This window comes from Macrotis lagotis, chromosome 1 (assembly GCF_037893015.1).
Source record: "Macrotis lagotis isolate mMagLag1 chromosome 1, bilby.v1.9.chrom.fasta, whole genome shotgun sequence".
NCBI classification, from domain to species: Eukaryota; Metazoa; Chordata; class Mammalia; order Peramelemorphia; family Peramelidae; genus Macrotis; species Macrotis lagotis.
The window spans coordinates 823,111,965-823,256,143 of record NC_133658.1 but is presented as its reverse complement, the minus strand read 5'-3'; the positions used below and the strand labels follow the sequence as shown (position 1 = coordinate 823,256,143).

At 36.1% G+C, this 144,179-nt stretch overlaps 3 protein-coding genes across 3 annotated transcripts; 2 read left to right on the top strand and 1 right to left on the bottom strand.

The window, feature by feature from the left end:
• The first annotated feature begins 18,572 nt into the window (after nucleotides 1–18,572).
• On the top strand, nucleotides 18,573–55,581 carry MED4 (mediator complex subunit 4). Its single transcript, XM_074217116.1, has 7 exons — nucleotides 18,573–18,760; nucleotides 34,460–34,526; nucleotides 40,780–40,950; nucleotides 43,850–43,907; nucleotides 44,994–45,080; nucleotides 48,064–48,195; nucleotides 53,335–55,581. Exons 1-7 carry the CDS (start codon nucleotides 18,633–18,635, stop codon nucleotides 53,505–53,507), a joined length of 816 nt encoding a protein of 271 aa, XP_074073217.1. The 5' UTR covers nucleotides 18,573–18,632; the 3' UTR covers nucleotides 53,508–55,581.
• A 3,778-nt stretch (nucleotides 55,582–59,359) lies between these two features.
• Nucleotides 59,360–66,188, bottom strand: NUDT15 (nudix hydrolase 15). The gene is made up of 3 exons (XM_074217115.1): nucleotides 66,000–66,188; nucleotides 62,768–62,964; nucleotides 59,360–60,301 (listed from the first exon to the last, which is right to left on the bottom strand). The coding sequence occupies exons 1-3, from the start codon at nucleotides 66,161–66,163 to the stop codon at nucleotides 60,162–60,164; spliced, it is 501 nt and encodes a 166-aa protein (XP_074073216.1). The 5' UTR covers nucleotides 66,164–66,188; the 3' UTR covers nucleotides 59,360–60,161.
• A 25,969-nt stretch (nucleotides 66,189–92,157) lies between these two features.
• Nucleotides 92,158–139,536, top strand: SUCLA2 (succinate-CoA ligase ADP-forming subunit beta). Its single transcript, XM_074217114.1, has 11 exons — nucleotides 92,158–92,366; nucleotides 99,942–100,122; nucleotides 114,523–114,622; nucleotides 114,822–114,984; nucleotides 123,657–123,785; nucleotides 125,456–125,594; nucleotides 132,105–132,266; nucleotides 132,355–132,497; nucleotides 136,270–136,390; nucleotides 136,839–136,927; nucleotides 138,760–139,536. Exons 1-11 carry the CDS (start codon nucleotides 92,277–92,279, stop codon nucleotides 138,832–138,834), a joined length of 1,392 nt encoding a protein of 463 aa, XP_074073215.1. The 5' UTR covers nucleotides 92,158–92,276; the 3' UTR covers nucleotides 138,835–139,536.
• Nucleotides 139,537–144,179: the final 4,643 nt, after the last annotated feature.

Below are 144,179 nucleotides of genomic sequence, written 5' to 3'. Positions count from 1 at the left end.
TGCCCAAGGTCACACAGTTAGGAAATTATTAAGTGTCTGAGGCTGGATTTGAACTCAGGTCCTCCTGACTGCAAGAAGTACTCTATCTACTGTGCCACCTAGCTGCCCCTATAGTTCGAATTCTATCTTTACTTCCAGGTGACATTCAACTGACCATAATTGTTGAAAGTCCCCAGGTAAGAAAATTGCTAGGGCAACCTATTCTCCCAACCAGGGTCAAGATGAAATCATGAGTATGTGGTCTTACTGTTGTTTCTCTCTCTCTTATATTTATTCTTTCTTGATCTTAGGGAAAGATATATTTAAACTTGTAAACTTCAGAATATTGGGAATGAGCCATGGGAAGTCTAGAAATTTAAATCCATGCCAGAGTTTTTCAACAGCAGATTCAGGTGAGCCAAGAAGGCCTTGAGAAGTGGCCTGCTTGACCCATCCCAAAAGTAGATTGACTGAGACTTATGTCCTGCAAGGGATCAGTTCCATTTATTAGCTATATCTTGTTTGGAAATGAACTTGGACTTCAAGCCCTGGGGGTGTGTGTGCTAGGATTACTGAGAAGAGAGTGTACTCTTTCCTACTCCCATCCCTCACTCCCATTTGAACTTTTGTTCTCATTATATACCTTCTCAGTATATTTTTATGAAGTCCAATTAATGTTAAATTGGAGAAATGATACCAGGGTGCTAATCAACAATTTCTATGATACTTATGAGAGCTTAACTGGCATTAGATGATACTAGAAAGATAATTGGCAATTGATATTGGGTATGGGACAGATGGTGCAATAGATAGAGCGCCAGACCTGGACTCGAGAAGACTCATGTTTCTAAGCTTAAATCTGACCTTAGACACTTACTAATTGTGTGACCCCCTATTTGCCTCAATGTCCTCATCTAAAATGAGCTGGAGAAGGAAATACATTCCAGAGATACACTCCAGTGTCTCTGTCAAAAAAAAAAAAAACCAAATGAGATCATCAAGAATGAGACACTATTGAAAAAAGACTAAACAACAACAAAAAATTAATATTAGGGCACATCAAAATTGGAGTTCTTAGTTAATAGCATTAGACAAAAGCCTCACAACCCTTCAAGGTATACCCCTAGAATTCTGAGAGGAAATTAACTTTGCTCTAAGGTACATAATTCATCATTTGGGGTGGGAGTTGAGATAAGGACCTCAGAGTTTATAAAGACAATATCAAGAAAACAATTTCCAAACAGTTATAATGATCTAACAGTAGAATAATTTGTCCTAGGAGGCAATGAGTTCTCAGCTCCTTTGGCTAACCTTCAGCTGACTATTGACTCTTCAAGGGGAGCCTGGGCCACAAATTGTCAGCCATATTATTGATCATGCTTCAGCAGGGGTGACTAGATGTCATCTAAGGTCCAACATTCTTAGGTATATTTCCTAAATGAAGTCTTCTATGTACATACTAACATAACAATCACTCCATTTTCTCAAATTTTATAATCTATGTCATTCTTTTAGTACTTACTCATAAGTTGCTGTGAATTGTTACTTAACTTTTTTCATGTACATTTATCTTACTTCTCCACATATAATGTAAGCTTCCGAAGGTGGAAATGTAGTCTTAAGTTCTGTATAGTCCAACAGAATCTAGCAAAATTCTTACAAAAAAGGAAGCATTCAATAAATATGTCGGATAAATTTGTTTAATTTGATGAATGGAGTACATTTGCATTTTAACAAGGCCTTTAATATCTCAGTAATCATAATAATAGATGATTTTTTTGTCTCTCTTCTAAGTTAGGAAGTAATGAAAATTTAAAGCACTGTACATTCAGTTGAGAGAGATACATTTAGGCAGATATCTCTAAAGATACACCATTTTAATTTGTGCCAATTTTACATACTTACAGGATCAGTCATGACTGACTCCCCAAAGAATCACAGAATTTTAGTCAGAGCTGAGCCCCTAGAAAGAAACCCCCTGCTATAACTTATCCAACAAGCTTCTGTTTAAAGATTTCCAATGGAGACTAATCCACTAAGCCCAAGGCAGTTCATTTCACTTTGGGTAGAATTAATAGGAATTAGGAAGTTTTTTCCTGACACCAAGTCTAAATCTGTTATTTTTTTCTTTTGTAAATTTCCTTTTCTTTTCATTCTTTCTTCTGGAACCAAAGAAAACAAACCTACCTCTCTTATTTTTCCCCATAGTCTTTTCTTCTAACTGAACATCCTCAATTCCTTCAAATGATCATAATGACATAATTATAGACTCTTCTCAATCTTGGTTGCCTGTCCCCCAACTTAATGCTTTCTGTTTAAACTATGACACCAAGAATGGAAACTAATACTCTAGATATGATCTTATCAACTAGATTACAGAATATTTATTACTTCTTTATTTCAGGATATTGTACCTATTTTAATATTTATTGTTGTGCAGCAACATGGGGGTGATGATTAACCTTGATGGACTTACTCATCCCTTCAGTGCAACAACCAGGGACAATTTGGGACTAACTGCAATGGAGAATACCATCTGTAACCAGAGAAAGAATTATGGACTTTGAACAAAGACCAAAGACAATTACCGTCAAATTAGAAAAAAACCCCATTATATTATTATGTAATTTTACTATCTCATACTTTATTTTTTCTTTCTTAAGGATATTATTTCTCTGTCATCACATTCAACTGAAATCAATGTAAAACATGGAACCAATGTAAAGACTAACAGACTGCCTTCTGTGGGGGTGGGTGGGAAGAGGGAAGCAAGAATAGGAGAAAAATTGTAAAACTCAAAATAAATAAAATCTTTCTTTCTTCTCTTTTTTTATTTTTTTTGCAAGGCAATGAGGTTAAGTGACTTGCCCAAGGACACACAGCTAGGTAATTATTAAGTGTCTGAAGCCGGATTTGAACTCAGGTACTCCTGACTCCAGGGCCGGTGCTCTATACACTGTACCACCTTGCTGTCCCCTAAAATCTTTCTTTAAAAAAAAATTTATTGTTGTTTCTTTGTGACCCCATTGTCTTTTGGGGTTTGTAAATAACTTTGCTAACTCATATTAAGTTTACAATCCACTAGATTCCATGCCTTTTTTTTTCAAGCTGCTCTTGAATCATTCTCCCCCTTCTCCTGTATTGGCAAAGCTGATTTTTTGAGCCCAAATAATTAACTTGTCACAGTATCCCAGAAATCTCTTTATTCCAAAAAAATCACTCCAGGCCTGAAATTTACATGTCAGAGTCTCCTCCACATAAGGATATGCTGATAAATGTGCAATAGTCCCCTCTCAGTTGTGAACTAATGCAATCATTCTGGAGAATAGTATGGAACTATGCCCAATGAGTAATAAAAATGATCATACCCTTTGACCCAGTAATACCAATACTAGGACTAAAGAAATCACAAAAAAATGAGAAAAGTCCTACATGTTCCAAAATATTTATAGCAGCTCTTTATGTGATGACAAAGAATTGGAAAATGAGGGATGCCCTCAAATGAGGAATGGCTGAACAAGTTATGGTATATAAATATTATGGAATACTATTGATCTACAAGAAACAATGAATGGTTGGATTTTAGAGAGGAATGGAAAAAATTACATGCACTGATGATGAACTAAGGGAGCAGAGTCACGAGAATATTGTACACATTAACGACAACATTGTAGGAGAATACCATATGTATCCAGAGAAAGAACTGTGGTGTTTGAACAAAGTGACTATTACCTTTAATTTAGGGAAAAAACCCCACCTGATATCTTATTGTCTGATCTTTCTATCTCTTATACTTTACATTTCTCCCTTAAGGTTATGATTTCTCTCTCATCACATTCAATTTTGATCAATGGAAACAATGTAAAGACTGGCAAATTGCCTTCTGTGGGGCGGGGGAGGAAAGTAAGATTAGGGGGAAAATTGTAAAACTCAAAATAAATAAAATCTTTAAGTATAAAAAACCCCAACAACATTGTGAATTGATCATCTATGATGGATATAGCTCCTCTCAGCAGTTCAGAGATCTAGGACAACCCTAAGAGACCATTATGGACAATGCCATTTAGGGGGAAAACAAAACAAAACAAAACAAAATCTGAATGGATATTATATTCACTTTTTAAAAACTTCTCTTATGTTTTTCTTTCCTATCCCATGGTTTTCTATCTTTTCTCTTGGTTCTAATTCCTCATCCACAAAATGACTAATATGTGGGCACATTGAACATGGCGGGGGGGGGTTATATATACAACTTTTACTAGACTATTTGCCACTGAGTGGTGAAAAAATGGGTAGCTTGTGAATATGAGGTGGGTAAATTTTGAAAGGTTATCATGACTTGTAGATGGAAAAATAAAAATAAAATATAAAAAGACCCAATCCCCTCTCAAAACAAAACAAAAGAAAATTTAAATTTAATTTTAATTATTAACCTGCTCCATCTTTTTCTTAAGCCTAGATAATTAACAGAATATAAACCAAGACCTGATTTGTAGTATTTGCCAGTTTCCAAGATGTAAATGTTCACAATGAAAATTTAATAATTGATTCTCAATTCTTAAGGTTGACTCAACATACCCTTGTCTCTATTCCAAGACCTGACATTTCCTTATTGCCTATTCTAATTTCTTCAGTTTCTCTTTTTCTTCTTATATGAAACATGATAGCTAGCATTTCTAGTACAAAATTGATAATCATCAAGATAATGGGAATCTTTGTTTTATTCCAATCTTATTAGGAAGGTGTTTCTAACTTATCCCCAATAGATAATAGCATTGAAATAGAAGTCCTGAGAAATAAGGCTCACAAATGAAGGTCAGCTTAATGAAATCAGAATTGGATACCCCTTTTTTTTCTGGAGTGGCTGAAGTGAAGGGAAGCATCTTGAAGCTGGCATAGAATTTGCAAACAAAACTAGCTTAATTGACAAGTTTATATACCTCCCAAAAGGAGTGAACAACAGGCTCATGACCACGTAATTGGCATTTGCAGGAAAACCATTGTCAGTGCCTATGCTCCCACCATAATAGGTTGTAAAACATGGGAGACACTGTCACAGGACCACACAGCATGGTCTGTCTGCATCAAAGAGGAAAATAGAATTACAGTAGCTCCAAAGAAACACAAGAAGAACATATTTAGAGATAACTCCTCTCCAAATGTTCATGTCTATTTGTACTCAACTTGTGGTAGAATCTTCCAAGCTCATATTAGTGTGATCGGCAACAGTTGTACCTGATATAATGTTATGATTTTGTTTTTTTTCAAGCATGAAGGACAGCAACCAACCATGAGATACTTTATCAAATATTTTGCTGAAGTTCAGATAAATTAGATCTTCAACATTTTTTCTGATCTGCCAGATTAGTAATCTTGCTAAAAAATAAAATAACTCTATTCTTGATGAAGTCATGATAACTTTTTAGTCACCACTCATTCTCTTTTCTTCATGGATATTAATCATCTCTTTACTGATTTGTTCTAGATTTTTCCAAGATTATGAAGTCAAACATACTTTTCCCTGCCTCCCATTCCAAATCTTTCAAATATCACTGATAGTGATAGCTACTTTTTTTTCAATTTCAACTGATCCATCTGACTTGAATTCATCTGACTTGATTTCTTACTCTCTCCCCTTTCTTTTCCTAGGTTCCAATTTCTTGTTAGCCACTTTTGTTTTGTCATGGTTGTGGTCAATCTTCTTGACATAGAAAACAAGAAAAATCAGAATTGAATACCTCTGCCTTTTTTATATATTGTCTGTTATCATCAGCCCATCTCACAGAAAAAATATTCCTATCACATCTTTGATTCCCTATATGCTATCCCCCAATTCCTCCTTGTAACAGAAAATTAGATTCAACATAAGAGTTTGCCCTGATAGATTCTTCCACACTTTGAAAGATGAAATTATCATTAAGACAAGTTGAGAAAGAGATAAAAAACAACATACCTAGAGGCAAATAGGTAGCACAATGGATAAAATGTTATACTTAAAAGTTAGGAAGTCCAAATCAAGTCTCAGATTTAACAATCTGAGAAACTCTAGAAAATTCTAGAAAAGTTGCTTCTTAGACTGCCTCAGTTTTTTCTCATTTAGAAAATAAAAATGATAGCACCTAAGTCCCAGCGTTGCTAAGGGGATGAGACAATATTTGTAAAGTGTTTTGCATACTTACATATAAATGCTAGCTATTATTATTAATTGACACCACTAATTTGTCAGGCATATATATATATATATATATATGCAAATCTTGTCTTTTTTTTGGTCTATAATATAGTCTAATGATGAAATTGCTTCTATTCCCCGCCTTCTTATTCAAATGCTCTCCACTATACCTTTCCCCTTCTGGTTCCTGAATTTCTTTGTATGTGTAGTTCTCCTTAATATGAAATACTACTGCAAATCCACCCCCACACCTCTTTACCAATTCTGTTTCTTTTGAATAAGATCTAACTACCCAAATTTTTCTTATATATCATATTCCACTAGGTGTTAGGGAGTAGTTTTCAACTTATTTTAACCCAGCTGTTGAAAAATATTTTAAGAACAATAATAAAGAGTTGAAAGCATTATTGATTTTAGATAATGTCCCAGTTCCTCCAGCTATATTTAGTTCATTGAGTGTAAGAATATGAACATGCAAATTCACCAAAATATGAGTAGAACTCTAGGTCTCTACCAGTGTCTATGTGTATAAATATATATATATATATATATATATATACATATATATACAAAGAAAATGAAAATAGCTGTAGATATCAAAATATTTCAAATGATAATAATCCTATGGATGCCATATCATCAATGTAGGTTCATCTTTAGGTAAATAAATTCAGTAATTTTTACTTTTCAAAAATTTTACTTTATTCTATAACTACTCTGTAATAAATTTGAATCATATGATGAAAAAAGATAAAAACATCACCTGTACAAAAATATTCATAGCAGCTCTGTTTGTGGTGGCAAAGAATTGGAAATTGAGTGAATGTCCATCAATTGGGGAATGGCTTAATAAACTATGGTATATGTATGTGATGGAATACTATTGTTCAATTAGAAACCAGGAGGGATGGGAATTCAGGGAAGCCTGGAAGGATTTGCATGAACTGATGCTGAGCGAGATGAACAGAACCAGAAGAACATTGTACATCCTAACAGCAACATGGGAATGATGATCAACTTTAATGGACTTGCTCATACCAAGAGGGCAACAATCAGGCACAATTTTTGGATATCTGCGATGGAGAATGACATTTGTATCCTGAGAAAGAATTGTGGAGTTTGAACAAAGACCAAAGACTATTACCTTTAATTTAAAAAAAAAAGTTATCTTGTTATGTAATTTTTCTATATATCCTAATTTCTGTTTCTTCCTTAAGGTTATAATCTCTCTCTCATCACATTCAACTTAGATCAATGTATACCATGGAAACAATGTAAAGACTAACAAACTGCCTTCTGTGGGGGGTGGGAGGAGGGAAGCAAGGTTAGGGGAAAAATTGTAAAATTCAAAATAAATAAAATCTTTTAAAATAAATAAATTTGAATCATAAATATGTTTTTCTTATCCTTTGTGTTATATTATGTTTTGTTTTGTTTTGCAAGGCACTGGGGTTAAGTGGCTTGCCCAAGGCCACACAGCTAGGTAATTATTAAGTGTCTGAGGTCTGATTTGAACTCAAGTACTCCTGACTCCAGGGCTGGTGCTCTATCCACTGCACCACCTAGCAGCCCTATATTATGTTAATAAAAAAAAATTTAAACACTTTATTACCTTTCCATTGAACTGGAACTAATTCCATATTATATGCAATTATAACTTCAAATGAGTTCAAATTATTTGACACTTCAGAACTCATTATTTCATTATTTGCACTAATTTGAACTCTGTTCTACACCAAACAAACAGGTCATCACAAAATTTCTCCTTTTCTTCATTTGACTAGATTCCCAGACTTTCTTTTTGAACTATTTGTGGGTGTTCACAACTCAAGTACACCTAAAAATCAGCTGTTAAACCTTGCTAAAACCTTTTAATACTTCTTAGTAAACTGATGCCCCATATATGACTTCCTTTCCTTTTTTATTTAATTTTTTCTTAATTACATGTAATCAAAAATTTTTTAACAATCTTTTTTTTTTTTAAATTTTAAGTTCCAAATTCTGTTCCCCCCCTCACTCCTCCTTGAGAAGGCAAGTAATTTGATATGGATTGTAAATATGTAATCATGCAAAACATTTTTATTTTTGCCCTGTTGTAAAAGAAAGCAGACCTGAAAAACAAGCATAATAAAGTTAAAAAAAAAATAAAAAGGTTTGCTTCAATCTGCATTCAAACTCCATCAGTCTTTCTCTGGAGGTGGATAGCATTATTCATCAAAAGTCTTTAGAGGGGCAGAAGGTAGTTCAAACTGTACAATTCTTTCTCTGGACACAGAAGGTATTCTCCATTGCAAGGATCCCAAAATTGTCCCTGATTGTTGCACTGATTGTTGCACTGATTGTTGCCCTGGAGTCAGGAGGACTTGAGTTCAAATCTGTTCTCAGACACTTAATAATTACCTAGCTGTGTGACCTTGGGCAAGTCACTTAACCCTATTGCCTTGTACAAAAAAAAAGTATTTGGAATTGGGGCAGCTAGGTGGTACAGTGGGTAGAGCGCCAGCCTTGGAGTGAGGAGGACATGAGTTCAGATTCAAACTCAGACACTTAATAATTAACATCTCTGTGACCTTGTACAAGTCACTTAGCTCCAATACCAATTTTGTTGTTGTTTTTTTTTTGTCTTTTAGGTTTTCTGCAAGGCAAATGGGGTTAAATGGCTTGCCCAAGGCCACACAGCTAGGTAATTATTAAGTGTCTGAGATGGGATTTGAACCCAGGTACTCCTGACTCCAGGGCCGGTGCTTTATCCACTGCGCCACCTAGCCTCCCCCAATACCAATTTAAAAAAAAAAAATGTCCTCGGAACTGTCTTAGATCTTTATTTTTCTGAGAATAGCTAAATCACTCACATTCAACATTAAGGTTACTATGTACAATGTTCTGTTTACATCAGTTCATATGTCTTTCTAGGTTTTTCTGAAACCTTTTTTGCTCAGCATTTCTTATAGCACAATAATATTACACCACAATCATATATCACAATTTGTTCACCCATTCTCCAATTGATGAACATCTTCAAAAAGAGCTGCTATAAACATTTTTGCACATATGGCTTCTTTCCCCTTTTGGGGGAACCTCTTTGGGATACAGATCTAGTCGAGCTATATCTGGATCAAAAAGTACGCACAGTTTTATTGCCCTATGGGAATAATTTCACAATGCTTTTCAGAATGGTTTGATCAGTTCATAATTCTACCAATAGTGCATTAGTGATCCAGTTTCCTCACTTGCCCCCCCATTTGTCATTTTTCTTTTCGGCAATATTAGCCAATCTGATAGTTGTCAGGTCACATCTCAGAGTTGTTTTATTTTGCTTTACTTTAATCAACAGTAATTTGAGTATTTTTAAAATATATCTAAGGATTGTTTTGATTTCTTCATCTGAAAACTACCTATTCATAGTCTTTGATCATTTATCAATTGGAAATGACTCGTACTTTTATAAATTTGACTTGGCTCTCTATGAGAGAAATGAGGCCTTTGAGAGAGATTTACTGCAAAAAATTTTCCCCAGTTTCCTGTTTTCCTTTTAATCTTGGCTGCATTGATTATGTTTGTACAAAGTCTTTTTTAAAATTAATTTAATCAAAATTATTCATTTTATAATCTATCTCTTGTTTGATCATAAATTCTTCCCTTAGTTTTCAGATGAAGAAATTAAAACTATCTATAGTCATATGAAAAATATTCTAAATCACTATTGTTTGGAGAAATGCATAGTAAAACAATTCCAGGGTACCACCTCACATCTATCAAATTGACTAATATGACAGCAAAGGAAAATGATAAATGTTTTAGGGAATGTGGGAAAATGGAGACATCGATGGTGTAGTTGTGTCTTTATCCAACCATTCTGGAAAGTAATTTGGAACTATGCCCAAAGCATAATCAAACTGTACCTACTCTTTGATTCAGCAATTCTAAAGCAAGGTCTATATCCCAAAGAGATCATGAAAAAAGGGAAAAGGACTCACATGTATGAAAATATTTATAGCAGCTCTTTTTTGCAATGGTAAAAAATTGGAAATTAAGGGGATGCCCATCAATTGGGGAATGGTTGAATAACTGTGACATATAAACAAAATGTAATGCTATTGTTCTATAAAAAATGACATGCAGGTGGATTTCAGAAAAACCTAGAAAGATTTACATGAACTGATGCTGACCAGAAGAATATTGTGCACAGTAACAGTAACATTGTGTGTTAATCAACTATGATAGACTTAGCTCTTCTCAGCAATACAGTGATGCAAGAAAATTTAAAAAAAATTGTGATGGAAAATGCCATCCATATCCAGAGAAAGACTATGGAGTCTGAATGCAGATTGAAGCATATTATTTTCACTTTTTAGAATTTGTTTTTTGTTTTTTTGCGGTTTTTCCCTTTTGTTCTGATTCTTCTCTCATAACATGATTATTATGGAAATATGTTTAACGTTGTTGTACGTGAATAACCTTAAAAATTCTTCCCTTATCCACATAATTGACAGTAAATTATTCCATGCCCAATTAATGGTATCATTCTTTATGTCTAAATCATGTACACATTTTGACTTTATCTTGTGTATAGTATGAGATGTTGGTCTAGTTTCTGCCAAAATGCTTTTCAGTTTTCATTGAAGGTTTTGACAAATATTTTGACAAATATCTTAAAAGTTGATATATTTGAATTTATCAAACCCTAAATTATTATGGTCATTACTTCATATGTATTTTGTACCTAATCTATTTCATTGATCCACTATTCTATTTCTTAGCCAGAGTCAGATCATTTTGATGATTACTGCTTTGTAATACAATTTGACATCTGGTACTGCTGAATCACCTTCCTTCACATTTTTTTCATTGATTCCCTTTATATTCTTGTCCTTTTGTTTTTCCAGATGAATTTTGTTATAATTTTTCAAGTTCTATAAAAATATGATTGGTAGGTATGAAAAAGTAAATTAATTTAGATAAAATTGTCGTGTTTATTATATTGATTTGGTCTGTCCATGAGAAAATCATGGATATGACTTTGTTCCAAAAGTGTTTTGTAATTGCTTTCATGGAGATCTTGGTATATCCTGCTTTCCTTTGATTCAAAGGCAACTTCAGAGTCAGACTCAGAGTCATTTCCCCTTTCAGATTAACTTTTTATTTCACTAATTATTTCCCTTTTACTAATTTTACCAATTTGTTTAACTTAACTTGATATCATTTACCTCTCTTACTTATCTTGCTTTCTAAATTTCCTTCTTGAGGTTTTCCTCTTTAATCTGTGATTTCAGGTCCTTACTTATTAATTGCCCTATTGATCCTCATTAATCTTGCTACTTTTCCTTCAATCTTCTCTTCCACATACCTGAAATGGGAGGTAGACCCAGAGACTGTTCCCCTTCAAATTTTTCTAAACTTCCCCCAATTTTTACTCCCAAAATTCACAGGATGAATTTCCTTCTTGTTCAACTCATTAAGACACTGAAGTCAAAATGAAAAATTGTTTATTCTTAAAATCATAGGATATTAAACTTAGAGGTAGAAGGGACCTTAGAAATAATTTAATCCAAACCCTCATTTTACACATAAGGAAAACTTAGAGAGAGTTTTAGTTATTTGCCAAAGGTCATGCTGCTAAGTAGCAAAGTACGGATTCTAATGTGTATTCCTGACACAAATCTATTGAATCATGAAAAAAGCTCAGCTACACAAGTGAGAATGGTGACTCTTAATGATCACTACCATTTATAAAGCATATTTAATAATAATTTTGGCAAATTATTTAAAATTTAAAATAGTCTATACAAACTTGGTCACCTGAAAAGTACTAAGAAAATGCACTTTCCTCCTATTTTTTTCACAGTGAAGGAAGAACTATGAATATAAAATATTCTAGTTGATATGTTGGTTGATTTTGTCAAGCTTTTTTCCCCATCCTCTTAAAAACAATCCCTAGACTATTTCAATAGCCTCCATATTAGTTTCTTTGCCTCAATTAATTTCCTTCTCCAATCTATCTGAATACATATCCCAATGTGACATCCTAAAGTACAGGTCTAAACATGCAATTCCCCTACCCAATAAATCCAGTAACTCCCCAAAATATCCAAGATAAAATAGAAACTCCTTTGCTGCTCAATTATTTCAGTTGTTTCTGATTCTCTGTGACCCTGATTTACCAACAGTTACACAGCTAGAAAATGTCTGAGACTGGATTTAAGTTTAGGAAGATTAGTCTTCCTAATTAGTGTTCTATCCAATAAACCTGTTTGACTTTTAAGACCTTCATAATCTGGTCCCCAAATATTTTTCCAACCTTATTCTATATTACTACCCTTCTTGCACTCTATGATTCAGTCAAACTAGTCATCTTAATGCCCTTCACATACAGCACCCCATCTCCTGTTTTCACCTGAGATTTTGTTCTTTTGCCCTAGCAGTCTCTCCTCTGGCCTTGAATATACCCCCTTTTTACCTCTTCCTCTTAGACCATGGTACCCCACCTCCCTACTTTCAATAAACTCCAGAGGTTGCCTTTGGTCAAATATAAAATCTTCTAGATCATGCAAAAGGGTAAAAACATTGTGGTAGCAAAGAATTGGAAATTGAGTGAATGTCCATCAATTGGGGAATGGTTGAACAAAGTGTAGTATATGTATGTTATGGAACACTATTGTTCTATGAGAAACCAAGAGGGATGGGATTTCAGAGAAGCCTGGAAGGATTTGCATGAACTGATGTTGAGCAAGATGAGCAGAACCAGAAGAACAGTGTACACCCTAACAGCAACATGGGGGTGATGGTCAACCTTGATGAACTTGCTCATTTCATCAGTGCAATAATCAGAGACAATTTTGGGGTATCTGCAATGGAGAATACCATCTGTATCCAGAGAAAGAAGTGTGGAGTTTAAGCAAAGAACAAAGTCTATTACCTTCCATTTTTTTAAAAAAAGTGTCTTATGTACTACATAATTTTGTTATCTTTAATATTTTATTTTCTCCTCAAGTATGATTTCTCTCTTGATACATTCATTTTCGATCAATGTATAATATAGAGACAATGTAAAGATTATCAGATGGCTTTCTGTGGGGGGTGGGGGGAGGGAAAGGAGGATGGGGAAAATTTGTAAAATTCAAAACCTTACAAAAATGATAATATATACTATTGTATATAATTGGAAAACAAAATATTAATTAAAAATAAAATAAAAATATAAAATCTTCTGTCATTCCAAGTCCTTTATAATTTAACATCTTCCTACTTTTCCAGTTTTCATATACCTTACTCTAGGGACATTGGCCTTTGGCTGTTCTTCAATCAAGACCTTCATCTCAGGCTTTGAATATTTTTTCTGACTGTCCTCCCTGCCTGTAATGTTCTCCCTCCTCAGTTCCTTACTGACTTCCCTGGCTTCCTTTAAGTCCCATCTTTTTTTTAATAACATTTATAAAAATCTATTGTAAACAAATAAAAATGAGAAAAAAATACATTTTATGCACACAGCAGAACATAGAGGATTCAATATAAAAATAAGTTTTTCTTTCAAACTGCTTACATTTTTTGAATATATATATATATATATATCATAAATACTACACATTGTTTTCAAAGCTACCCAGCTTTTCTGTACTTCCTTTTAAGTTTTCTTTGTTTTCTTCTGTGCACTTTTATTTTTTTGCCTTCTTTTCTCCCCATTGGTTACCCCAGAGAAGTTACAATTAAGCAAAAATATATGTCTATATATTAACATACACAACATGCATGTAATATAAATATATGAGATGATGATGATATATATATATATATATATATATATATATATATATTCTATATATCAGTTCTTTCTCTCTCTCTTTTTTTTAAGGTTTTTGCAAGGCAAACAGGGTTAAGTGGCTTGCCCAAGGCCACACAGCTAGGTAATTATTAAGTGTCTGAGATTAGATTTGAACCCAGGTACTCCTGACTCCAAGGCTGGTGCTTTATCCACTACGCCACCTAGCCACCCCTTCTTTCTCTTTCTTTATAGGTCTTTCCATATTTTTTCTAAAATCAACTAACTAATCATTTCCTTTATCATACTGGTATTCCATCACAATCACATTCCTCAATTCATTTATCCACCCCCTCCATTGAAAAGCATCTATCATTTTTGCCAATCTGATAGATAAAAGATGTCTTCAAATAGTTTTATGCTTTCTATTTCTCTATTCAATAATGATTCAGAGAATTTTTATATGACTATAGTTTTGATTTCTTCTTGGAATAACTGCCTGTTAATTTCCTTTGACCATTTATCATGAGGGGAATGATTTGTATTCTTATACATTTGAGAAATGAAACCTCTGTCTGAGATTATCTATGAAAGTCTCCCCCTTCTCCAATTTTCTGCTTTCCTTCTAATCTTGACTACATTGATTTTAACTATACAATGACATTTATGTTTAATATAATCAAAATTATCAATCTCATATCTTAAATATTCTTTCTTGTTTCTTCATATAGTATTCTCCTACCCATGAGTCTGATTGATAATATATTCTATTATTTGTGATATCTCCCTTTGTACATAGGTTATGAATCCATTTTGATCTTATCTTGGTTCATAGTTTAAGGATATCTGCCAGATTGCTTTCCAGCTTTCCCATCCAAATAATAAATTTTTATTCCCAAAACTTAAGTCTTTACATTTGTCAAACACATGGTTACTGTATCTCTTTACTATTGTAAATTATATGTCTACTCTGTTCCTCTGATCTACTTCTCTTTTTTGTTTTGTTTTATTTTTTGCAAGGCAATGGGGTTAAGTGACTTGCTCAAGATCACACAGCTAGGTAATTATTTGAGGTTGGATTTTAATTCAAATGCTCTATCCACTGTGCCACCTAGCTGCCACAAGCTGCCCCTTATTTCTCTTCTTCTTAGCCAGTACCAGATAGTCTAAATATTTACTGCTTTATAATGTAGTTTTAAAGTGTGGTACTACTCGATCTCCTTCCTTAAGATTTTTTTCCATTAGTTTCTTTAAACTTTTGACCTTTTGTTTTTTCAAATAAATTTTATTATTTTTTCTAACTCAGTAAAATAATTTTTCATAAATTCATCAGGATAGTATTGAATATATAGAAAAGTTAGGTAAAAGTGTCATTTTAATTATTTTGGCTTTGTCTACCAATGAATAATTGAAATTTCTTTAGTTATTCAAGTTTGACTTTATTTGTATAAAATATTTTATGTTTATGTAATTCTTAGCTCTTTTTTGGCAGGTATACTCTCAAAGTAGTTTGTGCTGTTTACAATGATTTTAAATGGTTTAAAACAATATTAAATAAACTGGTGACAAATAATGTGGTTTCCCTATTTATCTCTTTTAATTATATCTATTTAAGTTTTAACTTTGTCTGAGATCATAATCACTTACCCGTGCTTTTTTTTCCTACAATAACTGAAGCATAGTAAATTATACTCCAGTCCTTTATTTTAACTATATGTTCATTTCATTTTTTTGGTAGTCACATATTGTTAAATACATATTTTTAATCCATTCTAGCATCCATTTCCATTTTATGGGTAAATTCTTCCCATTCATTCAAAGTTATAATTACTCTTATGTTTCCCTACAATCTATTCACTATCCTCACCCTATTTATCCTGTCCCTTCTCATGCATCTAATTTACTTTTAACTTGTCTTCCTGTTCCTCTAAGAGTCCCTCCCCCATCTTCTCCTCTTGCCCTTTTCTTTCTTTCTAAATTTAAAATGCTTTTATCCCTTTCTAGAGGTCTAAGCTGTTCTCTCTCTAACTCATTTCTGTGAGTAAAGTTCAAGCACCACCAGCCCTCTCCTCTCTTCTTTTGTATCAGTTCTTCCTTTGACCCCTCATTTATATGAGATAATGACTTACTTTTTAAACCGCTCCCTACCCAGTTTTGTTTTTTTAGAATCATCACCATTATTATTAGTCCCATGGTGTGGGGAATGGTGGCCCAGGAGTCTCTTGGGCACTCCTCGTCATCATCCCTAAGCCAAGTCTTAGGCCCACGGACACATAAAGGGTCCTGCTCCCACAGTCCTTTTAAGTGACCTCAAAGTTCAGCTCTCCTCTTTGCCCTGGAACCCAAACCAGGGACTCTGCCCCGCCAGCACCACAGCCATGGGGGCCTCTGTCAGTGCCACAGCCATGGGGGCCTCTGCCCCTGGGCTTGCTCAAAGCTTGGCCCAGTAGTGATGTCTGAGCAGCACATCTGGGTCTTTTATTCTTGCCTGACTTGGGAGGAGGGAGGGAGGGAGGAGGGAAGGGAGGAAGGGAGGATGGAAGGAAAGTGAAGTGAAAGTTCCTGAGGCCCTTGGACCCAAGTGCCCTCAGGGTTATAGTTTTGTTGACTCCCTGGAGACTACATGGAGGTATTTGCACTTCTTTCCTTTGGAGGTTGAGTCTGTCCTGAAGTCCCCTCAAATTGTCTTAGGAGGACAATTATTTTACTCCTATTTTAATTCATTTTTGCTTCTCTATGTTCACTTTGAGGTAACATTGTCTATTTTTGTGGAGGAAATTTACAGAGCCTGGAGTTTTCTGATCTACTCAGTCATCTTCCCAGAGTTCTCTAATAAAAAAAATCTGACCTTTTACAGGAAGTCTTCCCCAATGTCTCTTAATTATAGTTTTTTTCACCTTTGTTAATAGTTTATTATTAATTCTCGATATAGCTTGATTGTATGTTTGTTTGCTGTCCCTCCCTAACAGGACTATCTTTTGCCTCCTCTTATATCACCAGCATCTCTTATTTCCTTCAAAAAGCAGTTCACCTATCTTTTTACATGAAACTTTTCCTGAACTTTCCTAGTCTCCTATCATCCTCCCCTAAAAAATTCACTTGGTATATTTTAATATTTTTATATATGCAATGAATCCCTGGTAGAATGTAAGTTCCTTGAAGACAAGACTTAGTTTTACTTTTCTCTTTGTATTTCCTTTATTTTTAAATATTATTTTATTTTTTCCCATTTGTATCTCTTCTTGCACTGAGACTTATAATCTGTGTGCTTTCTGTAGAGTATTTCTATTGAGAGGCTCATAATCTGGGTTCTTTATGCTGAGTATTTATTTTGGAAGACAGTGACTAAGAAAGCCAGGAGGAATTAGGTCCCTGTTCCTCCATCTGACACATCCCGGGTGGACGACCAGGGTGAGTCACTTTCTCCTCAGGGGCTCTCGGCAAACAAGATTATAAATTGTAAAGGAGGGGCCATTTAAAATGTTCACACTCTGCTGCCCAAGGCAAAATTGGGTCTTGTTCTATTATCTTATTATGCATTACCAATTCAAAACCAGTTACTTACTAACCAAGACTAGGTAGTCACCCATGATTATTCTCTTTTAGTAAAATATTAAAAGTGGGGGTGGCTAGGTGGTGCAGTGGATAGAGCTCCGGCCTTGGAGTCAGGAGGACCTGAGTTCAAATCCGAACTCAGACACTTAATAATTACCTAGCTGTGTGGCCTTGGGCAAGACACTTAACCCCAATGCCTTGCAAAAATCCTAAAAAAAAGTGCTTTTGATGCCTTCTGTGTGGGGAGGGAAGCAAGAATGGGGGGATCGTAAAACTCTAAATAAAATCTTTCTTTTAAAAAAAGAAAAAACCTACAAAAAATGTGATTTGAGAGGCAGAATGATAGAGTGGGGTCAAGTTCTGATTTTGTCCTTTGGTAGTGGTGTGACCTTGATCAGAACACTTCCATTCACTTTCCTCATCTGTAAAATGAGAGGCCAGTCTCTGGGGTTCCTTTCAACATTAGGCTGAAAATTCTCTGATTTGGGGACAATTGGGGCTTGTCTGCAATGGAGAATACCATCTGTATCCAAAGAACCGTGGAGTTTGAACAAAGACCAAGGAATTTAGGGGAAAAAAACCTGATATCTTATTGTCTGATCTCGATATCTCTTCTACTTCATGTTTCTTCCTTAAGGATATGATTTCTCTCTCATCCACTCAATTTGGATCAATGTAGACCATGGAAACAATGTAAAGACTGGCAAGCTGCCTTCTGTGGGGGTGGGGGAGGGAAAATGAGAGGAAAAATTATAAAACTCAAAATAAATAAAATCTTTAAAAAAAAAAAAGAAAATTCTGTTTTGCATCCACATTGAGAGTGCTCGCCATAACAATGACATCCTAGGCTCACGTTATAAAAATTGAATTGGTTAGTAGAAACCTCGCGATGCACCAGAAAGACACAGTGTTTGCGCTCTTTCTTTTTCCCCGAGGCTGAGACAGGAGAACATGCGAGGTCGCGTCCCCCCAGGAGGTGGCGGAGGCGCGGGCGCGGGCGCCTGCAGGGGCTCCTCCGGCCCGCCAGCGGCCGCTGTCGGGACGCGCGCGCCGCGCTCCGCGCTCTCCGCGGTCTGCGCACTAGATCTTGCCGCACTGCTGCGGTTGCCGCATTCGTCCGTCGGCAGGCTGCGAGGAGGAGGCGCGCCGGCCGCTGTCTGCCCCTCCACCATGGCTGCGTCTTCGGCTGCGGAGAAGGAGAAGGAGCGGCCCGGCTCGGTCAGCATCGCCAACGTGCCGGGCAACACCACGCGGGAGAAGCTGCTGTCTGTGCTGGAGGACCTGGAGGTGCTGTCGAGGTAGGCAGCCGCCCCGGGGCCGGGGCCGGGGCCGGGGCCGGGGCTGGAGGCCGCCCTCCTCCCGAGGCTGGGCTACCGCCTGCGGGGCTGCAGCTCCCACCCCCACCCCCACGGTTAGGGGCGGTGACGTCAGCCGCCCCCCCCAGCCTCAGTTTCCTTCTCTGTAAACCGGACTCGGTGACGTAACCGATAACTGGATAACAACGCTTTATTTAAGTAAAAACTTATCCCCTGGAAAACTGTTTGGAAAGCCAGGGCTCCGGACCTGGAGGCCGAAAGAAGTCCAGTCTCGCTCATTTATTTGCTGTTATTTAAATAAGTCACTTTGAACTCGGTTTCGGTTTCCTCATTCATAAAAATGGGGATACTGAAAACACCCCCTGTCCTCGGTACCATTATCGTGATGATTAAATAAGTGACGAAGGAATGCCGGCCCGGGCTGCGGAGGCCTGGCCCAGGGGGACGCGCTGCAGGACTGAGAGAAGCGGACAATGTGAAATTGGCAGGAAGGGTGGGACGGACGAGAGCTCGTTTCTGATTGGACGATGGGGGCGAGGGGGCGGTCCGGAGGCAGGGAAGGGTTAAGGCTGTCCTGGACTGCGCACTCTGAGGATGCTGCTGGGCCCCGGGGGGACAGGCTGAGTCACTCCCTGTTGGATCTGTGGAGGTCAAGGTGCCCATGTGACGTGCGGGGAAGCAGACAGTCGTGACATTGACGTAGAGCTCTGGAGGGGAAGGAGAAGCGAATATGCAGATGCCTCTGCTTTGGGGTGAGGGGTGAACTCTGGGGGATGGATGAGAGGCGGAGTTATTGATGAAAAATTCATATTGAAAGAACACCAGAGGGCCCACACCACAAGGGTTAATGGATGATGGGCTTGCAATGAAAACTGAGGAGGAGTCACAAACATTAGTGGTCACATGTCTTCAAAAAAACAAAGCAAGGTGGTGCAGTGGACAGAGCACCGGCCCTGGGTTCAAAGGCGGCCGCGGACATTTAATCATGACCTAGCTGTATGGCCTTGGGCAAGCCACTTAACCCCACTGCTTTGCAAAAAATCTAAAAAAAAAACAGGAGGGGAGAGTCTCCAGAGAAAAGGGAAGGGAATGGCAATCAGTGTCAAAGACTTCAGAGAAACCAGGAAGATATTTGAGCAAGGCCATGGATTTAGAAATTGAGATCATTTATGAACCTGGAATTTTTTTTTTTTTTTTTTTTTTTTAGGTTTTTGCAAGGCAGATGGGGTTAAGTGTCTGAGACTTCATTTGAACCCAGGTCCTCCTGATCCCAGACTGGTGCTCTGTCCACTGTGCCACCTAGCCTCCCCAAGACAATAGAATCTTAACTAAACAATAATAAATAAAACATTTTTGATTATTTAAAATTAAAAATCCTTTGCATGAACAAAACTAATTAAAATAAAGATGTTGCAGAGTAGAGAAAGTCAATGCCTCAAATATATCAGTGCTTAAACTCTTGAGTTACAAGATAATATAATATGACAGAAATGTAAGGCCAAAAATCATTTTGTATGGGATTAATAGGCAAAGGATACTAATAATTTTCTCATTTTTCTGTTTTTAGATTCTTTTATTAGTTTATATCTGATTGTGTCCTGGTTTTTGCATAGACTTCCACTCAATCTTTTGCTCTTTCAAGTTTTTAGGTGGTTTTTTTTTTTTTTGGTGTCCCTCATCAATTATCATTGGGACTTGATTCTGGAGTTCCTCTCCCTTGCCTTGATACAGGGATCTGTGGGTTCAACTATGGGGTTTCTTTTGGTGGGGGTAGGTTTTGGTTTTGGTTTTTACAAGGCAGAGGGTTAAGTGACTTGCCCAAGGTCATACAGCTAGGTGTCTGAGGTCACATTTGAACTCAGGGTCCCCCTGACTCCAGGGCTGGTGCTCTGTCCCCCTGCTCTCAGCTATTTTAACTAGCCTTCCTATTTTGGAGTATGAGTAGAGGGGAGAGGACACCCCCTCCCCACCCCTAGGGATTTGAACAGAGTCACTGCAATGGGAAATCCATAAAGCTGGTCAGTGATAAAGAATAAGAATTCTAAGTGTTAAAATCCTCTGGTATTGTTTCTAAGATTTTTGCTTTGTGGGAGAAGGGATACAATCTTAAGAGATTCTATATTAATCCTGGTAGATCCCCAGTTCCTTTCATTTGAGATTTTGGTATTAGAAAAGTTTGTAGAAAGCAGCTATTTGGTTATCTTGCTGATCCCAATATATATATATATATATATATATATTTTTTTTTAAATATTTTCACAGAAAGAAATGCAAACTATCAGTAACCATATAGAAAGATTCTCTAAGTCACTAATAATAAAATAAGGAAAATTAAGACAATTGATGTTGTTGGGTATGCCCAATAGATTTACAAAGTTGGAAGTAGTTACTGTTGAAAAGGTGGTAGGATATTAGTGCTGGTGGAACTGTGAATTGTTCCAGTGTTGGAAAAGTATTTTATTTTTAATTTTTATTTAAGGCAATAGAGTTAAGTGACTTGCCCAAGGTCACACAGGTAATTATTAAATATCTGAGGCCAAATTTGAACTCAGGTCCTCCTGACTCCAGGGCCAGTGCTCTATCCACTGCTCCACCTAGCTGCTCCTAATAATTTGGAATTCTGAGAAATTTTGGTTGTTACTGAACAGGTTGATCTCCTGGTTTTGGTTATTTTACCTTGTTTCAGCTCTTTAAGAATCCATTCAAAAACCTGATCTATCCTTGATTTCCAGAAGCCCTTTCCTGATCTCTTACTACATTTCTCAGAATTCTCCCTGTTTACCATTACAGTGGAATTTGCATTCAAATATCTCAATCAGTGAGCACCTTACTGCTTCCAATTTTTTGCTACCAAAGTCGGTTGCTATTATAATTTAGTATGTATAGGACCCCTCTTGTTTTTCTTAACTTTCTTAGGAAGTTCGCCCAGTAGTGGTATTGCTGGTGAAATGGAGACTAAATTTGAACTCAGGTCTTTCTGATTTCAGGCCCTTTGAAACCTGTCAGACAGTTTCAAAACTGGTTGCACAGCTGAACTCAAGTAGTTATTAGAAGGTTTGGCATTACAGGGAAAAGAGATCTCCATTGAAATACTCCAGATGTATATTTATCCTTGTGCTATTAACATTTTTTATCAATAACTTAAATAAACATATAGGCAGTATGCTTATCCAATTTGCAGATGATACAGAAATGGGAAGGAGAGCTAGCTAACACATTAGAAGACAGTCTCAGGAACCAAAATAGTCAGGAACCAGCAGGACTTCTAGAGCAGGACTTTTTTAACCTTTTTGTGTGTGTGTTTTGAACTCTTTGGATGAAACCCTTTCTCATAATCATATTTTTAAATGCATAAAATAAAATACATAGTATTACAAAGGAAACCAATTCTATTAAAATACTATTACCAAAAAAATTTTAAAAATAAGTTCATTGACCCCAAGCTAAGAACCACTACCTATAAACTTTTATTTTTTAGCTTTTTGCAAGGCAATGGGGTTAAGTGGCTTGCCCAAGGCCACACAGCTAGGTAATTATTAAGTGTCTGAGGCCATATCTGAACTCAGGTACTCCTGATTGCAGGGCCGGTGCTCTATCCACTGTGCCACCTAGTCACCCCATGTAAACTTAATAATATGAAATTCATTAGGGATAAGTATAAAGTTTTCTCCTTAGGTTAAAAAAAAATTAGCTATCCAAGTATAAGTTGAGGGAAGGCGTGTTTAGACAGTAGTCATGCTGAGAAACATGAAAGTTGTAGTGGATTGCAAGCTCACTTTGAGTCATTATTGTGATATAGTAGCCAAAAGTGATCATGTGATCTTGGGCTACATGAAGAATCAGTCAAAGATTTATTAAAGCACTGTATGCCAGGCTAAAAGCATTATTTTTCCCTATATGCCATTTACTATATGGGAATGCAAAGAAAGGCCAAAAAAATGGTTCCTGCCCTCAAGGAATTAATAATAAACTAATGGGGAAGACAGCATGCAGCCTGGTTATAGAACTAATCCCCTTCAACATGCTGGGAATGTGATCTTCATCCTAAAGGGCAAAATCAGGAAAGCCCTGACTACTTCTCTGAAGGTGCTGCTACCTGTAGAGAGGGAAATGACTCATTAATTATGTCTACCAATCTCCTTTATTAAAAAGATGGGAAGCTGCCCCTGTGATAATATACATGAGATAACTCCTTTATCCTGCCTGGGTAGCCCTGTCCTGTTCTGCCCCTTTAACATGGGTACCTACTCCCTGCTCAAGATACCACCTTTGACATAACCTCGTGGGAAGCTGCCCTCTACCCCTTTGTGGCAACTCTACCACTCCCAGATCCTTCTGAGCAATTGGAGATATACAGCAAGGCTGTTTCCAGATCATGGTCTCCCTCGAGGAGAATGACCAGCCATGGGTCCTGCCTTGATAGAGATAGCAAACAATATTGACCTTCCTTCCCACCATTCTCCAAACTCTCAGCTCCCCATACTTCCTCACCCTCCTTCCTGGATAATTGCTTTCATGATGAACCAACCCTACTGGTCATCCCCAACCCCTCTGGTCTGGGGAGCACTGCTTAGACTGAAATCCAACTCCTATCAGTTGGGCCTTCCTGCTTTCTTCATTCACAAGGCAGCTACTTCTCTGTTCCTTTGTTCTCTCAGAACGTCTTTTTCTCTTTTATTCCCAAGGTCTCGAATCTATAAACTGCTATGTTCCAGGTTCTTCTTTTATGGAGGAAATCCATTTAAAAAATTGATCTATTCTTGGTTTCCAGAAGCTCTTTCCTGATCATTTTATTTCTCATTTTAGCATAGAATTTCTAAAAAGGAGCCAAGAGTTAATACTTTTAAATAATGGCAGCTACTATTTATGTGGTGTTTGAAAGTTTATTTTCTCATTTCACCTTAATGCTTCTCCTACTCTAGTCATCCTTCTCTTCTTCCTAGTCCCACTTGTGGACTGACCCAGGGTTCTGCCTGATCATATTATTTACATGTTTTCTAGAAAAACAGCAGGGATACTATAGGTATAAGTCATAATGTAGCCTATTTAGGGAGGGAGTCCCCATGGTTTCTGGATTCCTGCATAGCTTCCCTAGCTCATTTTGAAAATGTCTTGAAGGGTCGGCTAGGTGGTGCAGTGGATAAAGCACCGGCCTTGGAGTCAGGAATACCTGGGTTCAAATCTGGTCTCAGACACTTAGTAATTACCTAGCTGTGTGGCCTTGGGCAAGCCACTTAACCCTGTTTGCCTTGCAAAAACCTAAAAAAAAACAAAAAACAAAAACAAAAAAACCCAAAAGTGTCTTGAGATGTTGATCTTGCTGGGAGGCCAGTTGTAACAATGACTATAGAGCTAGTGGCCCAGTAATTGAATTTTTAAGTTCTCCCTTTGCTTAGACTAAAATATAAAATCCAGGGTGCTTGGAGGTCGTTATATGTCTCTCTTCAGAGATCATGTGTTTACATTAGCTAAGGGGGCAAATCCCCCTGCCCATTTTCTTCCCCCCCCCCCCCCATATGAGTGGGTGGTGAGGAAGCTGAAGCCTGAGGGGATTAGTTCTACTAACCAAACTTCTACCTAGGGTGGGCCAGGGACTAGCAACTGACCCAAGAGTTAGAATAACTGAAATTAGACTAATTTTTATTCTGCAAAAAAAAGAAAGACAGAAAGAAAGAACTCAGAGTAGGGAGATAGGAGTGTTGTGCTCAAGGTACAGCAAGGTAGTTTATATCCCTGGATTGGAGATTATTTGGAGAGGAGTAATGTCCCAGAGGTAATAGAGAATCACTTTTGGAATTTATTGAAGGGAGATAAGGGGGAAAATGACGTGCTCAGACTGGCCCTGTCAAAAGATCTATTTGAAATTATTTTTAATGTCAATTTTTAAAACTTTGAGTTCCAAATTCTCTTCCTCCCCTTTATTCCTCCCTCTTCTTTTTTTTTTTAACAAGGCAATAGGGTTAAGTGACTTGTCCAAGGTCACACAACTAGGTAATTATTAAGTGTCTGAAGCCAAATTTGAACTCAGGTCCTCCTGACTCCAGAGCTAGTGCTCTGTCCCTCCCTCTTCTTTGATAACAAGTTAATCATGTGCAGTCACGCAAAATATATTTTCAGATTAGTCATGTTATAAAAAATATCTGCATTCTATCTGCATTCAGATTCCATCAATTCTTTCTCTGCATGAGGAGGAGGATGGATGAGTTTTTCATTGTAAGTACTTTGGTGTTGTCTTGGATCTTTGTCTTGCTGAGAATAATTAAGTCATTCACAGTTTGTCATCATACAATTATTTCTGTTTCTATGTATGATGTTCTCCTGGTTCTACTCACTTCTCTTTGCATGAATTCTTGTCTTTTCAGGTTTTTCTGAAAGCATCCTGCTCATCATTTCTTAAAGTACAACAATCGTCTAACCCACAACTTGTTTGCTGACCAATTTGCAATCGATGGACACCCTCTCAATTTTCAATTCTTTGTCATTACAAAAAGAGTTTCTATAAGTATGTTTGTACATATAGCTCCTTTTTCTTTTTCTTTGATCTCTTTGGTATACAGATCAAGTTGTGTACTGGTCAAAGTTTGATTGCCCTCTGGGCATAATTCCAAATTGCTCTCCAGAAGTTAGATTAACCAACTACTTGACCACTAGTGCCCTAATCTTCCAACATCTCCAATATTTGTCATTTTTTTCTATCATATTAGTTAATGTGATATGTATGAAGTGATTCCTCAGAGTTGTTTTAATTTGCATTTCTCTAATAGTGATTTGGAGCAATTTTTCCAAAACCATAGGCAGGTTTGATTACTTTGTCAGAAAAATACCTTTTCATATCCTTTAATCTTTTATCAATTGAGGAAATATTTTTTATAAATTTATTTACTATAGTTGTCTATATATGTGTGAAATTTGTTTTCTTAGTTTTCTATATGTGTGAAAAATGAGACCTTTATTAGAGAAACTTGCTGGAAAAAATTTTCCCCAGTTTTGTTTTCCTTCTAATCTTGGCTGCATTGGTTTTGTTTGTACAATTTTTTAAAAAATAGGCATTTTGCATGTTATAATGCTCTGTCTTTTGTTTGGTTATAAGTTCTTCCCTTATCCAGAGATCTGACAAGAAACTATTTCATATATTTGCATGTGGTGTCATTCTTTATGTCTAAATCATATACCCCTTTTGACTTTATCTTGATATATGGTGTGAGATATACCTAGTTTCTGCCAGGCTGCTTTTCCAGTTTTCTCAGCAGTTTTTGTCAAATCCCCAAAGCTGGGATCTTTGAGTTTATCAAACATTGAATTACTGTGGTCATTGCCTACTATGTATTGTGTATCTAATCTGTTTTCCAAAATACCACTCTATTTCTTAGCCAGTACCAGTTTGTTTTGATGATTGACACCGTATTACACAGTTTGAGCTCTGATTACAGCTATACTATCTTCCTTCACATTTCTTTTTCACTAATTCCTTTGGTATTTTTGACCTTTTGGTTCTTCCAGATGACTTACTTTTTTCTACTTTTGTAAAATAATTTTTGTTTAATTGATATGGCATTGAATAAATAAATTAATTTAGCTAGAATTATCATTTTCATTATATAACTGTGGCCTACTCATAATACCCATAATCGATTTTTCCAATTCTGCATATCCAATTTTGTTAGTGTTAAAAATGCTTATAATTATATTCATATAGTTAGTTACTGGGTTTATCTTGGCAGGTAGACTTCCAGCAGGCAGAATTCTACAGTTATTTTAAATGGAATTTCTTTTTCTGTCTCTTTCTGGTAATATTTAGAAATGCTGATAATTTATGGGGGGGGTCATCTATTTTATATCCTAAAACTGCTAAAGTTATTAATTCAAGTAGTTTTAAGTTGATTCTCCAGGATTCTCCAATACCACTCTCCAAAGAATGATAGTTTTCTTTCCTCATTATCTATTCTAGTTCCTTCAGTTCTTTTTCCTCTCTTATTGCTCCTCTAGCATTTTTAGTACAATATTTTATAATAATGGTGATAATGGGCATTCTTGCTTTACCCTGATCTTATTGGGAAGACTTCTAGCTTATCTCCACTATAGATAATAATCACTAATGGTTATTTGCAAGGAAAGCTCCATTTATTCCTGTGCTTTCTAATGAGTATATCATCATCATCATCATCATCATTATTATTATTATTATTATTATTATTTTAGGTTTTTGCAAGGCAAATGGGGTTAAGTGACTTGCCCAAGGCCACACAGCTAGGTAATTGTCAAGTTGTCAGAGGCTGGATTTGAACCTAGGTACTCCTGACTTCAGGGCGAGTGCTCTATCTAACTGCGCCATCTAGCTGCTCCGGGTATTATTTTTTTCAAAAGCTTTTTCTGCATTTATCTCTTGGGATAATCATAGAATTGCTAATTTTATTGATATGGTCAGTTATGTTGATAGTTTTCCTTATATATTGAATTAACTGAATTCCTAGTATAAATTTCACCTGATCATAATGTATGATTTTTGTGATATAGTTATATCCTTGCTGATATTTTATTTAAAAGTGTTTCATCAGTATTCATTAGGGAAATATTTTTGCTTTTCCTAGGTTAGGTATCATCACCTTATTTAATAGTATTTTTTTTTGCCTATTTTTCCATATAGTTTATATAGCATCAGAATAATTGTTCTTTAAATGTAAAGGTAGAATTCATTTGTGAATCCACCTAATCTGGAATTTTTTTCTTTGGGAACTTATTGAGGGCTTTTTCAGTTTTTTTCCCCTAAGATAGTATTATTTAAGTATTTTATTTTCTCTTCAATTAATCTGGGGATTTTTAGATGGGCTTTTTTTTTTTGGTTGCATGCCCAATTCATTGATTTTCTTTTTTTCTATTTTATTGAGGTAAGTGAGACATGTATTTTACCCCAGAGGGGAATGTACTACAATAGTAATATAGTTGAGACTGGGAGAATAATTATCAGGTTATTGCAGTAGTCTAGGTAAAGAGTGATGAGGGCCCTGGACCAGAGTGCTAACAGTGTTGAAGGAGGGTAGAGTTTAGGAGGGAGAGGTGTTTTAAAGATGGAAACTACAGAATTTTTTAACTGATTGGATGTGGGGGGTAAGAATGAGAGGAGGCAAGGTTTACACCTAAGTTGTAAGTTTGGGTGAAAAGGAGGATGATAGTACTGCCTTCTGCAGTAATAGGAAAGCTAGGAAGAGAGGAGAATTTAGGGAAAATATAGTTGGGGAAAAGTTGAGTTTAAGATGTCTTTGGAACATACATTTTTAGGCAGTTGGAATTTTGAGACTGGAGTTAGGGCTGAACAGATAGATCTGAGAATTGAATAATCTAATCTGTATAGAAATGATAATTGAGTCCTTGGGAACTGATTAAATCACAAAAAGAAATAGTATACTGAGTGTAGGGCCCACAGCATAGCCTTAGGGGATATCTACTGGGTATGATTAATTATATATTTACTATGACAGTTTGCTGAATGAAAAGTATGTATGGCAAGAGACAGAACAGGATTGTCTTTGGTCAGGAAGAGGAAAACTAGGAGAAAACTATCAAAAAAACAGAAGAGTGAATTAAGGAGAAAAGAGTGATCGACAGATTAAAAGACTGCAAAGAGGTCAAAAACAATGAAAATTGATAAAAAGTCATTAGGTTGTTCAGCTGAAGGTTCTTTGCTAACTTTGGAAAGAGCAATTTCATTTGAATAATGAGGTGAGAAGCTAGTTTATAATGATAGTGACTGTGTCACAGAATTTTTATACTGATCAATTAAGATAATTCTGTATGAACCACTTTGCAGATAGGATACAGTCTGAAGAATAGGAAAAAACTTAGTTAATTAAGAGTGAATGTATTGTAAAGTTAGAAAACCTGGCTTCAGAATCCAGGCTCTGAGGGAAGTAGAAATGGCACTCAAGATGATGAAATTGAAATCAGAAAGAGTGGCTAGATCATAGATAGGCATTATTTGTGCTAGAGGTAATACAAATTTTAGAGTATTGAGGAATTGATTTTTCAAGAAATATGAAGGGAGATAATTTAGCAAGCAAGCAAGCAATTAGAAAAAATCACATATCATATTACCAAAAAGTCAGGATGGATGGCTATATCAGGAAGTATGATAATATGCTTACTTTTCCATCTCTATAAAAATTAAAATATATGTGAGATTGAACTGAATCATTTATCACAGATATTCTTGAAAATATGAGTAGGGTAGGGGCAGCCTAGGGGGAGCAGTTGGTAGAGCACTAGCCCTGGAATTAGAAGAAATTGAGTTTAAATCCAGTCTCCAACACTGGACACTTAAGTAGCTGTGTGACCCTGAGCAAGTCACTTAACCCCAAATGCCTCACCCAAAAAAAAGAAAGGAAAAAGCTGAATGACAGAATTAAAAGTTTTGAGTATTTCAAGCTGTTTATAACGTTATGGAAGATTTATGCTATTTACTTGATTTTAATTTATGTTTACTAAACATTTTTTGTTAATTTAAACAGGAAAATTCCAAATAATCCACATCTAATCTCATAAATATATGAAAAAATGTTGCAGATTGCATAATTTGTAAGCTACACATAATGTACAAAGTTTACAAGTAAATAGAATTTGAGCATCTCTATGCAAAATTCATAATTTTAATATAATTTGTACTATAGGTACAAATTTAAGAAATATCAGTCCAGGTATATCCTTGACTTATGAATTCTTGGCTCAGTTCTTCAGATTCCTTGGGAGGGAAGAGTAATGTTAAGACATGGTTGTCCAGTGGTAAGGAGTAGTAATGGTGGTATGTCTAAATCACCCCATTTCCAGTGAAACTCTAACCATCTTTATTCTCGATTAGTAATTGGGCCATTTGATTTACCCTTCTACTTCTTGCTTTATTATTTCTGACCTATCTTCCCTACCTTGCTTCTGTCCCTGAATCAAAGGCATAGTCCTTTTGGTGTTTTCCCAAGGTCCATTATTAGTAACAGGGGGAAAAATCTCAATTAAAAATGCCTCTTTCTTGGTGTTCTTTCAAGCATCAGCAAAATGAATTAAAATCAATGACAGTGGTAATTTTGGGGGCAGAAGTTCTCATGGCAGCCAGGTGGTACAGTGACTAGAGCACTGGGCCCAGAGTCAGGAAGGACCTGACAAAGCCAGCCTCAGATATTTCCTAGCTGTGTGACCCTGGACAAAATACTAAGCCTTTGTTTGCCAGTTTCCTCAACTGTAAACTGATAATAGGACCTATGTCTCAGGCTTGTTGTGAGGATCAAATGAGATCATATTTGTAAAGTGCTTAGTATGGTGTCTGGTACATAGTAAGAGTTATAGCAATGCATTTGTCACTTCCCTCTTCCTTATGCCCATAAATGAGGGACTAGCTACATAAAAACCTTAAAAAAAAGACAGAGAAATTATAAATAGATTTGTATATGTTTAATCCACTGGTTAGACTGTATTTGAATTTAATACAGCCTGACGGCAAATAGGGCAGGTATTATTTTCAGCCAGCCAGCGGTCAATACAATGGACATGAAACTCATGTGTGCAGGGCAATTGTCTAAGTTTGTTTCCCTGTGTGTAGGTGTTTACACAAATACTGCAGGCTTTATTTATCTCTCCATTTATGCTGCTTTCATAGTTTTTGGCAGCTAAGTTATCAAGTTCTTCATTGGTTAATCCCCTAGAGCAATACAAGCTATCATCACTTAGTAAAAAAGTACGAGCCAGACGCAGTGTCGGAATTATGATATTTTCAATCAAATTACTCACATCATTGTTCTGTCTGGCATGCCTTTCATTGGTGAAGCAAATTAGAGTTCCATTTAGTTCTCTTTGAACTCTTATTCTGTTTAAGTTAAACAACTCAGAATTTATATCCCATAAGGACTGATTGTATCTCTGTTTTTCTAAATAAGCCTGAGTTTCATTTGAAAAATTTAGCGTACTCAGCCCAGCTAGGATCTGCTGGAGAAGTACTTGCAGAACCCTTGACTGAGGAAACTCAGGTTCTGAAATACCGTGAAGGGGTAGCCATGATGTTCTGAAACAAAGGGATGGCCCATTATTTTCAGAGCGGGAAATAACTAACTGAAATATACCTCTGTTACTCCTATTTGCTCCTCTGGGTCTTTGAAAGCTAGATTGAGTTCTGCTTGAAATGTTGTCTTGTTCTATTTCTTCTTCGGGGAGAACTTTTACCCTAAGATTTAGTCTTAGAGTTGTATGACATCTTGCAGTTGTGGAAAGAGTTCTTAAAAGTGCTGATGAATGTGAAAATTGTGCACTGCCCTGTCTTTCTTGTTCATTTTGAACTATACAATGCTGGTGATACCGCCTAAGCTTTTTGTGGATTTGTTTTCTCCTTGAAAATCTGATGTCAGTTGGTCTTTGCACCCTTGAATGATAGTTGCTATTCTGAGTAGATCTTAATTTTAGAGTTTCAATTTTTTTTCTTAGATTACTCATTGGACTGTTGTTTCTTTCTCTATGCCTCTGGAACCTTGTAGATTCATTTCTTTCATGAGCTTCTCTTAGGATAATAGCATTGACATGTCTAGAGAACTGAATAGGCCTGGAACTAGAGTGACAATCTGTGAACCTTTCTCTGAATTCCTGGGCTCCATTTCTAAACCTGCCCATCATCCAGGAAGAAGGCCCTTCTCTTGTATATTGCCTTCTAGAACCTCTCATGACTCCCAGCGTTGTAGCATTCATATTTGAAGCCTTAGTTCTGTTTTGTCTAACTTTTAGACTGTTGGATGGCTGAGATCTATTTATTTGTTGGAGTTGGCATCCATTGATATTCAAATATGGCATATTTATGTATCCTTCCCATGGGATACCAAAATTTTGGAATTCATCAAATGTGTTCATTTTAAGTCTAAATTGGAATTCTCCTGTATCTGAACTTCTCTGACTTAAAGCTCTCCAAATTTGGTTGTGATTTTGCCAGCTGAGTATTGCGCTTCCTGTGTGGCAAAATGTATTTATCCATTGAAGTATTGATTCTTCACTTAAATTTTCCTCAGGAGCTTCGGCGCAACTGCTTTCAGCTCCTAAATCACATACATTTGATTGGGCCGCTAAATTTTCCTTTGCTTGATCCAAGAGAAGCTGTAGTTCCTCCATTGTCTTTTCTCCAGGGATGCCAAGAAGATTTTTGTTTCTTATTAATTTGTAGTCATCTTCACTGAGTCCACTAACAAATTGGTGATAGGCCTCTTCCTTCTTAAGACGTTCTGCTGTCTCTGCCATAATCCATTGTCTTGTGAGATTTTCTTTTTCTTTGTTTTCATGATTTATATATATCATTTCATATGTTCAACAGCTTCAGAAATCTATCTTATAGAATTGTCAAAACTATGAATTATGCTTTGATTGTAGTCTTAGTGAGAAACAGATTTTAAATATATTGCTCATGTAAAGTCTCGGTAGCAATGACTCTGGTGATAAAACTTTTTGACTTCCCATGCAAGCTTCATTGGATGTTATGCCCTTTACCAGTATTACATTGCTCAGTATGATTGGCTTTTAAAGAAAACCTATTGTGTGCTCATCCAGTAGGATCAGTTACCTAACCATGATCTGAAAATTTTCAGTTTTCATTCATTGAAATTTGTATATAATCACCATTTCCTCCTAGAAAATAAAACAAAAATTAACAGAATAAAAATAGCCAATATTAATATATTTGTTTATGGAACTAACCTGACTCAACTGTAGTTAACAGTCAAATAATTAATGTTCATTTCTCACACAATAACAATAACATTATTAAATCCATGGTGCTTCATACATCATGGCTATATTGCAGTTGGGCTTTAGTTGGATCAGAATCAGGGAGGGGGGGAGATAGCTGAATGTTATCTTCAGCACTCATGTTGGAGTACACAGTCCTTAGGAAACTGAGGAAAAGAGGGATTTGGAACAGATGGAAAAAAAAAGGACATCTGTAAGCCTGAGTAATTCAGAGAGATGAAGCTGTTCATGTCTGGGAGATAGTCACATTTCTTAAAAGGAAGCGTCCTTGGAGACCCAAATATCTCCCTTGGATATCTGAGAAAAATCATAGCTTCTTTCAACATAAAACAAATAAAAAAGGCCTTTTAAAATTTGATGCAGGGAACATCTTTATGCATTTTTAGATTATAATCAGCATATAGAACATTAAAATAAAATGAGAAAATAGGTAAATAGATTTTAGGTATAGGCAAAAAAAATTTTTTTCCATTATGACTCCTTCTGCTTCACCTTTAAACTTTAGTAGCTAAAGATTTGGTGTGTGTGTGTATGTAATCTTCTCCCTCAGATTTATGATATTTTTTAACATTTTATTTTTTAAACTTTGAATTCCAAATTCTTTCCCTTTTACCCACCACTCATCCAACCACTGTGAAGGCAAACAAAAATGATATCATTTATACATGTGGAAATCACACAAAATATATTTCCATATTAGCCATAACAAAAAAAAAAGGGCAAAAAAATGTTTAGGTACTCGAGTTAATCATTTTTCTCCCTGGAGTTGGATAACATTTTTTATTTTTTTAAGCATAATCCCTTTGGAATTGTCTTGGATCGTTGCACTGATTAGAGTAGTCAAATCTTTCATAGTTAGTCATCATTATAGCATAACTGTTAGTGTGCACAATAATCTCTTGGTTCTTCTCATATTACTTTGCATCAGTTCATATATGTCTTCCCATAGGTCACCTCCCTTCTCATTTCTTACAGCACAATAGTATTGGAATACTATATACCTTAAATTTATTCACTTTTCTTCAGTTGATGAGAATCCCCTCATTTCAAATTCTTTGCCACCACAAAAAGAACTACTATAAATATTTGTGTACATAGTAGTCCTTTTCCTTTTTGGAGGGGGTTATAGACCTGTAGTGGTATTGTTGGTTCAAAGGCATGTACAGTTTTATAAGCCCTAAGGCATAGTCCCAAGTTTTCCTCCAGAATGGTTGGAACAGTTCACAATTAGACCAGCACTTTATTAGTATACCTGTTTTTCCCTCATATCCTCCAGTATTTCTCATTCTGATAGATGTGAGGTGGTACCTCAGAATTGTTTTAATTTCCATTCCTTTAATCAGTAGTGATTCAGAGCATTTTTTCATATGACTAGAGATTTCTTCTAATGCAAACTACCTGTTCGTATTATTTGCCTTTTTATCAGTTTGGGGAATGGCTCTTATTTTTAAGAATTTAATTCAGTTTCCTGTATTTTTGAGAAATGAAACCTTTATCAGAGAAATCTACTAAATTTCTGACACTACATCATTGTCTATGATACCTTTTAACAAAATGTAATTTCCCTGATTATCTCTTTTAATTCTGATTAACTCTTTTAATTTGATTTCTTTTTCCTTTTGCTTTGTCTGAGGTCATGATTGCTACCCCTGCAGGCTTGGAGGTTGTAGATATACATTAAATAGTCCAAGAAAATGACTTTACTGTCTGAATTTGGGGCAGTTTTGATATATGGAGAGGATTAAATCATTCTTAATAGTTTCATTTAGGGAAAAATGTGTCCTCTTTATTGTGGTGCTTCCTAGAAAGAAGTTTTGCTTTGCAAAGAAATGCATTGTAGTAGTTGCTACAAATAAATCAGTTTTGTTATTTCAGGTTCTGGCTTTCAAGCACATACACTGACATAATTACTTTTCTTTTCAGGGAACTTATAGAGAATCTGGCAATTTCAAGAAGCCAAAAGTTGCTACAACCTGGAGAGGAAAACCAGGTAAGTAGTTTCTATTTGAAGTTTAAAGAAGGTTTTTTAAAAAAAAGCCTCTAGCCTGCTATTTATATAGTGCACATGCATCACATATAACTATGGTTTGCTTAGTGTAGCAACTCTTTTAATTGATATAGATCACAATTCCTGGCACTTAGGGAAATCTTAGATAATTTTGGTATTTATAGGTACATAGCTATAGATATAGATACATATATATGTAGATACACATATTTTAGGACTGAAAAAGATATACACACATAAATACATACTTAGTAAAAGAGCATGCATTGAAAAGAGTTCAGATTAAGGTTTAGATTCTTGCACTGTCTCATTTATTAGCCATTTTACCTCTCTGGGTCTTCGATTTACCCATCTATAAAGTGGAGATAATAAAGGTTTTTACTGTCTACCTCAGACAGTTGTGAGAAAAGGACTTTGCCAACCTTAAAGTTCTATTTTTATTGTTACATATTTATTTTTAAAGTGTAAATATTTGTCTAAAGATTTAAAAGAATCTTGTTAAATTATTGCTCCAACTTTCCACTCTTTATACTTCTAACAGTTTCATTCATTTGTCTTTTAGATTTCCCAAATAATAATTCTTGATGGTAGTGTTTAATAGCTCCTAACAAGTTTCTTAGGAATGTTGCCCCTAACTCTGCTAGTCTTATTTTTAATGCTATTTCCCACTCTAACTCTAATTTAATTTTGACCAAACCCCCTTCCTTTTTCTAGTGATTGTATATAGCTTAAGAACTAGAAAGAGAGAGAATAGGCAATTTGAGAAAAATAGTGATGGAGATAAATTGTAGTTAATAGGTGGTACACTGCTTTTGTTGCCTCCTGCTCCTTTCTACTTTCTTCCATAATTCATTTAAGGAATAAAGGCTATAAGGAGGGGCAACTAGGTGGTGCAGTGGATGGAGCACTGGCCCTGGAGTCAAGAGGAGCTGAGTTCAAATGTGGTCTCAGATTTATAATTACATAGCTGTGTGGCCTTGGGCAAGCCATTTAACCCCATTGCCTTGCAAAAACTTAAAAAAAAAGGCTATAAAATAGAATTGATTAATCTTTTTCAACATCCTATTAAAAGTTATTTATCTAGAGGGGAAAAATAGCTATGAACTGCATACAAATTTTAAAAATTACCTTTAATTAATTTTGAGAAAGAAATAGAAAATATTTGATTTGTTTTTAAAATAAAAAATGGAATATGAAATTATAACTTTCAAGTGAACAAACAATAAGCATCTACTGAGGGATATTATGACATAATGAATGACCTCAAAACCAAGGAGACCCAGGTTCAAGTTCTGCCTCTGACACATAGAAGCTATTTCTTCATAGTATTCTAGGCAACTCTATATGTGGATCAGAAATTGTAGAGCAGATGCTAACCTACATTGGCATGACTTTCCTTATGAGGAAATTTCCTTTACCAAAGTTATCATAGATCCTACCATTTTCTACCTAAGTACCTTCTTATGAGATCCTTGTAGGGGAGATATAGCTAAGATAATCCCTTTTTTCTCAGAGCCTATAGTTGAGTTAGGATAGTTTGATATAATAATAACTATGATGTAAAAAAATACAGGTGAGATGCAAAGTTCTATATTAAAGGATCCATCTTGATTCCTTGAGGGATGTTAAGGAAGACTTCCTGAAGGAAGAGATATTTGAATTTGTCATTTAATGACATTTAATGAAATTTAATGGGCAGTGAGATGGCTCAGTGGATAGAATACTAGGTCTAGAATGAGGAAGACTCTCTTCCTTGAATTCAAATCTGGCCTCAGATACTTACCAGCTGTATGACCCTGGGCAAGTCATTTAACCCTGTTTGCCTCAGTTTCCTCATCTGTAAAATGAGCTGGAGAAGGAATTGGCAAACCACTCCAGCGTGTCTGCCATGAAAATCCCTAATGGGGTCATGAAGAGTTGGACACAACTGAAATGATTGAACAACAACAACAACAACAGAAATTCAACAGGTAAAGATGGGGAAAATCTATTTTCTTATATACTGCTAAAATTGCATGTTTGGCAGTAATGTGGGCTGTGACCAATTGAAAGAGGGAATGAACTTAGTGGAAGTCATAGAATTCATCCACCATTGCTCTTGGTAGGCAATTTCATAATAGTGTTTTTAGTCATGAAGCCATTCCTTCCACAACTTTTGCCCTATCTTGTAACCTTGTTACTCTCATCATAATTCTCTCTGAATTTCATTTCCCTTTGTTTTGTACAAGTTAACAAGAGTTAAGTATGACTATGAAATAAAAATTAAGTTAAAAAAATGATAGGAAGGGAGAAGAAAAGTACACAGCAGAGAACAAAAGAAAACCTAAAAGAAAGTGAAGAAAAACCAGATAGCTTGGAAAACAATGGGTAGTATTTATTATATAAATTTTCTTGAAATGGAAATTTCTTCTATTGAATCCTTTTATATTCTACTATGTACATGGAAATGTTCTTTTTGTTTTCTTTTCCCATTTTATATTTAAGTTTAAAATGAATCAAAAAAATTACCAGGGTGGCTAGGTGGTGCAGTGGATAGATCACCGGCCCTGGAGTCAGGAGTACCTGAGTTCAAATCTGGGCTCAGACACTTAATAATTACCTAGCTGTGTGGCCTTGGGCAAGCCACTTAACCCCATTGCCTTGCAAAAACCTAAAAAAAAAATGAGGGGGTAGAGCAAGAAGAGCCCATTGTTTCTTATCAGCTCACCTCTTTTCCCTCATCCTCACTGAAATACAGATACTCATTAGAGTTTTGAACTTTTAGTTATTGTGATATACATAAGTTTAGAGTACCCAGCCCAGGTGTTTTCATGGATTGTTTTGTGCCCAGTCTGTGGCAGAGCATTCCAAGTTCATATTGGTTTGATCAGCCACAATCAGACACACTGTGATTTGTCTCAAACAAAGTGATGTCATTTTGGTCTTTTTTTGATAACAAAGGACAAGAAACAACCATGGCATGGGCAGATTTAGAAAGCTTGCTAAATGGTGAAATTAAACTTGAGGGTAAAGGATCTCACCCTTGCTGTAGAATTTATTTAAAGTATTATCAGTGTTAGAGGAAGATTTTTGCAGAATTTTCACAATAATAGATTTATGTGATACTTTTTTTTCTCTAATGTTAAAGCATTTTAAGGTGCATGTGGCTTTTAAAAGAAGCCCCTAACTCTCTATATTGGTAGTATCATTTTTAAGATATGATCAAGTTAAAATATATTATCATGGGGGGCAGCTAGATGGCGGGGTGGATAGAGTACCAATCCTGGAGTCGAGAGGATCTGAGTTCAACTTTGAGTTCAAATGCAGCCTCAGACACTGATAATTACCTAGTATATCATGAAAAGGAAAATGCTTCTCCCACAGACTTCTCAAACAATACTTAAAAACAATTTTGGATAAAAAAATCATCATGGAATAATAATTTATATTTATATTAGTTTTGAGAGCATATGTTCATATGACATTTGAAGAATACTAAAATTCAAAGACTTGATTTTGTTAATATATACTCCCTCCAACCATTGAGAATATAACCCCTTCATAGCTTTTAAAGTTTTATGTGACCAAATTACCTTGTGACCAGTTATGGGTGGATTGCTTATCAAGCCTTGAATCAGGGAGGTCAGAGTTCATAGTCAGTTTCAGAGACTTGCTAGTTTAGTGATCCTAGGCAAATTTCTCCACTTGGTAGAAAACCTAAGTCTTTGGGAGTTGTCTCAGGTACAGAAATGGTAAGTTTTTTTCTTCATGGAGCCCCAGTTCTGATTCCAGATCCACTCACACTGCCCTTCAGGTCCCAGTAGGGTCACCAATTTGTTACACCCTTTACTTCCATGCACATTTTATGGAAATATGTTTAAAAGTTACCGAAGATGCTTTAAAAACTTGTTGATGGGGGCAGCTAGGTGGCACAGTAGATAAAGCACCGGCCTTGGAGTCAGGAATACCTGGGTTCAAATCCGGGCTCAGACACTTAATAATTACCTAGCTGTGTGGCCTTGGGCAAGCCACTTAACCCCATTTGCCTTGCAAAAAAAAAAAAAACACAAAAAACTTGTTGTCTCCACCCACATGCATACACCCTCACCCTTAAAGCCAGAGGGTATTGCCTGATTTGCACAGTAGGTCAGTCATAGCACTGGTATTAGAGTAATCATGAGTATGTTCTTTACTGAACCACCAACTTCCTTTTGTCTGTCTTAATTTTCTTTAGAAGTGTACTCAATCCAGTGCAATTCACTTTATAAAAGTTCTGAACCAACAAAAAGCAACAAGTGCAGTCCAGTTTCAGTAGAAACCGGGTAGCTGGCAGGTTAGATCCAGTTCTGGTACTACTAAGCTACTAATAAGTAATAGCTCTTACTCTGAGTTGTTGTGAAGAACAAATGAGATAATATTTGTAAAACAGTTATCCAAAGACTGGCACATAGTAGGAACTATAAAATAATTCACTTCATTTTGTCAGTTAATGACTTAAAATTATGCTTCTAATAATTGAGGTCCAGATCTCTTAATTGGAAAGTGAATTGAAAATGGTGCATTTTGAAATGTCATTTTAATGTCTTGTCAGGTCACAAGTATTGTCAGGAAGCAGTTTATTATTGCATGGTAATATATATATATACATATATATATATACATATATATCTTAAATGTCAAGTTGCTCTGGGAAATGAGAAATATAGAGGAAAAAACAGACCACAATGGTCCATATTTAGCTTGAATACCCATCCCACCCACCCACCTCCCATTTTAATTTACACAAAACCTCTGATAATCATGTTCTTAGCACTAGAGTAAAAGCCTGTGATTTAAATGAGTCCTTGGAAACTACAAAGAATTTGATTATATATTTTTAACATCATTTTTTAATTTTGAGTTCCAAAATCTCTTTCTCTCCCCTTTCAATGAGAAGGCAAGCAATATGTCCTTCATTATAATGGGAAGTCATGCAAAACATTTCCATGTTTAACCTTGTTGCCAAAAAAAGGCAAGAAAAATAAGATGAAAATAAATGCTTCAGTCTGCACTTAGTTTATCATGTCTCTTTGAAGGTGGATAGCATAGCATTTCTTTGTAATTGTTGTAGATCATTATATTGATCAGAATAGCTAAGTCTTTCACAATTTATGAAAGTTAAAATAATACTGTTATTATGTACAGTGTTCTCCCAGGTCTGCCCAGTTCACTTTGCATCAATTCACCTAAGTCTTCTCAGGTTTTTCTGAAAACATCCTCTTCCTTATTTCTTATATCATAATAGTACTCCATTAAAATCATATACAACTTGTTCAACCATTTTCCTAGTTAATGAGCATCCCTTCTATTTTCTTTGCCACTTCAAAAATTCCTGCTATAAATATTTTTGCATATATGAATCCTTTACATTTTTCTTTGATCTCTTTGATTAGTATACTCTTACAGTTTTTCTAAGTCAACCATTCTTCTCAAAAAGTGGCTGTAAACTATCTTGTGGATTGTTAATTTTGAGAGAGACCTAATGATGGCAATGGCCTTAGTTTGTTAAAAAAAATGTAAGTGACCTTATTGAGGAAAAAATGTCTTATTTCGTGGTTAATATAATAACTATATAATCAACAAAAATCTTTAACTATTTAATCTTAACTATTAATCTTTAAATAATAATAAATATTTCAAGAAAAAACTTCAAAAGCAGAATTTATGTTTTTTTTTCTCAACTGGAAGCTGCCTCAAACAGAAATAGGAAGGAAGCTGTCCCAGAGCACATCTATTTATTAGATTTTAAGTACATTTAAAGTTAAAAAAAAATTATCTCATTAATCTCTTGTCTCTGGTTTTTAAAATGCTGCTTTTCAAAAGTAATAAAAGTATGATAATATCATGAAATGACTAAAGAGTAGTTAGGTTTAAAATGAATAAAATATTATTTGAATAGAATTTAAAGAGCTTTAATATATATTCATCAATATTGTATTATCTTTCAGGATATAGCAATTTTGTTTTTCTTTCATGGAGATTTCATTTTAAAGTCATTTGGTATAGCTTATTATCTGTGCCAATATTGTCTTATCTTTAGTATCTCCCTTTATTCAATGCTTGTAGAAAAAGGATATTTTATATTTTCAAGAGATACAGAATAATTTTAAAGTGCAGAAATTATAATATGGCAAAATCAGTAACATATTAAGATATGTATTTGGGATCTGGCTTCTTGATAATATGATTCTTGATTAAACTAAATATTTTCTGACAGATTATAGAGTTGTTAATTCATAGAGATGGGGAGTTTCAAGAACTAATGAAATTGGCACTTGAACAAGGAAAAGTCCATCATGAAATGCAACTACTAGAAAAAGAAGTAGAGAAGAGAGATAGTGACATTCAACAATTACAGAAACAGCTGAAAGAAGCAGAGCAGATTTTGGTAAGTGCTAGACGAAGAATCTTCATAGTAGACTGTAAAGTTGTATGACCCATTAAGCTTTGCCCAGCAATTCCAATTAATGAATAGTCTAAAATAATCAGTTTTCTAAATCTAGAGAATACAGACTAGACTAGGAATAAAGCAAAGAAGAAAGAGAGAATTCTAAATAGAGAAAATTCCTAAGATAAACTTACTTCCTCCAATAATACTCCAAAGGTCTGAGTTCAGGTTTTTAAGCCCTGGGCAATACAGCCAGGAACCGTCTGAGAAAGCCCCCTAATTAGCAGAAATAGCTGCCATAAAGTCAATTTAATGCTCCTTAAAAAGAATATAAGGTTTCTTAGACTTGGAAGTATTACAGTAGAAGGGGAAGATGAGATATTTCTGCTATTAGACATGCTGAAATTAGTGATTTAGGGACAGACAGCCATTAAGGGTTGAGGAAATGAAACTAAAAAAGATTGAAATTTTTAAGAAGTACACTATCCTTGGGCTATGTAATGTTGAATTAAATATACTTCAGTATTATCTGATGATATTATTAAATTTCAGTTTAATATAATAATGTTAATAATAATCTTGATTTTTCATGAAAAGGTTAAATTTATTTAACATATTCAAAGAAGGCAAAGAGATATTTAGTATATTCTTGAAATGTTTATTAAAAAGTGGCTAAAATTTTAATTGACACTTAAATAGCCATCATATTTGAAGGAGATTCCTTTCTAGATGAGATAGCAGATTACATTTACCAGGTCCAATCTTATCCAGTATAGAAGATGTCTCTGCCTTAGGTTATTTTCTCCAGTCTCGATCTCTTTAGCTACTGTAACCTACCTTTGGGGTAAAGAGACTTGAAGAAGAGGACTCCCAGCTTCCCCTTTCCTTTTCTTTTGGAGAGCTGGAAAAGCAGGAAGAAGGGATTGGTGAGTAGAACATGAAATTGGGTGGCACACAGAGATGATCCATGACAGAATGTCCGTCCAAAGAGCTGGTCTGTCCTGCCTGCGACGAAAGCAGGAGCCTCCATGCCGGGGACCACAATTCTAGACTGGGGAGAACTGGCTCAGGGACAGATCAGAGCAGCATCTCCTACTTTCTCTACTAGAGTTATGGGCAAGTTTGATACTATATTACACAATTAAGATCTCATTCACCTACTAAGAAAATTCTGTTGATCCAGACAAATGCTCGGCTTTGTGTGAGTATGTTAAGTCTTATAGAGGACAAATAAGGGAAGGAACACTTTTTATTCTAGAGTTAGGAAAGATTTTATCAGTGGGAGATAATCTGAAGACCAGAGCTGTTAGGGCAGTTATGTGATTTATTTCTAGGAACATCTAAATCCTGATTATACATGGCAGTCTTTTATTGTTTAATAGAGGTAGCTGTCCTCTCTCTTTGCCCTAAAGACTTCACCCCCCCCCCCCCCCCCCGAAATCAACTCCAGATCTTCAAATTTTTTCCTCTTTCTAGCTTAAGGGGCATCTCTTCTTCTCTCTGTATTCTTAAGTATGCTGCATGGTGTTTTTTTTTTTTTTCAGATCAGTGGCATTTTATTTAGGTAAATGAGATCTGAAGGCAACAGATTAAGAAATTATAAGCTTGCCCATTTGACTAACTAAAGGGGGAAAGAAAGCTCTACTAGAGGAAGTACAAGAAAGTCCCCTGATCTGTTTCCCGAGCCTTTCAAGCTTTAACTTCAGTTTCTTCTTCCTGCTTTTTTGGTTTTCCAAAAGGAACAGTAGAGTAAGCATGGGAGCCCCTGCTTTAAGTCTCTTGGATCTGAAAGCCAGCATCACCACCTGTTGTTACCACCCTGGTGTCCAGAATAAAATGATTTTTCTTAGCTTTCTTCACCCTTGAAGAAGTAAATCCTTCTTGATCAGCACGGGACTGAATTCTAAAGCAAAGCTTCCCTCCTGGTGATGTCTTGATGCCTAACATTCTTTGTCCCTGAACTCAAACAGAAATCTTCTGAACTGAAATGTGTCTATTTTCTTAGCTTCCTAAATTTTCATCTTCCTGCATCTGTATTAGCTAACTTAATCCAAAATTTCTGCCTTCTTCTGCCACACTTTTTTCTCATTGAAATTTCAGTCTCCAGACTTCATCCCTTTTCCACTATTTACATCAATCAACTCCATAATTTCTTTTACTCATTTAAGTTTTCTGAATATCTAATTCTGACTTATCACAACAAAGAGAAGATATACATAGATTAGAGTAAAAAAAAGTGTTTTCTATTTATCATAGCAGAATCCATAAGTACTATAGTAGTGTTATTAGCTTTTTATATCTAGTATATCTTGGAAAAATATTTTCTCATATGGATTACATAATTGTAATTTTAAAACATTTATCTAGATAGATATATCTATCAGAAATATATATATATATATATATATATATATATATATATATCTTGTATATGAAAGAAATCCCTTGCTTTGGCCTTGGTTATCTCTTAAATATCTTGAACCCTGATGAATAGAAAGGTCTCTTTTGTTTTGTGTAGGTTGTCAGTATTATTAACTTGTTGTCAGTAATATTAATTTGTTTGAACTTTATATATCCAGTATAGTTAATGTTAGTGTTCTTGAAATTCAAAGTGATTCCCCTTTTGCTCAGGCAATAGTTTTTTATAAGATAAATTATAATCTAAGAGAAGTGCAAAAGGAACACTGATTCTTGAATATTTATTTTTATTTTTTGCAGTTTGATTCTATGATATTTACTTTGTTGGATGGTATTTCTAGAGATTTATAGGTATTATCAAGTGATCCATATTTCTCTGATGGAATTAAAACTCAATTAGTAGATTGTTTTTTAATTAAGCCAAGAAGTAAAACTAAAATGGTTGTAAATAAGATATTTCTTTTTTCTTTATTTAAATTAGGCAACAGCTGTTTATCAAGCAAAAGAGAAACTCAAATCCATAGATAAAGCAAGAAAAGGTTTGTATAATGAGAAAACTGATCTAGTTATATAAGTGGTTTTATTTCTACTTATCTCATTACAATGCAAGTTCATCATGAATAGGGATTACTTCAATCTTTGTACTTGTCTCCTCTCAGCACTGATATCTGGCATATGGTAAGTGCTTAATAGATACAATTGTTGATTAACAGGGAAATAATAAGATAATGATTATAGTTTGATATTGTTAAAGTGTACTGTAAATTCTAAGAATGCTTTTCTGGGTTTGTAAAATGTCAACCTGTAAATATTTAAGAACTTTTAAATACTTTATCAATCAGATCTCCTTTCAGTTAACACTTTGATTTCCTCCTTCAGTATTGAGTCCACCTTCCTTTACATTTGGTTAAGTCCTGTGAAAAGTACAGAAGTAACATAAGATAGTTTTTCAATATCTTTACAAAGAAATTATAGTTTAGTTAGAGAGATACATTCAAGAGGCAGCCAAATGATATTATCTGTATTCAAAGATAATATGGGACTAAAAGCAGAAATGAGTGGTGCAAATGATAAGTAAACTATAAATTGAGAGAGGAAAGATTAATTTGGACTTGAAAGCTTTAAGGAAAAAGTGACTGTTTGGACTACATCTTGAAATTAGCAATAAGAGGAAGGAGGAGGGTTTTCCAGGTAGGAAAATAATATGAGGAAAGGTATATATATCCATATGAATATGACTGGATTATGGAAAAGTGATTGATAATTTAGAATTGACCTTAGGTCTATGTATCTTTTTGTTTGGTTGTCTCTATCTGCTTCTCAAAGTGTTTCTGATTCAAGTATCTATCTACTGGATGTAAAGCCCTGTACTAGACTCTGGGAATACAAAGAAAACCATCCCAGATCCTCAAGAAAATCCATTATGCTGACAATCCTATGTTATATTTTGTTGGTTAGTTATAAGAACACTTGCTTATTTTCAGTCCTTAATACAAAACGTATACAAGATGTTGAAAATATTATAGTATGGAAAAAATTGAGCATAATTACCTTGCTTTTGAGAAATGATAAAGTTGAATATGTCTGCCTTATATTTGATTAGGTTAAAATGTTTTCTCTTTCAGGTGCCATCTCTTCTGAAGAAATAATTAAGTATGCACATAGGATCAGTGCAAGTAATGCTGTATGTGCCCCACTAACATGGGTTCCAGGTAAAAAAATTCTTCTACATCATGTATTTATGTGTTGAACAGTTTTTATAAGACTTATATAAAAATAGAAAAGTAAATTTAAGTGCAGTATATAAAACACTTACCCCAGGAAATCACTTTTTTTCAATAACAATTTCTCATTATAAGCCTCTTATGTAATAATCACATGGAAGGTATGATTTACAAATTCATTTGGCTTTTATAGGACTCTGGTTTTTACTATGGTAAAAACTAGTTTTCTGGGAACCTTCTTTCTAGAAGCTACACCTAGAGTAGCTTCAGAACTGAGAGGAACTACCCTTTTGGTAGTAAAGAGAACATTTAACACCCCTAAGAAACTCAGCACAGAAAAATGCCAGTGAAGAGAGAAACAGACATCACACAGTGGGGCTCCAGCCTGTGAGCAGCAAGCAAATCTGAAAATCATTCATCGATACCAGCCACAAGCTAAGAGAATATTTATCATAATCAGCCAGGGATAGCTCTTCATTCATTAGTATTGTCCCTGGATGAAGAAGCAGAGTTAGGATCTGATATTTCTAAACATCCTTTTCCTAACTACAATGTCACCTCATTAATTCAGCCAGTGAGATCTAGGTTAGCAGTGCAGCAAATCATCATTAATATATTTAATGGTTCTTGCCAGTCAGAGAATAATAGCAATAGTAATTGAATGGTGGTTTTCTGTAGGGCAAGAAAACATTCTGGACAAAGATTGCTTTAGGTTTTGATTAGCATTTCACACTATCTGATGTAAGGATAGCTATGTGGTGGCTTTAGTATTAGGATGGATTAAGATCTTAAACTTTGAGAAGATGTGAAGGATTGGGAAGAAGTTAGCAGAAAGACAAGCAACAAGTCAGTAATATATGCTAATTGTCACCTAGTCTTTTTGGTTGAAGGCTAAGTGGTATTGTCTGAATAGCTGGGAAACTGCAAATTCAAAGAAGGGTCTAACCCTTTTTCCCTTTGAGGGAGAATTCTTTTCATCTTTCCCTTTGGGCTGACAAAGAAGGTGATGGGGGAAAAAGAAGCTGCCAGAGGGCTAAGTATTAGGATGGGCACCACATTTATGGGAAGCATCTTGTAGCATACATGGCCTTCCCCTCTGGCTCATTAGCTGTATGTTGAACAATAATAAACTGATGCCAAGTGCTTACTTTATATCATGAAGTCTCCAAGTTGTTTTTTATCTTCCAAAATCATAAATACAATTGTAGGAATGGCTGAGGTTCCTAATGTTGACTCCAAGTTATCAGGAAAATTTTAAATTATGTTTAACCACTCACTCTGTTTAAAAGATATAAATATTTTGTTTTTCCAACTACATACAATGGTTGTTTTTACCAATCAATTTTTTAGCAAGGTTTTGAGTTTTTACAATTTTTCTCCCTTCCCCCCCGTGCAATTTCATATAGTTTTTACATCTGTTTGAAAGTTAGGGGGACCTGGGTTCAAATCCGGTCTCAGACACTTAATAATTACCTAGCCATGTGGACTTGGGCAAGTCACTTAACCCCATTGCCTTGCCCCCCGCAAAAAAAAACCTAAAAAAAAAAAGAAAGAAAGTGGGGCTGGTAGGTGGCACAGTGGATAGAGTTACTGGCCCTGGAGTCAGGAGTACCTGAGTTCAGATCCAGCCTCATACACTTAATAATTACCTAGCTATGTGGCCTTGGGCAAGTCACTTAACCCCATTGCCTTGTAAAAACTTTAAAAAAAAGAAAAAGAAAGAAAGTTAGAGAAGTAATTTTTCTTGAAGATTTTCACTAGAGAATGTGTTAAAATACAAAAGTTCTAGACTTAAAGCTTTAACCTTCTGAAAAACTCAGCAATTTAGAATAACATTCTCAATGAGTCTTAAGTTGTTTAGAATGTCATTTTTTGAAATGTATTTTAATGAGTACAGAAATGCTATTCCTCAATGACTCAAGATTGTCAAAACTCAACCAGTTTTCCCTGCTTGATGGCTTGTAAAGACTGGAGAATAAGTATTTCAGTAGGAGATAAAGCATTTTCAGAAAATGTTGGATTATTGAATAATTTTTTTTTACTTTGGAAACATATAACTTTAGGTTGGGTTTCTTGAATGAAAAAAATATATCTTTATTAATTATTATTAAGTGTCTGAGGCTGGATCTGAACTCAGGTCTTCCTGACTCCAGGGCCAGTGCTCTATCCACTGTGCCACCTAGCTACTCCTCCTGGGTCTTTTCAGAATGGTTTGACTGGCTTTTTTTTTTTTCTAATTGTTTAATTTATGGGTCTATACACACATTAATGTTTATTCAATATGTTATATTATGGAAGCATTCTCTATTTTAAAATACTCTTTTGGGGGCTAGTTGAATGAGTTAAAGTTAGGAAAGGCACTGCTAAAAAGAAGACTAGGATCTGGTTATTAATTTGATACTTTAAGAGCATATTGCCATTTTTAGGAAGGCCATGATTAGGAGCACAAGTATTGCTAACTCTTGGACCTACATTAAAAGAATAATAATGACCTGTTTATAATAGCAATAACCTTTGAGAAACAAGACTAGAGCAAGAACAGATATAGAAGGAGGATTTAGGTAGGACTTTTAAGAATTTGTATTCTTTTTCTTAAGACACTACTATGAAATGATATATTGAATGAAATTATATCATTTTCCATCCTCAGACAAGCTCTAAGTCTGAAAATTATTTACCTCCAATGATTATAAATTCTCTTTAGGAGTATCTCTTAAAATAATGAATTTGTTGTTGTTAACTATCTAGGGATAAATATACTAATGCATGTCAGACTTCTTAGAGATAAATAGGAAGCATGAGAATGGCTTTTTAAGAGTTAAATTTCTTAAGGTACTATCTTTGTATGGTATTGAACAGATGAATTTCATATCCTAGAATTCAAACTAGTGTGAGTGCTTTCTAAGCAGAACAAGGTATATATACTATTTATTTTTTAAAATTTATTTTTAAAACTATCTTTCATTTTAAGGAGATCCACGGAGACCATACCCAACTGATTTAGAGATGAGGAGTGGATTGCTGGGTCAGATGAATAATCCATCCACTAATGGTGTGAATGGCCATTTACCAGGGGATGCACTTGCAGCAGGCAGGTTGCCAGGTAATATTCATTGTTGATATTTTCTCAATTTTTTAACATTATTATTTAAAGTTTGAGTTCAAAATTCTTAATTTCCCTTTCTCCCCACCATCCGATTACATATTTAATTATGTAAAACATTTCCATATTAGCCCTTTTGTGCAAAAAAAGACTCAAAGAAAAAAATGAAACAAAGTGAAAATAGCATGCTGCAATCTGTATTCAATCAAATATCATTTCTTTCTGGGGAGGTGGATAATATGCTTCAACAATAGTCCTTTAGGATTATCTTGGGTCTTTGTATTTCTGAGAATTAACTAGGTCATTCACAGTTCTTCATTAAACAATAGGATTGAGTTATTTAAGTATTTTATTTCTTCTATTAATCTGGGGCAGTTTCTTACATTTTCTTGTGTTTTTTACCTTTTTATGTTTTTTTTAAGTCTAGTATTTGGAGGTCAGATTTTTTATTCAACTCTGCTATTTTAATTTGAAATACTTGAAAAATCTTCTTTTAGTTAAATATCCATTTTCCGGCCCCCCCCCCCCCCCCGGAAAGATTATATTCAGTTTTGCTAGATAATTGATTCTTGGTTGTAATCCTAAAAACCTTTGACTTCTCGGAAACCCTCTGCTACTTTAATGTGGAAGCTACCAAAACCTGTGTAATCTTGATTGTAGCTCTATGATATTTGAATTGTTTCTTTTTGGCTGCTTGCAATATTTTCTCCTTGACTTGTGAGCTCTGAAATTTGGCTGATGTTCCTAGGAGTTTTCATTTTGGGATCTCTTTCAGGTGGTGATTGATAGATTCTTTCCACTTCTCTTTTGCACTTTGCTTCTAATAATGTATCAGTACAATTTTCTTTGATAATTTATTTTATTTGGGGGTTTTGTAAGGCAAATGGGGTTGAGTGGCTTGCCCAAGGCCACACAGCTAGGTAATTATTAAGTGTCTGGGGCCGGATTTGAACTCAGGTACCCCTGACTCCAGGGCCAGTGCTCTATCCACTGTGCTACCTAGCTGCCCCAATAATTTCTTGAAATATGTTGTCCAGACTTGTTTTTTTTAATCATATATTTCAGGTAGTCAGATAATACTTGTAATCTATTTCTTCTATTTTTTACTTTTTTGATTTTTGTTTTATCATACCTTGATATCTCATAAGGTCATTAGTTTCCAGTTGTTCAATTCTAATTTTTAAGGAATTATTTTCTTCAGTGAGCTTTTGTACTTCCTTTTCCATTTGACCAATTCTATTTTCTAGGGAGTTATTTTCCTTGGTAAAATTTTGTATATCTTTTCCATTGTTTTTTCAAGATTCTCTTGCATTACTCTCATTTCTTGTCCCAATTTTTCTTCTACTTCTTTAATTTGCCTTTTAGGAATCTTTTTTTAAGCTCTTCCAGGAATTTTTTTGGGCGTGAGATCAAACTGCATTTTTCTTTGAGACTTCACATGTAGCCATTTTAACACTATTGTACTCTTCTAGGTTTATATCTTGATCTTCCCTATCATGATAAAACTTGCTGTAGTCAAATTCTTGGTTTTTTTTTTTATCATTTTTTCTGACTTTTTTATGACATGGTGTTTTTATGTGAGAGTTGAGCTCTGGTCCTACAGTGGTTGAGCCTTTTATACCAGAAATCTGAGCCTTTTGCTGGTTTTGTGGGGCTTTGGGGTTTCTCTGCTTGCTTTTTTTGCCTATTCTTTTCGGCTTGTGCTGGAGGAGTGGGGCCTCCAGTTGGCCTCCCCTGGGTGAGGGGGTGTTTATTTTTTGTACTCTTCCAGTATTGAGGGTCTTGGCTTCCGATTTTCTCCAGCACTGAAGTTTTTATGGTACCTGACTTTGGAGGAGGGATCTTGTTGCTGGTCGGCCCCAAGGATGAGACCCTGGTGCTTGGTTGCTATGGAAACAGGACATCTTTGCTAGCAATCCCTGAAGGAGTAATTTTGTTGCTGATCTGGCTAAGGGGGAGAGGCTCTGCTACTGGGTTCCTGAGGAAACAAGGATTCTGTGCTGGCAGGCCCCAGGGGAGTGTCTTGTGGGCTTTCAGTGGTGGCCAGCAGTCGGGGTGCAGGCCTTGCAGGTGTGCTTGCTGGGCTGGGGCCTTGCTGTGCTGGACAGATTGCTCATTTGCCTCAGGGCCGCAGGCTTGCAGGAGAGCAGGGCCCTGATGGTGGCTTGTGCCAGGTTGGGCAGCTTCCTGCAGGCCCCCGTGGTGCCGGCAGGGATGGTGGCGGTGGTGGCTGCCACTCCTCCTCCTCCACCTCTTCTTGGACCTCACTAGCTTCCACCCCAGTGAGAGATCTTTCCTGTGGAGCTGATCAGCTGCTTCTATATTCCTAGCTCAATCCTGAGCCAATTTTGAAGTTGTTTGAAGGACTTCCGAAAGTTCCTTCCTCACCCCACCATCTTGGCAACAGAAGTTAGCTGACATTTTTAAGGTTTCCATTTTCCCAAGTGAAAATGATGATACTTGTAAATAGCAGAGATGAAAAGAAAACAAAACCCAAAAGCCCTAATTCCTCTGGTTTTAATTAGAGTGGAAATCTTCATCATTATTTCACTTTTAAGGTGGATGGGGGAGGCAGGATATGGGAGTTGGAGGGTTGTGGAAGAACAACAAAAACAAGATTCAAAGAATCTGATGACAACCTGGAATGGAACGTGAGGAAAGGGCTTCTTTTTTATCCTGCTGATCTCATGGACTTATCTTTCAGGACCAACTGGAGATGATAATTCTCCCATGACTCTGGATATTTGTTTCTTTTACGCATACAAAGTACAGAAACACACACACATACACTCCATAGCAGAGCATGAAGAATATTTAGTCCATCTCTAGAGAGGACCAAGGAAATTTAAAGTACTCAGTCTTAGTGTAACATTGAGAATGGAAGTGAGATGCCTCCAACACCAGCAGCTGCTCTCGGCCTGTAAAGTCTGCAAAAAGAGCTTTTCATTGAAACCTCCCAACACTCCTAGAGGAAGGCCCAGAAAGACACTGGCCTGCCCAAGATCCCAGAGCTAGTAAGTCTCTGAGACTGGATTTGACCACAATGCTTATTATGGAATTTTCTTCTTCTGTTTTCCCATGCCTTCTAGAAGCAACTAAATGGAACAATGAGTTCAGTACCTTTCTGCTCCTTAAGTATAATGGAGAAATTAACTTAAAAATAGGGTAAACTGTGAAGCCAATTCCATTAATAACAAAAGAACTGAGAAATGAGACATACCTAGTATCTGGAGATTAACGAAGTGTTAGAGTAAGAATCTGACTTAAGGGTAGGATTTGGTGGGGCAGAGAAAATTGATAGTTATAGATCTTGGTATTAAGCAGCTATCTATACATTTTAGATTTACATGTATTGGATTTTAGTTTCCCCTAGTGTATAGATTTAAAAATTTTTAAGTCAATTTTAGGATTGAAGATGTTAATGATGGTGTGGGGTATTTCTTCACCTAACTTCAGTTAATTAGAGCTATTCCTGTCTCTTTTCTCCTGAATTGCTATTTTGGCAAGATAGCTAAAAACCCCAAACATCTTAATGAGAGGTTAAGATACTTTTAAATATGAATGAAAAATATTTTGTGATATCTGACAATAATCCACAGTTAAAAGATTTTATTCCAAAAAGGGGAGGGGGGAAAGAAGGGAGATGGTAAACTATTAAATAAAAATAAAAGAAAATGCCAAAGAAAAATTTTTTAAGATTTTATACCTTTCAGACATCATTTAATGTTTTTGAAGTATGTTTCATATCAGTTAATATTAATGACTCACTAGTAGTATGAAATTATATATTAGGAAGAATAGCACTCAACAAAAAAATATAGAATCTTAACAGACCTTCAGAAACCTCCTAATTCAATCTTCCTGGAATTCTTTCTATAGCATTGGATTTTATCTTCTGTTTAAATATTTCTAGTGATTAACAATGAATCAAAAAATAAGAGTTTTCAAGTCTAGTTACCACATTCTTCCTCATATTTCTTCCTATAAATTCTACTCATTGGTCTTAGAGGCCAACTGGTCCAGTCCCTTCATCCTTGAGGATGGGTTGGTTTTTGCCTCTCTTTTTTATGTGTTTAGCTCATTTCCTGGTATACAGTAGGTCCTTTAAGCTATGTTGACTGATTGACATAGGATTGGACATAGGTTCTTCATTCTTTCTGGGCTTTAGTTTTCCCAACATTATTATTACATATCATTCTACTAAATCTTGCTTGTTTTCAGCCTATCTTTATACTTCCTGTTTTTAATCTCAGCTTGGAGAGTTTCGGGTTAATTCTTGACATCTCTTCCTTTTGTATACTTTGAAAAAATTAAAAATTGCAAGCATAGATTCATTTTTAAACTCTCCCATTCTTTCTGAGTCAGATTCTTCATAGATTGTAGATTATCTAACCATAGGAATATGACTTCTTTTTTCTCTGCATTATCTTCATGTTTTTGTAATGCCCTTTTTTTAACTTTTACCAATTCTGAGATGATTTTATCACTTTCTTCCAAAGTAAGTGTGGTTTTATGATGTGAATTGTTTCATCATGCATATTTTTTTGGACAACATTTTATGTTGTTCAGTAGTTTCAGTCCTGTCTGACTCTTTATGACTCTTTTCGGGGTTTTCTCCTATACTGGAGTGATTTGAAGCTTCCTTCTCCAGTTCATTTGACAGATTAGGAATGGAGACAAACAGGGTTAATGAATTGCCCAAGGTCACATAGCTCATAAGTGTCAGAGGTCAGATTTTAACTTAAAAAAAGATGAGTCTTCCTGACTCTAGGCCTAGAACTCCATGCACAGTGCCACTTAACCGCTTGCACAACAAACTCCTGACTGATAAAATAAGCTGTTATCAATGTTAAGATGTTTTGTTATTTCTGTCAGGTTTTTAGTAGTTTTTTAGTATTAATAATTTTCTGTGTTAAAAAGAATTTAGGGGGCAGCTAGGTGGTGCAGTAGATAAAGCACCGGCCCTGGAGTTAGGAGCACCTGAGTTCAAATCTGGACTCAGACACTTAATAATTACCTAGCTGTGTGGCCTTGGGCAAGCCACTTAACCCCATTTTCCTTAAAAAAAAAAAAGAAAGAAAAAGAAGACTAGATAGATAGATAGATAAATTGGATTAAAAGGATCCTTTTTCTCCCCAGATGTTCTTGCTCCACAATACCCATGGCAATCAAGTGATATGTCAGTTAACATGTTGCCGCCAAATCACAGCAATGATTTTATGCTGGAACCACCTGGACACAATAAGGAAAATGAAGATGATGTGGAAGTTATGTCAACAGACTCCTCGAGCAGCAGCAGTGACTCTGATTAAGAGCCATGCCAGAGAAAAATACCTTACATCTGATCACAGAAATACTGAAACAAGCATGCAGAACCAAAAACCTGTACCAGTTGTCTATTGTGTAAATGTTCAGCCTGTTCAGTACCTCCGTGGACTTTGTTTTCATAGTCAAAATCATGATTCCAGATCCAGCTCATGAGATCAAAGTTCTGGTTGGTGTGACTTTCATTATTAGCGTAAATGTTCGGTCCTCTGGAGGATATGCCTTAAGAGCTGTCTTTTCCAGGCCTGTTCCAGTTACATTGTAATAATGTAGCTGAATTAGGAGGCTGTAGAAAAATGAATGACACTTAGGGTGTTTCACTTACAGCTCTACTGTCTCATAGATCTGTGAATGTATTACATGTTTTAAAGATATAACCAAGCATCTCATTTGAAAGCAAAGTTTACTTATTGTCTTTTGCTTGAAAATTGTATTTCATTACTATCTCAAGAGTACAGTAATGAAGTGAGTTTTTATGTGTAATTGACATAAATGTTTTTGTAAATAAACTCACCATTGTTCATTTAAAAGTATTAACAGTGCTTTTAGTGAAAAATGGGAAATTATTTCTGGTGAAATATATCGTTTTTTGGATATTGATCATAATTTTGTACCAAGAAGGGAGTATTGGTGCATTCTAGACATGGACCAATTGGAGGAAGAATAAATAGCTTGTGCAAAAGTATAGAAATAGATCATCCAATGTAGGAGCAATGTCTCCTAGTGCTCTGATCATGCAGGTGAGGCTAATTCAACACATAAAGACAAGATACCTGGGGGCCTAAGTACAAGGTCAGCATATTGCAGAGAAGCTTCTTTCCTAGGTTTCTGACTGACCCAGAAATGGGAGGCTGCACTCCCCTGAATTCCCGTCATATCCTTGCTGAAGATTATGTCCATGCCGGGGCTGACTAAACTTCCTTTGGTTCATTGTTAGATGGTCTAGAATGTCTCCCTCTGTTCCCATCTCAAACCTGAACTGCCAGTTTATCCTGTCATCACTCCCAGCCCCCAACTGCTGGTTAACCGGCTTGGGCTGGGCCCCTCCCAAGGGGCACCTGCCCTTCAGCTTAGCCTAGAGAGAGAGAGAGAGAGAGAACCAATGTGAACCCTCTCCAGGGAACAAGTCTCTCCTCTCCTTGCCTTCTAATCTACGCACAGGGGACCAAACCAGGGAAGGAACCTGACAGAGACGGTTCTGGAAGCAACTAGCATTCCTTAAGTGTCAGATAGGGGCATGATGAGCCTCCCTGAAGGCCAGCCAGTTTTCCCTCATTGCACACTAACATGTCTCCCGTGATGAAGTAATAGGGAGGAGCTGAGAGCTCTTAATCCACTTCTTCAATAAATGTCTGCCTGTTTGGATAGCTTTGCTTTTGACCGAGGAGGTCCCAATTGCCAGCCCATTTAGAAGGAAGACACATTAGATTGAAAGACCCTGTTGGCCTTCACTTTGGAAAAAATGGAGTCAGACCATGGAAATTTGTATTATCAAGTTATATGCCCCTATTAATAAATGTTATGTTGCTGGGAGAATTGCCTCACTTGAACTTTGTTAAATTTCAAGACAGTTTTCATTTTCTTTAGAATTGGATGGAATGAACTTATGGTAGATGTGTGACTCAGGTGGCTTCCATGATTCTGGCAGTACTCCATACTGTGAGGTATCCTTCATTGACCCAGGAGGACTTAGGAGCATTTTGTGGATATTCAGATGTGAATGTGCCTGACACCTTTAAAAATGTCCCAGTGATTCCTGTAAACTCATTTGTAGAATTTTCACAGTTTTTGTACTTGAGTAGTAGTGATCTCCTTACCCTCCTGGGTTATTTACTTCTCTGACTTGAATTTTGAGATTGTCTATAAAAACTACTAAATGAACTGCTTGTGATTTTTTTTTTCCATACAGCACTGGGGTTAAGCGCACAAATGAGAATTGTGCCACATGGACTTTGTTGGAATTCTTTGTTGTAAAACTCTAGGAGAGGCACTTAAATGTAGAAAAACCCCAACTCATTGTTGTCACAAATCTGATAAAAATATTAAATATTATATATCCAAGCATCTCTTGTGTTGACTTAGTTGTGTCTGTTCGTGACCTCATTTGTGGTTTTCTTGGCAAAGATATTAGAGGGGTTGTCATTTTCTTCTCCAGCTGATTTTACAGTTGATGAAGTGAGGCAAATAGGGTTAAGTGATATGCCCAATGTCTGAGACCAGATTTAAGAAAATGTGCCTTCAGGCTTGGCACTCTGTCCACTGCCCTGCTTAGCTGCCCAATCTTACTTAGAATAGATGGTACAGTAGATAGAGCACTGCCCTTGGACAGGAGTTTGAATCTGGCCTCAGATCCTTGACTCTTACCAGCTGTGTGACCTTGGGCAAGTCACTTCAGCCTAATTGCCTCACATCTAGGACCATCTCCAGTCATTCTGATTTTCATATCTGGCCACTGGACTCAGATGGCTCTGGAGGAGAAAGGCTGGTGACTTAGCATAGCCCTTCACTCAAATTCAATTCACTTGCTTGTCATGGCATTGGCATCACCTCCCTGATGTCATGGTCATCTTCAAAAATGAAGGATAGGGGTGGCTAGGTGGCGTAAAGCACCGGCCCTGGAGTCAGGAGCACCTGGGTTCAAATCCGGTCTCAGACACTTAATAATTACCTAGCCGTGTGGCCTTGGGCAAGCCACTTAACCCCGTTTGCCTTGCAAAACAACCTAAAATTAAAAAAAATTTAATAATGAAGGATAAACATTAGAAAGAATTATAGAGAAACAATTCTGTTTCAAATTAAAAAGGGGAGCATTTCCCCTGATAGTTGTATATCCTTTTGATCCAAACTTATGAAATTTCAAAGATAAAACTTGGCTACAAAGTTTACATGAGAATTTTTTTTAGTAATTTCATGGAATCTTTAGTTTTAGAGCTGGAATTCCCAGGGACCATCTAGACCAGACCCTCATTTTAGAGTTGAGGAATAGGCATGACAGATTTTCTCAAGGTCATAGGTAGAAAACATCACAAATGGGATTTGAATATAGATCCTGTGGCTAGAACAATTGCAATTTATGCACACACTGAAGGATCATTTTTTCCTAAATTCATTGATTTTGTTAAAGAGTAGAGCAAGATACTTTACTGATTTAATTAATTGATTAAAAGGACATCTGTGTTTTAACAGGTTGCCACCAATTCTGTTTTTTGAAAGACCCGATGTTCCTCCCTGGATTTTGACTTGTTTGAAGAAATTGACTAACCCTTTCATCCAGATGAGGATGCCAGAATGCCAGAAGTAGAACTAAAGAAATGTGCCAAATTTACTCCACATTGAGTTGCCAAATACAGGGTTAGGTTAATCAGTTTAAAAAATGTAAGACAGTTTCAACTTAAGTATTTCTTAAGAGTAACCTCTCTGGGAGTCCCAATGATGTGTGGGAGGGGTCCCTACAGAGTAGATCCCAGCATAGTCCCTGACAACCTAACAAAGACTTGAGTGGGGGAAAGGGGGTATCACTCAGTCTCCAGCAGTGACCAGGTACCTTGCCTGGAATAGCATAGTAGGCAGAGGTGGGTGAGTGGTACAAATCCTCAGGATTTGCCAGGAATGCAATTGGACAACAGCATAGCCAGGTCCAATACAAACCTTTTTTGTTTACTGTCATCTGGAACTGATAGACCCATACTATGCTGGGATAGCATCCTGTAGTAACTGGGATTCCTAGTATGACTTGGTTGTAATTAAAAATGGTACATTGTTTTTCAAGGTGCCCCTTAGAAAAATGAGGACCATCACTCAGCAGAGGTTGCTAAAGGGTCAAAGCTATGGGGCTCCCAAATGAAGGTAGGTCCCAACTGATGGGCCAAGGAACACTTGGATGAATGGTAGTACAAGGTGATCCTCTGTATTGGCATATAGATAGGTTGTATTCAAGATGGTAATGAGATCTTAGCCACTTCAACTACAGGTTACTTTAGGTCCATGAAAGGATCAGTGAGTCTGTTGGAAATATTATCTGTGGACCTGATGTTCCTGATGTGTTACTCAAACCCCAAATCACCACTTTAAGAAAGACTCTCTGTGACCTGCAAAGATCATCTGCCACATGGATAGAATTGTCAAGATAAGATTAGGAAAGGAAATCTGTGATTTCTGGTTTTTGTTCTCTTCCACATAACTTCCATTAAGCAATTCCAGTGCTAGCTACACTAGACTTCTCACATCCCATAGATAAAGAGTACATACCAGCTGCCCTAAAGTCTTGATGTGACATTTTTTTTTTAGGTTTTTGCAAGGCAAATGGGGTTAAGTGTCTTGCCCAAATGAAGTGACATTTTAGAAAATTTTTTAAGACTACCTTGTCAAGAATGGAGGACAGTTATCTAGTATTGAATACGAGGTCAACTTCAGAAGCAGGAAAGTTGCACTGAATTGAAATTTTGTTGATTCTCCTTTCCATAATACTTGGCTAAATAAGCTTCCTTTTAAAAAATATTTGGTCTACAAATGTTTCATTTTTTTCAATCTTGAATATCAATCATGATTATAGTATGAGTCAGCCCCAATCTACAACAAGGAGATTTTCTAGATCATTTTGGTTTATGGAATGCCAGAAGAATAATAATAATGTGAAATACCTCAAAGGTAGACTGGAGTCTGGTCACACAAATTTCCTCCAAGCCTGGATTTACTAAAGCTAGAGACAGGTGTTGTATCCTCTATGAGACCAAATAACTTAAAGCTAATTTAAATGAACAAAACTCATATATTCAAATTAATTTTATTATAATTTTAATATTGAGTAAGAGAGAAGTGTTTACTACACTTAATAATTAAGACATTTAATGCAAGAGTTTACTTCATAAAATATTTCACAATATTTTCCCTTTATTTCATACTTTCAACTACAAATTTTGAATTTTTTAAGTGCTTTTATAATTTCAAGGAATTTGAAATAAAACTATACTGGAGAAATTAAATATGAAATTATATATTTAAAGTTGAAAGGCTCAGGGGGCCTCTAGTTTCCTCACTTCACAGATGAAGAAACTGAGGACCAGGGAAATAAAGTGACTTGCCCCAAAGTTTAACATAGGATTCCTATTTGCATTTCATCTTCATTTGGAATGTGGTAACCTAGTTTTTGGAGGTGTGTTTCCTATTCCAGATTTGTAGAACACTGAATCTTCATGGAACACACTTTGAAAAACACATGATCAAGGGGGAAAGGGACAAATGTTGGAGGGATGTGGAAAAATTGGGACACAATCACTGTTGGTGGAATTGTCAAGTGATCCAACCATTTTGGAGGGCAAAGAGTTATAAAACTATACTCTATACCCTTTGACTGAACAATACCACTACTAGATCTATTTCCAAAGATGATTAGGGAAAAAGAAAAAGAATCTATATGTTTTAAAATATTTATAGGGTCTCTCCTTGTAGTGACAAAGAACTGGAAATGTTAGGATACCCATCAATTGGGGAATGGCTGAATAAGTTGTGGTATGTGATCCTGATGGAAGACAACTTTGCTATGAGAAATGATGAGTTTGATAACCTTAGAAAAACATGGATAGACTTGCAAGTAATACTGAAGAGAAAAAATGAGCAGAACAAAGAGAACACTATGAAGTAATAGCAATATTGTTTTAAGAACAACTTTGAATGAACAGGTAATTTTGACTATTATAAATACTGAAATCAACTACAAAGAACATAAGATTATCTGTATCCAGAGGGAAAACCTGATAAACAGAAGTATGAAATACATATATATATATATATATATATATATATATATATATATATATTTATATATACATACCATGTCTAGCCTTCTCTAGATTGGGAGGAGAAGAAAGAGAAAAAAGAAATTTACATAATATCTTTATTATATCTTTAAAAGTAATAACAAGTAAATTAAAATTAAAAAACAAAAGTAATACACGATTGCTGATTTTTTTGCTAGTTCAGCCCTAGTTTAAGGTTCAAGTCCCATTTGAAAAACAAGGTCCCTATTGCCTGTGGCTCAAGGTTCCTGTTCCAGGCAGGAATCATAATCACAAAACCTCTACTTGATGATATTTTACAACTGCAAAAGTAATCTTGTGAGACAGACAATCTCCCTGTGTTCACATTCCACTGCTCAGTAGGAGAAATTATTTTCCATTAATTAAGAACACAAGGCCATAGACCCAGAGCTGGAATGGACTATATAAACCACTCTTTTTAGAGACTGAGACCTGGATTCAAGTGCAATCTCTAACAAACACTTCCTGGTTATATGACCCTCTCATAGCTTTGGCAACTTTCTAAAATTATAGTTAACAGAAAGGTGTTGATTTGCACTATTAGGGGGAAGGGTGTGGAAGGGTTCCCTCATGGGAGGTTCAGTCCCAGTTTCAGTCTCTATTCCTGAAATAAGGTGTATACTCTGGGGTGGTAAGTAGCCACCACCTTGAGAGACTTGAACCCAAGTCTTCCTTCTGAGGTCAACTCTCTACTTTCATGTTGCTTCCCTTACTTTGTACTTATCTTCTTTTGGAAGCTTCACTGTTTTGTAGAACATGGGAGGTGTTTTTTTTTTTAAATATAACTTTTCTTACTAACAAAAATTGATTATTTGTGTAGGTGCTCTACTGATGATATCCTCTGTAGCCTACTAGATGATTCAATTCTTCCTTGAAAGGATCATAGCCTTGTTCCTTTAAACAGCGCAAAGCCCAGAACAGTTGATCTAGTGGAGGGAAATCTTCCCATGGAACCCATTCCCAACCTGGAAAACAAAAAAAATTAACAAAAGATAATGAGTTGGGAAGGAAAATATGTTTATGGTGGTAAGTTTCATGTAATTTAGGGAAAACTAATAAATGCCTAAATAAAATGAAATTGAGATATCATAATTTAACTTAAAGGAACAAAGAGCATTGCTGGCTTACATAAATAACTTAAGCAAATACATTTCAAAGCAAACTGGTTGAAATAAGTGATTTCTTTAGTTAACTTTTGGAGTCATCTTACTATAAAAAATAGATGACTAACCATAATATTTTATTAATAACATACAAGCATATATTTTAATATGTTATATTTATATAATATATATTTATATATCCATCTATAATAGATTACATTTATATATCATATTTATAATTTTATAATTCAAAAAATGGCAAAGCAAAAATCAGAAAATTGTTTTAGAATATAAATTTTCATTTTCATTAAAACTTCAGTTTTCTTCCTCAGAAATGAATTTAGGGAATTGAAGTAAATAATCTTGAAGCTCTTTTCAGGTCTAAAATTCCATAATTGTAGAAATAAATAATTTTTATTTTGTGGTTATAATCTATTGTTCTCGATGTAATTTGATGCTTTTTATCTCTATATTGAAAGGAATGAACGTGGAAACAACTAAATGCTAATCACAAATAAAGAATAATAGATGAGGCAGCTAGGTGGTGCAATGAATAGAGTGCCAACCCTGGAGTCAGGAGGACCTGAGTTCAAATTTGAACTCAGACATTAATAATTACCTATGTGACCTTGAGCAAATCACTTAACCCCACTGCCTAGACAAAAAAAAAATAGAACGTCGACTCAATTCAGATAATATTTAGTTGGATGAAAAACAATTTGACTCTGAAAGGGCATATCTTATTTAATAAAACAAAATAATTTTTAAAAAGGGAAAGATAGGAGTGACATTGTGTAATAAGAATATATACAAATTCAAGCACTTTAAGAGAGGAAAATCTCTAAGAATCAAGAGGAGAGACAATGATAGGGTAATGATGAAGATGATAATGACAATGATGTTTATCCTTCATTCTCAAAAAAAGACTATATCAAAGAGATAATGCCATGACAAGAAAGAGTGAGGGGGGGGCTGTGCCAAGTCACCAGCCTCACTTTCTCCATCCAGAGCCATCTGGGTCTGGGGGCCAGGTGTGGATCAGGATGACTGGAGCTGCCCCTGGATTTGAGGCAATCAGGGTTAAATGACTTGCTCAAGATCACACAGCAATCAAATGTCAATTCTGAAATCTGAGACTGGATTCAAACTCAAGTCTTCCTGATTCTAGGGTTGATGCTCTATCCACTACACCATATAGCTAGTAATAGAGCTTTATGGCTTTCATGCTTCCGAAGTTATTTCTTAAAAACATGCAACTTGAAGATTTTTGTGCAAAACTACCATATCAACTTATTTCAATTTTTATACAATAAGAATAAGTATTGAATAACTGTCAATATGAGCAAATAGCATTTCTGCCTCCAGATGGCACTGCCATTTTCACAAAAGAGGATTCAAGGGAAATTTTCTGCTCCTATAACAGTCAACAGGGTTATATGAAGCTCTATGTGCCAAGAACTATGCTAAATACTGGTGATAAGAAAAAATGCAAAAAAATATATTCAAGAGGGGGGTAACTTGTAAATAGCTAAGTCTTCGGGGGGGGGGGGCATGGTATGCTTAGAACCTTGATTTGGTATTGAATGGAGAAGGAATGGGAGCAGGGAGGGACCTGAGGCAGGGAGCCTAGTTGCAAGGCTTTGACAGGACTGTAGACTGGTTAAGTTGTTCTGAAGTTCCCCCTCCTTGATAGCATCTATTTATTCCCACAGATATCAGAAACAAGGAGCTCATTAATCTGCAAATTTTAAGAATGGGGTTTGTTTTTAGAGATGGAATGAATTTGGAACTTGGCTCTTTCTGCCCCTTTGACTTCAAAATCCATCAAGGGATTAAAATAAAGTATACAAGTTTACTGAAAGGCAATAAAATTAAATATATTTGAATTCAAATTATTGAACTATAGTTAGCAGCATTAGCAGTTCCACACTAAATTACAATGGATTTCTGCTTAAACCAATGCTTGGGCTGATGCCTGTTTGGAAAGTATTCTTTAAAGAGTTCGGGACATATCATGCTGTTCAATTCAGAAGGAAGCAGATGAAATAGACTCCTTAGGGACTGTTCTGACTACAGCTCCATCTGAGCAATAAAATGCTAAATAAATAGAGCCTCTATTTAAGTCACAACTCCTCTCTAAGAGGAAGTTACAGCTATCCTTATTTTATACAAGGGTGGCTGAGATTGGAATTAAAATGCCTGGCTTATAGTTAACAACTGTGTCTAAAACAGTGGTAATAAGATAGCCTAGGAAGCTAGGGCCATCCTCTGGACTACCATATCACAGTCTTCCCTGAAAGAATAAAGATCACTTCAAATCTAACTTACCTTCATTTTTTTCAGGTTCTGTGTTCTTTGGTTCTGAATCATAAGTCATGTCCACCTCTCCTTTCATCAGTATAGTGACATAATGGTAATCATTCTCCTCACTGACAGAATTGACAACAGAGGCAAAACGAACATTTTTCAGGTGAAGAGCAGTTTCTTCCAAGGTTTCCCTCCCAGCACATTCTTCCCAACTTTCACTAGAAAGACAATAGAAATACTTTATGGTCTTTATCTTCATTTACAGAATACTCACTAGAAACTTTTAATAAATAAATAATAACAGCAAGAATCAATATAATTGGTTCAAAAATTTCAAAATGATATATTCACTAGGAAACCTACTATGCTGTTGCCATCCATAGAGTGTAATCAAAAGAACAAAAGCAGTATTTGGGAGTCAGAAAATCAGGATTTGAAAGCTTGGCCCAGATACTTACAGGCTCTTTTTGTTTTAGACAAATTATTATCCCTCTCCAAGGCTCAGTGTTCCCATCTGTAAACTAGAGCATGACTATTTACCCCATCTCCACCTATTTAGGCTATCTGGCCATTATCATTCATAATGGTAGATGAACTTTCTTTCCTTGATATCTCATCCAATCAGTGAGAACTCTTTGAGAATAGGAATGATCACTCTTACTTGTGCTGCTCTCTCTCTCTCTCTCTCTCTCTCAACTGTACCTGTAGCATTTACTATAATGCTTAGCATATAACAAATTACTTAAGGATTTTTCATCTAATGATCCATTCAGTTTGTCTCCCTGCCTCAAGTCTCTTTTCATTCTCAGTCCATCCTCCACATAGTTACCCAAAGTGACACTCAAAACCCCTACTAATTATCTTTAGGATTAAATATATGAATTCCTTAGTTGGCCCTTTCCTACCATTCTCCTCTTAATACATACTATATTTCAGGTACATTGGCCTTCTTCTTTTGTCAGTCACATGTCATCTCCTATCATGCCATCACTGGTTCTCACTCACACCTAGCATGTACCCTTCCTCTTAAAATTCCCATCTATTTTTTTCTTATCAAGATGTTCCTTTAGGAGTCTTTTTTCTCTTCTGTCTAATATGGCCTCAGACACTAGACAATTACTAGTGATATGACCTTGGGCAAGTCACCTAACCTCGACTGCCTCGCATCCAGGGCCATCTTCAGTCATCCTCCATATCTGGCCACTGGATTCAGATGGTTCCAGAGGAGAAAATGAGTCTGGTGACTTGGCACAGCATCTCCCTCACTCAAATCCAATTCACATGCTTGTCATGGCATCACCTCCCTGATGTCATGGTCTTATTCAAGAATGAAGGACAAAATCACCTTTTATCTGGAGATTATCACACAGTGGGCACTTAATAAAAGCCTGTGGTTCTACAAGTATATTTATATTTAAATTTGTTCCCATAGTTATTTAAAAAATTTCTTTGTTGTGCTACAAGTTTATTATGAGGTAAACCAAATACATTATTAGTCTGATGAGGAAAGTAGTAATCCCTAAAGGGCATTAGTTGATTAATGACCATTTTATGTGTGTGTGTGTGTGTGTGTGTGTAGAGGACAATTTTTGAGGACAATTCATCCTTCTAGTCTCTTACAATTAAAGATGATACTGCTTCTGGCAAAAAAGAAAGATCTATAATAATATATCTTTATTATTAATATTATACATCTTTAAAGTTCAACTGATTAACTTCTAGCTTTGATATCTGGGGAAGAAGTGATTAGTTACTTCATATTAAAACTGATTTTTTAAAACAAGTTTTTAAAAATCATCCACTTTACAACATCCATTGAAATCAATATCCAGAAGCAATTTATTCAGCAAATCACCTTCATCTTTCTAATATTGCTACTGTCTACCATACAGTCCTAGGTCAATCTAATTGACTGTACAGAGATTCGGCTTAATTCTATTTAAGTGTGATTCAATAACTTTAGTTTCGCATTCAGAGATAAACATTAGAGTTGTAAGGAAATGGAAGAGGCATCCAGTTCAAACCTTCATTCTACAGATTAAAAAAAACTATAGCCCAAAGTTCAGTAATCAATCAAATAATCAACATTTATTAATCATCTACTAAGTGATACAAAAAGAGGCAAAAGATAGTCCCTGCCCTTAAGGATCTCTCAGTCTAATGGGGAAGCCATTATGCAAACAGAAACAATGCAAGCTATCTACAAGACAAATAGGTGACTCCAGCAGAGGGAAGGAACTAGAATTAAGAGGGGTTAGGCCTGGATGGCAGGGTAATTGGGAATTCAAGGAAGTCATCCAGTCTGTGATTAGAATGCCGTAGAGAGAGCTACCTAGGGATGAGGATCAACCTGAGAGATGGAAAGTCTGGTTTGTGGAAAGGCCTGGAGGCCAGTGTCACTGGATCGAAGAGCATGTGGAGGCAGGAAGGTGTGAGAAGAGTGGAAAGGGAGGAGGGGGCTAACTTGGATTCCGAGGGCAGAGCTATTACTGGAGGGATTATTGGAAACCACAGAGAGGCAAATTTAAGCTTCACTAAAGGAGACACCTTTTAACGATGACAGTTGTCCCAAAGGGGAAGGGGCTGCCTCAGGAGAGGAGTGGCTTCCTGCCTGACCATTGGAGGCCTTCAAGCAAAAGCTGAAGTCTCACTATCGAAGCCTTTGGCATCTGCTTGGCCACTTAGGAGCTTGAAACTTCCAGGCTCTCGTACCTGGCTACTGTCCTTTCTTTCATGCTCTCTCCTTCAAATAAGAGTGTGTGATCTTCTTGAGAGTAGGCGCTGTCTCAATCTATTTGCACCCCCAAAGTGCTTGGCACGAATAACTTGTATTTTTCATTAATTCATCAAGTTCTGCAAAATGGATGGAAAGTTTGAGAAGAAAAGTGTCAAAAGTCAAAGGTTACCTGAGTTCAAATCCGGCCTCAGACACTTAATAATTACCTAGCTGTGTGACCTTGGGCAAGCTGCTTAACCCCATTGCTTTGAAAAAAAAAACCTAAAAAAAAAGAAAAGGCCAAACAGGGGTCAAGGAGACCTGGACATGACTAAAACGGCCAAACAACAAAATGTGACGAATTACTCTAGTGCGGTGGGAATCTGCGGCGGAATAGCGTGGCCAAGACTGGCAGAATCTTGCTTTACATTAAATTCCCCAGAACAGCTGTGGGCTGAGCCCCGCCCAGCTCCTGCTCCTCGGAGCGCCGGGTGCTGACGTCAGAGCGACGGAAGTGACGCGCCGGAAGCAACTCACCCGAACTCCAAGTGACCCCCGGGAAGCTGGAAAGTGCCGGCTCCTACGGACCCCTTCCTTTTCCCCAGCAGAACGCAGCGAGGGTGCTCGGAGCTCGTCACCACCACCCCGACGCCGACCCCCGGCCGCCGCCGGCCCGAATCCCCGCCGGTGGTCGGCTCCATGCTTACGGCGCCCTGGGCGACAGCGCTTCCGGAAGTGACGTGTGGGGGTTCTCGCCAATCCCGCGCCCCGAGAGGCGCCAGTTCCGGTCTCCCCGTAGGCCTCGGAGGGGGTCGCCTAAGCTTGTTGCCCCTTTGAGCTCGGTGCTTTCTCCCCGCACCGCGCACCCCTGACTTCCCAGCGCCGCCCCTATTTAACGCCAGTTACTAACAGGAGCAAATACACAAGTCTCTATTTGACTTTATGAGCCCTTTTTTTTTAGGTTTTTGCAAGGCCATAATGGGGTTCAGTGGCTTGCCCAAGGCCATACGGCTAGGTCATTATTAAGTGTCTGAAGCTGGATTTGAACCCAGGTCCTCCTGACTCCAGGACCGGTGCTTTATCCACTGTGCCACCAAGCCGCCCCCCCATAAACCCTTCTTAACCAAACCATTCCGGGCCGTGGCCTCTTTGATACTCCGTATGCCTGGGCTTTCTCTCCTATCTTCTCCCTTTAAGTCCCAACTGAATTAACTACTTTCCCCAGATGCCTCCATCATCTGCTCTTAATTCTACAGCCTTCTCTGTTAATGATTACCTAGTTATCCTGTGAATCCATAGTTTGCTTAGTAGATATTTGATGTATCTTGATTCCTCTACTAGATTGTAAAATCCTAGAGGGCTGGGACTGCATTTTACTTCCTTTTTGTGTCCTCGGGTCCTGGGGATCATAAATGTTTAATGAACTCTGCTGATCCCATTTGAGGCAGAGTAGAAAGCATAGAGGAACTTAAAATAATAAAAAAAGGCATGAAGAGGGGCTGATAGGTGGCACAGTGGATAAAGCACCGGTCCTGGAGTCAGGAGGACCTGGCCGACCTCAGACACTTAATAATGACCTAGCTGTGTGGCCTTGGACAAGCCTCTTAACCCCATTGCCTTGCAAAAGCCTAAAAAAAAAAAAAAAAACCCAAACAAATAAATAAAATCGAGGGGAATTCTTCAAAACTTGATAGTTTACCTCATATTACTCAGCTCACAGGATTGCAATAAGCCTGATGTTTGTTTAGAACTTTAAGCTTTGCAGAGTCCTTGGTACATGTTATCTGATTTGTTCCTCCCAACAATCCTATTTAATAATTGCTCTTATCTCCTTTTTTTTTTCAGATAGGGAAAGGGATGATTTGAACTCAGATCTTCCTGGCTCAAATTCCAGCCAATAAGCAATTGATCAAACTTAATGGCATTTTTCTCAGTCCTTATCCTTCTTGAGCTTTCTGTACATTTGACACTATTGATCACCTGTAGAAAACAAGTGCCTTACCAAGACCTCAGAACAGCTCTCAGTGGAGTCAAGAGGATCCTTGGTTGTGACCTTCCTTTTGGAGCTCACAGATTCGGCTTTCCTTGTCCCAAAAAGAAAATCTCTTCTTGGATGGGGTAAAGAGGTTACAGACTATCAGAAGCATCTAATTCCCCCAGGTGAGTCTCCACTCCAGATCAAACCTCCCCTTCCTCACAATTCTGGAATGCAGGCCCTTAGGCTCTTCCACCTTATTTGGAAGTATAGCACAAACATGCAAAACTATACATAACAAGACTGACCCGGGTTTATTCCCAAACTTACTCAACAATCCTAATTTTGTCTTCTCTTTTCCTCTTTTCCTTAGAGGCAGCCTCCCCTCAGTTTGTTTCTCATATCTCTTATGGTAAATCAGTCTAACTCTTGTACACAAGTGGCTTCCTCTTTTACTACTCCCTGTGTGAAAACTATTCACTTCTTAAATCACCCTCTCCTCGTGGATATTCTCTCTTCCTTAGGAATTTATAACACTTTCCAATCTAATAATGATATAGTAAGAGAAACATTCCATTTCTCATTCACTTTTTTTAGTTTAGTTTTTTTTTTCTCTTTTGCAAGGCAGTGGGGTTAAGTGGCTTGCCCAAGGCCACACAGCTAGGTAATTATTAAGTATCTGAGGCCAGTTTTGAACTCAGGTTCTCCTGACTCCAGGGCCAGTGTACTATCCACTGCACCACCTAGCTGTCCCTCTCATTCACTTTTAATGAGATATCAACCCCCTTACTGATAATCTTACCCCCCCTCCCTTACTGTGGATGTACCCCCAAAGTCTTTCCTGGGTACTCTTTTCTTTAGACATTCTCCATTTTCATGACCTTACACAATGCCTTTTACATTAAAAATATTTTAACAAGCTGGAATGATGGAACAAATCTCATAATTGAAGAGACTTAAATTTGAATTAAAAACTTCATTTCTCCAAATAGAGAATGTGGGAGGTGAGACTATACAACAGCTCAGGTGAAAAAGATCCTGATAAATTATGTATTAGGACAGGACTTCAGCCCATCTTCCTGACTCAGAAAGGCCTCACTACCTCTCTTGTATATGTAGTAGGAGCTTTAAAATGTTTTTTTTAGATTAATTAAATTGTTGGTTTCTTTTAAAAAATAAAAAGTCTTGCCAGGGTCAGTATTTATCTTAGGCTTTATTCTTAGAAGCATTACGTCTAGAATAAGCCAAGTGATAATTCTATGCTATTCCATCCTGATTGGATCACACTGACATACTATTTGGTTCTATATGCCACATTTTAAGAAGGATGTTGACAAACTGAGGATAGTTTTGGGAAACTGCAGTAAGAACCACATCATCAGTACTGTGAACTACAGGAGACTGCACCTGCCAGGAGTCTGTTGATTGCTATAATATAGGGGTCTGAGGCAACTGAGCTCTTTAGGGATGGATTGCCCACTGGTGCCTTTTAGTATTTAGCTTTTTGCCTTCTTTGAGCTTTGTAAATTAATTACATTTGCAAGGGGAAATTGGTAATAATAACACTTTTGGTAGTGTCATGCTGCAGAGTTACAGGATTTTTCTGGTTGGGAGCCATAAGACAGAAGTCTGAGATGCTCCCAGGATGTACCTGGACCCTTTGTTTCATATGAGAGCCTCTGACATGAACACTGCAATGTTCCAAAATATGGTTTGTACTATCAAGGGGAAAATGAAACCTGATAACCTAAATGCATTGGTCTTTACTGCATGATGATATAGGATAGCAGAATCCATAGGTAATGTTTGGGCTTTTACATTACATCATAAATTTAAAGGGAAAGCTCAGCTGGAAAAAGAAAAAAACATGAATATCATCATCATCATAATAGGCTTTGTATATTTTATCCACCAAATTTGTCTATATTGAAAGAGACAATCCACTTCTTTTTTTGATCTAGTATCACTAATAACTTCTGAGTTCCCAGTCTTTAATGCAAGCCTCCTAATCTCTTGTGGAAACACTTCAGAAGCTCATTACTCCTTTGGTCTTCCCTGTGCTTGTATTCAAAGGCTATAATTTGTAAACAAAGATAAACTGTTGAACTACTTTGGCAGTAAAGGGAGGGGATTGCTTCAGATTTCAGATTTTAAATTTTCGGTTGTGAAGCAAGATTAGATGTTCTGATAAAAAAAGTCTCAATAAAATGACTAGAAGATTTAGAAAATGAGTGAGAAGCTGTCATTGCAGCTTGTGCTCTCCATTTCTATATTGGCTTGTTGACAGAAACAAGAAATTTTTAAAAAGTGTCATTGATGTACTTTGCTTTATATCATCACCATGTTGTTTTTGTGTCATTCCTTCCTACTGACCTTTTGCAACATTCTCTACTCATATTGGCACACTCACTCTAGTAAACTCTAGGAGAGTAAGAGACTCTTCATCTCTTCCCCCAGGCCAAAATTGGTCACTACTACAATTTTAGTATTGTTTTAATTCACATTTCTGTAGTCAAAATGTTACATATTGTTTTCCTTCTCCTGCTTCATTTTGTTTCAGATTTCATATTTCCTCAACTTCTTATTATTTATTATATATTATTATTCTTCAACTTCTTATTATTTATTAAGTACAATAATCTGTAACTTTTTGCTTCCACAAAAAGTATTGCAACAAATATTTTGGTAGATGAGACATTTCTTTTCATTTTTTATTTCCCAGGAATATATGCTTAGCTTCTAGATTTCTGGGTCAAAGAATATGAATTGTTCAGTGATTTTTCTCAAATTATTCTATATTATTTTCCAAATTATTCGACCAATTCAAATTTCCTCTAACAGTGAATTAGTGAATCTGCTTTCTGATAGAACCTCCAAAATTTCTATTTCTATTTCAAGTTATTTGTGTGAGTTTGGTGGGTGAGATTAAACCTCACAGTTGTTTTAATTTGCATTTCTTTTAATTAGGTGATTTGGAAAAATCTTTCCTTTGACTGTTGATACTTTTCAGTTTATATGAAATGCACTTGTTCGTCTTCTTTGGTGACTTATCTTTTGGAGAATGAGTGAAAACCAATTTATGCAATGCCAAACATTGCAAGAGTCTTTTATTCCAAAACCTTAGGATCCTTGGGGGAAAGGATAATGGGATTCTAACAATTAAATATAGTAGGGAAGCCTTTTGGGCTTCTGTCTTATTGTATTCCAGACCATCCCTGTTTGGTTATTTCCCTGGCAAGGCTCCAAGGTCCACCAGTAATTCCAGATCCATGGGTTTGGAAGCTTTGACAGTAGAAGACTTTATGAAGGGAGTCTATATTTCAAGGAGTACTGAATTAGAAATTTTTATTTTTCTATTATGAGAATCATAACTACCTAGCAAAGAACCTCATTTACATGAATTCATTCTATTTAAATCTAGAATCATAGATTTAGAGTTGGAATGGACCTCAAGAAGTCATGTAGTTTAAAAGGGGTTTCAATCTCCAAAATAAATAGGAATCACTAATTCCCACAAAAGACCTCAGGAGGCTTCATGTTGATTTAAAAAATCACATATTAACATATTGTTTTTATTTTGTTAAATATTCTCCAATTAAATTTTAGCTACTTCAGTTGCAGCTTAAAATGTAAACTTTCAGAACTCTCTGTATTTAAGGCAATGCTTTAGAACACTCCTAATGGGAAAATGAACCATGCCTACTTGATATAGCTTGATCATGTTCTAGTTGATACGTTTTGATCATGAAAATTTATTTAAATTCTATTTATTTAACTCTACATATAGGGAGCTTATTGTAGCATAAGTCCCATGCTTGTCTTTATTTTAAAGTTTTTTACTAAAAGGATCTAACTAGAAGTTTGCTCGGAGATATGGACAGTTAATATTGTAAATGTTCAGCACCCTGAAATGGGTTGAGCTCTTAGTATTAACCAATTCTCTGAATTGATTCTTCCATTTTAGTGTCTTTGAGAATTCTACTAACTTTTATATACCAATTTTCAAGTTAGATACAGTAGATAAGAAAATCCTCATTTTGTTACTATCATTGGAAAAATTGGGCTATGATAAGGAGTGTTCTCTTTTAAGGAATGATATACTCAGGGTGGCTAGGTGGCGCAGTGGATAAAGCCCTGGCCTTGGAGTCAGGAGTACCTGAGTTCAAATCCAACCTCAGATACTCACCCCATTTGCTTTACAAAAATCTAAAAAAGGAATGATATACTCAAAAGAAGCTGCTGTTTCATAGAAAGGGGGAACACAAGAAAAAAAAGCAGTAGTGAATGTTTAAATTCTGAGCCCCCTTCTGAAATGGGCCCATTAATCTGATAAGAGAATCTTCTTAGAAAAGGTTCTCCCTTTTCATCCCTGTAATTCATGAGACTGTTTTGGTGCTATCTATGCCTGTGGAGTGATTTTATTTTATTTTATTTTTTGCAAGGCAAATGGGGTTAAGTGGCTTGCCCAAGGCCACACAGCTAGGTAATTAGTAAGTGTCTGAGACCGGATTTGAACCAAGGTACTCCTGACTCCAGGGCCGGTGCTCTATCCACTGCACCACCTAGCTGCCCCCTGTGGAGTGATTTTAAACGATTTTTAATGTTTTAAATTTGCCTTCATTTATAAATATATCCCTTTCCTCAAAACTACTGAAATAGGTATTACTTATAGTAGATTATAAAATCATAGTTAAGTAAAACTAAGTAATATATCAATGGAGTAAGAGAGTATATGCAGTATTCCACATCTGTAATCTCCCAATCCTAAAATGAAAGAGGTTCATTTTTCTCATTTCTTCTATAGAGCTAAATTTTGTCATAATAGTTACATAGTATTCAATTTTTTTGGTCCTTTTATATTATTGTAGTCAGTATGTATATTGTTTTCTTGGTATTACTTATTTTAATATCAGCTCATTTTTTTACAATTTGATTTCTAAAGTCAAATTAGCTAGTACATTAAAAATAAACTTTATGATTTAACAACAGAAAAAAGATCCTAGGTGCTATGGGGTTTCTCCTTAAACCTCTTATACATAGTACATTATTTTGTCAGTCTCAGTTGTACTTACAGTGCTTTATTCAGAGATACTTATGACCTGAAAGGCCTACTAATGATATGGGAGACTTTGCACTCAAGTGGCCTGTAGAAAATCTGAGCCAATCATTTCTCAAAACCAACCAGTATGCCACCACCCATGCTTCCTTATAGCTCTTAGATTTAGAGCCCTTACAAGGGACCTCAGAGATCCTTTTGTCCAGTTTTATAAATAAAACAACATTGTTGGTGGAACTGTGAACTCATCCAGCCTTTCTGGAGAGCAATTTGGAATTACCCCCGAAGGGCAACAAAAATGTGCATACCCTTTGATCCAGCAATACCGACTGGGTCTATGCCCTGGGTAAAAACATCACCCGTACAAAAATATTCATAGCAGCCCTGTTTGTGGTGGCAAAGAATTAGAAATTAAGTGAATGTCCTTCAATTGGGGGATGGCTTTAACAAACTGTGTGATGTGGAGTGAACTATTGTTCTATTAGAAACCAGGAGGGATGGGAATTCAGGGAAACCTGGAAGGATTTGCTGAGTGAGATAAACAGAACCAGAAGAACATTATACATCCTAACAGCAACATGGGGATGATGATCAACTTTAATGGACTTGCTCATACCAACAGGTCAACAATCAGGCACAATTTTGGAGTTTCTGTATCCAGAGAAAGAATTGTGGAATTTGAACAAAGACCAAAAACTATTACCTTTAATTTTAAAAAAAGTTATGTAATTTTGCTATCTCTTATACTTTATTTTTCTTCCTTAAGGATATGATTTCTCTCTCATCATATTCAACTGAGATCAATGTATACCATGGAAACAATGTAAAGACTAACAGAGTGCCTTCTGTGGGGGGGGGGGGGGAGTAGGATTAGGGGGAAAAATTGTAAAATTCAAAATAAATAAAATCTTCCAAAAAAAAAGACTCACCTCAAGCCCTACCTTCTGTATGAAGACTTTGCTGGTTTCCCCAACTGCTGGTGATTTTCAAATTGTCTCCTGAGGGCAGCCTTTCTTTGTAGACCACTGCTTAATACCAATCCCTAGAATTGGTAAATGCTTGGCAGATTAATCCATTAATTTAATTCTTTATTCCAGGTCTTTGTCCTAACAACCCTATATTAGGAAATTGTAGTGTGGGACTTGGAGATTCAAGTACTCACTGTGACCTAGAAGACTCTCATCATCACACACACAGTAGTTGGAGTGGCTGACAAGGGAGGGATTTCATTGTAGATTGTTAGAAGAGGGAGTTTGGTAGAAACAGAAAATAGACATGTAAAAAGGTATTGACCAATGTGGATTCACTCTTTAGAGTATGCCCAGATTTGCCCTTCCAGTGGGCTCATTAAAGAGAGATATTTTCCCATGTCTTTTTCCATTCCCATTGCAAGCAAAGGCTGTTAGCATATTTCTAGTTATAGTTTTTGAGTATTTGTGCTACATGATGAAAAGCAGGAGTCTGAATATATATATATATATATATATATATATATATATATATATATATACTCAGCTCTGGTCTGTCTCCACCTGAGTCATCAGCTAGGGAGTGTGGTACATTGTGAAAAGTGTTGGCTTTGAAATCAGCCCTGATGTTATACCATATTTAATGGCATTAGTGGTAAGGTGAAATGCTTTGTTACCTGATATGAGTGCGGGCCCAGGAGCAGGAGAGGCTAGAGGCCTGGAGACATGGTTGCCAATGACCTGGAATCTCCTTAGGTTTTACCACCACCATCTGTCTATAGGGTTTGTTTTTAGTTTTAAGTTATATAAAAGAAATACTTCACCAGGTAGGTGTTCTTAGAGTTACAGCTTTAAGGAAGGTTCTTTGCCAGGGTATACATTATCAGGAAACAATCCTTTATTTATAGGGCCAGAGATTTCTTGACACTGAATTCTGTTGTGGGACATTAACTCAGTAAATTTGCTTAGTGTATCCTCAAACAGTAACACAAAGGTGAACGAACTACTTTTCTCTGGAGTAGAGGGGTTTTGTAGAATAATAATGTTTGTTCTTCAGTCCCAAAGAAGACCATGGGAGGTGATGCCTTGACAAGCATGTGAATTGGATTGGGGGGGGCAGTGCTAAACCACCAGCCTCACTTTCTCCTCCAGAGCCATCTGGGTCCAGTGGCAAGATATGAATCGGGACAATTGGAGATGACCCTGGATGCAAGGCAATCGGGGTTAGGTGACTTGCCCAAGGTCACACAGCTAGTAAGTGTAAGAGGCTGGATTTGAACTCCCTCCTGATTCCAAGGCCAGTGCTCTATCCACTGTGCCATCTAACTAATGCAGTAGTGTTGGAAGCATACAATTGGCTGTTCTTTCACTTGGGTTGTTACTTTCCTACCACCAATCTCTTCCCATCTATTCTCTCTTCCCCTTCTTCTGTAGATGTAGAAAGCAACATTTCTTCTTTCTTCCTCTGATAGCTGGGAGGGGTGCCTTATATCAAGATGTATATTTCTCCCTCTTTTGGGAGATACTATGGGGTCATCTATCAGGAATGGTATGAATGAATTCTTGTTTTGAATTACAATTTGGGTTTAGACCCTTGGACTCTGAAGATTCAGTGATTCTAATTCCCACAAGCACTGAAATACTTTTAATTACTTCAAATTTTGGAAGAGCAAAGTAGAATGGATAACAAAAGCCATTTTTATTTAATCAATGAATGCATTTGGGGGGGGAAGGAGAATCAAATTTACCTACCTAATTAAGCATTTAGAAAAAATATTAATGCACTTTCCCAGTGAATCCCAATTAATTTTTCCTAAGCACCATTGTGCTTCTTGAATGAACATTTGAATTAATCAAATCTGTTAATAATCTCTATAAGGGAACAGCCTTCATTTTGAAGAGGAAAGGCAAAAGGAAATGATGGTACTATCAATTAGTGTGTTGTGCATACATGTTTTACTATAAGCTCCATGGAGTCTAACACATAATAGGTATGTAATAAATGTTGAATTGAAGCAGTTAATGGATAAAATGCTGACCCTGGAGTTATGAAGGCCTGGGTTCAAATCCCAACTTAATTATGTAATAGCTATGTGATCCTAAATAAGTCTCTTCATCTTTCGGAGCCTGTTTATATATATAAAAAATGAAGAGTATTGACTTGATGGCTTCTAAGGTTCTTTTAGCTTTAGATTTATGATACTATGGAGTTGCAATAACTTCTGATCACATGATAATGTTATCATTGATTGATATAAAACAGTATGTTCTTCTCAGACCAAATCACCCACATACAATTTCATTTTATTACAAGTATAATTAGTGTGGTCCAGTTAAAAATAAGGATTTCATTAAGAATTAAGAAAACAGTATTCTTATATACAGCCCATTAATACCATTAATCAATTTAGTCAATTTATGTAACTTCTCTGGGCTAACAAAGGGCTGAATGGAAGTTATGATAATTTCAGCCATATACTTTCTTGTTTTGACTTTACCAGAATGAAATGAGGATAAATGAATCTATAATTACATAAAATTTCAGAAATAGCTATTTTACAATATATAGAAGTGAGAGGCAGGACGGTACTGTGTTTTGCTACCTTTGGAGTCAGTGTAGCCTCTCAATGCCCCATTTTTCTTTCTATGACTAAGTTACTGATGAGTTTTTGATTTGGATTAGTAGAAAGCATTTCCATATTGGAAGTTCCCCATACAAATGAAGTTATAGATCTAGATCCTCCAAAGAGTATTAAGCAAGATACTATGGGCCCATCTTTTAGGATAGTATGGAAAGAATTCTTGTTTTGGATTAGAAATTAGAATTAGTCCCTTAAACCTTGAAGATCCAGTGCTTCTAATTTCCACAAGCACTGAAATACTTTTAATTATTTCAAATATTGAGAAAACAGAAATACCATTTATATTTAATTAATAACTGCCTTTTTGGTAAAGGGAGAACCAAACTTACCTCCCTAATTACATTAAGTATTTAGAGGAAATATTAAAATAACTTTCCATTTTCTTACATATATACATACACCATTTGGTTGAAGTGAAAGATATGACTTCAAATTGTGTTACTTGGCAACCTAGACTCAAAAATTCTTTGGATAATTCACACAAAGTGAATAATTATGTATGACAAATTACAGTTGATATGTAATATATATTTGTATATATGCATGTGAAATACACATATGTGTATATATATATATATATAAATGTATGTTACATATATATGTGTGCTTTTGGTGGATTTATTATTTTTATTACTATTGATACCCCAATTAAGGGCAATTAGGTAGTATAGATACTTAGAGTCTGGAGGACCTGAGTTCAAATGTGACCTCAAACACTTGACTCTTGCTAGCTATGTGACCTTGGGCAAGTCATTTAACCCTGATTGTCTTGCATTCAGAGCCATCTCCAGTCATCTTGATTCATATCTGACCATTGGAGCCAGATGAATCTGAAAGAGAAAGTGGGACTGGTAACTTAGTACAGAACCCCCCCCCAAAAAAAATCCAATTCATGTGCTTATATGGCATCACCCCCCTGAAAGGACAAACACAAAATAAACTGTGGAAAATCACAACCTCTTAAAGTAAGACTCCCTGTGTGGGTTCTACATTTGGTGGCAAAGTAAATTAGAAGGGACTTTAGCAGTCACCTGCTTTAACTCCTACAGTAAAGGAATCCTCATTATATTTGACAAGTGGTTGGGTTTTTTTTTATTTTTTTTAGGTTTTTGCAGGGCAAATGGGGTTAAGTGGCTTGTCCAAGGCCACACAGCTAGGTAATTATTAAGTGTCTGAGATTGGATTTGAACTCAGGTACTTCTGACTCCAGGGCCAGTGCTCTATCCACTGCACCACCTAGCCACCCCGACAAATGGTTTTGCAGCCTTTGCTTGAAGACTTCCTAGGGAGGGGCAATTCATAACCTCTTAAGAATCCTTACTGACATTAAATCTAAACTTGCCTCGTTGCACTTTACATCCATTATGACTCCTAGTTTGGCCCTCTGGGATCTGACAGAACAAGTCTTGGTTCTCCTTAATTAATTGTCCTTTAAATACTTGTAGGAAGTTAATTTTTACCCCCTCTACCCCCCCCCCCATATTTTCTCTTCTCTAGGCTAGATATTCCCAGTTCCTTTAACCAAACCTCATATGTCCCAGATTCAAGGCCCTTCACCATCCTGCTTACCCTCCATAACTTCTGGTTTATCAATGTCCCTAAATCGTGGTGCCAGAATACAACATAATATTCTAGATGAAGTCTAGACAAGGGCAGAGTACAGTGCAACTATCACTTCTCTATTCTTAGAAGTTGATGCAATCCAAAATCAAATTTAAAAATTTTTTTTATATCTCTGCTTTTATATAAATACCTTGGGATCTTTGATTGCAATAATTAGTTGAGAAGAGATAAGAATAAGGGATTGGATTGTTTTCCAAATGACTCAAGGTCAACTTGAAGTTTTTAGCTTTGATTTGTGTGAAAGGACTGTTTGTCCAGATGGACACTTATCTATGAAGTTAAAATTGGAGAAATAGGGAGAGCCTTTATCTAGTTTCATGGGTAAAAGCAAAAAAAGTAAGACCAAGATGTATGGGATAGTAGCCAATTAATGTGCATCAGCAGAAAAAAAATCAAAGACTTCTAATGGAGATTTTATAAATTTTTCCCCTTGGGTTTTACATATGATTCTATAGGCAGAAAAAAGAATAAACTTTAAGTACATAAAATTCAAATTAGGAGAGTTTATTAGTATAGCTAATCACAATTGTACCTTTTTATATAATTTGACAGATAAAGGCAGCAAAAATAATTTTTATATAAGGAAAAATAATAAAAACAACTTATAAAAAAAACTAGTTTCTCAGATAAAATGTTGAGAAAATGCAGACTTGGGAGAACTGGACAGATAAATACTTCTCAGATGAATGTTCTAAGAGTATCTATTTGAAGAAAAAAGAAATGAGATAGTACTAGCTACAGGACATTGTATTTCATCCACTCATTTACTTCTTAGATTTTTGAAGTTGTAACTAATAAAATTACAAATCAAATATTAACTGTTTGAAGTCCACGAGAAGATAAAATAAGGACTATGAGTTCATATCTGACAGATAGATTTTTATGAATTTTATTTTATAAGGTAAAGATGAATAGGAATTGGATATAGTGAAAAAGCCAGCTGCAAAGATGTCAGTTGGAAAATAAACTGACAGGATGGTTTCACATTTAGGAGAGTATCTTCTCTACAATAGGGTTATCCCTTGGACCCTGAGAAAGTTGACTCTGAGTCATAGCCAGGGGCTGGTGGTCCCATCCTGGAAATTCCAGCCCTACCAGGGAATGAGATTGGGAGTTCACTCAATGTTCCATTGCTGTATAAATAATATCTATTCATTTGCATTCCCCAGAGAAAAGGATAGCATTTGCAGTTACAAAATTCTAAGAAGCAAAAATATTCTGAGACACATCATAACAAAAGTCATAGAAACCGCAGGCCAGATATTTTGGAATTAATCATGGCAGTTGTAGTTGAACAGTCTTTAAAAACACCCCTCCCATTGAAGATATCATTGAATACATTATTTCCTTATGAAAGCTCAAATTCTGAGTAAAACAGATAATCTTATCCCTCTTTTCACTTAGTAAAGAAAAACTTATGTTTTGGAAAAAGTCTATCAGGAATGACTGAGTAAGTGAAAAGAGAAAAGAGAAAATTTCCAGTTAATCCTGGGATTTTTTTGCATCTAGGTATAGATACAGATTAGTGTAAAGAATGCTTTCCTAAATGCAGAGTTGGTGGGAAAGCTTTAAGGAGACAGTCTTTCTTCAAGAGAATCAGACTATATCTGAGACCAATTCTAAATTTGTAGAAAGAGATGGGTGATATTGGGGTCTCTCTGCCTAAACCAGGCTTGTCTAAGCACAACTAGGTCCCCTAACATGGGGCCTTTCTAAAGGTGTCCAGATGACCTATGGTGAAGGTCTATGCATTCCTTATCTTGTGGTCTGCCCTTAGCAGAGAGGATGCTACGTAAGTTAAGAGTACCCACTCCAGGTGTACACATGCACTATTTGTGCCCATCTTGTGATAGAGCATTCTGAACTCTTCTTAGTCTGATCAGTCACAGTCTAACATGCTGTAATTTGTCTCAAACTTAGTAATGTCATTTTGGTCATCTTCTATCCTTTGAAAGATAAGAACCAACCAACCAATCTTGTGATTAGAAATAGCTCTTTTTAATTAGCTGCCTTTGTCTTTAAAACTGGTATTAAAAGAACCTATCTGTCTCTCTTCCACCTTTGACTCTTATCTATAGCATCCAGAGGTGAAGAGGTGCTCAACCACAACATGGGTATCATTCATTGTACTGGTGAGAGGGGAGGAACTTCTTTTCCCCCTGTTATCCCACTTTTCCCCTGATGAAAAGAAATGGGCCTAAGGTCAATTTCCCCCAGCAATTTTATGTAACCACAATTTTCAGCATTCATTTTTGTAAAGTTTTATCCCTTCCATCCTTCCCAACCCCCCCCCAAGATTGCAGGTAATCTGATTTGAATTATACATGTACAATTGTGTTACATATATCTCTATTAGTCATACTGTGAAAGAAGAAGAATCAGAACAGAAAGGGAAAAACCATGAGAAGGAAAAAGCAAAAAAAAAAATTTAAATAGCAAAAACAGTATTCTTCAATCTGCATTCAGATTCCATAGTTCTTTCTCTGGATGTGAATGGCATTTTCCATTGCAGGTGTTTTAGAATTGTCTTTGCTCACTGTATCCAGATTCAGATCAATATTGCTGTTAAGGTGTACTTGTTATTTGTTTTTAAGTCTTTGTGTAACTAATATCTTGTGGAAAGGAGTTAAGCCTATAGTTTTAAGTTTGGGGTAATGCTCCTGAAGAATGATTAGAGAACTGGTGCTTTGTTTCGAACCAAAATCATACCTTCTACACCAGATACAATTAGGAAGGCTGATAGAATTCTAGTCTAATACCCCTCTCAGAGATTGAAGAACAGAGTAGTGTCTCATGACCTTTCTCCTACTTCTCGCCTTCAAGGGAGCTGGGCAAGATTCCAGAGATAGTTATTAATGCCTCCCATTAAATATACTTAAATAACTCACACTGACATTGTTCCTTCTGGGTGCAGTTTCCGTGGGCTTCAAAGGGAGTATTATGCATAGAAGAAATATACCAAAAATACTAAACAAAGAAGAAAGAAAACCTGTCCTACTTGTTTTAGTTAATACTTTTACCTCTCAGAAGTTAGCTCCCTCCTCTTAAAAGGAATGCTGGTTGCCATCAGATTTTCCTTACTATTAGTAATAATTAGCATTTATATAGAATTTGAACATTTGTAAAAATGCTTTACAAATAAATCTCATTCGATCCTCACACCTGGGAGGTAGATTTTATTATAATCCCAGTTTTAAAGATGAGGAAACTGAAGCAAACAGTATAGATGTATAGATATGATTTGCCCAGGGTCATACAGCTAATAAATATCTGAGATTGGATTTGAATTCAGGGCTTCCTGAGATCAGTTCTAGTATTCCACCTAGTAGAGTTGTCATTTAATAAAAGTTTGCAATATTATATGTATTGGTAAGAGACATTTCTACCCAAAATAAGATTGTCCTCTTGCCTGAAAGACAGAGAGTAAATGGACTAGAGGACTTTTAAAGTCTTCTCTACTTATAAGGTATTCTTATACAGTAGAGATGTGACTTTGTAGATTATTCAGGTAAAGAAAGAATCTTTTTAAAAAAGTTGTTATGGAAAAAATGTAAAGACTATCAGACTACCTTCTGTGGTGGGGGGTAGGGAAGCGAGATTAGGGAGAAAATTGTAAAATTAAAAAAAAAATTATTATTTTTTTTTTAGATTTTTGCAAGGCAATGGGGTTAAGTGGCTTGCCCAAGGCCACACGGCTAGGTAATTATTAAGTGTCTGAGGTTGGATTTGAAGCCAGGTACTCCTGACTCCAGGGCCGGTACTCTATCCACTGCGCCACCTAGCCAGCCCCAAAAAATAAATTTTTAAAAAAAGTTTGTAACCCCCCCCCAAAAAAATTGTTCATCTCCAGATCAAGGATTCTTAGCCACTTTTTTGTGCCATTTATCCCTTTGACAGTCTGGTGGCGCAGAATAATATCTTTAAATATGTAAAGTAAAATAAATTATAAAGGAAGTCAATTCTATTAAAATCAAACATTACAACAACATTGTGTTTTTAGGTTTTTGCAAAGCAAACAGGGTTATAAGTGTCTTGCCCAAGGCCATACAGCTAGGTAATTATTAAGTGTCTGAGGTCTGATTTGAACTCAGATACTCCTGACTCCAGGGCCTGTGCTCTATCCACTGCACCACCTAGCTGCCCAACAACATATGTTTTTAAAAATATGTTAACAGTTCTCATGTTTAAAACTCCCAATGAATCTCATTGGAGACTGACTTAGTTACTTGTCTTCAGGATGAAGTGAACCCAAAACATGAAGTGAAACCTAAAACATAAAATATATAATTTTCCTTAAACCGCGTAAATGCTTTTTTTTGTTTTCTTTGGATAATTCTAGATGATGATTGTTAGCTTCAAATACCACCCCCCCACACACAATTTCTATTTTATTCATTGTCAGCTTTCCTAATGAGTAGAGTTAAGTTAAATTTGCAATATCTTTTTTCTTTTAAATAACTGTACCATGCCCATCAGTTGGAGAGTGACTGAACAAGTTGTGATATATGAGTGTGATGAAATACTATTATACTGTAAGAAATAACGAAAGAAATGGTTACAGAGAAACTGGGAAGACTTGCATGAACTGATGTAGAATAAAATGAGCAGAATCAGGAGAAAAAATTATATGAAAACAGCATTGTAATGGCAAACAACTTTGAAAAACTTAGTAACTGTGATCACACAAGGAGCAATCACAATCCAGGGCATTGATCACAAAGCATATTATTCACCTACTGACAGAAATAGCAGACTAAGCATTCAGATTGAGACTTTTTTTGATATAACCAACGTGGGAAAATTTTTTGCTTGGCTGTAAATGCTGGTGTTTTTCTTGTTTTCATACTGGTGAGAAGAGAATTTGAACTGAAAATTAAATTGAATTAAAAAAATAACTGTACCTCTCTAGAAATGATTAATATTAATTCTGTCTAAAGTCTTATTATTATTTTTTTTATTTCAACCTAATCTATCACTAACCTACACTATCTGCTGCATCCAGAGGGTGAAGATAACAGTTCAACTACAGCAGGGGTGCCATGAACTGAACTGGTGAGGGGGAAGGACTAAAAAAAAATGAACATTGGGTCTCTATTTTTGATGTATTCCTTACTTTCAAGTGCCAGGGGTGATCCCATGGGACACAGGGATTCCAGAGTCAGTCAGGGTTTCAGGTGGGATTGTGCAACCAGGAAGCCTAGTTTTTGATTTATTTGAATGTAATTTGTGAATGAGTTGTGTGTGTGTGTGTGTGTGTGTGTGTGTGTGTGTGTGTATGAAAATATAGCAATTTTTGATAAAAACAAATATACCAATAAGAAACAAGACAAAACAATTAACCTGGTTGTGTTTTTTTGACTTGCCAGATACATACTACTTCTGGTCTTTCCTTCAGGCTTGCTGTATCCTAGTTTGGGACTTTGTGCTCATTTTAGACACTTTCTTCTCATACACTCATGGAAGATGTGGATGACAAGACTTTGGTTCTGCCCTTAAATTTTCTGGCCTTCTGACCCTAGTTTGGTAAATCTGTGCTCAAAGCATGGCAGGTTTCATTTAGTCCCTGCTGGGCTAGAGCTCTGTGTTGTTAAATCTCACTGGATCATCCTGGGACCACACATTATGATGTTTAAGCCTCCCCAGAAGATCTTTGACTTGTAGACTTTTGTGTGTGCCCCAACTCTGCCTCTACTCTTATACTGGAGCTTCATGGTCAGAATGCTGTCAGCTCCTGTTTTTCCATGAGCAACCCTATCAGCATACCAGAGGCCTCATATGGACCATTTTTTTTTTTTTTTTTAGGTTTTGCAAGGCAAGGTAGGTAATTATTAAGGGTCTGACACTGGATTTGAAACCAGGTACTCCTGATTCCATGGCCAGTGCTTTATCCACTGTGCCACCTAGCCGCCCCCATGTGGACCATTTCTGATGCCAGAGCTGTCACTCTTCTGAACAGTTCACTTGTACTGGCTTCCCAGGTGGAATCCATCTCCTAATGCTTACAGACTTCTGTGTTTTTATACTTCTCTGGGCTGGATAAAGAGTCGTTTTTCTCTGAATTTTTTTAGTCATTATTTGATATGGTACCTTTTTTAGATCACTGTATATCTGTGGAGTATATATGTGACTGGCCGCCTTGAAGACCTTGTACATTGCTAACTTTACTAGAAGTCTAGATCATTTCTTCTTTATTTGTCAGTCTTTTTTTTTTTAAAAGATCTTTTCTTTGGTGTGGGTTCATTTTATTGAACTTAGTACTCTATTAAAAGTTCACTGCTGCTAGCTAAGTGCTCTTATATTTTGTAGTGATGTTTTCTAACAGAAGTGGCAGAAAATTTTCTTCTCTTGATTCAGTCTTCTCTTGCACATGTTGTAAGGTTCTCATGAACTTGGGACTATCTTGTTAAAACATAAAGCTTAGACAATAAGGCATCATAACAGTTTACCCAATGATTTATATTCTTGAAGGTTCTTCAATGTAACCAGAAATGTAAATTTCTTAATCATACAGAATCAAAATAGATAAAGCATAGTTGAGAAATGTTAGCCCAAAGGCAACTATGTGAACTATCAATAAATAGAAATTAGTTCAATCAGATAATTATTTTGCATCAGGAATTTGGTTTTAAACAACTTCCAACAATAGCTCATACAGATTCTGAAATGGAAGTTGAAAGGAGGATTACAGGTTTAAGGTTCACGGGAGGGGAAAAAACATATACCTTTGCCTGTGGCCACATAAGTAGTAAATATAAGAAGTGGACTCTGAACCTGGGCGTTCTTGACCCCAGGTCCCACGTAAACACCACATTTGAGATGGGTATCAAAAATACTGCCAAGAGTGCAGCTCTTACTTTTCTGTCTGGATCATGCCCCTTCTCATTGTGTAAGTAATAGTTAAATCTACAATAAAAATGATAAAAATAATTGTTTCCTTCCATGATTTTTGACTATATATGTTATTTTTTTATTTTTAGTTTCTAGTCTGAACTCATGTGGAAGTCTTGCTAATCGTTAAAACATAGTATTTAATGAGCTGAGAGAAATGATTATTAATAAGCAATTACTAATTTGAGGGGATCCAGGTTTTCCCCCCTTTTTGTTTCCTCATTTAAAGACTATCAGATCAAGGTGACCTCTGAAGAACTAGGCTGAAGGTGCAATTGAATTAACATTCTCCTAAGAGAATCTAATCTAGGTGAGTCCATTATTTAACTACAGTAGTCTGGTGGATCCCATTTTCTAGATAGCCTCTAGGTGGGTGTAGTCTAGATAGAGATGAGTGTCTTTGTCCAAGAGGATCAAGCCCCAAATCCCTCTTTGGAGTAAGTCCACCTCTCATAATGGTGTGTATCCTTCATTCTCAAAGAAGACCATGACATCAGGGAGGTGATATCATGACAAAACTACATGAATTGGTTTTGAGTGAGGGGTAGCTGTGCTAAGTCATCAGCTCCATATTCTCCACCAGAGCTAACTGGGTCCAGTGGTCAGATATGAATCAGGACCACTGGAGTTGGCCCTGGATGTGAGGCAATCAGGGTAAAGTGACTTGCCCAAGGTAGTAAGTAGCAAGTGTCTGAAGTCAGATTCTAACTCCTATCCTTCTGACACAAGGCCAGTTCTCTATCCACTGCATCATCTAGCTGCCCTCTCATAATATTTATTCTTTTATTAATTGTTAACCAATCAGAGATGATTTCCACCCATCAGGGATCCTTTTTTCCAAGGGTATTTAATCATTCAGGAGTGTCAAGGTTTGTCTTTGGTTCACAAGAGAAAGCACTAACCTTTACTGATTATTTGATAATCACAATTAATAAATTGATTATTGATTACACAGAAACTATGTTTCTTGGAGTTTTCATTTGTCTTAGAAGTTCTGGTTTTCAATAGGTTCATGAAGTAAGTAAGCTTAGGACTGTTCCAGTTGCAAAATTCCATACTGTTTAGCCCTTCCAACCATCTTGATCATCTATTCCCTTCATCTCAAGGGGAATTAGGTGAGAAAATGTATAGCTCTGTGTGTAATATTTGAACTGACTATTACATGATTCTCTTCTTGACTATTAGCTCAAACTGCTTCATGAATGAGCAGGGTCTAACCTGTCTAGGTTCAGAATGGCATTTGAACTTGCAAGTCCCTGCTTAAAGGATGAAGTGAATTTTATTTTATTCTATCTTGAATTTAGCAAACATCATTTAAAATAAGTATTTTTTTAGGTTTTTTTTTTTGGCAAGGCAATGGGGTTAAGTGGCTTTCCCAAGGCCACACAGCTAGGTAATTATTTTTTATTTTTTTATTCTTTAGGTTTTAATTAATTAATTAATTTTACAAGGCAAATGGGGTTAAGTGGCTTGCTCAAGACCACACAACTAGGTAACATAGTTTCTGTGTAATCAATAATCAATTTATTAATTGTGATTATCAAATAATCAGTAAAGGTTAGTGCTTTCTCTTGTGAAGGTCAGATTTGAACACAGGTACTCCTGACTCCAGGGCTGGTGCTCTATTTACCTAGCCACCCCTAAAATAATATTTTTGAAGGGAAATCATTCAATACTATATTTTGCCCTTGCCCTTGATCATTCTTTCAGATCTCTTCCTAAAGCATTTTAATGATTATAGTTTACGGTACCATTGAGTAAAATGAAAATGAACATATTCCACCTAAGTATAATGGGTGTCTGGTGCATGTACAGAGTGATTCTAATGGCCTCTCCCAATATGGAAACTCTGGGGCAAAGTTTGCTTTCTGTTTTCTGGAGAATTTTGATAACCTGGACTAGTCATGGAGTATGCATGCATACTGGGTTTTGGTCAGCTTACCATAGTTGATGAGGAGGCTCATTGATAGACCAAGACTTGAGCCATATCCTCCTTTGCCTCAGTACTCTTGGTGCCATCTTCACTTCACAGGGACCAGTAAAGAAAGGGAATGGAGCCTCTGACTCTGGAGGGTATCTCAGCATTGACATTTAAGAGTTCAGGCTTGCAGCCAGTACAGTGTTTTGATCTTGAGGTTTGAAGGGAGTGGAACCTCCCTTAACATCCTAGTTTTTCAGAGTTTGTAGTTAATGCAACATTGATGTTCCAAGGAACAAGGAGCAGTAATCTTAGGGCATAACCTTTGGGACTTGGTGCCAGCTTATCTATTAGACTTGGTTGTTTCAGTAAGGACTTTAATACAATTCTAATCTCAGTGGTAGCTGAAACAAAGACTCATTTAGCAGAGATGCCACTTTTGTACAAGGATATGTAGGAATAGAGCTGCATTTTTAAGCCTATTCTCCACCCCAATACCAAGTTGGTAAAGGAGTAAGGGGGGAGCAATATTTATACATTTGTTCTTGCTCTATTTTTGAAGTAAATATTTCTTTGTGAAAGTCAATCTTAAATGGTTAAATGGAATTAAGTTGCTATTTGCTGGTGCCAAATAGTATGGAGAATACAACTGGTTGGGACTGGAGCCAAAGGTATTAGAGAAAAGAGAAGACTCCCAAGCCTCAAGGTTACCTCCTAGCATTCTGATTTAGGGAGATAATGTACTTACTAAGTAAATTAGAATAGTCATTGCTCTTCTTCACTCCCTGTCATATCCATTTCCTTCTTGGATTTTTGTTGTAAATGGAAAGGAGAAAGGTACTTATTTTCTCATCTCAGATTCATGAATTTGAAAAAATGGAGAAAATGAAGTTTTCTCCCTAGGTTTTCCCTAAATTTTGTTTAACATCCCTCCTGATAACTTTATCAAGTAGAAGCAATAATATATTAATACTTATCTCTCTGGAGTCATCAGAGATTGACCAGGGAGGCTTCAAGGAGTTCAATTGAAAGGCATATATTCCTAGTTCTAGTATCCAACATGTTATGTGGATAGAGAACTGACCTCCATGTCAGGAAGGCCTGAGTTCAAGTCTGATCTTTGCCATGTACTTGCTGTGTTACACAAGTCCTGAGCAGAGCAGATGTTGACTTGCATTGGTAGCTGAGGTTACCCATACCAATAAAATCAGAGATCCTGTTAAATAAAAAAAGGAGCTAGAGTCAGATTTGGTTTTGGTTTTTTTTGGATTTATTTTGTTATTCTCCTGGATGACCATGCATCTCTTTCATTTATGATTTTGTTGCTCTTTGATTGTGACTCTAGCACTGTGCCACTGGAAGTAGAGTTGGGTTAGGGGGAAGATGAGAAGGAGACTTGGTGTCTACTTACCTATTGGACTTGCTTGATTCAGTATGGTCTTTTAGTACAATTCTAGTTCATTGTATTTTGGTGCATCTGGATTATTTGTCCTCTCTCATTTGGATACCTTGGAAAAATAGTGGAATATATGTGTCTGCTCCAAGAGACATGTACGGAAATCACTGGAGCTAGTCCATGAGAATGAATGAAAAGAGGGAAACAACTTGTGGTGAAAGCCATGGAAGGAGGAGATAAGACAAGGAATACTCTAACTCCTTACCTTCTCTGCCTTTTAAAACCCTAAACTTTCTTATCTTGGATCCCATTTCTTCATTTAATCTTTTCCTGATCCCCTCCTAAAGTTACCTTATATTTTACTTATATGTGTACATGATTTATTACCCCCATTAGAATGTAAAATCCTTGCAGACAAGAACTGTTTAAGTATAGGGGAAAGAAATTAGACTTATTTCATTGGTATAGAGAACTCCCTAAGGAGAAAACTACTTTAAACAATGGTACTTTTTTTTTTTTATAATCTATAGAGAGCTGCTAAGAGCACTGAAGGGGGAAGGAGGGAGGAAATAAATATTTCTTTGGCTCCTACCATGTGCCATAGCATTGTTCTAAGCATTTTTAACAAATAAATCAAATCAACAACAATAAATAAAATCAAATGAGAATTTGATCCTCATACCAACCCTGAGAGATAGGTGTTATTATTATATCCATTTTACAGTTGAGGAAATTGAGGAAGCAAAAAGAAGTTAAATGATTTTTCCCAAATCATAAAGCTAGAGAAGTGTCTAGAGTTGAATTTGAACTTGTCTTCTTGATCCCTGCCCAGCTCTCTATCCACTGTACCATCAGAGGTGAAATGACTTGCTCAGGGTCTCACAGCTGGTATGTATCAGAGATAAGATTTGAATCTCAATATTCCTAGTGTAATGGGGGGGGTCTGTTGCATGCATGATGTGTTCCATATAGCATTTCAGCATGGAGGACAGTAGGGAGAAAATGACATCCTTCCATTTAGAAGCGGTTAGGAAGGATGCATCCAGGATAATTATGATATAAAAGGGTAATGTCTTAGAAAGACATTACAGATTATACATACACATTCTATAACTGGTTTAGGTTGGCTAGCCATGTTGAAGGGGAGGATTTTTGATCAGTTTTTTTTCACCCAATGAAATAGCATTTTTCTCTCTCTTTTACCTTCCTCTCACAAAAAAGAAAAACCATATCTTGTAACAATGGACATGCTGCCTTGGCTTCAGTTTTCTGGGTATCACTCCCTGACCCAGGAATGCAGGTGTAAAAATAAAAATAGAGATTTATTTAAAGAAAGTGATAGAGAAGTTAAGAAGACATTAAAGAAAAACCATGTGGATTGCTAATTAATCTTGGCAGGTCAGCTGTCAGGTTCAGCAGAAGTCCACCAAGCATTCTTCCTTTGACATATTAAGTCCATCAGTTAGTTCTTTTCTGGTGGTACATTAGCACAGTTTCATCATTGGACTTCTGGAATCTTGTTAAGTCATTGCAATGATCTAAATTCTTAAGTTTTTCAAGGTTGTTCATTTTTTCATTGCTATTATAAAATTTGTTCATCTGACTCTGTTTGCTTTATTCTGCAACATATACAAATCTTTCAATATTTTTCTGAAACTGTCCCTTTCATTTGTAATGGGGTTCTGGTACATGTGCAGAGTATATCTTTCTACCTGGAGAACTTGGAAAACCTGTTCCTGGGAGACTAATGATTTGTAAAGGAAGAACCCTGGAGAGACAGACTATGGAGCATGAAGAGATTTTTTTTTTCTAGTTCTGATTGACTGGTCAGGTATTGAAGCTTTTTGATTGTCTGTGGAGGTATTCAAAAAAGGTATGTCAGCTTCAACTCTGTCTCTTGTCCTTATTAGTTTCTGGGGGATCTTGGGGACTCCTTTGTTAATTATCTCTGGTGATAAGAATGGAAACTTTGATCTTGGGAGATTTGAAATGTAGGGAGAGAACATCATAGGAATCTGGGAGTCGTAAGTTCCGGTTGAATGTTGAAGTCAGCCCTGCACTGTTGCACTAAGGAGCAAGAATCCATCAGCAGGAGGATCATTGGGTTATCTCACTAGAAGAAGCTGAGGAAAGGATTCATCTGGCAAAGATGCTGCCTTTGGATGTGATGGGAACAATGCTTTGGGTTGCTGGGAACATTCCTTGGAATTGAACAAATTTGAACCTATTCCCCTCCCAGACAGCAATCTGGGAAAGAGGATAGTATGCCCCAGAAGTGTGGGGAAAATTGTTTGCGTTTGTTTTGACCAAGTCTTTGAAGTACATATCCTTTTGTAAAAGCTACTCTATGTTAAATAATTAAGTGGAGCTAGGGGATAGTCACTTGGCTCCAAATAATGGGGGAAAGGGAACATGGTTGGTGGATTTGAGCAGTAAAGAAACTCCTCCAAATTCCTTAGGGTACCCAAATGAGAGAGTTGAAATAATTTGCCTAAGTAGTAGAGGCAGTAGCATTTGAACTTAGGTTCCTAGATTCCCAATTCAACAGTCTTGGCAGGGAAAGACCAAAAGACTTCAGCGATTTGTCCCAGTTTGAAAAGCTTTTGGACATCATGATGTCCAGTTGTTTTTGGATTCCCTATGTTTGGATTCCCCTGTTTGAGGATTTTTGATAGAGATACAGGAATGATTTGTCATTTCCTTCTTCAGCTCATTTTTACAGAAGAACTGAGGCAAACAGGGTTAAGTGACTTGTCCAGGGTCATTACAGCTAGGAAAAGTTTCAGACTAGATTTGAATCCAGACTAGATTTGAATCCAGGTAGATGAGTCTTTCTGACTCTAGGTTCAGCCCTCTATCTGCTGTGTCATATAGTTGCCCCAGTGACATCATAGGTTAGGATGGATACAGACAGAGAGACAGAGAGCGAGAGAGACAGAGACAGAAAGGGATGAGAGGAGAGAAAAGAGAGAGATGGGAGAGAGAAGTGAGAGAGGAGAGAAAATAGAGTGAGAGAGGAAAGGGAGAGAGGGAGATAAAGAGATGAGAGAGAAGAAAAAGAGAGGGGAGAAAGGGGTGAGAGGGAGAGAGAAAGATGAGATGAAAGAAAGATTGAGAAAGAAAGGAGAGAGAAAGATGAAAAAGATGAAAGACGAGAGAAAGAGAGAGAGAGAGAGAAAGGGATGAGAGGAGAGAAAAGAGAGAGATGGGAGAGAGAAGCGAGAGAGGAGAGAAAATAGAGTGAGAGAGGAAAGGGAGAGAGGGAGATAAGGAGATGAGAGAGAAGAAAAAGAGAGGGGAGAAAGGGGTGAGAGGGAGAGAGAAAGATGAGAGAGAGATGAGAGAGATGAGTGAGAGATGAAAGAAAGATTGAGAAAGAGAAAGGAGAGAGAAAGATGAAAAAGATGAAAGACGAGAGAAAGAGAGAGAGAGAAAGGAGACAGAGAGGAGAGAGGAGAGAGAGAGAGAAGAGAGAGAGAGAGAGAGAGAGAGAGAGAGAGAGAGAGAGGAGAGAGAGAGAGAGAGAGAGAGAGAGAGAGAAAGAGAGAAGCAGTTGGAGAGAGAGGGGAGAGAGAGAGAGAGAGAGAGAGAGAGAGAGAGAGAGAGAGAGAGAGAGAGAGAGAGGGAGAGGATCAGAGAGGGAGGAAGAGAATGAGTGAGAGGAGAGAGAGAGAGAGAGAGAGAGAGAGAGAGAGAGAGAGAGAGGAGAGAGAGAGAGAGAGGAGAGAGAGAGAGACAGAGTGAGTTTTGGTGGGTTGGCTCTGGTTTGGCTCTGGTTTTGGAGCCTCTCCACATTCTTTCTTTCGGGCTTTCGGACAGCATCGCCACAGGCAGGGAGGTCGGCCTCCACAGGGCAGGGATCGGGCCGACTCCGGGGCTGTCCCGGGGCCCTGCGGCCCGGGCCGGGCGGGGCGGCTGAGGGCGGGCGGGGCGGGGCGGCTGAGGGCGGGCGGGGCGGGGCGGCTGAGGGCGGGCGGGGGCCGGGCGGCTGAGGGCGGGCGGGGGCCGGGCGGCTGAGGGCGGGCGGGGCCGGGCGGCTGAGGGCGGGCGGGGCCGGGCGGCTGAGGGCGGGCGGGGCCGGGCGGCTGAGGGCGGGCGGGGCGGGGCGGCTGAGGGCGGGCGGGGCCGGGCCGCCAACGCCCGCCGCCGTCACTCTCCGGCGGCCGCGCCTCCCGCAGGCGGCGCCGGGGCGTCCCCGGCCCATCGCGCTCGTCGCCTCTTCCCGGCCGCGGAGACCGCGCGGGGCCGCGGAGGCGTGCGGCGCGGCAGAGGGCGGGCCTGCCGGGGGCCGCGTCTTGCGCTCCAGGCGCCTGCGCGAGTCGCGGCGGGGTCGGCTCCGGCTTCAGAAATGGCGGCCTCCATGATCTTCAGCCGGCTCTCGGCCGCCGCGGTGCTGAGGGGCCCCGGGCCCCGGACGGCGTCGCGGGCCGCCGCCAAGGTACTGACTCGTCGGCCCCGAGGAGGAGGGGGGCCGGCGGCGGTGGCGAGGGCGGGCCGGAGCCCGAGCGCCGGCGCCGAGGTCACCCCGGGCCCGCGGGCCGCTCGGCCCAGCCGCCGGGGCTGCTCCCCGGGCCGGGCCCCCCCTCGCTCCGGCTCCGGGGCGGGCTGAGCCGTGCGGCGGCGGCGGCGGCGCGGCTGGGGGCCGCGTGGGGGGGGGCGGCCGCGGGCCCCGCGGCGGGGGAGGGCCGGAAGGAGGGCGGCGGGAATGCCCTTCACACGCACTTGTCCGGGAGCTGTCCGCGGCCCCCTCTCCCGCCGCCCGCACGGACCTCGGGGCCCGACGTGGCCGCGTACCGGACTGCACAGGCCGGGTCTCGGGAGCGGGCCTCGGGCCCGGCCGCGCCCGGCTTGGGGCCAGTCTCGGAAGTGTACCCGGGGTCAGGACTGCCCCGGAGCCGTCCCGGGAGCCGTCCTGCCTTCCTGCCCGCGCCCCCACAGCCTCCCGCGCCGGGATGGGCCCCCTCCGCGGCTCCCCAGGAGCGTCTGCGTCTTTGTAAGGCGGAAAAGGACTGGAAAGGTGGAAGGGCAGAAAAGCGAGAAGTTGGGAAAGGACTTTGAACAGCCAAGGAGGGCCTGGGGGAACTGACTATGCTTCAGTTGACAAGTCAAAGAAGGTTCTTGACTCGTCAAACTTCATAGTCAATAAATATTTGTTGTTCAGTCTTGTCCAGCTCTTTGTGACCTCATTTGAAATTTTCTTGGTGAAGATACTGGAGTTTCTTCAGTTTAAAAAAAAAGATTTTTAAAAAGGATTTTATTTATTTTGAGTTTTACAATTTTTCCCAATCTTAATTCCCTCCCCCCACAAAGCAGTTTGCAAGTTGTTACATTGTTTCTATGTTGTACCTTGATCAGATTGAAAATGATGACAGAGAAATCACATCCTTTAGGAAGCAACATAAAGTATAAGAGATAGCAAGATCAGACAATAAGATATCGGTAAAAAAAGATTTTTTAAATTTTATTTTGAGTTTTACAATTTTTCCCTTAATCCTACTCCCCCCCCAAGGCAGTCTGTTACAGTGTTTCCATGGTATACACCGATCTCAGGTGAATAGGATGAAGAGAGAAATCACATCCTTAAGGAAGCAACATAAAGTATAAGAGATAGCAAGATCATACAATAAGATATCGGTAAAAAAAGATTTTTTAAATTTTATTTTGAGTTTTACAATTTTTCCCTTAATCCTCCCCCCCCCCCAGGCAGTCTGTTACAGTGTTTCCATGGTATACATCGATCTCAGGTGAATAGGATGAGAGAGAAATCATATCCTTAAGGAAGAAAAATAAAGTACAAGGGTTAGTGGAGTTATTTTCCATTTCCTTCTTTTTTTTTTTAATAAAAGATGAGGAACTGAGACTTGCCCAGGATCACATAATTAGTGTCAGACGCCAGATTTGAATTCAGGAAGATGAGGTTACCAGTATCAGACCCAGCACTTCATCTGTCTAGCTGCTTCCATTAAAACATCTATTAAGCTTTATATGCCAGACCCTGGGGGAATAAAAGAACAAACAAACCAAAAGAGTTCTTGTTTTTAAGGAGTTTACAATAATGGAGACAACTTGAAAAAATAAATATATACAAAGCAAACCATATACAGGAGAAATAGAAAATAATTAAAAGAGGGAAACTGCTGCAATTAAGAGAATTTGGAAAGGCTTCCTGAAGAAGATGGGATTTTATTTAGGACTTAAAAACAGCCAAGGAGATCAGTAGTTGGACCAGAAGAAGGTGAGCATTCCAGGCATGGGGGCAGTCAGAGAAAATTCCTGGAGGGGCAAGATGGAGGGTCTGGTTCATGGAGCAGCAAATTGATTGAGGAGTATATAGCAGTAAGTAAGATGTAAAAAGACTAGAAAGGGAGGAGGGTCCTAGGTTATAAAGGACTTTGAATACCAAAGTAGGATTTTGTATTTTGCTCTTGGAGATTATCTTTTTTTTTGAAGTGACTTCTCTGGTGATAATATTGATATATATTATCTATCTGTGTGTGTATATATATATATATATATATATATACATATATATGTATATATACATATATATATGTATATATACATATATATGTATATATACATATATATATTATATATATCGGATTTAGGTGAGGCAGAGAAGCACAGTCTTCAGCCTCACCCTTCCTTCCTGAGTATTACATATACATATATATATATGTACATATACATATATATATATATTATATATATCGGATTTAGGTGAGGCAGAGAAGCACAGTCTTCAGCCTCACCCTTTCTTCCTGAGTATTACAGTACAGTGGTCTGACAAAAATCAGGAAGACTGGTGATGACCCAGGACACAGCAGAAGATCTTCAGTGTCTGACCAAGCTCTAAGCATTCCAAAGTGCCTGCCTTAGTTATCTTTGGCCATTGGAACAGATTGTTCTCTTTGGGCCATTCCATGGAGGAAGTCATCACATATAGACATCCCCCTAGTTCACTGGATAGGTTTAAGCCTCCTCAGTTACCTTCAACTTGCTTTTACCCATTTGCTAAGACAGTTTACTGGGATATGACTGCTGCACATATTACAGTTTCCTAGAGCCACAGGTGAGAGGTGAATCCAGTGGACACCAAAGGTGAATGAACAGATCTGAAAAGGACTCACTAAAGCTCTCACGTCAGAGTTCTTGAAGTTTATTGCATGGAGTTATATGATCAGACCTTCAGTTTAGGACAGTTACTTTGGTGGCTGAATGCAGAGTGGATTGGAGAAGGAAACTTGACACAGATTGACCCACTGGCAGACTTTTCCAGTAATACAGGTGGCAGGTGATGGGTTCTGCACTAGGCAGTGCTAGAGAAGAGGAAGGAGATTTATATGTTGCAAAAGTGAAGTTAACTGGCTATGGCAAGGATTTGAATGTGGATAAGAGATAATTAAGAATGGAGTATGACTTCATTTTGATCCTGAGGGCCTGGGAGGATGGTATTGCCTTCTACAATAACAGGGGAGGTAGGAATTGGGTAGAGTTTAGGGGAAAAGATCACAGGATTATAGATGATCATAATATTTGAACAGAAGGAGATCTTAGATGCCATCTTGTCCATTTTACTGTTTTTTATAGATGAGGAATCTGAGCCTCAGAGGTTAAATTATTTTTTCCAAGGTCACACATCAGAGATGAGATTTGAGCTCATTCCAATGATTTTTAGTCCATTTTTTTTTCTATTTTCCACATTTGAAAACTTTGCCACATTTTTCACTTTAGCTGCTGCTTTACTCTGCTTATTTTTGGTGAAGTGGGCAGGAGGAAGAAGGATGGTATTGGGTTACAGGTGTGCATTTCAGGACATTTAAAGTAGATGACTCTTGATAATGTCAAGAAGGGAAAATGTGGTTTAGGAAATTTGATACCTTTTGGTGTATCAAATGCAAAGCATTGCCATTTTAATTTATGGCTGATGAAAATTCAAGTCGCAACTTTTGGAGTTGTGAAATTATGAGTTTCAATCTGTGCTTTTATATCCTAAAAGTTTTTAATTGGCTACATATATTACAGTAATAATTTATTATTACGACCAACCTATAACAAATGAAACTGTTTTGGAAATGTTACCTTTGGGACAAAGTAGTATTCATCCATGTCTAAAAAGTTTTTTAAAAATTATAAATATTTTTATTAAAAATTCTAAGTTCAAATCTTAGTTTTTAATTTTTGGCCATTTTCTTGCATTTTTGATAATTGTCAGAATTATTAATTATTCTTGAAGGAATGCCAAATTTTAACAATGTATGGGTATAAAATAGACAATTTATAACACAGCTTTCCATTGAATTGTTTTGGATGAATGGATGATAAGAGTTTCCAAGAAATTTGCAAACAGGCTTTTTGAGGGGATTGTCTTCAAAGAATGTTAAAGGAGGGAAAGCATTATTGAGATCCTATTATGTCTATATTGGCCTTAGCCTTCCAAGTCAGATGATTGCTTTCTTGTGCTTTTCAAGGCTGATGGAATACTAACCCTTTGAGAGCAGCAGATACTTTCATTGGGGATCTGGGATACTTCCCAGGCCAAGTCCTACTTGGACATTGTTTGGGTCCTCATTGATTCTGAGGGAATATAAATATAAATAGTTTCTGTTTTAGTCAGAAATTTTGAGGGTCTTTTGCTCCCAGATTGTTTTTTTTTTTTTTTTTGACTAGGTTAAAGAGACCATTTTCTTTTTTTCATTTCTTTCATAGCTAGCTTTAATCACCAAATAGGTGTGTTGCCTCTATCAAATTGAAAGCTGTTAAAGATCCTAACTTAAAAAGGCCAAGGTTTCTCACAGCATGCAGGGCCATTTCCAGTTGTCTGGATCCATAATTGGCCACTGGACTCAAGATGGCACCAGAGGAGAAATGAGACTGGTGATTTTACATGGTTCTCCCTCACTTAGATTCATTTCACTTGCTTGTCATGATAGCAATCACATCCTTGATGTATAAATAAGAACCTGTTAAAGACCTTAGTAAAAGCCTATGGCTTTATGGTCTTCTGGATTGAGAGTTCCCCACTCTGATTAGTGTTGTTTCTCAAGTGCCAGAGAAGGTGCCAGCTGGGCACAGTAGAGGAAATTAACTTATCCAGGAGTTGCCTATATTAGTGTAAAAGGTAGCTAGGTTGTGTTGTGGTTAGAGGGTCAACTCAGGAGTCAGGAGGACCTGAGTTAAAATGTGACCCCAGACACTTGACATTTACTAGCTTTGTGACCCTGGGCAAGTCCACTTAACCCCTATTGCCTTGCATCCAGGGCTACCTCCAGTTCTCCTATTCATTACTGACCACTAGACCAGGATAGCTATGGAGAAAGTGAGGTTGGTGACTTAGCATAGCCCTCAAAATCTAATTCATGTGCTTGTCATGATATCATCACCTCCCTGATGTCATGGTCTTCTTTGAGAATGAAGGACAAACATCATCATCATATTAATGAAATTATAGATCCCCATCCTAGCCACCTAGAGTGTATGGTACACATTGGCCACTTAGTAAATGTTGCTTTAAGTAGCTTACCCTTTTTTGTTTTTTGTTTGGCAATGGGGTTAAGTGACTTGCCCAAGGTCACAGCTAGGTAATTATTAACAGTTTGAGGCCAGATTTGAACTCAGGTACTCCTGGCTCCAGGGCCGGTGCTCTCTCCACTGCACCACCTAGGCACCCGTAGTAGCTTACTCTTAGTAGTATTGATACTGTGGGTTTGAATCTAAAGCTTGTGGTTTTTTTTTATAATATATAATTCTCTATTATCTTTGTGGTAATAGGGAGCATTAGTATGTGAGGAGGAAAAGTGGATGATATGCTATTCATTTACTCTATGTCCATTATTTAGCAGATGGAGTTGGAGACTGGAAAGAGGTAGGTATCCTTGTAGGTTAAAGAAGGCTGAGGCTAAAGACAACTGAGTGTTAGGACTCCTGGATAGTAGGAAGACCTGCCTCTCCTTTTCTCTGAATAGGAAGGAAAACCTTTTTTTTCTTTCATTAAAGCAGTGTTTAATGTTTAATAAGCATAATATGATTGAATTTACCTCAAAAGTTTAGGAAACTTTTGGTTCAATTCTTTGTGAAACAGGCACTTGAGGGACTGATTTTAAATTCAGTTTATTTAGATACTTGGTTTTAATGACTGATATAACTCAGTGATAAAACAGATCTAGGTAAAAACAAAATATTTGGTTGGCTTTGCTTACTAAATTGTAGTACTTGCTTTTCAACCTCGTAAAACAATTATTATAAAGATTTTTGTTGAAAATTTAGTTAGGAATTTCAATCTTCTCAGATGTCAGTTTTTCTTGTAAACTTAATTAGCATTTAACTTATTAAATTAACTCATGTTTAACTGACTTCAAAACTGACTTTGGATGATTGTTTTTGCAAGGACACACAGGTAATATTAAGTGTTTGAGGGCAGATTTGAATTCAGGTCCTTCTGACTTCAGTTGCCAGTGCTCTCTATCCACTGCAACACCTAGTTGCCCCTTTTTGGACAGTTTTTAAACAGGTTAGAAAATTCTCTTTTTTTAAAAATTAATTTTTATTAAAGATGTTATTTGAGTTTTACAATTTTCCCCCCAATCTTACTTCCCTCCCCCCACCCCTCCACGGAAAGTAATCTGTCAGTCTTTACTTTGTTTCCATGTTGTACCTTGATCCAAATTGGGTGTGATGAGAGAGAAATCATATTCTCAGAGAAGAGACAAGAAGTCTAAGAGGTAACAAGATCAGACAATAAGATATGTCTTTTTCTAAATTGAAGGGAATAGTCCTTGAACTTTGTTCGAACTCCACAGCTCCTTATCTGGATACAGATGGCACTCTCCTTTGCAGACAGCCCAAAATTGCTCCCAGTTGCACTGATGGGATGAGCCAGTCCTTCAAGGTTGAACATCACCCCCATGTTGCTGTTAGGGTGTACAGTGTTTTTCTGGTTCTGCTCATCTCACTCAGCATCAGTTCATGCAAATCTCTCCAGGCTTCCCTGAATTCCCATCCCTCCTGGTTTCTAATAGAACAGTAGTATTCCATGACATACATATACCACAGTTTGCTAAGCCATTCCCCAATTGAAGGACATTTACTTGATTTCTAATTCTTTGCCAAGGTTAGAAAATTCTATCAATGATAGGCCCTCATGCCACTGAGTCTAACCCCTTAACTTAATAATTCAGAAAACTCAGGCATATGATACAGATATAGAGTGATTTGGCTAAGGTCATACAGTAAGTTGTCAGAGCAAGAATTTGAGACCAAGTCTTCTGAATCTAAAGCTTAGAGGATGGAGGAGGCTTTGAGGAACACATTGGAAATCAGAGCTAAGTTTTTTTTTTCTTTTTTTAGGTTTTTGCAAGGCAAACAGGGTTAAGTGGCTTGGCCAAGGCCACACAGCTAGGTAATTATTAAGTGTCTGAGACCGGATTTGAACCCAGGTACTCTAGGGCTGGTGCTTTATCCACTACGCCACTTGGCTGCCCCAGAGCTAAGATTTTTGTGAACATTTTTAAAAATTCTTTTTTTCCTATAAAATTTTTGATTAACTCCATATTTTGATTAACTTTATGAAGGAAAATTGAAGCAAGCAAATAGCCAATTAGTTATAGTAAATAAATTACTACTTTACTATAAATCTACTACAATTGATTAAGGAAATAAATTAATTGGAATTAATTTCCATTTCATTTGACTCCTATATGTTTAAAATTGATATGGTTTTGTTCATAGTGATACATTTAGACATTTTTCTGTTTTATCATTGTTTTTCTGCTTTGAATTTAACTTTTTTAGCTCTAAGAAGCATTGGAACCGAAGATTTTCTGAGCTTACTGACAAGTTTATACTTAACATTAATTTTGATTATTTGATAGATCTGTGGATTTGTCAGTGTGGATACCTCCCTCCCCATTTGAAACTGTTACCTAAATATGTATGAGTGCTTGGTGCATGTATGCATATGTTTACATATACATATACACACACTAATTAAGAAAGTAACTTGTCTTTTTTATAGGTATTGGGAAGTTCTGGACTATTGAACAACCAAGGCTTCCAACTACAGCATCAGCAGCAGAGGAAACTCTCATTACATGAATACTTGAGCATGGAATTGTTGCAAGAAGCTGGCATTGCTGTTCCTAAGGGACAAGTGGCAAAATCACCAGATGAAGCTTATGCGGTTGCCAAAAAATTAGGTATTAAATTAAGAAAACACTTGCCATATAGAAAAGGGAACTTTGATACAATGTAAACTTTTTGGGGGTTATTCTTTAATGTTACTAGTAAGAAATGTCTTAGTTTTTATTTTTTGTCTTTTATTTTTCCTTCAAGATAACCCTGTGTTCACTAAGAATATCAGGTGAAATTTAGATAGCTTTTGGTTGAAATTCTATAATTCCTTAGTAAGAATAATGGTTACATAAATGACTTACAGATAGCACTTAGTTCTGTGATCTAGAAAAAAACAGAATTTCTGTTAATTTTAAGATATATATTTTATATCAAGTATGTGTAAGTAGAAGGAAAGGATGATAAGGATGATACCCATTAATTTGTTCCTACAGTGTTTATGTTAAATTCTAGAGACAATATCTCCTTGTCTAGAAATGAAAACTTGTAGCTAAAGAGAAGTTGAACTGAGAAAAATGTTACCAACAATTTAATAAATTTATTTACTTCACAAATTAAAACTTTTTGAAAACTTTATCCACACTTGGCATTTTGTTTATGGCTCCCTATATTTTTCGAAGCTGTGATTAGTTCTCTAGTTAGAAAAAAAATAAAGCATTAGATTTAATAGGTGAACATAATTAGTAATGCATTAACTATATAATCCTTTTTAGATTAAATTCCTAGGTATAGTGATTAAGAGCTACATTAACCAATTTGTAATCCTGTTAAATGTTAATATTCTAGATTTTAGGAAAGGTGTGCAAATGTGTTTCTCGATTTAAAGTTTTCACAGACATTTATTTCCTTATTTGCTTTCAGAAGAAGTGTTTCTATTGGAAGATGAGGTACAGGTTGATTACTTTATATCTTAATTTTCTCCATTCTTTGCCTGATTTTACATGTTAAGTTTTTTTTATTTTTTATTTAATTTATTCAGTTTATTCACTCATTTATTTATTTATTTTTTGGCAAGGCAAATGGGGTTAAAAGTGGCTTGCCCAAGGCCACACAGCTAGGTAATTATTTAGTGTCTGAGACCAGATTTGAACCCAGGTACTCCTGACTCCAAGGCCGGTGCTTTATCCACTACACCACCTAGCCGCCCCATCATGTTAAGTTTTGATGATTGATTCAACATATTTTTTTTTCTTGGACTTGCCTATTTTTTTTTTCTAATGGATAGCAGAAATCTTGTGACTCACTAATTTCTGTGAGGATAATTGGTTGTGAACTCAATAAATTTTGTAGATGGCATGGCTTGGAAATCTTCTGCAGTATTTCTTGGATGTATTTACAATAAGAACACTTCCTGAATGTCAGGATTTTAAGGAAACTGATAGGTCATATTTCTGAAGTATGTTAAAATAATATAGTTTGCATTTCAATAGAATGCTTTTTTTAAAAGCATACTTTTTTTGAAGGAGATGGGTCCAGTGTGTGTCTTAAATACACACACACACACACACACACACACACACACACACACACACACAAACACAAACCAGTATATCAGATAAGATGATTTCCAAAGCTCACTAAACAGTAGAAATGAGATCCTAAGAAAATAAGATTTTGAAAAAATACATCAGAAAATAAAGCTTTCTTTTCATGTACTGCTTAAATCAGGATGACCACTTTTAAGTGACCTTCTAAGTTATTCTCCTCTTCTCTTAAATAATCAGACCAGAATAGAAAGTTGAGTACTCTTTTTTTAAATAGGAAAAGCAACTCAGACCTGTAATTTTATGATCATTTTCCAAGAAAAATGAAAACACTTGACATGATAAGACTGCCATTATGAACTGTCAGTGGGTGAAAGGAATTTAAAAATCAAGCAGTCGAAGACTCAGAAGAAATATTTGAACTTAGCTAGTGGTCATTTTTATACTATATATATATATATATATATATATATATATATATATAAAACCTTCTTGTGACTCCCCCCCCAAGTTCATGAATTTGGTATCTTTTCTTATACCTTGAGTCCATTATCATCAGGATGTGGGTAAATTTGTTTTGCTTGTGGCTCTTCTCAGTAGTAGCCTTCTTCTTTACCTCTTTCTCCTCATTAACTTTATCTTTCCTTGGTGACTAATGTGTTTCTACACCAAATGTGTTTATGTATTTAGCCCACTTGTCTCTTTCATCTGATACCTGCTTTCCCTGCCCCCTTCTCCATGTTGTAATCTGTTTTTTAATGACACTCCAATTATTAGAAATAGCATGTTCTGTTTCCTTTGTTCCCTTTCTTCACTAGTGTATTCCTTTTATCCAACCTTTTTTTTTAAACCCTAAGAATGAAACCATTTTGTTGTCTTAATTTGACTCTCCCATTCTTTGAATAACCTTAAGATCCTGAAAGGACATCTGTTTTTTTTTTCCTCATTAAAAAGTAAGCACTGTAACTTAATAGAACTCCATCCAATTATTCAAATAAATTTCTATGTTTACAATTCAGAGTTCCTACTCAGTTTAGGTATTTTCATCAAAAATCCATAAAATTTCTCATTTCTATTAAAAGGTTCATTCCTTTCCACCTCCCTTCCTTCCCTTCCCCACCTTCCCCTTCCCACCCCCCACCCCCCATAGGATTGTCACTTAACTCTGCAGAGTAAGCTTTTCTTGATTTAAAACCGACATCTCTTAATTTTTGGAAGTTTGTATTCTAGGATCTCCTTTAAATGTTGGTAAAAGCTGCTAGTATCTTGTATAAACCTGACTATAGTTCCTTAATGGTTGACTGCTTTTTTCTGAATGCTGGCAGTTTTTTCTCTGACATGGGAACTCTATATTTTGACTCTGATATTTCTGGGACTTTTCCTTTTTAGGCATCTTTCAAGACATGAATTCTTTACATTTTCTTTATGGCCAAAAAAAAAAAGGCATCATTGGGGTTAGAGGCAGTGGGAAGGAAGAAGGGGACACAACAATCTTCTGGTATTTTGAGGAAATAGTAAGGAGTAGTAATCTTGTTTTCTTAGTTTTCCGTATGTTGTTTTTAGGTCTTTGAATATATTTTGTCTCATATGTAAATGGTGTTATAGTTCAGTATTTTTCAAAGTGAATAAATAAATAGAATTTACATTGTTGCTGTAGGTAATTTTTAATGTGTGTTAATTGAAATGCCCTTTTGGTGTAATAGCAGTGACAATTCTCAAATATTTGTTGTTAAAATATTTTTAAACTTTTTGTTGACAAACTTTAAATTGTCGAATGTGTATAATGAACAAGATTTTTTTAAGGTGTATATTTTTTCCAGTTACATATAGAGATAGTTTTCAACATTCATTTTTGTAGGGGCGGCTAGGTGGCGCACTGAATAGAACACCGGCCCTGGAGTCAGGAGTCCCTGAGTTCAAATCTGGCCTCAGACACTTGGCCTTGGGCAAGCCACTTAACCCCATTTGCCTTGCAAAAACCTAACCCCCCCCCCATTAATTTTGGTAAAAATTTCTCCTTGCCTTCCCCCTCCCTAAGACAGCTAGCAACCAGGTATAGTTTTTTTTTTTTAAGTTACAAAGTCCTTTCTCTTTTTTTTATGGTTAAATTTAATTCATTTTCTTTTTTTTTTCCTTTTTTTTCCAGATATTATTTGAGTTTTACAACCTTCCCCCATCTTACTTCCCTCCCCCACCTCCCCCCCACAGAAAGCAATCTGTCAGTCTTTACTTTGTTTCCATGTTGTACATTGATCCAAATTGAGTGTCATGAGAGAGAAATCATATCCTTAAGGAAGAGACAAGTCTAAGAGGTAACAAGATCAGACAATAAGATATCAGGTTTTTTTTTGCTAAATTAAAGGAAATAGTCCTTGAACTTTGTTCAAACTTCACAGTTCTTTATCTGGATACAGATGGCACTTTCCTTTGCAGACAGCCCAAAATTGTTCCTGATTGTTGCACTGATGGAATGAAACCAGGTATAGTTTTAAGTGTGTACCATCACATTAAACATACTTCCATATTAGCCATGCAGTGAAAGAAGAATCAGAACAAAAGGATTTTAAAAGAGAGATGAAAAAGAAAAGAAAAAATGAAAATATTTTTGATCTGTATTCAGACTCCATAGTTCTTTCTTGTGGATGATAGTTTCCATCACAAGTCTTTTAGAATTATCTTTGATTACTGAATTGCTGAGAAGAGTTAAACTGTTGTTGATCATCACACAGTACAAGAACAGGATTTCTTAAGAAGAAGGAGACAACCGGGTTGTTGACTCAAAATAGATTAAAAAGTTTAGATAAAACATTGAACATTGTTCTTGTTCATAAAGTGCAGGAGTGGGGAGCCTTTTTTCTGCCAAGGGCCATTTGGATATTTATAGCATCATTTGCCTGCTATATTTGGTCAAATATTTAATGAATTCACCCAGAAAAAGCTCCTCTATTTAGTCACACTATATTCATGGATGATCTCCTTTTTTTCTGTATGACTGACTGACCTTTTCAGATTATTCATGTCCTTGGAATATTTTTTATGCTACTTAGTGTACACTGATTATTGTTGATAAGATGCTACAGTTTTCGTCTTCCTACCGTTTATCTTTCTTGTGTTCTTTGGTTTCTCTGTACTTTTAGTTCTTCTAATATTATAGTGTTCAATGATTTTGAGTGATATATTAGAAACTAGAAAGTAAAGAGAACTTTTTCGAAGAGTAAATGGTTTGGGTTCGTTAAAAGCACAAAAACCCCTGCACTGTTAGCTAAATGATGATTTTTCTAATCTCTTTTTCATTCCTTTGAATTCTAGTTTCAGCCCACTTTCTGATTGTGGTACTTGTCCAAGATACACATATTGATAGACCGATTTAACCCTCTGCCATTTGATTCTTAGTTGTTTGGGCAGTACACAATTTTTATCCACTTTATTTTGCCAATATGGATTGTTGAAATAATATTTCATATTGTTATGTATTTTACTGAGGCTGCTTGGTAGTGTTGAATGCCATTAAGGAATACTGCTATTATCAGGGAAGCCATCTTTGTTTGAATTTTACGTATGACAAAATTTGTGATTGTGTGATGTATTGATGACCAATTTTTTTAAAATTTATTTTGAATTTTACAGTTTTTCCCCTAATCTTGCCCCCCCCAAAGGCAGTCTGATAGTCTTTACATTGTTTCCATGCTATACATTGAGCAAAATTGAATGTGTTGAGAGAGAAATCATATTATTAAGGTAAAAATAACATATAAGAGCAAAATTATATAATAACTTTTTTTAAAAATTAAAGACAATTAGTCTTTGGTCTTTGTTTAAACTCCACAATTCTTTCTTTGGATACAGATGGGTATTCTTCATTGCAGATGCCCTAAAATTGTCCCTAATTGTTACACTGATGAAATGAGCAAGTCCATTAAGATTGATCATCATGCCCATGTAGCTGTTATGGTGTACAATTTTTTTCTGGTTCTGCTTATCTCACTCAGCATCAGTTCATGCAAATCCTTCCAGGCTTCTCTGAATTCCCATCCCTCCTGGTTTCTAATAGAACAATAGTGTTCCATAACGTACATGTACCACAATTTGTTCAGCCATTCCTCAGTTGATGGACATTAACTCAATTTTCAATTCTTTGCCACCAAAAACATAGCTGCTATGAATATTTTGTACAAGTGATGTTTTTACCCTTTTTCATGAGCTCTTCTTCCAGGTATAGCCCTAGTAGTGGATATTGTTGATCAGAGAGTATGCACATTTTTGTTGCTCTTTGGGCTTAATTCCAAATTGCTCTCCAAAACCATTCGATCATTTCATAGCTCCACCAACAATGCATTAATGTCCCAGATTTCCCACATCCCTTTCAGTATTGATCATTGTCCTTTCTGCTCATATTGGTTGTCTGAGAGGTGTGAGGTGGTAGCTCAGAGATGCTTTAATTTGCATTTCTCTAATCAGTAAAGATTTAGAGTAATTTCTCATATGATTATGGATAGCTTTGATTTTCTCATCTGTAAATTGCCTTTGCATATCCTTTGATTATTTGTCAATTGGGGAATGGCTTGTTCCTTTGAAAATTTGACTCAGTTTTCTGTATTTTAGAAATGAGTCCTTTGTAAAAAATACTAGTTGTAAAAATTGTTTCCTAATTTACTACATTTCTTTTGATCTTGGTTACTGCAGTGGTTTTGTTTGTGCAAAAGCTTTTTAATTTAATGTAAAAAAATCATCTAGTTTATTTATTTATCTACCTATTTATTATATATATATATATATATATATATATATATTTATTTATTTTTTATTTTTAGTTTATTTTTAATGATGTTCTCCATCTCTTCCTTGGCCATAAACTTTCATAGATCTGACAGGTAAACTATTCCTTGAGCTCCTAGTTTGCTTATAATGTATTTTATATCTAAATGCTGTACCCATTTTGATCTTATCTTGGTATAGGGTGTGAGATGTTGGTCCCATTCTAACTTCCAATTTTCCCAACAATTTTTATCGAAGAGAGAGTTTTTATTCCAGAAACTGGACTCTTTGGATTCATCATGCAACAGATTACTATAATCATTTCCTATATTTTTTGCACCTAATCTATTCCACTGATCCACCACTCTATTTATTAGCTAGTATCAGACAGTTTGATGACTGATACTTTATAATATAATTTTAGATCTGCTAGGGCTAAGCCACCTTCTTTTGTACTTTTTTTTCATTAAGTGATGACAAGTTTTTGATGAGAGTTTATTTTTCAATTTATATATTCATTTAATAAGTCTCCCAACAGGATGTAATGCAGATAGCTTAAAAAATCAACATGTCTAAAACTGAATTTTCACTGCCAAATCAAATCTCTCCTCTTCTTAACTTTACTAACAGGTGTACTACTTTCTTTCCCATCACCCATGTGGAATTTTCCTGTTTTTATTTTTGGCCATCCTTCTAGATTGCTCTCCAGAAAGGCTGGATTAGTTCACAGCTCTAGTAACAGATTATTAGGCTCCCAGTTTTGGCTCTGGGCATTTTCACTAGCTTTTCTCCATACCTGGAATTCTTTCTCACCTCATCTCTGTCTCCTGAATTCCTTTAAATCCCTGATAAAATCTCACATTCTAGAGAAAGTCCCTTAATTCTAGTGTCTTCCTTTTGTTGGTCATCACCAATTTATCCCATATATAATTTGTTTGTACATAGTTGTTTGCATTTTGTTCCCCCACCCCCCTGTAAGCTCCTTGAGAGCTGGACCTGTCTTTTGGCTGTTTTTTTTTTTTATCTCTAGTGCCTAACACAGTGCCTGGCATATGATAAGTGGTTAATGAATGTTATTAACAGACAGAAGCATGTGTTGTATGAAAGGTCCTTTTCCTGCTAAGCACAGGAAATATAAAGATATGTATGGTGTAGATCTGACTTATAAACATGGTGTGGACCAGTGAGGATAAAGGCTAGTATGAGTGAGTCAGTTGCAGAGGATAGGCAAAGCTAAGTGCTGTGAGGAAGGAGAGTTCACTTTATTTTTTATTTATTTATTTATCTATTTATTTATTTAGGTTTTTGCAAGGCAGTGCCGGTGCTTTATCCACTGTGCCACCTAGCTGTCCAAGAGTTCACTTTAACATGAGCTTTGGTTTGGGCGGATTGGTGGTGTCAGAGTCTCTGTAAGCAGGTCACACTTGAGTTGAACTTTCACTACAGTGGCTTGGGTGGGGCAGCATTCCACACATAGAAGACAATCTGAGTTAAATGTAGGGACAGAAATAGGAAAAAGAAAAAGAAACCTGTACAAGACAGAGAAATAGCAGAATTATGCGTGCTGGGTCACAGAAACCTGAATCTCTTTAGAAGGACAAGGTGATTTTTAGTACCATAGTCTGCAGAGGTGAAGAGAGTATTGAATTTGCCTATAATTAGGTTATTGGTGACATTGGAGAGTGTTTGGGATAAAAATCCACATAAAAAAATATAGAGACTCCTCTGAGCAAAAAGGAAAATTTATTTTGGCTTTTCTCAAGAAAAGGGCACCCCCAAGTCTCATAAAGGTAGTGAAGATCAAGGAGCTGCCCCAAGGTGACAGTCAAGCAAGATTATATGGCCTAGGCAGATTCCTCCCCTCCCTAACCCCCTCTCTTCCAACCTGATTGGTTAAGGTTTTCAAAGTTACAATCTTTACACAAAAAATCTACCCAGCAACAAAGAGAAGGAAAAAAAGGTTTTCATAAAATATTACCTCACCATCCAGATGGCAAGGGTATCAGAAGAAGATTTCTAATGACTTTCTGTTAAATGAATTAGTGTCTGAGTATGCAAGGTCTTCCTAGTTTAGCACTTATCAAACAAGAGAAGGCAGGCTACTGTTCTCACAATCCATTATCAAATAAATAGGTGTCTAACTAAGACTGCAAGGTCCCTTCTCTGGAAGTATCCCACTGTTTCCTTCCCTAATAGAATCAATGCAAGGTCCTTCTGGAAATAGTCCATTGTTTCCCTCCCTAACAGAATCAGGAAGGTGTCTGACAATGCAAGGCCTCTCTCCCTCTTCTAAAAATAGTCTAAGAGTAATAGTCCGTTTTTGTTTTAATGATTTTTAACCCTGAGAGGACTTCACTAAGAATATTAATTTTTAAGAGGGAATATTCCACTCGAGAAAGTCATTTTAATAGTAGTTGTAGAGAGTAGAAGACTGAAAGCTACTCTTTGCAAGGTTGTAAAGAAGAGAGAAGACAGGGATCTAACTATAGTTTGAAGGTATGGCAGAGGATTTTTAAAAGAACTTGTTCTAGTTATTGTGCGAAGTTTTGGGAATACTGATGTTAGCAAAAAGGAATTTAGATTCTAATCCTGAAAGACTGAAACATTCTTTTTGATGGTTGATGAGAAGTTTTCATAACTTTGCAGAAAACTGAAAGCTTAGGAAGGGCTTTTGTCTTTCAGGGTTTACTTTCCTGCAATTGGTCACCCTAATTGCTTTGGAGGACTTGTGGTGGCCCAAACTTTCCCTTTGTAATTCTTTTAAGATCTGAACTTTTTAATAGAAATATAATGACAGATAATGGTTTAAAATTGACAAACTACTTTTGTAATATATAGTATTAAGATTTCATCTGATATAAGTTTTACAAGTATTTTTATTATTTTATTTCATATATGAGGGGGCTAAGGCATAGAGAAGTTAAGTGACTTGATTTACCCATATTACTATTGTTGATTTCTGACTCTTAAATCCATCTCATTTTACAATACTAGGTTTGAAAGACCCCTAAGAAGATGGGTAAATTATAGCTTCCAAGTTCTCTAGGGAAGATCTTGGGAAATTTGTTCTAAACCGGGACTTATAGAATCCTATGCTAGTATGGCTGCATGAGAGTCTTATATTTAATCTATGTACCCTAGAAAGCTCTTTTAAACAGTCCAAGTTTGGGGAGGAATCCCCCTGGGGTCTGGGAGGGAGGTGGCTAACTTCTTGGGTTTTCCTTGAATCTCTAACAGAATATGTTCTTTTGGATATTAGAAACTGAGTTTTTAGTTTTTGAATTGAGGGATTCTAAATTCAGACTGTAGTGGATGAGAATTGGGGTCTCTGATAGAGATAAAGGGACCTTGAATAGTGAATGAATTCACATAAGCCCTGAGATTTTAAACTACTAAGGATTAATTATAGAAGGTTTACAAAATGTACAGATTAAAACTTTTTCCTCTTCCTGGAGAAAGGGGCAAGCACTTTCAGGATAGAAGTGAATAAGAAAAGGCTAGGCTAGGTTGCTTGGGAGACAGAAACAGAGATAAGGAGAGAGAGAGAGAGAGAGAGAGAGATAGTCAGGAGAGCTGACTGGTCCAGGGAGGGCAGCAACTGGGAGGGGAGTTAGGCCAGGTTTTATAGTCTTGTGTTTTATCTGGATATTGAGGACAAAAGGGAAATCCCTCCCCCGCTTTTACTTTACCAAAAACCAGGTAGAAGGTTGGGGGGTGGGGTGGGGGGGTGGGGTGGGTTTGGGAATGAGGAGAAGTTACAAATTTTACATTTAACCAGGGAAATTACAAAATTTGTTTCTAATTATAAATTTCCTACATTCATAATTCTCTTCATCAAGATTGTGACCAAAGGTGAAAAGGAAGAAATTGTTTATGTACATACATCTTGATTATAAAGCAAAAGACAGATTCTGTTAGACAGATGGAAAATGTTTCTCTGTAGTCATACTTCAAAAGTCTTTTCGGAGACTTAATGATGTTTCCTCACCTTCATTCAATTCTGCAAGTATTCATAGAACTCTAAAAAAAGATTAACTCCATTTTGTTTATATGCCTCCTTTGTACTTAGTCAATTTTTATTTCAGCCCTTCAGTGAGCATTTATTAAATTAGTATTATGATCCAGGCCCCCCTCCTTAGCACTGGGGATACCAAAAAAGCCACAAGACAGTTCCTGCTTTCAAGGAACTTAGAATCTACTTTGATCTGATAACTGTAAGATTTTAGTTGTGTAAGTCTAAATTTATTTCTGTTATTATCATTCATATATTTCCTTGTATTCTTTAGCTTGAGTAGTTTTTTATCTGTCCAGATAGATCATAAATTCCTTGAAAACAGGGGTCATGTTCATACTTTATTTCTTTTCAATTAGTACATTACAGAAGAGTAGATATTAAATACATTTTTGTTGATTAAAGTACAGGGGTTTATAGTTAATGACAGTCATGTATAAATGCAAACTATAAAGAAATTTTCACAAGGATGTGTTTAATATAATCTTTCAAAGAGTATAAATTGTTGCTTCTTGCATCTGGTATATGATTAATTATCCAAATATGAGATCTTTAGGTTTTTGAGTACTTAGACACAAACTATCTAGAAGAGTAGAACTGAGCTTATTCAACATTTATTGGTCATCCATTTAATATTAAATGTTATATTGGGTGCAGTAAGGAACTTAAAAAAGGTAGAAGGAATTTCTGACTTGAAAGAGATTATCATTTAATTAAAAAATTTTGGGGGGATTGGGTAGGGAATGAGTGTGTTATGAAATAATCAAATGATACAAGGCAAGCAAATCAATGTATTGGAAAGTTCCAGTTGCCATCTAGGACAAATCTCAGACTCCTTTCATTAACTGCCGCTGTTTAGAATAAATGGTATTTGATATAGTGAAAGGCTTTGATCAATTATCTGTTATTTCATATACTGAAATTTGACCAGTATTATCAAATGGATCTTCGAAGTCATCTAGCCTTACCTGCTATATTTTATGGATAGGGAAAATGAGGCCTAGTATATAAATATCAAATATATTCAAAATAGTTTCTGGGGAGGACAGAAGAGGCACTAGTGGTTTGTGGGGAAGAGGATCAACCATGGATTTCAGTGGAAGCTGAGTCTTGAAGCTGGATAGTCTGCAAGGAGGAAATGAGGAAGGAGATGTATAAAGGCCAAAAGATGGTGTAATGTGTATGGGGAATAGCAAGGAGACCAGTTTGACTGGAGCACAGAGTACATGGAGGAGAGCAATGTTGGATAAGTCTGGGAGTGTGGGCTGGAGTTCAGCTTCGAATCTCTTCAAATGTCAAACAGAAGTTTGCATTTTTTTCCTAGAGAGAAAAGATACTTGAACATGGGAATGAGTGGCATGATAACTTTACACCTTTTCTTTAGGAATGTTGATTTTTATTACCATTTGGAGAATGAATTATAGAGTTGAGAGATCTGAAGCTGAGAGATCAGAGATGATGGTCTGGGTGAGAGGCAAAGTGGGTCTGAGCTAGGGTGATAGATGATGAGACATTTTAGAGAAGTTGTGGAGATTAAATTGATAAATCATGGGGACTGACTATTGGGAGTTGACTAAATTGTAAACTTGTTTCCTGAACAGATTGGTCCTTTCAGTAGGGATGAGAAAGTTAAAAGAGGAGGGAGGGTTTAGGGTAAGGATGATTTCTGTTTTGGACATTTTGAGTTTTAGATGTTAATAATGTATTCAGATGGTGACTAGGGATGAGCTGAAGAGACAGGGATTGTATATTAATTCTGGGAATCACCAGCATAGAGATAATAATTGAGTGAATGGGAGTTGATGAGATCAGCAAGAGATTGAATTTAGAGAGAAGATAAAATAATCCTGAACAGAGCCCTGAGGGTATACCCAAAAATCCAGATGGGAAAATAGATGATGATCAAGGAAAGCAGTAGCCAAAAATGTAGAACTTCTAGGAGAGAGTAGTATCTCAAAAGCACAGAGAGAGGGAGCAGCTAGGTGGTACAGTGACCCTGGAGGCAGGAGGTCCTGAGTTCAAATTTGGCCTCAGTCATTTACTAATTACCTAACTGTGTGACCTTGGGCAAGTCACTTAACCTCAATGCCTTGCCAAAAAAAAGCACAGAGAGAGCAAGAAGGATTAGGATCGAAAGAAGACCAATTAGAACATTGATTACTTTGTTGAACAGTTTCAGCTGAATGAAGGAAAAGAAATAGTTAATGAGTGCATAATGTTTTTTCCTAGGTTTTTGACTAACTATAATGTGGTTAATCTGAGGAAGCTCTTGAGTGTGTGTTAAGTTTTGAAGTGACTTAAGTTTTGAAGTGACTTTTGAGGGGCGGCTAGGTGGTGCAGTGGATAGAGCACCGGCTCTGGAGTCAGGAGTACCCGAGTTCAAATCCGGCCTCAGATACTTAATAATTACCTAGCTGTGTGGCCTTGGGTAAGCCATTTAACCCCATTTGCCTTGCAAAAATCCTAAAAAATAAAAAAATAATGAAGTGACTTTTGAAGGAGTTATTGAAAAGGATAGGATGGCTTTCAGTATTGTAGAATAACCTGTTCAGAGACCTAATAGATATGAGGAAAGTTATGTGTTGGCATGTGCATCTTGAGCAGATTTTTAACTAAAATGGGAAATCTATGCTGGAGGTTAGTGAGATATTTTATTGGATTAATAATGAAAAATTTGGAGGGATTACATTCTTGGGACAATAGAAAATGAGCCCAGTTTTTACCATATTAAGTTCTGAATTTTGACAGTATATCTAAATGGAGACAATCTGTAGACATTTGTTAATAGACTTGTCTTCTGGAACCAGATCCTTGGAATCCTCTGTAAAGTGGTACTGTGCAATTTGCATATATGGTAGATTATCTTTGATTAATATTTTACCTTATCACCTTGGTAAATTCAGAGTTGACTCTTTTTTGTTGAAACTGTTGAAAATTATGAATGTGTATGTTCTTTCTGTTCTATAAAAAGATCAATTAATCAAGGACTATGTCATATACTTTAACTCCTTTCTTTTATCTGGAAGTCTGATTTCTATCTGCCTTAATCCTTCAAACCGAATAGTAAACCTGGAAGATAGTCCTTATTGAGCAATATAAAATGATTGTTCTCAAATGCATGCACTTTTATTTGCCAAGAGTAGTCATGTCAAAGTGGATCTTTGAACCCTAAGGAATCATTCTATTTTTTTTTTAGGCTTTTTTTTGCAAGGCAAATGGGGTTAAGTGGCTTGCCCAAGGCCACACAACTAGGTAATTATTAAGTGTCTGAGACCGGATTTGAACCCGGGTACTCCTGACTCCAAGGCCCGTGCTTTATCTACTGCCACCTAGCCACCCCTAAGGAATCATTCTAAATTAGAGCTTATTTATTTTTAATTTACATACCATTTAGGAGTTATTTTATTCTCATTCTGTTGCTTATTAGAAATAGTAAATCAGAAAGTTAAGAAGGAGTTCACGGGCTACTTCTGGAGATAGAAGTTATAAAGTGAGAGTTTCTGACATTCTGGAACCATTTAAACGTAAAGGCAAACAACCCTCAATAGCTTCCAGGAATATCATTCTATTATTGTTCAGTAATTGTTTATTATGATGTCTCTTAAATCATTAATGGATGTTTGAATTATACTTTATTTAAGAAGGCAGATAAATGAATACTAATAGTAACTAATAGCTAACATTTATGTAGCTCTTTCCCATTTTAACGTCCTTTATATTCACAAATTTGATGTAATATACAAGTATATCTAGCATACAGTATTTCTGGATACTAGTATATAGCACAGTGCAAAACTGCATAAAACCTTTGGTGCTTAAAAGTCAGTTTTCTGGACATTTTACTTATTTAGACTACTTCATTCCTCTAGTTGATGATAATAATAATCATAATAGTAAATGCCATGATGTTAGTACTTTAAGGTTTTCAAGCACTTTGTGTTTGTTGTCTTCTTGGATCATTTCAACAGTCCTGTGAGATAGATGCTATTGTTATCCCCATTTTAACAGACGAGGAGACTGAGATAGATCCCTAGTGTGTGAAACAAATTTTGAACTCAGTTCTTGCTGGTTCTAAGTTCAGCACAGTCCATTGTGCCACCTGCCTGCCTCAAAATACAACACATGAAGTGTTACTTACTTCTTTGACAGATACTACGTAAGGAAACTTATCTGTTTTCCAAAATCTCATGTTTGATGATTGTTTTTCCTTTTAGGTTCTAATGACATCGTGATAAAAGCACAAGTTTTAGCTGGTGGTAGAGGAAAAGGAACGTTTGAGAGTGGCCTCAAAGGTGGAGTGAAGATAGTTTTTTCGTAAGTCTGTCATAAATGTCAGACATATTTTAGAAAAAATTTAAATATTTATTTTTATCAGTATTATTAAATAATTAAAATTATGAGATTTAAATATTAGATAAGAGATTTATGATGAAACTTTTTATTATTAAAATATGATCAGTATCAGCTTTTTTAGAGAAGAGCTGTGATGTTTGAAAATGTTTTCTTTTTTCAGTCCAGAAGAAGCAAAAGCTGTTTCTGCCCAAATGATTGGGAAGAAGCTATTTACTAAGCAAACAGGGGAAAAGGGCAGGATATGCAATAATGTGTTGGTCTGTGAGCGCAGATATCCCCGGAGAGAATACTACTTTGCAATAACAATGGAAAGGACTTTTCAAGTAAGTAATTATACACATAATGCTCTCACAGTGTAATTCGTATATTTAGATTGAAAATCCTTTTATGTGGATTAAATTGCTCTCAAAATAGAATACGATTGTATTGTTTATATCATAACTCTACTGTTTACTTGTATAACATTAATTCTTCTGCAATTTTAAATAAGTTAATTTGTTGTATGAAGTGATGAATAAACAACTCCAGGTAGAATTCCATTACAGTGAACTTGTTAGGTTGTTATGGTGTTTTTGTTATGGCTAATCCATACTAGAAATTATATTTTCATGCACCAGGATATGGACTATAAGTGGTTACCTATATAATGAATTCACAAATAAATGCTCCTTACTTGTGAGAGGAAAGAGAGGAAGTATCCTAAACATTATGCCACCTATTTTTCTTTTAAGATTTCAGATCTTTTTGTGTTTGATTGGGAACTTAGACATTTTAAGTGAATTTTTCTCTTGAAGATGATTGGATATTTCCGATGAAAAAAGTGAGAGAAACTGATAGAAACTTTGACTCTGGGGCAGGACAACAGAAATAAAAGCTTAGGCTAATATTTTGCTCTTAGTCTGAAGAGCATATAGTACTGATAGATTACAGTGTGAAATCCTTTATAAATATATAATTGAGGGAGTTGTACTAATTATTTTTTCCTGGCAAGACAATGGGGTTAAGTGACTTACCTAAGGTCACATAGATAATTATTAAGTGTATGAGGCCATTATTTGAATTCAGACCCTCCTGACTCTAGGGTTCGTGCTCTATTCATTGTGCCACCTGGCTGCCCCCTAAATTATTTTTAAGGACTCTTAATTCTATGAGCCTTTAGTATTTAGGAACAGCATTAATATCTGTCTGTATGCTAATTGTATATGTTAATTGTATTCCTCTAAGTATTTGCAGTTGATTCTTATGTTTTGAAGGCCATTGCTTGTCTCTGTATATTTATTTGAATAAAAACTTTTTTTGGTGGGTAAAAATACTATTTTAATTTTTCAAGCACCAAAAAAGAGGATTTATTGTAAATCATTAGTTACCATAGAAAATTTAATGTAATCAAAATTTAATGTAATCAGATCAGTAATTCAGTTCAGTTCAGTTTTCCCAAAGGTGAGACAGACCCATTTTGAAAAAGACCTATTATCAGTTATCTTCTCTGAATTTTGCCATTTTGTTACTTCCTGGTGATAATGATGATAATCATAATAGCTTAGCATTTATATAATGCTTTAAAGTTTGAAAAACACTATAAATATTACTTCACTTTGTCCTTATAACAATCTTGAGCTATTATTACCCGCATTTTATAGAGATGGAAACTGAGGCACAGAGTAAGTGACTTGCCCAGGCCCACATCACTATAACTATCTGAGTCTTAATTAAAACCTAGGCCTTCCTAACACCAAATCCAGTACCTGTCACAAGTCACCTGTCTTCCCAGCCTGTTCCTCTTTCATGTGTCATCTTCTCATTGAAGGGCAGGTGTTGTTTTTCTTGTTTGTATTTGTGTCCCCTAGTGTTATCACTATGTGACTGGCACATAAGAAGTACTTCATAATAAGTATTTGTTGACTTGGCTTTGTAACAAGTATAGAACAAGTATTTCCACATTTTTTTTTTTTTTTTAGATTTTTCAAGGGAACAGGGTTAAGTGGCTTGCCCAAGGCTACATGGCTAGGCAATTATTAAGTGTCTGAGAGTGGATTTGAACCCAGGTACTCCTGACTCCAAGGCCGGTGCTCTATCCACTGCGCCACCTAGCCGCCCCTTCCACATTTTCTTTTAAAAAAAATCTTCAATAACTCACCATTTCCTGCAAAATCAAAGTTCAGATTTCTTACTCTTAATATTCAACCCACAACCTGGGTCCAGCCTCCCTTTTCTGTCTTGTACCAGGGTAGTAGAAATATTCTGGAGCTGGGAATCTTGGTTTGAATCTCAGCTCTGTCCCTTATTGTCACCTTGGGCATTCTTTTTGGGTCTTAATTTTCTCATTTGTAACATGTAAGGAGGCAACTAGCTGCTTTCTATGATTTCTTAGCTCTTGGATACTACATTTTTTTGTTTTATTTGGTATTGTGAAAGTATTTCCTCAAGTATAACACTAGATGGTAGTAAAACCTTACCCAAAATGTAAAAACCTTTACAGAATTATCATTTTACTACATTATTTAGTAACTTTTAAAATGAAATCTACTTAAAGACTTTCTTCTGCCTGAATCTGCATTTTTTGCATGTGTATTAGCGTGGACTTTCTTCTGTAATCTTTGAAATCCCCAAATACACTTAATATTTTGGAGTCACTCATATATATTAGTTCTTCTAGTTGTAGCTGGGTAGTAGATGTAGGCAAGTTTTATTAATATGTTTTAGTATATCCCAAAACTGAGTGGATTTAGATATGGGGCAAGTTCAGATTTGTTTCTAGGTAATGTTGCCTCACATGATGGGGACTTCTAGATAAATCTCTACAACTATTTCAGATTGCAATGAGCATTGCAGTGAGAAAAGGCCAAAATAATCTCAAATGGATATTTATTTTTGAGAGCTAGAAATTCCACAGAACTCTTTCAGATGCAGTATAGGTTGGCTATTGTTGAATTCAGTAGAACTAACTATAGATTTTGTTGGAAGCATAAAAACTGCTGGTGGATGTAATCATTCATACAACTTGAAAACTTACTGAGAGACCCAATTAAGCAAAGCTTTTCTGGAGATGTTTTTCCCCTCATATTATAGTCATGTTGCAAAAGAAGAGTCCAAACAAAAGGGAAAAAAAACAAAATAAAGTAAAAACAAAAAACAAAAAAAGTGAAAATATATTCAGACTCCATAGTTTTTCCCCCTCTGGCATTTTCTGTCATAAGTCTTTTAGAAATGCCTTTGATGACTGAGAAAAGCTAAGTCTGTCATAGTAGATCATCACACAGTGTTGCTGTTACTGTGTAAAGTGTTCTCTTGCTTCTACTCACTTCACTCAGCATCACTTCATGTAAGGTTTTTCTGATATCTGTCTGCTCATCATTTCTTATAGAACAATAGTTTTCCATTACATTCACATATCACAACTCGTTTAGACTTCCCAATTTGATGGACATTCATTCTGGGGCTATTTAAAGATGAAACTGGAAAGATAGAAATATACAGATAATACTGGGAAAGACCTATTAAGATTTTACATAATAGACATTTTTAATCCTATAATGATAATGGAGTCACCACATTTTGAGATCTGAGTCCTGGATATGTTGAAATGTAAAAAAAGGAAACAGATGGGGGAAAAGCAGATAGACCAGTTATATGCGGAAGGTCTAGTAGAGATGACATAGTTTTTTTTTTTAACGATTCATTTTTTTATTAAAGATTTTATTTGAGTTTTACAATTTTCCCCCAATCTTACTTCCCTCCCTCAACCCCCCCCCAACAGAAAGCAATTTATCGGTCTTTACTTTGTTTCCATGTTGTACATTGATCCAAATTGAGTTTGATGACAGAGAAATCATATCCTTAAGGAAGAAACAAAAAGTATAAGAGATAACAAGATCAGACAATAAGATAGCTGTTTTTTTCCCCTAAATTAAAGGGAATAGTCCTTGAACTTTGTTTTCTGATTCTTTCTCTGGATACAGATGGTATTCTCCATTGCAGACAGCCCAGAATTGTCCCTGATTGTTGCACTGATGGAATGAGCAAGTCCTTCAAGGTTGATCATTACCCCCGTGTTGCTGTTAGGGTGTACAATGTTTTTCTGGTTCTGCTCATCTCACTCAGCATCAGTTCATGCAAATCGCTCCAGGCTTCCCTAAATTCCCATCCCTTCTGGTTTCTAATAGAACAATAGTGTTCCATGACATACATATACCACAGTTTGCTAAACCATTCCCCAATTGAAGGACATTTACTTGATTTCCAATTCTTTGCCACCACAAACAGGGCTGCTATAAATATTTTTGTACAAGTGATGTTTTTACCGTTTTTCATCATCTCTTCAGGGTATAGACCCAGTAGTGGTATTGCTGGGTCAAAGGGTATGCTCATTTTTGTTGCCCTTTGGGCATAGTTCCAAATTTCTCTCCAGAAAGGTTGGATGAGTTCACAGCTCCACCAACAGTGTAATGTTGTCCCAGATTTTCCACAACCCTTCCAACAATGATCATTATCCTTTCTGGTCATTTTGGCCAGTCAGAGAGGTATGAGGTGGTACCTCAGAGAAGCTTTAATTTTCATTTCTCTGATAATTAATGATTTAGAGCAATTTTTCATATGGCTATGGATTGCTTTGATCTGCTCATCTGTAAATTGCCTTTGCATATCCTTTGACCATTTGTCAACTGGGGAATGGCTTTTTTTAAAAATATGACTCAGTTCTCTGTATATTTTAGAAATGAGTCCTTTGTCAGAATCATTAGTTGTAATGATTGTTTCCCAATTTACTACATTTCTTTTGATCTTGGTTACAGTGGTTTTATCTGTGTAAAAGTTTTTTAATTTAATGTAATCAAAATCATCTAGTTTGTTTTTGGTGATGTTCTCTATCTCTTCCTTAGTCATAAACTGCTCCCCTTTCCATAGATCTGACAAGTAAACTAGTCCTTGATCTTCTAATTTGCTTATAGTATTGTTTTTTAATGTCTAAATCCTGTATCCATTTAGATCTTATCTTGGTAAAGGGTGTGAGGTGTTGGTCTAATCTAAGTTTCTTCCATACTAACTTCCAATTTTCCCAGCAGTTTTTATCAAAGAGAGTTTTTATCCCAATAGCTGGACTCTTTGGGTTTATCAAACAGCAGATTACTATAATCGTTTCCTACTATTGCACCTAGTCTATTCTACTGGTCCACCACTCTATTTCTTAGCCAATACCAAACAGTTTTGATGACTGATGCTTTATAATATAATTTTAGATCAGGTAGGGCTAAGCCCCCTTCTTTTGCACTTTTTTTCATTAAATCCCTGGAAATTCTTGACTTTTTATTTCTCCATATGAATTTACTTACAATTTTTTCTAACTCATTAAAGTAATTTTTTGGAATTTTGATTGGTAGGGCACTAAACAGGTAGTTTAATTTTGGTAGAATTGTCATTTTTATTTTATTAGCTCTACCTATCCATGAACAGTTGATATTTGCCCAGGTATTTAAATCTGATTTACTTTGTGTGAGAAGTGTTTTCTAATTGTTTTCAAAAAGTTTCTGAGTCTGTCTTGGCAAATAGACTCCCAGGTATTTTATATTGTCTGAGGTTACTTTGAATGGGACTTCTCTTTCTATCTCTTCCTGCTGTATCTTGCTAGACATATATAGAAAAGTTGAGGATTTATGAGGGTTTATTTTATATCCTGCAACTTTGCTAAAATTGCTAATTGTTTCCAGTAGTGTTTTGGATGATTTCTTGGGATTCTCTAGGTAGACTATCATGTCATCTGCAAAGAGTGAGAGTTTTGTTTCTTCCCAATTCTAATTCCTTCAGTTTCTTTTTCTTCTCTAATTGCTGAAGGTAACATTTCTAATACGATATTGAATAGTAGTGGTGATAATGGGCATCCTTGTTTCACCCCTAATCTTATTGGGAATGCCTCTAGCCTCTCCCCATTAAATATAATGCTTGTTGATGGTTTCAGATAGATACTGCTAATTATTCTAAGGAACAGTCCATGTATTCCTACACTCTCTAGTGTTTTTAATAGGAATGGGTGCTGTATTTTGTCAGGAACTTTTTCAGCATCTATTGATATGATCATATAATTTCTGATAGGTTTGTTGTTGATATAATTGATTATACTAACAGTTTTCCTAATATTGAACCAACCCTGCATTCCTGGGATAAATCTTACTTGATCATAATGTATTATCCCAGTGATAACTTCTTGTGTTATAATTATTTTCCTAAGATTTTATTTAAGATTTTTGCATCTGTATTCATCAGGGAGATAGGTCTGTAATTTTCTTCTCTATTTTTAACTCTTTCTGGTTTAGGTATCAGCACCATATTAGTTTCATAGAAAGAGTTAGGCAGAGTTCCATTCCCCCCCTTTTTTTCTCCTTAGGATTTTGCAAGGAAAATGGGGTTAAGTGGCTTGCCCAAGGCCACACAGCTAGGTAATTATTCAGTGTATGAGGCCAGATTTGAAGTCCGGCACTCCTGACTCTAGGGCCTGTGCTCTACCGACTGCACCATCTAGCCTCCCCCATTCCCCTATTTTTCCAAAGAGTTTATATAGAATTGGATCCAATTGTTCCTTAAATGTTTGGTAGAAATCACTTGTGAATCCATCAAGCCCTGGAGATTTTTCCTTAGGGAGTCAATGATGGCTTGTTGAATTTCTTTTTCTGAGATAGGGTTGTTAGGTATTTAATCTCCTCTTCATTTAACCTGGGCAATTTATATTTTTGTAAATATTCATCCATTTCATTTAGATTATCAAATTTATTGGCATAGAGTTGGGCAAAATAATTGCAGATTATTACTTTAATTTCCTCCTCATTGATGGTGAATTCACCTTTTTCATTTATGATCTAGCAATTTGGTCTTCTTTCCTTTTTTTTTAATCAAATTGACCACAGGTTTATCAATTTTATTGTTTTTTTTTTCCATAAAACCAACTTTTGGTTTCATTTATTTATTCAATAGTTTTTTGCTTTTGCTTTTATTAATTTCTCCTTTAATTTTTAGAACTTCTAATTTGGTATTTAATTGGGGATTTTTAATTTGTTCTTTCTCTAATTTTTTTTAGTTGCATATTTAGTTCATTGATTTCCTCTTTGTCTAATTTATTCATGTAAGCATTTAAAGGTATAATATAAGAGGCTGCTAGGTGGTGCAGTGGATAAAGCACCGGCCCTAGAGTCAGGAGTACTTGGGTTCAAATCCGGTCTCAGACACTTAATAATTACCTAGCTGTATGGCCTTGGGCAAGCCACTTAACCCCATTTGCCTTGCAACCCCCTCCCCCAAAAGATATAATATATCCCCTGAGAGCTGCTTTGAGTGAATCCCATAGGTTTTGGTATGTTGTTTCATTATTGTCATTTTCTAGCATAAAATGATTATTTCTTTCTATAATTTGTTTTTTGGTCCACTCATTCTTTAAACTGAGGTTATTCAGTTTCCAATTGGTTCTGGGTCTATATCTCCTTGGCCCAATATATGCTAAAGGATCTTAACAAGATTCCTTTAAATAATCAACCACAAATTAAAAATATAACAGCAGCATTGGCCCTCTGATTAGAGGGTATTTGGCACAGACTCTAAATGATAGAAGAGTTCTCTCTGACTGGTGAGACTACCAAATGATCCCCTTTTGCCTCTGACAGAATCTGGATTACATAAGATTCTAGGACGTTGCAGAGCCTCTTAAAGGAGGCTCCCAGAATTTGGGATGACAATCTCAAAGGATGGAGTAGAGAGGGAGAGAAATCTATTTTGCCAGTGGATTGTCTGTTTTTGCCTTTTTCATGATGGGGACATGTATAATTTGGGGACTACCTCTCATGAGACAGCATATTAGGGAAGGAATTCATTGCTGTAGAGTATGTAGAGTATAAAATTAGTCTGTTAGGTTTTATTTTCTTTTTTGAATTTATTCTTAATTTTTTGTAAGAATCGCAGACAGCATTGGAGTATGTATTGGAAATTATAAAATCTAGCTTTTTCCCCAGACATTTTATATAGCAGAGAACAAGTCTGTAGAGTTAATGTGTCTTGCTTATGATCACATAGGTTTGTAAGTAACAAAGTTAGCCTCAAACATAATTTAACAGATTCCAAATCCAGCATTCTTTACTCTAGAGACTATGTGCCTCTCTAGGATAACTTCATAACTATTTTGTATATACTTTTTTAAACTATAAAAGTGATTTATTATAAGAAAAATTTAAATGTTACAAACAATACTGAAAATATTGTAACTGGCATTTACAACCTTGATCATGGTGCTTTCTTATACAAATATTTATTCTAGGAATAATAAGCAATAAACTAGAACAGCAGATCAGATAATTTGTTTAGTTTGTTTTGTTTAATTTGTTTGTTTTTTACAAGGCAATGGGGTTAAGTGGCTTGCCCAAGGCCACACAGTTAGGTAATTTTAAGTATCTGAGGCTGGGTTTGAACTCAGGTAACTCCTGACTCCAGGGCTGGTGCTCTATCCACTGCACCACCTAGCTGCCCCCAGATATTTGTTTAGAAGCAAGCATACAGAATGATGAACTGAGAATTCCTGGTTACTTAATGTTTTTCTCCTTGTACAAGATACAGCATCTTAAAATCTGAAGTACAAAGGCTAACAAATCATCATTTACCTATACTTTCTAATCCCTTTTATCTGTTAATCCTCATTATTGAAAACCTTACTGAAAAATAATCAGTTCAGGTGACTGAACCCAGCTACATCTGTTTATTCAATATATAGATTTAGCACATACATACATACATACACATACATATATACATACATACATACATATATATTCACTTTTCAGCTTATGGGATTCTACTTTGAAAGATTACATTGTGTTGCATTATATTTTTCAGTTACTTCGATAGGCATATTCTTTCTTCCTTTCTTGAGGTCAGGTTTAATATTTTCTTTTTTCTCTTGTAATTTAGCAGTCTGGGACTGCATATCCAGTTGAGTCAACTAAAATCTGACTTGTTTTTTACCCAGGGTCCTGTGTTGATTGGCAGCTCTCAAGGTGGTGTCAACATTGAAGATGTTGCAGCAGAGAATCCTGAAGCAATATTTAAAGAACCTATTGATATTGTGGAAGGCATTAAAAAAGAACAAGCTGCTAGGGTAAATTGTTTCAAGACCCCTTCTCAGTCCTGCAATTTGAGAACTTGTATAAAAATTAAAAAAAATTTCACAAAGCAAAATATGCTGCAACACAGCTGTATGATTTAGAAACAGGTCTCAAATCTAGTCTTCATGTCTCCAAGGCTAGTCTTTAATCTGACTGATTTTTTACTAATCTCATATGTTCAAAACAGTTGTTTATTTGATGTGTGATTATAAGATCTTGAGGTTTATTTTTGTTTTGCCTGTTGATATTGAAGAGAAATGATCATTGCATGAATGTGTCACCACACAAATTTAACCTATGGTAGCTATATTTTATATTGGTGACTGTAAAGTATAGAAGTACAACTTGTTCAATTAAAAATGAGTGACCATTTAGTTCGGATAAAAAAATTAATATCAAATACTGTATCAAATTGAATATGCAATTGAATATTAATGAAAAGAATTTCTGAGGAATTGAAAACTAGTTGAAAACTAGTATTTCTGATTTTCATAAGAGATTACAAGATGGTAGGGGGTAATAACTGATAATGAACAAAATATAAATTCTCTATAGTGCTAATGAAAATGTTCAAATGATTCTAAGAGTATTTTCAAAAATGAAATGACTATGGTGTTCTAAGATTTTTTTTATGTTTAAACTAGTATTTCTGATTTTCATAAGAGATTACAAGATGGGAGGGGTAATAACTATGAACTATGAACAAAATAGTTAATTCTCTATAGTCCTTATGAAAATGTTCAACTGATTCTAAGAGTTTTTCCTTTTCCCCCTCAGAATAATATTTTTAATAGATTTTATTAATTTTTGATTTTTTATATTTTTTCCCCTAATCTTGCTTCTCTCCCCAATCCCCCCCAGAAGGCAGTCTGTGTAATGTTATTAGTTTGTGTGATAAAACTTAAACCTTGAGATTTCTTGTCAAGTCCACTTTGTTTTTAAATGAAGAATATGGCAACGTAAGTGTAAAAGATTACTCTGCAGATAATAAGCCTTTAGTTATTCTGCTAAATATAATTTGAGCCCTCATCTGCTTTCCATGACTGATTGTTTTTATTACCTAATTTTTAGGTGTCATTCAAATATTATGTTCTTTATTGCTGTTTTTACTAAGAGAATCTTGAAAAAGGAAATATTTGTTACTGTTAGGGGTGGGCCATGTGATAGTTTTTACTCATTGATTCTACAGATTCTATAGAATCACAGGATGTCAGAGCCTGAAAGGATGTTAGAGATCAGTGCATTGAATTTCAGTCTTTGTGATACTTCATAAAATAGAATTCTAGCTCCTGTAGTAGAGTGCAAATTTGGACTCATGTCCTTTGACTTTAAATCCAGTGCTTCTTCCACACTGTTACACTCATTGGCTAACTCACTTAATTCTTTTACCAGAATTCTTTTATAATTCAGAAACTTTTAAAAAAAATACTTTAAAATGTTTTCCTTTGAAAATGTATCACTGTCAGACACTTAATAATTACCTAGCTGTATGGCCTTGGGCAAGCCACTTAACCCCATTTGCCTTGCAAAACCCTAAAAAAAAAAAAAAAAAAAGAAAGAAAATGTATCACTGCAAAATAACTTTGTTATTAAACTGTATTGACTGACTATACATTAACAAATTAGAAGAAAAAACTTTTATTATTGATTGTTGTTGATTCAGCTTGCACAAAATATGGGATTTCCTTCAAATCTTGTGGATTCAGCAGCAGATAACATGATCAAGTTGTATGAATTATTTTTGAAATATGATGCAACCATGGTAGAAATAAATCCAATGGTAGAGGATGCGGATGGAGGCGGTAAAGTATTTTTTTTAATCATTCAAAGTTTTTGTTATATGTCATTTTTATAGATAACCCCATGGATATACTCAATAACTTGAATTAAGGATTTTTAACTTTAGACTCATAATTTTTAAGTAGAGTAATGATAGAGGAAAAAGGCTATGTATTAAAACAGATACCTCAAATATAAGCATGGATGGATATTGCATATGTTCAGGTAGGTAAAATCAAAATTAGATGTTAGAGGAAATTATGATCATTTGTTAACTCTGATTTTGGAAAAAGTTTACATTTTTAACTTTTTTATTAAAATTTTAACAAGTATGAGGACATTAGTATATACATTTGGTACTTGTCTCAAGGGTGTGCATTATGCTTTTACAAAGTCTCATACAAGGCAGTGACAATATTGTTTATGGGTATTTATGTGGCCTTTTAAATTTCTTTTAAGATTTTATGCATCCTAGTGAAATACCAGATACCTTATTAGGCTAGAGATAGGTATTGGATTCTGATTTCATTGTTGCAGGGAGCTCCCAAGAAAATGAAACTCCCTCTCCTAATGCAATTTGGCACTTGCTCTGCAAATCCAGGTTTCTCTGCAAATTCCCCAAATTACCTGTCAGAAATGTCAGGAATACAATTTGAATTTAGGTCTTCTTGGCTTGGATTGAGTATGCTCCTGCTTTTTCTGACCTATATGTCATTCTTCAAGAGATAATAACAGTGATGAAATAGAAGAAAAAGAATAAAGATCTTTGTCTTTTGGCTTTTTTGTCATTTGGTTTCACATTTTTGTATGGAAATAACAGTTATATTTAAGGTTTTTTGCTTCTCTGTAGACTTTCTGAATAGTTTTCAGATTCTCCATTTTGTCCCTGTTTAATATACTTAAAACTTCTCAAGTGAATTCTCTTTTACTGTCTTTTTATTTTCTCTAGTTTTTTGAGTCTGTCCAGTCAATTGTGTCTGACTCTTTGTGACCCCATGAACCATCCCTTGCCAGGGTCTTCTGTCCTCTACTGTCTCTTGAAGTCTAGTATAGTTCATAATCATTGTTTCCCTGATACTATCTTTCCAAGCTCATCTTCTTATGTCCTCCCTTCCTTTTGATTTCAGTCTTTCTCACTGTCTATTCATTCATTCCAGTGAGTCTCATCTTCTCATTATGCGACACTTTCAGTATTTGCCTTCCAGTGTATAGCCTGAATTAATTTCTTTAACTACTGACTGATTTGATCTTTTTCCTTTGCAAAGGACTCTCAAAAGTCTTTTCCAGCACCATGATTTGAAAGGGTCGATTCTACTGTGCTCAGCTTTTCTTATAGTTCTGTTCTCACAGCTAAAACATTACTGCTGGAAAAACTGTAGTTTCAAACATATGGACTTTTGTTGGCAAAGTAATATGCCTGCTTTTTTAGTGTGCTGTCCAGTTTTGGCATAGCTTTTCTTTCAAGGAACACAAATCTTTAATTTCATGACTACAGTTACTCTCTATTTTTCTTTGAGTCCCAAAATATGAAATCTGACACTTTCATTTCTTCTCCCAATATTTGCCAGGTAGTGATGGGATCATTTGACAAGATCTTAGGTTTTTTGTTTTTTTTTTTTTGGCTTTTATACTCTCCTCTTTTTACCGTCAGGAGTCTTCTTATTACTTCTTCAATTTCTGCTATTAAAAATGGTTTCGTCTGCATAGCTCAGATTGTTACTATTTCTCCTAACAACCTTAATTCTGCTTTTGTTTCATCTAGTCTGGCATGTCACATGATATATTCTACATACAGATTAAGTAGATAAGGTGACAAAATGAAAAAGGTTGCAGTCCTTTTCAAGTTTTAAATCAATCAAATTTTAACTGTTGGTTCTTGGCTTACATCCAGGTTCCTCAGTAGACAAATAAGATGATCTGGCAATCCCATCTCTTTGAGAGTTTAGCACAATTCATTGTGATGTCCAGCAAACATTTGCAATTTGGTTCCTAGTTCCTCTGCCTCTTTGAAAATCAACCTGCTCTTCTGGTGATTCTCAGTTCACATATTGCTGAAATCTAGCTTGCAGAATCTTAAGCACAGCCTTGCTGGTCTGTGAAAGGTGCAGAGTTGGTCAGTAATATGAACATTCTTTAGGATTGGAATATAAACTGTTCTTTTCCAAACCACTAATATTGTGTTTTCCAAATTTGCTGGCAGTATTGAGTACAGTATTTTAATTATAGTATCTTTTAGGGTTTTAAATAGCTTAGCTGGATTATCACCTCCACTAGTTTTATGTTAACAGTTCTTCCCAAGGCCCTCTTTTTTTTTAAATTTATTTTTGTTAAAGATATTGAGTTTTACAATTTCCCCCCCCATTCTTACTTCCCCCCCACCCCACCCCCACTGAAAGCACTCTGTCAGTCTTTACTTTTGTTTCCATGTTGTACATTGATCCAAATTGAGTGTGATGAGAGAGAAATCATATCCTTAAGGAAGACAAAAAGTCTAAGAGATAACATGGTCAGACAATAAGATATCTGTTTGTTTTTTTCTAAATTAAAGGGAATAGTCCTTGAACTTAGTTCAAACTCCACGACTCTTTTCTCTGGATACAGATGGCACTCTCCTTTGCAGACAGCCTAAACTTGTTCCTGATTGTTGCACTGATGGAATGAGCAAGTCCTTCAAGGTTGAACATCATCCCCATGTTGCTGTTAGGGTGTAGTATTTTTTTCTGGTTCTGCTCATCTCATTCAGCATCAGTTCATTCAAATCCCTCCAGGCTTCCCTGAAATCCCATCCCTCCTGCTTTCTAATAGAACAGTAGTGTTCCATGACATACATATACCACAGTTTGATAAACCATTCCCCAATTGAAGGACATTTACTTGATTTCCAATTCTTAGCCACCACAAACAGGGCTGCTATGAATATTTTTGTACAAGTGATGTTTTTACCATTTTTCATCATCTCTTCAGGGTACCAGTAGTGGTATTGCTGGGTCAAAGGGTATGCTCATTTTTGTTGCCCTTTGGGCATAGTTCCAAATTTCTCTCCAGAAAGGTTGGATAAGTTCACAGCTCCACCAACAGTGTAATGTTGTCCCATATTTCCCACAACCCTTCCAACAATGATCATTATCCTTTCTGGCCAGTCTGAGAGGTATGAGAAGCTTTAATTTTCATTTCTCTAATAATGATTTAGAGCAATTTTTCATATGGCTATGGATTGCTTTGATTTGCTCATCTGTAAATTGCCTTTGCATATCCTTTGACCATTTGTCAATTGGGGAATGACTTTTTGTTTTAAAAATATGACTCAGTTCTCTGTATATTTTAGAAATGAGTCCTTTGTCAGAATCATTAGTTGTAAAGATTGTTTCCTAATTTACTACATTTCTTTTGATCTTGGTTACAGTGGTTTTAGCTGTGCAAAATCTTTTTAATTTAATGTAATCAAAATCATCTAGTTGGTTTTTGGTGATGTTCTCCAACTCTTCCTTAGCCATAAACTGCTCCCCTTTCCATAGATCTGACAGGTAAACTAGTTCCAAGGCCCTCTTAAGTAACAACATATTCATGTTTATCAGTGATTTTAAGATTTATCTTGTCTAGCTCTTTTGTGTATTATTGCTACCTTTTTACCTTTTTTTTATTCTTTCCTATTTCTATTAAATCCCTGACATTTTTGTCTTTTATCATGCTCATTTTTGCATGAAATATTCTCTTGGTATCTTCAGTTTTCTTGAAGAGATCTCTTATCTTTCCCATTCTGTTTTTTAAAAAAATCTTTTAAATTAATTTTTCCAACTACATGCAAAGATATTTTCAATAATCAGTTTTTTTTGGTAAGGTTTTGAGTTTCACATTTTTCTCCCTCCCCTTACAGAGAGCAATATGATATAGGTTATACATGTATAATTATGTTGAACATATTTCCAGATTAATCATGTTATGAAAAAAAAATCAAAACAGGAAAAGAAAACCATTTGAGAAAAAAGAAAACATGAAACAAAACAAATTTTCAAAATTGAAAATAGTAAGCTTTGGTCTGTATTCAGATTCCATAGTTCTTTCTTTGGATATGAATGATATTTTCCATCATAAGTCCTTTAGAATTTGTCTTTAATTATTGTATTGCTGAGATGAGCAAGTCCATTATAGTTGATCCTCATACAATATTGCTTTTAATGAATACAATATTCTTCTGGTTCTATTCACTTCATTCAGCAATTCATGCAAGTTTTCTAAGTTTTTTGTAGTCCATCCAGCTGCTCATGATTTCTTATAGAACAGTAGTACTCCATCACATTCATGTACTGCAATTTGTTCAGCCTTTCCCCAAATGATGGACATCCCCTCAATTTCCAATTGGGATATAGACCTAGTAGAGGTAGTGCTAGATCAAAGATATATAGTTTTATTGCCTTTTGGCCATAGTCCAAATTACTATCCAGAAAGATTGAATCAATTCACAACTTTACCAGTTCACAGCAATGCATTAATGTCTTAGTTTTTCCACATCCCTTCCAGCTTTGATCATATTCCTTTTTTATCATATTGGCCAATCTGATAGGTGTGAGGTGGTACCTCAGAATTATTTTGATTTGCATTTTTTCATATGACTATAGGTAGCTTTAATTTCTTCATCTGAGAAATCTCTGTTCATATCCTTTGATCATTTATGAATGGGGGGGTGACATATATATATATATATATATATATATATATATATATATATATATATTTTTTTTTTTTTAAGATTTTTGCAAGGCAAATGGGGTTAAATGGCTTGCCCAAGACCACATATCCAGATAATTATTAAGTGTCTGAGACTGGATTTGAACCCAGGTACTCCTGACTCCAGGCCTGGTGCTTTATCCACTGCACCACCTAGCCACCCCCAAAGACATATATTCTTATAAATTTGACTCAATTCTCATATATTTTATAAAAGTCTTATCAGAAACACTTTTTTTCAACTCTAATCTTGGTTACATTGGTTTTATTTGTGTAAAACCTTTTTAATTTAATGTAATCAAAATTATCCATTTTTGCATTTTAGAATGTTCTCTTAATCTTCTTTAGTCACAAACTGCTCCCTTTTCCATAAATCTGACAGATAAACTATTCCTTGTTCTCCTAATTGGCTTCTGCCCTAGGATTGCTTTTCTCACTCTTTTATTGACTGCAAATACTCCATTTCTTCTAAGGGATTCTTGTCCTAAGGGATTTAGTATCTATATATTTAGTGATCACCTCAATCAAATTCATCTATTTCTGTCTATATAAGTTCCTTGATACCCAAGATATTTATCTTTTAAACTTTCTATCTCCTGTTTGATCATGTTCAGCTTACCCTGGTAAATTGATCTTACATTCCAGCTTCCTTTGCAGTATTGATCATAGCAGAATCAGACTTTGTTTTTGTCACTAGATGCAACAGCAACTGATCTTCTTTTCAGCTTTAGCTCAGCAGCTTCATTAGTATTAGACCTATCTGTATTTGTTCCATATGCTCACCTAGTAGCATAATGGACATCTTCTGACCTAAGGGATTCATCATCAGGTATTGATTCTTTGATCGTTTTAGTACTGTCCATGGATTTTCTTGGCATAGGTCCTGAAATTTCCTCCAGTGAATCACTTTTTTCAGAACTTTTCCCTGTGACTGGTTCATGAAAGGGCAGTAGTCCAGGGAGGACTTAAAAAATCCCTTAGTAGTCCAGGGAGGACTTAAAAAATCCCTTATACACTTCAAACTGTCAGTTTGTGGGTATAGACTCTAGAATAGGAAAATTTTGCAGGTTCAGGGCAGTTTAACTATATAAAGTGTATATATTAAAATACTTTAATAAATATATTTGTACAGTATTTCAAATAGAATATGTAAAAATCCTAACATGGTAAAGAAGGTTTAGGGAGGGGACTACTATTTATATTGTAAGAGAAATCACCATAGGAGTCCTTTATTTAATGACTCATTTTGGGAAAATTCAGTCTAGCATATACCTTTTTGGGAGTAGATTTACTGTCTCTATTAATTGAAGTTCTCTTGATTCTTATGAGTACATTATTGGATTAATTGCTTGAAAAATTGCAAAAATGAAGGCATTGACCACTATATTTATTTTCCTGTTGATGTTCTGAAAGTACAGAGTTAGTAAATGAATAAATTATTCCATTCAAGCTATTACTTATTTATATGGCACACCATTATTTGGATTTTGCATGCAACTGCTTTCTATTTTAGGACCACTTGCCTGCTTAACTTTACTTCATCTGCTTGTGAGTTGAAATGGGTTGTGAGGTGGAGCCCAGTGGCAGACTTAACTCCCAGGGATGTTGCTTAAAAGGAAGATTAATTTGTCAGTCTTTGACCATAACTCTATTGGTGGATAAAAGTGAAATCTTTGTTGTTAATAAATGAGAGTAGATGCCTTTTCGTAACTGAAGAATGTTTGATTATATAGAACAGGAATATTGTTAGAAATCATTTGGCTTTTACTCAAAGTTAAGATCATGTTTTTATTATTCTTCATTTTAAGTGCTGTGTATGGATGCGAAGATCAATTTTGATTCTAATTCATCTTATCGTCAAAAGAAAATCTTTGATCTACAAGACTGGACTCAGGAAGATGAGAGAGACAAAGAAGCAGCTAAGGCAGATCTCAACTATATAGGCTTAGATGGAAACATAGGGTGTTTAGGTACTGTATTCATGTTAGTTACTATTGGTTAATAGATAATTTTTATTTATATGACTTGTAAAATGTATTCTTTCCCCTCTATCTTTAGTAAATGGTGCTGGTTTGGCTATGGCCACAATGGATATAATAAAACTTCATGGAGGCACTCCAGCCAATTTTCTTGATGTTGGGGGTGGTGCTACAGTTGATCAAGTGACTCAAGCATTTAAACTTATAACTTCAGATAAAAAGGTAAGAATAATTTAAATAATGGGATTAAAGAATGACTTTTTTTTAAGCTGATATGATTAATTTAAATTTTGGTGAAATTTGAAGTTTTTTGACTCATTTTCTAGGTTTTTTTTTTTTTTGCAAGGCAGATGGGGTTAAGTGGCTTGCCCAAGGCCACACAGCTAGGTAATTATTAAGTGTCTGAGGCCAGATTTGAACTCAGGTACTCCTGACTCCAGGGCTGGTGCTCTATCAACTGGGCCACCTTAGCTGCCCCTTGACTAATTTTCTTAAAGAAAACATTAATCCTGGAAAATGAGACTATTCTCATTTTAAAAACCCTCTTTTCTTTTCCCAGTAGCATATTAAGGTAACCGTGCATCATTTTTCTTTGTGTTAACTGTTTATTTATTATATTTGAAAAAGTGGACGGTATATTTTGACTTTTGTAGAACATGTTGTAAGCCTTTAGAAAAAAAAGAATTAAAAGACTTAGGAAAGAATTACTTTAAAGAATCATAGAATGTCATGTGTTTTGTTCTTTTTGTTTTTGGTTAGGGAAATCCAAGAAAGTAAATAATCTTGTATTTATTTGTTTGTTTTGGAGGTAATAATAGGGGAGGGAAAAGACCTAAGAAAGATACTTCTACCAAAAACACAGTTCTTCTAAAAGCAAAGTATTGATAAATACTTGCCTTGTTGGCAGTTATTTTGAAGAAAGTTCAGGAAGCAACAAGAAGGACCAATATTTACTTTACATAATTATGACTGGCAAGTTTTTTGATGTTCTCCTAACTTTTGGATAAAGTGACTGTCATATTAGAATGCCTAAATAAAATAAGAGAACCATAGTCAGATTCTTTAGTCATTAGGATAACTTATTTCTTTTTAGTTTTTTTTGCAAGGCAAATGGGGTTAAGTGGCTTGGCCAAGGCCACACAGCTAGGTAATTATTAAGTGTCTGAGGCCGGATTTGAACTCAGGTACTCCTGAATCTAAGGTCAGTGCTCTGTCCACTGCACCACCTAGCAGCCCCTTTCAATTTGATCTTACTTGCACATAAAAATATTCCTGAAAAGTTATGTGTAAATCAAGTATTTTCATATCAAATCATAAATACCTATTTGACCTTCTGTATATTTTAAAAATATGTTCCCATGGGGAAAATGATACTGGTATTTAAGTGTTAGAATTCTTAAATGTGATCTTTATTATCTGAAGTATTATTTTCATTTTAGAGTACCACATTTTTTTTAGGTTTTTTTTTTGTAAGGCAAACGGGGTTACATGGCTTGCCCAAGGCCACACAGCTAGGTAATTATTAAGTGTCTGAGACCGGATTTGAACCCAGGTACTCCTGACTCCAGGGCCAGTGCTTTATCCACTACACCACCTAGCCGCCCCTAGAGCACCACATTTTACAAAACATATAGTCTATCTGGAGCATGTCCTGATGAGGACAACTAGAATGGTGAGAAAAATAAATAATAATATGCTGTGGAAAGATTGAAAGAATTGGGGCAGTTTACTTAGAGAGTATCATTGGAGCAGTTAGGTGAATAGAGTGCCAGGCCTGGAGTCAGGAAAACTGAGTTCAAAGTTGGCCTCGAATACTTACCTGTGTGACCCTGGGCAAGTCATTTAACCCTCTTTGCCTCGGTTTCTTTATCTGTAAAATTAGCTGGAGAAAGAAATGTCAAACTACCCCAATATCTCTGACAAGAAAACCCCAGATGGGGTCAGAAAGAATCAGACACTACTGAAAAATGACTGAACAACAAACATGACACATAGTATTTGAGGGGCAGTCACGTTAGACTTATGCAATTTAGATTCAGAAGACAAAAGTAGAGCAGGACTAGAAATTATAGAGAGAAAGGAGAAGTGTAGTATCTTCTGTTCTAGTCAGATATATTTAGAATCTTGATTTTTTTTTTTTTTTGAGTCCTACATTTTAGGACAAGGTGGAACATGTCCAGAGGATGACTAGGATGGTGTGAAGACAGGAGCAGCAAATGCCATGCATTTTAGAAGAGCTTAAATTCAGAGCTGGAAGCTCTCTCTGATCCTATAATTATAGATTTAGACCCGGAAGGGATCTTAGAGACTATCTAGTTCAACTTCCTCATTTAAGAAATGAAAAATTAAGAAATACTGAGATCCAGAGGGGTGCAGATGACTTGATAGATAATATGGGGCAAATCTGACTCTTGAACTTATATTTTCTGATTCCATATCCTTTGGTCTTTCTACTATGTCACAAGCAACTCCCAAGATCAGTTACAAGAACCTGAGTTTAGCCTGGAAAAGAGATACTTAACTGAGGATGGAAAGGGGAGATTAGGGAAAACAAAATTACTGCTTTCAAGTATTTGAAAGGTAGAGGAGGCACCGCCCTTGTCTTTACCATTCTTCAAGAGGCAGAACTAGTACCATTGTGTACAAATTACAAAGAAAACTATTCCCCTAACTAGAATGGGTTGTCTGAATGAAGAATGAATTTCCCATAATCTAGAGATAGCTTGGTGATTTAGGGTGTAGAGCACTTGACCTGGAGTCAGAGAGAATTGAATTCAAACTCAGTCTCAGACATTAACTGTGTTCTCATGAGCAAGTTGCTTCACAACTCTTGACTTCCTCAGTTTCTTCGGCTATAAAATGGGAATAATAATAATAATAATAATAATAATAATAATAATAATAATAATATGAAGTAACATTGTTAAAATACTTTAGCACAGGACCTGTGTTTAAGTATGGTAAGCATGTAAAACATGTTTATTCTATCTGTTCCAGTAAGTTTTTGCCAAACTATTTATTAGGGTTCTTGTCTGGGTTGAACTGGACGATCTGAGAGATCTCCATGTTTTAGGAAGTGTTATATACAATATATAGTTCAAATGATAAAAATTATAAAAAGGATGTCATTTTGATCTCCAGTAGTAATAGGAAGCAAATTATAAATATGCTTCAACTTTTAAAGCAGTAAATGAATGAATAAAAGAAAACTTATTAAACATTATATACCAAGCACTATGTTCAGTACACAGGATAAAAAGAGACTGTGTCTCTGCTCTTGATGTTCTTATGTCCTAATAGGAGGAGAGAGTACCTTGGGGATTGGTGGCTGGTTGGAGGTGGGGGGGATGTTTTATTTAGAAAGGTCCTAGAGGTGGCAATGGAGCTAAACATTAGCAGTGTCAGTATTGTTTTTTTTGTTTGCTTGTTTTTAGCTTTTTCTAGGCAATGGTGTTAAGTAGCTTGCCCAAGGCCACATGGCTAGGTAATTATTAAGCATCTGAGGCCAGATTTGAGCTCAGGTACTCCTGACTCCAAGGCTGGTGCTCTATCCACTGCGCCACCTAGCTGCCCCATCAGTATTGTTTTGAGTGTGATTATGGAATTGGAAAGCTAAAGGGTAAAGAGTGGTATCATTAGCAAGGAAGAAGATTGACTGAAGTAAAATATGAAACACATCTGGGATTAGCTAGAGTTGTACATGTGATGCACTCACCATTTCGGATCCTCTGCACTCCAGTTTGGTTGGGAGTTCAGGAGCTAGGAGGGTTAAATCCCACTCTGTAGTCCAAAGAGTCAGAAAAAGGATTGCTTGTCAAGTTCAGTAGACTGAGGGGTGAGGTGAATATCAAAAAGATGGGAATGGAATGTAAAGCCAGTCTAGGACTGACCATATAGGGAGTCTATGACACATTAACCAGTTCAGAAAAGTGCAGACTAAATAAAATCCACATTTCATTATAATTTTAATCTACCAGGTATACTTTATTTACAGGTACTGGCAATTCTAGTTAATATTTTTGGAGGAATCATGCGGTGTGATGTTATTGCACAAGGTATAGTTATGGCAGTAAAAGATTTGGAAATTAAAATACCTATTGTGGTACGGTTACAAGGTGAGTTTTCAAGCAATTTTGAATTTATTATATGATCTATAATCCCTTGAAAATCATTATCATAGATAGCTTAGCATATTGAAGAATGTAGATGTTTCTAAATATGAGTTCCTTGTGAAACATTATATATAAATGTAAATATGTAGAATTCATGAAATTAGTCTAGCATTTAGGGCGAAAATATTCACATCTTATTTCACAATGTCACTTTATGGATCCCTTAAATTTTTTATGAAATTTGTGAGTTAATCTCCTAATTTTAGTGTCATATAAACATAAAGACTTAAGTTAAAGTCTTTTGTGATGTCTTGTTTGATTATAAACTTTTAGATTGCTTAACTGAACTATGTCTTGGTTCAAACAGTTTTGCTTGTAGAGTGTATGATTATAGGAATGCTCAATATTTGTGTAAGCATTTGAATATATTTTATATTTGATTCTTCTCCAGGAACACGAGTTGATGATGCCAAAGCATTGATAGCAGATAGTGGACTTAAAATTCTTGCTTGTGATGACTTGGATGAAGCTGCTAAAATGGTAAATAAGGAGATCTTAATGATCTAAGAATTGCAAAGGATATCAAAATTTTCTACAAGCTTTGTCTCTTTATATGTTTTAGAAAAGATGTTAATTCTTTTATAATGATGATTCTACATTGAATTTCCAAAATATTGGCATGTTATTAAATTTAATATTCTTGAATGATTTAAGATAAATATTGATAATTTTGCAACTGTGTGTGTTAATAGCTTCTAATAAAACAGAAATTGTGTTAGGGTGGTTATGAACTCAGAGTGCTTAATTATCTGACTTTTTTTTTTACCAAAAAAAGTCAAAACAATAAAAGATCATAGAGGTGGCAGTGAAGCCAAAGCAGAGTCAATTAGCAAATCTTTGATAGTAGCAGTGCCAGTTTTGTTTGTTTACAGAATTATTATAAAGTTGGAAAACAAAAGCAAAGGAGGGCTCTGGTTGTGTGACAAATGAATAAAGGGTTCCAGAGAGAATCATATTATTTTCTCTTGCAAATTTTTAATATGAGATATCACTCAAACAAAAATACATATTAAGTGTATATGGTGGTTTTTTGGTATCAGTTATGCTTAATTTCTTCTTTTTTTCTCTCAATTTTTCCTTAACATTGCCTGTCTACTGGAATACAAGAATAAACACTGTAACATAATGTGATCTTTAACATATCATCTAACTTCTGTGAGCTTTGGCAGCTCCTGTCATTGATCTGCTAAGTCACAGCTGGGTTAGAATTTACTTTGATGGAAGGTGTTCTCACACAGATGAGATCCAGTGCTTAGCCTGGCACTTGGCTTGTAATAAGCAATATGTATTGATTTTTTTCAGATTATAGTATATTCCATTCCTTTAGATTTCCCTAGATGAATAAGTATTCATGTTATTTCAATAAATTTTAAGTGTTCTGTGGCCAAATTAGGTTGGGAAATCCTGAGCTGAAAGATTTTATATGGTATTTTTTATTGTCTTAAAGATCAATATCTTTAGATATAAGATATAACCATCATACAATAAATATTTAGTTATGTTAGAAGCCTTTTTTGAATAGCATGGTACTGTAGCTAGAGGCAAGAGGGTCTTACAGTCAGGAAACCTTGAGTTTAGGTTGTTGCTCTGATAACATCCTGGCTTGTACCCAAGTCACCCTCTAATGCTCTAGGACACTGGTGTCAAACTCAAGTAGAGAAGATCCTGCTTGCTGTATATTAACTCAGAAAATCACAAGAATAAGGAAGATGAATCAGCAGGATATAATGACCAGAGTTCGAATAAAATAGAAAATAGAAAACTGTAACATTGAGGTTTATAAGTCTTGTGGAATACTGGTATTATTAACAGATTAACAGAGACAGGAAAGTTGTTCAACTTGAGGTGACTGAAGAGTGTTCAAGAAGACACAATAAGTGGATTTGTGGAAGTAGAAGACATGGGGAAGCTAGGTGGCATGATAGAGCACCAACCCTGGAGTCCAGGGGTACCTGAGTTAAATTCTGCCTCAGACACTTAATAATTACCTAGCTATGTGGCCTTGGGCAAGCCACTTAACCCCATTGCTTTGCAAAAAAAAAAAAAGAAAGAAAGAAAAAGAAAGTAAAAGATAGGGGCTAAATATTTATGACTTAATGGCTAGTAGACAGAAACACAAACTACTTCAGCCTAATTTAATTATATTTCTTAATGATTTGGAAAAAATAATTAGAAATAACTCCCCCCCTCCTTTTTTGCAGCTAAGTATAAACTGAATGTGCACATCTAAAATTAACTTTTTGAAAAAAATTATTTTGTTCTGATTGGGAAATGTATAACTCACAAGCTGCTTCATGTTTTTTTTTTTTCAGGTGGTAAAACTCTCAGAAATAGTCACCTTAGCCAAACAAGCTCAGGTGGATGTGAAGTTTCAGCTGCCAATCTGATCTAGGACTGCTATGATTTACTCAAACTGTTCAGTGTTCTATATTCTTTGAAATACTGTGGAGTTTGTTTTCTTTTTCCTTTTGTGTAGTTGGAGGCTATAATTGCCTTCTGGTCACACAAACTTTAAAATATCTTATCTACATTAATTTTCCCATCCAGAATGGTCAGTTCATGTGAAGAAAGTGTAATGTAGCAATCTGGTATCTTTTGTTGCAGCCTTCTTCAGCTTCTGCTACAAAATGTCACTTGCAATATATGCCTGTTTGTTATCATCAGATACAAAGCTTTTCGGTTGATAATAGATTCCTATGATGAAATCTGAAGATAAACTTTTATTTCTTCTAGTCTAAGTGATAGGTTCAAAAAGTAGTTTCATTAATGGAAAAATGTATTGAAATAATGTTTTATAACAGAGGTATTTATCTTCAACATCTGTCAAAAGACCTACCAATCATTATTTATAAGCAGTGCTTTCAAACACTCCTCAGAGAATTCCCTTAAGTATTTCGGTAAAGTGACTGATTAATTATTTGGACATTATATTTTAATCACTACAAAATACTGTAGCACTGAAAGTCATGATTTTATGGTGCTGTTAATAAGCACTATATAGTTTTGTATATGAACAAATAAAGCATATTTACAGAGGGTTTAGCAACCAAAAGAATGCCAATTTAAGTTAATAAAAGTCTCCCAAAGTAGTTCTGACTATTGTTTGTTTTGTCAGCTTTAAGTTTTAAAAAATAATTTAGACAGTAAAATATCATGAATTCATCTTTGGCACAAACAAATATTAATGTTTCAAGGCAGCATGGTATATACATATATATATATATATATATATATATATATATATGTGTGTGTATATATATATATATATATATATATATATAGTGTCTACAGGATGATACTTAAAAGTCAGGAACATCTGGGTACAAACTCCACTTCAGACATCTACCAATCAGGTGGTCCTGGGCAAGTCACTATACCTTTCTCAGTCTCCCTTTACTCATCTATAAAGTTAATGCCTTTATGGCTTCTTCCTACTCTATCTTGTGTTCTTCCATTATAGTGATCAGCAAAACTTACAGACTTGGCATGTTTGAGGTGAGAATAGGCTGATATTCTTAAAATACCTGATGATAATATATTGAAATTTTGTTGTTAATGTTGGACCGTTTTATGGTGTGAAATGTTGTATGTGGGACAATATACTTTTGCTACTGATTGAAGGCAGTCTATGAAATATAATATTTATTTGTTTCTATGTGTGTGTGTGTTGTCTTCACTCCTGAGCCTAATGTTGCCATTTAACAAATGGGTATTTTGGAAGGGAATACATAGCTAAATAGTTATTTTTTTTCAGTCATCTTATAAGGAATACAAGGAGGATCAACAAATATTTTTCTTAAAATTTAATTAACTAAAAATTTTATCATGATTTGCATTTTCACTGCCTTGGTTAATTTTCCCTTATTACCCTTTATACTACTTTAATGGGCATGGATTACACAGTCAGTGTGGTAAATAGATAGTATAGTGGATAGAGTTGTGAGGAAGAGTTGAATTCAAATCTTGCCCTAGTTACTTAATAGCAAGTATTTAACTACTGTGCTTCAGTTTTCTTGTCTATAAAATGGGAGTAATAATAATAATAGCACCTACCTCAGGGTTGTTTGTGGGGTTCAAACTATGTCTGACTAAATGTGCTGTCTCTATCATCTCTCCATCTATCATTCATCCATTCCTTTATCACCTATTTACTTATCTACTTTAAAGAATCATATAAATGTTAACTATTATTATTAGATGTGAAATGAACCAAGCTGATTGTAGTGGAATAATAATAAAGGAATATATGAAGTGATAGATTTTCATTACCTCTTACTGTTTTTCTCTTGGTTGTATGTCGGAAGATCAAATTGAAACTATTATCATGATAAAATGTGAATGTTTTTAATCTATTCATTCATTTATTTATTTACTTACATATCTAGCTAGCATTTACTATTTCCACAAGGTGGCTGTAGTTATTCATGTTACAACTTGCCTGGGTCAGAGATTGACTTGATTTTCATGTAGACCCTCTGCAGCCCAGAGGAAAAAAATGATATTCTTGAGGGACAAAATCTATTTTGGGACTTTACCTAGAACAAGGAAAGATTTGGCATACTATCTAATGTCTGTTCCATCATTCAAACTGTTCCCTTTCTCTAATTTGGAATGAGATAATGGTTACACGAGAATTCTTGATGACAATATAGTTCAGAAGAAGCTGGGTGTGATGGTCTTAGAAAGGCTGGTTTGAATTCTGTCTTTTAGAACTGTGATGGTTTGAAAGACTTTTATAATTATTAAGCCTTAGTTTCCTCATCTGTTAAATAGGGGTTATGCTGACACAACCTCCCTTCCAGCGATGTTAGGAGGAAAGACCTAATAGAACTATTAACCCACTTGACCTTTTCAGCTTGACTTGTATCACTTGTCCCATTCTTCAACATTTTTGCCTGATTTTGATCACTGCTAGTGTTCTCTTGCTATGAGTTTTATTATATATTATATATTATGTAATTATGTAATTATTACATAATTTATGGAAAATTTAACATTTGACAGTGTGTCTGGTAACAACAATTTTTTAGTCTGGAACTATGATTTACGGTTACAGGGAATTGCTCAAGATGAAACTTCCTTTACCAGTGCAGATCAGCACTTGATTTGCAACTTAGGATATTATTTCCCTTGGATAGTGAGAGATTAAATGATTTCTTCAAGATCCCTAGTATGTGTAGACATATTGCCTGTCACCTGTTTCTGTATGTGTTGCAACCCCACTGCCTGAGCAGGCATGGCTATTGAAGATCCATAAAGGAAAGTTCTTGCCATCAAGGTCTTGAGCACTTTCATATGGTTCAACATTGAAAACAACTATTGTTTTATCAACAGAAATGACATTAAAGAAGATGCATTACCACCTGCATCCCAAGGAAAATTGGGTCTTTCTATCTTATTTGAAACTTAAACCTCATACCTGATTGTCTCCCCATATTACAGGAATCCTTTATTTATTTATTTATTTATTTATTTATTTATTTATTTATTTATCTATTTATTTATTTATTTATTTATTTATTTATCTATTTATTTATCTATCTATTTATTTATTTATTTATTTATTTTTGTGTTTTGCAGTTTTCCCCCTAATCTCACTTCCCTCCCCCCAACCCCCACAGTAGGCAGTCTGATAGTCTTTACATTGTTTCCATGCTATAAATTGATCAAAATTGAATGTGTTGAGAGAGAAATCTTATTCTTAAGGAAAAAATAAAATATAAGTGATAGTAAGATCCACATAATAAGATAACTTTTTTTTAAAATTAAAGGTAATAGTCTTTGGTCTTTGTTCAAATTCCACAATTTCTAATCTAGATACAGATGGTATTCACTATCACAGATATGCCAAAATTGTCCCTGATGTTGCACTGATGAAATGGGCAAGTCCATTAAAGTTGATCATCACCCCCATGTTACTATTGCTCCTTTGGTTCTGCTCATCTCACTCAGCACCAGTTCATGCATATCCTCCCAGACTTTGAATTCCCACTCCTCCCAGTTTTTAATAAAACAATAGTGTTCCATAACACACATATACCACAATTTGTTCAGCCATTCCTCAATTGATGGACATCTATTCAATTTTCAATTCCCTGCCACCACAAACAGGGCTGCCATGAATACTCTTGTACAAGTGATGCATTTACCCTTTTTTCATGTTCTCTTCAGGGTATAGACCGAGTAGTTGTATTGCTGGATTGAAGGGTATGCACATTTTCATTGCTCTTTGGGCACAACTCCAAATTTCTCTCCAGGAAGGCTGGACGATTTCACAGCTCCACCAACAATGCACCAGCATCCCAGATCTCCCACATCTCCAACACTGATCACTGTCCCTTCTGGTCCCTTTGGCCAGTCTGAGAGGTGTGAGGTGACACCTTAGAGATGTTTTAATTTGCAATTATCTAATCAGTAAAGATTTAGGGCAATATTTCATATGACTTATGGATCTCTTTGATTTCCTAATCTATAAATTGCCTCTGCAAATCCTTTGACCATTTGTCAAATGGGGAATGGCTTTTTTTTTTTTATAAATTTGACTCTGTTCTCTATATATTTTAGAAATGATTCCTTTGTCAGAAATACTAGTTGTAAAAACTTGTTTCCCAATTTACTACATTTCTTTTGATCTTGGTTATAGTGGTTTTATCTGTGCAAAAACTTTTTTAATTTAATGTAATCAAAATTATCTAATTTGTTTTTAATGATATTCTCCATCTCTTGTTGGTCATAACCTGTGCTTCCCTTTCCATATATCTGGCAGGCAAGCTATTTCTTGATCTCCTAATTTGCTTATAATATTGTCTTTCATGTCTAAATCCTGTACCCATTTTGATCTTATCTTGGTATAGGGTGTGAGATGTTGGTCTAATCCAAGTTTCTGCCATACTAACCTCTAATTTTCCCAACGGTTTTTTTTTTATCAAAGAGAGTTTTTTTATCCCAGAAACTGGACTCTGGGTTTATCAAACAGTACATTACTACAGTCACTTCCTGCTATTGCACCTAGTCTATTCCACTGATCTACCACTCTTTCTTAGCCAATACCAATTTTCTTTTCCTTTTTTTTTTCTTTAAGATTTTTCAAGGCAATGGGGTTAAGTGGCTTGCCCAAGGCGACACACACGACTAGGTAATTATTAAGTTTCTGAGGTTGGATTTGAACCCAGGTACTCCTGACTCCAAGGCTGATGCTCTATCCACTGCGCCACCTAGCCGCCCCAGTACCAGACAATTTTGATGACTGATGCTTTATAATATAATTTTAGATCTTGGTAGGGTTAAGCCACCTTCTTTTGTACTTTTTTTCCCCATTAAGTCCTTAGAAAGTCTTGACTTTTTATTTCTCCATATGAATTTACTTATAATTTTTTCTTGTTCATTAAAGCATTTTTTTTTTGGAATTTTGATTGGTAGGGCACTAAATAAGTAGTTTAATTTAGGTAGAATTGCCATTTTTATCATATTAGTTTGGCCTATCCATGAGCAATTGATATTTGGCCAGTTATTTAAATCTGATTTTATTTGTGTGAGAAGTGTTTTGTAGTTGTTTTCATAGTTTTTGAGTCTGCCTTGGCAGGTAGACCCTCAAAAATTTTATACTGTATGAAATTAACTTTGAATGAGGGTATATTTTATATCTTGCAATTTTGCTAAAGTTGTTAGTTCTTTCCAGTAGTTTTTTTAGATGATTTTTTAGGTTTCTCTAGGTATAACATCACATCATCTA

Coding starts and splice junctions, on each gene's coding strand:
- MED4 (XM_074217116.1), top strand. CDS start 18,633: ATGGCTGCGTCTTCGGCTGCGGAGAAGGAGAAGGAGCGGCCCGGCTCG. Junction 34,527..40,779: donor AACCTGGAGAGGAAAACCAG/GTAAGTAGTTTC, acceptor ATTTTCTGACAG/ATTATAGAGTTGTTAATTCA. Junction 45,081..48,063: donor CCCACTAACATGGGTTCCAG/GTAAAAAAATTC, acceptor TTTCATTTTAAG/GAGATCCACGGAGACCATAC.
- SUCLA2 (XM_074217114.1), top strand. CDS start 92,277: ATGGCGGCCTCCATGATCTTCAGCCGGCTCTCGGCCGCCGCGGTGCTG. Junction 132,267..132,354: donor TGGAAACATAGGGTGTTTAG/GTACTGTATTCA, acceptor CTCTATCTTTAG/TAAATGGTGCTGGTTTGGCT. Junction 132,498..136,269: donor TTATAACTTCAGATAAAAAG/GTAAGAATAATT, acceptor CTTTATTTACAG/GTACTGGCAATTCTAGTTAA.
- NUDT15 (XM_074217115.1), bottom strand. CDS start 66,163: ATGGAGCCGACCACCGGCGGGGATTCGGGCCGGCGGCGGCCGGGGGTC. Junction 62,965..65,999: donor GGGGGTCACTTGGAGTTCGG/GTGAGTTGCTTC, acceptor TTGTCTTTCTAG/TGAAAGTTGGGAAGAATGTG. Junction 60,302..62,767: donor AGAACCTGAAAAAAATGAAG/GTAAGTTAGATT, acceptor TTTGTTTTCCAG/GTTGGGAATGGGTTCCATGG.